General features: G+C 41.7%; 5 protein-coding genes across 18 annotated transcripts; 3 read left to right on the plus strand and 2 right to left on the minus strand.

Moving 5' to 3' along the window:
* Positions 1 to 2,916: 2,916 nt before the first annotated feature.
* On the plus strand, positions 2,917 to 18,168 carry ANAPC5 (anaphase promoting complex subunit 5). The gene is made up of 17 exons (XM_075110609.1): positions 2,917 to 3,172; positions 3,279 to 3,358; positions 4,169 to 4,278; positions 4,619 to 4,814; positions 6,024 to 6,090; positions 7,854 to 7,955; positions 9,134 to 9,324; positions 10,266 to 10,347; positions 11,072 to 11,161; positions 12,122 to 12,303; positions 12,787 to 12,922; positions 13,158 to 13,232; positions 14,014 to 14,135; positions 15,299 to 15,406; positions 15,930 to 16,077; positions 16,684 to 16,846; positions 17,248 to 18,168. Exons 1-17 carry the CDS (start codon positions 2,969 to 2,971, stop codon positions 17,460 to 17,462), a joined length of 2,271 nt encoding a protein of 756 aa, XP_074966710.1. The 5' UTR covers positions 2,917 to 2,968; the 3' UTR covers positions 17,463 to 18,168.
* A 1,038-nt stretch (positions 18,169 to 19,206) lies between these two features.
* Positions 19,207 to 35,538, plus strand: CAMKK2 (calcium/calmodulin dependent protein kinase kinase 2). Of its 11 annotated transcripts, none has more exons than XR_012663249.1 (18): positions 19,207 to 19,307; positions 24,356 to 24,483; positions 24,916 to 25,399; positions 26,161 to 26,208; positions 26,615 to 26,668; positions 26,832 to 26,883; positions 26,975 to 27,108; positions 27,736 to 27,772; positions 28,560 to 28,581; positions 28,868 to 28,956; positions 29,209 to 29,408; positions 29,499 to 29,552; positions 30,018 to 30,091; positions 30,626 to 30,713; positions 31,609 to 31,737; positions 33,450 to 33,508; positions 33,710 to 33,810; positions 34,206 to 35,538. XR_012663249.1 is itself a non-coding variant. In XM_075110611.1 (17 exons), the coding sequence occupies exons 3-17, from the start codon at positions 24,965 to 24,967 to the stop codon at positions 34,279 to 34,281; spliced, it is 1,593 nt and encodes a 530-aa protein (XP_074966712.1). In that variant the 5' UTR covers positions 19,759 to 19,897; positions 24,356 to 24,483; positions 24,916 to 24,964; the 3' UTR covers positions 34,282 to 35,538. The 11 variants fall into 11 exon arrangements, 6 of the variants coding, with proteins under 6 accessions (XP_074966716.1, XP_074966717.1, XP_074966712.1 ...); XR_012663250.1 differs by having other exon boundaries at positions 34,209 to 35,538; XR_012663251.1 differs by lacking the exons at positions 19,207 to 19,307; positions 33,450 to 33,508 and adding an exon at positions 19,759 to 19,897 and having other exon boundaries at positions 31,590 to 31,737.
* Positions 35,539 to 38,364: 2,826 nt separating this feature from the next.
* On the minus strand, positions 38,365 to 45,417 carry LOC142064971 (P2X purinoceptor 4-like). 2 transcript variants are annotated; one of them, XM_075110617.1, is made up of 12 exons: positions 45,085 to 45,321; positions 44,207 to 44,354; positions 43,161 to 43,232; positions 42,990 to 43,062; positions 42,440 to 42,536; positions 42,174 to 42,254; positions 41,926 to 42,067; positions 41,457 to 41,593; positions 40,082 to 40,175; positions 39,932 to 39,997; positions 39,746 to 39,841; positions 38,365 to 39,060 (listed from the first exon to the last, which is right to left on the minus strand). In XM_075110617.1, exons 1-12 carry the CDS (start codon positions 45,213 to 45,215, stop codon positions 39,043 to 39,045), a joined length of 1,155 nt encoding a protein of 384 aa, XP_074966718.1. In that variant the 5' UTR covers positions 45,216 to 45,321; the 3' UTR covers positions 38,365 to 39,042. The 2 variants fall into 2 exon arrangements, with proteins under 2 accessions (XP_074966718.1, XP_074966720.1); XM_075110619.1 differs by lacking the exon at positions 38,365 to 39,060 and having other exon boundaries at positions 39,641 to 39,841; positions 45,085 to 45,417.
* A 1,274-nt stretch (positions 45,418 to 46,691) lies between these two features.
* Positions 46,692 to 64,216, minus strand: LOC142065029 (P2X purinoceptor 7-like). Its single transcript, XM_075110747.1, is given in 9 exon segments — positions 46,692 to 46,770; positions 47,795 to 48,081; positions 49,210 to 49,279; positions 49,824 to 50,042; positions 53,414 to 53,517; positions 54,217 to 54,348; positions 54,928 to 54,996; positions 58,100 to 58,197; positions 64,075 to 64,216. Coding segments are annotated over 9 exon segments (1,200 nt in total).
* Positions 64,217 to 67,214: 2,998 nt separating this feature from the next.
* IFT81 (intraflagellar transport 81) lies at positions 67,215 to 110,702 on the plus strand. 3 transcript variants are annotated; one of them, XM_075109877.1, is made up of 19 exons: positions 67,215 to 67,335; positions 67,662 to 67,826; positions 68,735 to 68,838; positions 69,483 to 69,663; positions 72,590 to 72,679; positions 73,746 to 73,811; positions 74,130 to 74,240; positions 75,487 to 75,571; positions 83,684 to 83,847; positions 86,488 to 86,583; positions 88,544 to 88,690; positions 97,075 to 97,224; positions 99,160 to 99,288; positions 100,423 to 100,512; positions 101,539 to 101,625; positions 103,167 to 103,238; positions 103,324 to 103,409; positions 108,177 to 108,222; positions 109,172 to 110,702. In XM_075109877.1, exons 2-19 carry the CDS (start codon positions 67,683 to 67,685, stop codon positions 109,352 to 109,354), a joined length of 2,031 nt encoding a protein of 676 aa, XP_074965978.1. In that variant the 5' UTR covers positions 67,215 to 67,335; positions 67,662 to 67,682; the 3' UTR covers positions 109,355 to 110,702. The 3 variants fall into 3 exon arrangements, with proteins under 3 accessions (XP_074965978.1, XP_074965979.1, XP_074965980.1); XM_075109878.1 differs by lacking the exon at positions 67,215 to 67,335 and adding an exon at positions 67,350 to 67,567; XM_075109879.1 differs by lacking the exons at positions 67,215 to 67,335; positions 67,662 to 67,826; positions 68,735 to 68,838; ... (2 more) ...; positions 73,746 to 73,811; positions 74,130 to 74,240 and adding an exon at positions 77,181 to 77,238 and having other exon boundaries at positions 75,503 to 75,571.
* Positions 110,703 to 141,025: the final 30,323 nt, after the last annotated feature.

A 141,025-nucleotide genomic window follows, 5' to 3' on the forward strand; every position in this document is an offset into this window, starting at 1 on the left:
GAATCATATGATTCCTGAGTCTTATGGTCCTGGGACCTTGGAAGGGACCCGCAAGGATTGTCAAGTCCAACTCCTGTCCCTGCACAGGTCAACCCCAAATTCACACCATGTCTCTGAGGGCCTTGTCCAAGTGTTTCTTGAATATCACCAGATTTGGCACAGTGATGCCTCCCTGGGGAGCCTGTTCCAGGGCTCCACCACCCTCTGGGGGAAGAATCTTTTCCTAATATCCAATCTAACCCTCCCCTGGCACATCTCCCTGCCATTCCCTCGGGTCCTGTCATGGGTCACCAGAGAGAACAGACCAGTGCCTGCCCCTCCACCTCCCCTTGTGAGGAAGCTGCAGACCGCAATGTAGTCAGGCATTGGAACAGACTGCCCAGAGAGCTGGTGAAGTCACCATCTCTGGAGGTGTTAAAAAAATGTGTAGACATGGCACTTCAGGACATGGTTTAGGAGACCTGGGGGGTGTTGGGTTGGCAGTTGGACTTGATGATCTTAGAGGTCTTTTCCAGCCTTAATGATTCTATGAGGTCTGCCCTCAGTCTCCTCCAGGCTGAACAAACCAAGTTACTTTAGCTGCTCCTCATATGGTTTCCCCTCTAAACCCTTTACCGACTTTGTGGCCCTCCTCTGGACACTCTCTAGTAGCTTTGTATACTTAATGTACTGTGGTGCCCAAACTACACACAGTACTCGAGGTGAGGCCGCACCAGCGCAGAGCAAACCCAGACAATCCCCTCCCTTGACTGGCTGCAATGCAGTGCTTGATGTACCCCAGGGCACAGTTGGCCCTCCTGGGTGCCAGGGCACGCTGTTGGCTCATGTTCAACTTGCCATCGACCAGAACCCCCAGGTCTCTCTCTGCAGAGCTGCTCTCCAGCCTCTCATTCCCCAGTCTGTATGTACATCCAGGGTTGCCGTGCCCCATGTGCAAAATCCAGCACTTGCCTTTGTTAAACTTCGAACAGTTGGTGATTGCCCAGCTCTCCAGTCTGTCCAGATCTCTCTGCAGGGCCTCTCTGCTCTCAAGCGTGTCAATAGCTCCTCCCAATTTTGGGTCATCAGCAAACATAATTAGTATTCCTTCCAGTCCTGCATCCAAATCATTTATGAAGACATTAAAGAGTACTGGCCCGAAGATGGATTCCTGCAGAATCCCGCTAGAGACTGGCCGCCAGCCCAATGTAACCCCATTTACTATGACCCTTTGAGCCCAACCCATCAGCCCATTGCTCACCCACTGCACTACATGTTTATCCAGCTGTGTGCTGGGCATATTGTCCAGGAGGATACTGTGAGAGACAGTATCAAAAGCTTTACTGAAATCCAAAAAGATCACATCAACTGGCTTTCCTTGGTCAACTAGATGAGTGACCTTGTCATGGAAAGAAATTAAGTTTGTCAGGCAGGACTTTGCCCTCGTGAATCTGTGCTGGCTGGGACCAATGATTGAGTTGTCTTTCAGGTGTTTTTCAAAAACTCCCTGAATAATCTTCTCCATAATTTTGCCAGGCATAGAAGTGAGACTGACAGGCCTGTAGTTACCAGGGTCATCCCTGTTGCCCTTCTTGAAAACTGGGACAACATTTGCCAGCTTCCAGTCAACTGGGACTTCTCCGGATTCCCAAGAGCATTGAAAAATCATTGAGAGAGGTCTCACTGTGACATCAGCCAGCTCTTTAAGTACCCTCAGATGAATTTAATCAGGCCTCATCGACTTAGAGGGATCCAGCTGGATTTTCAGGAAATGTCAGTAAATTGACCTTTATAACAAAATAGCTTTAGTTATTTCCTGGGTTTTATATTCGGATATACTTCAATGAGTATTAGTTCACTGAGGTCTAGGAAGCTATCATTAATTATGCCAGCAACAACTAACTACAACATTAAGTTTCTTAAATGTAAATGTATTCTAGAAAATTACTCCACGCTTAATTTGCCTCCTCTCCCTCTCATCACCCACCCCAGGCATGAATCAGGAACAACTCAACTGAAATCCCCAGGGATGTGCAGATGTGTAATAATACTGAGTTTTGTTTTGCTCTCACTTACAAAAATGAGAACTATTAGAATAATTGGAGTACTTTCTTTGGGAACAAGATGCCTTAATAAAGTACTTTAACAAATTATTGAGAAAATAAAAACTTATGCGTGGAAATATCCTTATTGCACAATTAATTCACAAGAAATCCAATCCAACAGGAGTGAGTTCACTCCATGGTGTTCTCTGGCTGCACCACGGAAACACTCACATCAGTGCATGGATCAGTCTCCTCACATGGCCCAGCGAATCCCCTCATGGCCTCTTCCATTACTGGCTGTGGAGAAACACCGTGTCCTCGCCAAGCCGCTGTGCCTCAGGCTGCCCAGCATGGCTCTCCTCACCTGGACACACGGGGCCGACCCTGCTTGCAGCAACACTGGCAGCGGTCATGCCTTCCTCAGAGGGCTGCAGCATGTCCACGAAGGGCCGCAAGGATCCCCAGGACCTTGCGGGGTCATGATTCAGGTGTTGGCCCCTCTGTGCTGCCAACCCTGGCCCTTGCAGGCCCCACGGACTGTGGTGCCAGCAGTGTGGAGGCCCATGTCGATGGAGATGTGACCCGCTGCTGCGCTGTGGGTGATAACGGGCCGTGGCCAACCCACAGGGAGGCTGGCCATAGCTCACCACAGCCCACAGGCCTAGCTGAGCGGCTGCGGCGGCAGCTCGGAAGAGGCCCGGGGCGATGCAGCGCGCCCGACGGCCCAGCGCGGCTTCCCCGAGGCGGCGCCCCGCAGATCCTTGTCTCCCCGGAACGTCTCCCCTGCGCTTGTGCCGCCAGCCGGCCCCGCCGTGGCGGCGCACAACTCCCTCTCTGATTGGTTGCGGTGCGACCCGCGTGACGGCGACGGCGGCGACGATTGGCCGGCGGGCGAGGCTGGTTTCCCGGGCGACGGTCCGGCGGGCGGCCGGCCGGGTGCCGCCATGGCGAGCGTGCACGAGAGCCTCTACTTCAACCCGATGATGACGAACGGCGTGGTGCATGCCAACGTCTTCGGCATCAAGGACTGGGTCACCCCATACAAGATGGCGTTGCTGGTGCTCCTGAGCGAGCTGGGCCGCGCGGGCGCGCAGCTCGGCCTGCTGGAGCGGCGGCGGCTCAACCGGCTGCTGCTGCCGCTGCTGCAGGTCACGGACGGGCCCGGGTCTAGGCCTAGCCCTGAGGGGGAGGGAGGGCGACCCCGAGGGTCTGCTTCCCTTGTGGCCTGTTGCGACATGTCGTTCTCCTCCTCAGGGCCCTGACATGCCGCTGTCGCGACTGCGCAAGGCCATCGAGGAGTCCTGCCCGCACCTGGCCAGCTCCGTGCACATCAGGTGGGCGCCGAGGCCGCCCCTCCCCGCCGCAGGAAACCCTTAAGCCGGCTCTGTGCAATCGGGGAGGGGGAGGCGGGCTGCTGTAGATCGGCTCGTAGTGGAGGGGGGCGCGGAGTCGTTGTGAGTCGTGTCTCCCTGCGGCTGGAGGCTGAGGAGCTGCTTCCTTGTTTGATTAATGCCATCCCTCCTGTCGTTTCTGCGTTTTGTGTTGGAAAGGTGAAAAAGCTGCCGCTACAATCAATAATTCTGTTAAAGATGATAAAGCTGTTACATGCTTGCTCTGTATTGTCTATATCTACTCTGATATCTATCAAGAAGGGCTCTGAAATGTGTAAATGTATAGTTTAAAAAGTTATACATTTGGAGCAAAAATATACTTTTACAGTTTTCTTAGTTTTCATAAATAAGTTCTGACAGGCAAGCAAACCAAACATTGAAGCCATCTGTTTTAAAGTTTCTATGATACAGAAGATCAGTTTTGACATTACCTAACCCACCAAACAGCTGTCTATTTTGGGTTCCTAATTGTTTTGTTAGAAAAATAACCATCTTTTCCAATTATTCTCCTTATTAAAAGAACTGTTTAAAAAGGAGAAAAAACCCACCTCAAACCTGATTATTATTTGGCTTATTGTTATTATTTGATATGTTTTGATTCGTCTTATGAGTATAAAAACTTTCTGGGTGTAATGAATTAGCTACCACCTGGTTCTCTTTCTGTTTTCTTATCTATGCCTGAAATAGGAGAATATTTTATTTGATGCATAATATAAATACCCTAAAAAAATGTCATTTTGTTCCCCTGTTTAGGTTAAAACTCATGGCAGAAGGAGAATTGAAAGATATGGAACAGTTTTTTGATGACCTTTCAGATTCATTTACAGGGACAGAGCCAGAAGTTCATAAAACAAGTGTAGTAGGTAACTAATTGTTATCCATACGCTATATTTGATGAGGTATCTATCACTGAGGTAATTCACTCAGGATACAGCTTTGTTTTTCTTTTTGGGGAGGTTTAAAGATTGCATAATATGATTTTTCTCTTGCTCAGATGTTTCATATTAACCAAGAATTTTGCCTATTCTGCAGTTCTTACTGATCTTAAAAAGATGAAAATTTGGGTTTTATCAGTTGGTAGACTGAGACACTTAAGCAGAATTAAATAATTCAATTTAATCTTCCGGTTATTATGATTTCTAGTCTTCTCTCCGAAGCAGCAACCTTACAGACAGTTGTCATAACAGATGTTTTTCTTTGCAGGTCTGTTTCTCCGCCATATGATCTTGGCATACAATAAGCTTTCTTTTAGCCAGGTCTATAAACTTTACACTGCACTTCAGCAGTACTTTCAAAATGATGAGAAAAAAAATGGAATTGATGAAAATGATATGGAACTGACAAATACAGAGGAACTGGAGGGGAAAATGGAGAAAGAAGAACTTGATGTGCCTTTAAGGTGATATAGTAATATTAAAGTCTTTCGCACTTAAGAGAATTAGTCTTATTTCAGATTACCTTTATACACGTCAGAGTAAACTTAAGCTTTGTCCAGCTCAAGATGCTACTCCTGTTAAACATTCCAAACTCCATGAATGCTCGTCTAGACCCTATGCATGTCCTATCACTAACAACTTCAGCTGCGATACTCAGATGTAGTGTACTGCAGCCTTGTGGTTTTTTGAAGACTCGTATACCCTGGCAGAGCTGGGTGGCCTCTCCGTTTCCTTGGTGCCACCATGTGGTAACACTTGTAAATGGCAGCAGTTCTGCTCAGTGTCTCATAGAAGATGGCGGTACCCTGTTCTCAGGCTCACTGAGGGAGTCACAAGCTGAAGGCCAGGTGCTGCTCGCAGTTCCCTTCTGTACAGCCCACAGCTGAATGGCTTCTCGGGTTGTGCTTGTGTGTGGTGTGGTAAAGCTGTTGGAGAGGTCATTTCTGCTTCCAGCAAGGAAGGATTGCTTGCTAGGGAAAATTAAAGTTAATGGTTTTAGTTTCTCTTTTTGCCCTTCCCCAAATGCAAGAACTCGCATCTAGTTGCATCAAAAATGAGAAGCAAATATTGAGACTTTTCACCCACTAAACAGGTGCTCCACTGTAAAGATAATCCTAAAAGCATTTTGAGTATTCATATATTTAAAATGCACTTTCTAAACTGTCTTTATATAGAACTACATGCTCTGCTACAGTTAACAGCTTTTGGAGACTGGCTGTATGCTGTAGCTGCTGTCCTTCTATGGAATAAAATTCTGTCTGCTCTTGCAGAACGGCACTTTCCTGGAGTGTTGCATGTGGCCGAAGTGCCTGTTCGTTTCACTGTGACTATCTTCAGAATAAGGGAAAAACAGAGCAAAGCTATTTGAATGTGTCAACTCCAAATCTTCTCTCTGCTGTTTTTCTTTTTTTCATATGTGTTTAGGGTGACATTCATACTGTCTACAGTTTCTGCAGGTTGAAGATAACAGCTAAAGTGAAATAATTTGAATTGCTAACTTTGATGTAGATTTTATTCTTTATTAAGTTTTCTCCTTTTAGTTTCCTTTCATGCTGTTGAGCTCTAGTATCTCGTAAAACTTTATAAAGCAAAAGTGTGGAGTGTCTGATAAAATGTATTTTCTTGTATTCTGCTTCATTGCCCTTGTTTCTAACCAGAGTGCTTCTTATCAGGGAAGAAGAGATATCTTGCAGTGGACCTCTTTCCCAGAAACAAGCAGAGTATTTTCTTTCTCAGCAGGTATGTTAATTCTGAATAAAGTTGAGTAAACAATCCATAACATGAATTTCATGTTCAATTTTATCCACAGCGTCAGACATGATGCTTTCTTAGATGTATTAAAGATCTGTTGACATCTTGCATGTATGTGCTCGGTATGAGCACTTGGGGCTCATAGTGTTTTATCTAGGCATGTACACCATGTGATGGTACTTGATTCTGAGAAGGTCACTTCCATTCTGACTAGTTGCCTCAGATTTTATGTCTGTTAAATGTGCAGTTTTGTTGATTATTCCAGCTGGTAAATACAAAATGCAGCAGAAATACCCATGGGCACAAATGTCAGTAAATGCACTGCATACTTATAATAGCTTGCTGAAAAAATAAAATACGTACAGTACGTGATGTTTCATATAAATTTTAGGAGGTCAAAGTAACTTCTCAGTCCCATTAGGATCTTTCCTGTTAGGGGTTGTTGAATCTAGTAGCCTGATTGCAGCAAGGCTGCCACAACTCTGTGACCCCCAGTGCAACCAGTGGTGAGGCTGAGCATACTGTCTGTTATCCTGTTCCTCTCTCTGGCTGATGAGGATGGAGGTCCATGAAATATATACGCATGTATGCTCTCACGTGTGCTCATGCTCTCTCTTCCCCCCCTCCTTTCTTCCATCAGTAACTGGTGGAATCAGTTTATCAAGTAACTGGCCCCCAGAATTCTTGTCTCCAGTTGCCTCCAGCAGAAATATATGACACACATACAAATGCATATCTCTGTTGACCCAAAGGCCCCACAGTCTCTCCTTCAGTTGGCTTGGGACCTCCTGCTTGGCCTGGACTTCCTGCAGTTGTCTTGTTCGGAGCAACATATCTGGCTCAGTCTTACAGCTGTTTCAATACTTGACTCTCAAGCTGCTTCTGCTTTCTGCCTAGTCCAGCTTGATGTTCACCAGTGGTCGCCCACTGACACGCATACTCTCGCTTGCTCCAGTTGCTGTCACCGCATGCACGTGGGCCCCACTCCAGCTGCTGGCACCACAGGCACACAGACCCCTGTGGTCTAGCTCCAGCTGCTGGCACTTTAGCCTCCCTACATGTGTGCAGAATAGGAAACCCCATATCCAGGAACAGAGTTAGAAATAGGGTTTAGTGAGAAGACAGGACAGACTCCACTGATTTGGCGCAAGGTATGGATCTTAACTGCAGTGACGTTCTGTTATAGTGTGTTTTTTAGCAGGTGTGATTTGTGTAGGGTATCTTACTGGTGTGTATAATTTTTTTTTCTTCCCAAGTAGAGTATTACGGATGTTTAGGAGGGTTCTGATATTTGAAGTCTTTTAGTATTCAGTAATGCTTATTCTAGTAACTAGATTATTTTAACTTTTTATTAATTTATCTACTTGCTGAAGAAAACTATGGATTTACTTTTATTTAGTTTCCTGATTATTTTTTTTTGTGAGAATATACATGTAATTCCAGTGAGCAATCTGTTGTATTAGTTCTTCAAAGAGAAACTTAAAACAGAATTCTTTAAGTACCTTTAAACAGTCCTTTGAATAAGTTTTTGTTTTATTTGGTCTCTCTGATCTCTGGACAATGAATGCTATAGTAAAGTATAGAATAAAACTGCCACTCATGTTTCAGCATCATAGTAGACAGAGCCGTTACAGAAATCTTTAATGTTCTCTCCAAGCAGATAACAAACTGACAAGCATATATCAAAATATATTTGTAACCCTCCAGTTTGAGTTACTTATCTTGCTTTTACTTTTCAATTTTTATTCTAGGCTTCCTTATTGAAGAATGATGAAACAAAGGCTCTTACTCCATCATCTTTACAAAAAGAATTGAACAACTTGTTAAAATTTAATCCAGACTTTGCTGAAGCAGTAAGTACCTTTTTCTTCATCCAAAATGGTTGTAAAGGGATTTCTTATCTCTAGGATGGGATTACTTGGGAGTAATTTATTCTATACTGAAATATAAGCAGATGATAAAAATGTGAGCAAGTTGCATATAAATGTTTAGTAATTCAGACTGAAACTCATGAAGGTGCAGAAACCTTAATTAAGTGAAGTACTTAACCACATGCCTAGCTTTATGCACAGGTATAATTCTCTTAATTTTGGTGGGACTATGAGACTGCATTCTTGTTGAACTAAACCTAAAACTTATTTCTTTTCACATACATTTTCCTAAGAAATCTCAGGCCTCATACTCCCATATTTAAAAATTAGTATTGAGTGCAATATGTCTTGATTTTGTTTATTGATATTTGCTTTATTTCTGGTGCTTAATAGCATTTTGTTCTGAAAGCAATGGACAACTCACATTCAGAGCTGGTTCCAGACCTGTGCTCTGAGCATTTGCCCTTGTTCCTCAACAGCTTTTCTTGGGCAAGTTCCATGAGTTCCCACTTAACTCTTTCCTGCCTTACATTCCATCTCTTCCTCCCAGTAGCCCTGGGCTGAGGCAGACAGGATTTTCCTTATTCCCATTTGGAGACATATCCTTGAAAGGGCTGCCCTAGCAGGGGCTGGACTTGACAGCTCCAGAAGTCCTCTTTAGTGTTCTGTTTGTCTGACTTAGAGTTGTCTTGCCCAGGTCTCAATGCCAGGAAGAAAATACATAGTTTTAGCATCTGCTTCCTACCTAGATGGCATTTGGAAGCATGCTCATGCTTCTGAGTGTCTTCCTGAGTGCAGACACAGAGGGAGTCATACCTCCATTCCCACTCTCGCTTAGCACATAAATACCGGGATTCTACCTATGTAGAGGTCTCAGACTGGGTGGGATAATTTTGACAGCCAGATCTTGGCCTATGGGATGCCATTTGGAAGATCCTGTTAGGGAAAAGAACTGATTTTATCCAAGATTTACAGAAGTTCTGCACAGGTAGTATCAATATTGCTGCAACTTCTGATGAGGCACTTTCCTGGCCATGCAGGAATTCACGGTTGCACCGGTCAGGCAACCATTCTCAGTAAGAAGATGCATAGTAATTTTAAACAAAAACTTTGTTTTAGTAATTCTGTATAGTTAAAGATGAATTTACTTCATTTTTTAGCATTATTTAAGCTACTTAAATAGTCTCAGAGTGCAAGATGTCTTCAGTTCAACGCACAGCCTCCTTCATTATTTTGACCGTTTAATTCTCACTGGAGCAGAAAGCAAAAGCAATGGGGATGAAGGTTATGGCCGGAGTCTGAGATACGCGGCTCTCAATCTAGCTGCACTGCACTGTCGGTTCGGCCATTAGTAAGTTAATATATTGTACTGCACAACTGAAATTCATCTTGTTGCATCTCGTAAGTGCTGATAGATAGACCTTTTGTTCATTGTGAAAATCTGTTCAGGATAAGAGGGGCTTTCTGTAATTTGATAACAGCTGTAGTTGGGTTGCGCTGGAATTTTTTTTGAATCTTTATTTGGGTTTTTTTTTTGTTTTTATTTTGACATTTATTTGGTTTCCATAATAACTGAGCCATCTACAGCAGGGTAAGAGTTGACATTTGTCTGTGTCCTGTTGCGACTGTTTCCTAGGTATTTAAGGTCTCAACTGGTACATTTCCATGACCTCAGAAAGGTCAGTGGACATGAATGCCTATTTTCAGCTATATTCTTAAGAAAGTGCGGTTGGTTTTCTGTTAACATTCAAATCAACATAGAGCTGATGATCTGGAAAAGGAATAAATAAAAAAAGTCATCTGAGTTTTTTTTAAATTTTAAAATGCCCTAGGGGTGGGTGTTATTTTATTGATAAAGCTGGCTTACCCATCTCCATGTATGGTTTGCATTTATTGACTGCTGCCTGGATGCATCATGTAAAAGGACTGGAGGTGGGAAGGACATCTGCAAAATTGAGGGCAGCAACTCTTTCTACACAGACAGATACTTCATGTTGCCCCTGTTCAAACAATAACTTGGCACATGGGAATGTGCAGGGTTTGAAAGCCCACTTAGGGGTTACAGTTGCATTTTTGTAGTGGCTTGCAGATGCTGTCTTGCTTATCCTCAAGACTGGAATATATTGCTGAAGTGCTAGGAGGAAAATATGGGCTTTCTCACCAGTCTATTAAATCAGAGTTATCTTCTGAGTGTGATATGCATAATTTAGATCAATATTCCTCTGTATTGTAATGTGGTATTTTAAGCACTGTGGGAATACTAATATTTTCTCCCTTTTTGTTTGCTGATAGCCAACAGGCTGAACTTGCACTTCAGGAAGCCATCCGAATTGCACAGGAGTCTAATGACCATGTTTGCTTGCAGCACTGCCTGGTAAGATAGCTGTGCTGAAATGGAGGTTAAGTCAGTCACCTTTGTCTGTGTTATCTGAGCTACTCTTACAGTAGTACCTCATCAAATGCATCAGTTATTTAAATATGACTGTCCAACAGTGAGATGACCGTTGCTTCTGGGAGGTGGGTCACCCAGAGCAACAAACTAGGGAGATCATGGGATGATTTTGTTGCAACTCAGGATTACCTAAACAGGAGCTGTGATCCCAGAGTACTAAGATCTCAGTACTAATCTTGAAGTTTAGTCCTGTATGTTTTTAAGAGACAAAGTATTTAATAAACTTCCTCCTTACTGTCTGTTGGATTCTCAAAGAGTAATCAGCCTTCTTTTGAGCAAACAAAAAGAGGGAGGGATAGGCTTAGAATTCTCCGTATTTTGTTCTGTAATTAACATTACTGTTATAATCAGTTGGCATCAATGGTATCAAACTCCTAAGATGCTGCTTTCCACAGTTAACTGGGTAATGGGGTTTCTGTGCGTTACTCTGAACCTCCAGTGTTGAGTGCTGTCAAGCCAGTGTCCCAGCCTAGCTGCACTTCTGATACGTTTTGCTGTGCAGCATTTAATAGAAGTTTCCTTAGTATCATATTAATTCTGAAGAGCGGGTGAGTTTTTGTGTGTTCTGTACAAAAAGTAAGAAAAGTTAAAAGTGCTGCAGCCGTTAGCTATTTGCAATGAGATTTTAAACTTTTTTTCTTGCTAGAGCTGGTTGTACATCTTGGAGCAGAAGATATTTGATAGCTGTGTTCTGCTGGAGCACTCTGTAAACAAATCTTTACATTTTGGTTTGCCGGTAAGACCATTTCTTTTATCATTAACTTTATTCTAGGATGAACACATGTGGTGAGGGGAGTGTGCATGATAGGGTTTTTGGTTTTGTGGCTGGTCGGTTCAAAATATGTAGCTGAATTCAAACAAATCTATTTTAATGCTCCAAAATCTAGCTGTTTCTATTATTTTTACTCTTCATATTTGCAAACCAGAGTTCGGATGCTTTAATGCCAGTGCATTACTGCAAGGCTCACTGTTTTTCCTTCTAACCTGTTTATTTTTTGTGCAGAAAAACTTTCTGCTTTCTGTGGCTACTAGCCTGGCCCCAAGCACCATTTCGGCCTTAGGCCTATAACACAATCTGCCGGTGCTCAAGGGAGGTTCTTATGCCTCCGCCTTCCCTGAAACTCAGTGCTGATGCCTCTGGCAGGGCTTTGAAACCAGGTTTGCTTGTGCAGCTCTGTCCCAGCTGTGAAATCTTGCAAGGCAGCTCTCCCCTTAGATAGTTTTGTGCCCTGAATCTGTTGGCTGTTAAAGTTTAGATCTGTCTCCCCCAAGATCTGCAATCTCTTTATTAAGAGAATTGTTCCTTTTAAGGAGCTAAACTGCTGACCTTGGGAGGTGAGAGCAGACATGATGGCTTGGTGGGGAAGGGGCGGGAAGGCTCTGTATTTTTACAGCTGTTTCACCATTGGAGAAGTCCATGTACAAGTCCTGTCATCCTCTTTAAGGGTTCTGTGTGGGGGAGTGGAAATTACCTTTCACATCTAACAAAATGGCATTCACATATGTGGGTGTGCATAAGTGGGTATTTAAAGAAATGCCTGGAGCAGCGTTCCTTTGTCTGTGCTGAATGCCGCCTCTTTTTCTTTGGGATTTTTTTCTTAGTTTAGAACTCTTGCTCAGGTGTAATTTGCAAGTGCAGAGTACTCTATTGTCTTTCAATGCTGTTGTTTGTTTTTTTTTTTTTTCTTTTTCCCAGTACCTTGCTTCCCTGGGAATACAGTCCTTGGTTCAGCAAAGAGCTTTTGCAGGAAAGGCTGCCAACAAACTAATGGATGCCTTAAAAGATTCTGATCTGTTGCACTGGAAACACAGTTTGTCAGAGCTTATTGATATTAGTATAGCACAGAAGACTGCCATTTGGAGATTATATGGCCGCAGGTATTTTATTTCTTTTGAACTCTTGTGTTAGCTCACTGTACTTGTTAGCACATAATGCATTTTTGAGTTATTTATATAGGTGTAACAAGTGACTGTGTCTCTCCAGTGCACAAAAATAAAGCAATCAGACTGTGATTCAGTACAGGCTGAGTGCAGTTACTTCCATTCTCTTGTGTTCCTTTAAAACTCATACTGGAGAAGAGATTGAGTTTCCATTTAGTAGTGGAAACGGATCACAAGTTGTTCCTGTGCCCCCATTTTCAGCATCTCAGTGCTTAGGCTGTGTGCAGCTTTCAGTATGTAGTACTTGATGTGACTGCATAGTCCAGAGTTCCTGGATAGCGGTTGTTTTACAAGTTTTCATTCCCCCCAGGCCCTGGCTTAGCAGAAAATGTAGACTGTTAGACTGTTGTCATAACAAGACCATAGGCTAAAAACGGTTGTTTGCTGCTTGAAAGCTAAAAGATATTTTTCTTGCACAAGCACCATGGCACTTCAACAAGCCCAAACATTGCTGAGCATGAACAGTCTGGAGGCTGTGAACGTGGGCGTTCAGCAGAATAACACAGAGTCCTTTGCTGTAGTATTGTGTCACCTGGCTGAGCTACATGCAGAGCAGGTGAGTTTTATGGCTAGTTGCGCAAAATCTCATTTGGGTGAGAGAACGTGGGTGTTATTGATGCAGAGTGCGAGACTTGACTCGTGGTTTGTGCTGCCTTTAGTGTCTGCATTGGGGGTGAAGAAAACAGAGGGTTTTTGCTTGGCAAGTTCTTTCCACAAAGGCTGTGTTTAAATCAAGGGGAGTGGTGCTTGCCTCAGTGTCTGTTAATCAGAGTGCTATTTCTGTGTTACAGGGATACTTTGCAGCTGCTTCTGAAATACTGAAACACCTAAAGGAAAGATTCCCTCCCAATAGTCAGCATGCACAGGTAGAATATTTATAATTTAGCCTGTAAATTATGTAACTGTTATACAATAGGTTCTGAATTCCACTGCATCCAAATTCTTTCCTCTGTATGCCTTGTGCTATAAGTTTCTATAAGTTTGCTAATTTTGCTTGGCTCATGACCTCATGGGAAGCTGTGCGGCATAAACTTTTCTACAAAAGCATGAAAAAGATGCCTTGTTGTTTTAAGGCTGGTGAGATATTTATCTCACCAGAGCCCCTTATGGAAAAGCTGTGTAAATAGAAAGGTCACTGACAGAGGAATATACATCTGCTTCATGAGTACATGTAGGTATTAAATGCTCTGCACTGATTTGGAGCTTCAAAGTTCTGTTTAATTAGTGCTCCGGATTTTGATACTTTACAGTCCAGAAATAACAGAGAGAATAGGCCGGGTTTTGTGTGACCCTGGGAAACACACTAACACCTGAGTCTGTAAAAGAGTATTTACATTGAAGTGTTCGATATAGTTTGGTCTTTCTCTTTTTGCTACAGAACAAGTCTCCTGTTTTAAAGCATTAGTAATGATTTAAATACAGCCTTTTTACTTAAAATGCAGTCAAATAGGTGAGCTTTGGTACTGAAACATTAAACCAGACCTGAGTATTTCTGTTGAGGACAGTGATTTAGTAAATCCAGTAATTGGATGGTGGAGTTAGTTGTGTCTAGACATAAGTATCCACAGGGGAAGTAAATTCTAATTTGGGATTAGAAAATGAGCAGGCACAGCTTCTAAAACTTGTTCCTGGATGTTCTTTGTTTAGCTTTGGATGCTGTTTGATCAGAAAATACAGTTTGAGAGAGCCATGAATGATGGCAGATATCATATAGCAGATTCTCTTGTAGCAGGAATTACAGCACTTAATAGCATTGAAGGCGTGTACAGGTAAGAAATCATGAATCTGCATACACTTGCAGGTGTGTCCCATGAAGATAATGAAAAATTTAGCAAAATGATTGCTGGCGGTCACATGGGCTTACATGTTCTTCCCTTTCCAGAACTAATTACGGCCATGTTGTCTAACCTGTAGTGCTTACTGCAGGACATGCTCTAATGGAATAATAATTTCTAGTTGTTACTCTGGACATTTTAAGAACTGGAATAGCACTGCTGAAGTTGGTGTTAATCTAGAGCTGTAGATCTGTTCTGAGAACACAAAATACTTCTTTGAAATCCGCCATGGTGTAACTGTACTCACACCTAAAGACAAGGCAAAATTTTATGTCAAATAGCTGGGGATCTCAGGCCTAGTCTGAGCTTGAGTGTCTTCATCTGTATCCTGGTTTCTACATCTACAAAATGGAACAATATGATTTTTCTCTCACTTTAATGGGTTCTTGTTTCTAAATGAGAATGAGATGTTAGAAGTAGGTAGGGTTACAACTTGTTATTTGGTGAGTATGAAAAACAGCTTACTGTTAAAAGCAGTTTCTTGTTGATTTTCTATGAGGCAAAACACCTGAAAACATAGCTAATGCCAGTAAGCCAGAAGATCAGTATTCAAGCTGTGGGACCTGATGCTTGTCCTTCTGGAATTGGACTGTTTGTGATTTCCCTGGTCTTTAAATATTCTACTCGGTGTCTGGGTTCAGGGCGTTTGTACACACCCCTACTACTGTGTATTTGTTTCTTATTTCCCTGTTCTCACTCTTCCCCTGTTGTTCCGTATCCTTGTTAGCTCAAGCCAATTTTAGCTACTTTGCCTCATACCTGTTTTTCTTAAAAAAAATTACTTGTGTGTTCTAGCCTGCGTGCCCTCCCACTTCTGCTGCCTGTTTGGCCTTTGCTTTTGGCAGTCCCTGTTTTCTATCTAAAGCTGTCTTATGAGTTTGATCCTTTCTGCCTGTGAGTTGTCCAGTTGGAATCGGAGGTATCTGGTTTTCCCCCTGCCAGTGTGCATAGCGTGCATGCACTCTGTCAGATTGCTTTTCTGCACTTACAGGAAACAGAGGTCACAAAACAGAGACATATTTCACTGTGTTCTGAATAGCAGAGCGTATCTAAAGTACAAAACTATGATCAGTGATGTTTTCTCTCTACCACGGCAGAAAAGCCATTGTATTGAAAGCCCAAAATCAAATGTCAGAGGCACACAAACTTTTGCAGAAATTGTTGATCCACTGCCAGAAAATCAAGAACACCGAGATGGTGATTAGGTAAGAAATGTTTCCTTTTCAGAGTGTTAAAGCCACTTTGCAGTGATTACAATCAGCCATTTCAATTTGTCTGTGTTCAGACTGCACTAGTCTTCAGATTACCTACTGTGATTTGGAGATTCCAAAATAATTTCATTTATTAATCATGGTACGGAGGAATCCTCAAAATATTGTGGAACTGAAACCTACTCATCTTTAATAGGTAAACTAAAAGGCAGTGAACTTATTTTAATGTTCCATGAAGACTTACGGAAGAAGGAAACACTGCATCCAAATAAATAGGAAATAGACATGTATGTGTGTAATTGTACCTTTGTGCTAACCTTCAGAGTAGTTATGGTGTTGTTTAATCTTTTGTACCTCAATGGCATCTGCTCTTAAGGGTGTAGTTGAAGTTTATTGTACAGGCAGTAATGTAATTCGTAATAAAACCAATGCCATTATGGGTGGAATAATTATTTGGGAAGCAAGTGGATGTTTTAATCAAAAGAGAATGTTTGTAATTCTTTCCCGTTTTGGTTAGCGTACTGCTGTCAATAGCAGAGCTCTACTGGAGATCTTCATGTCATACCATAGCGTTGCCTGTCCTGCTGCAGGCTCTTGCCCTCTCTCGAGAATATAGCCTACAGTACTTGGCTTCTGAAACTCTGCTGAACTTGGCTTTCTCCCAGGTATGTCCAATTTGTGTTTTCACAGGGCTGTAGGGCAACACACATTCTGGGGATCTGGATACTGTTTCTACTCCTGTGAGATTTAAGAACACAACTGTGTTGGAATTAAATTATTGATTCTGAAGTGTGTGCTAAATGTAAAATCTTTTGAGGAAGTTAATAAAAATTGAGTTTCATGTGTATCACTAAGATGTGTAGTTTTTGCATGTAATTAAGCAGGCAAGCATAAATTGGCCCTGCCTTCGTTTCTTCAGTTGTTATTTTTTCTACTAGTATTTTGGCTTTCTAGTAGCACAGTTTGGTGTGCGTTCGAATTAAAAATAATGCTTGTAATGTAATGTTCAGTTATATTGTTTGCTCTGAGCTGGCAGAGACATGGCTGTCAGCACTGTCTGCAGTGGAGAAGCCATGCCTAATCACTTCAGATACTAGCTCATTTCCACTAATAAGTTTTGATTTAAAAGAAGATTATGTGGAAGAAATTTACATCCTTGTCTGTAATGCGTTGCATTATTAGAAACAGATGTGGCTTATGTTGGTCTTCTCCGAAGAGGCTGCTCTTAACAGCGGATTTCAGTATTAGTCCAGCAAGTATTTCTCTTTCAGCTGATCCTTGGCATTCCTGAACAAGCCCTGAATATTCTGCACATGGCCATAGAACCTGTCTTGGCCCACGGAGCTGTCCTGGACAAAGGCTGTGCCATGTTCTTGGTGGCCAAATGTCAGGTGGCTTCTGCAGCTTCCTACACGCCAGAAAAGAAGATTGAAGGTAGTGTGATGAGTAATTCTCACTGAAACTGCGCTCAGAAGCTGAGAAGTGCAGACTGGTGTGTATATGTTAGAGTTGTGCTGCACGATCACTGTTGAAAAAAGTTTAAATGGTACAGTAGAGTGTGTTACCTAGTTGTTGGATAGCAAAATTAATTTGGAATTAGTTATTCAACAGGTGTAGTGTTTATAATGGAATCTTGTTTATCTGCATACTTTCACACCCGTATTTTGCAGTAAAGGCTGAATAACAGAAACTAGCTGAAAGACCATGTTGCTAAGACACAAATTGTTTTGAAAAGCCGAGGAATTTATAATTGGGCTCCTTAGAGTTGAGCTGTATTGCTTCGAGTTGTTGTTGTGATACCATCTTAAATATGACTGCCCCCCTTTTTTCCACAGCATTGGAATCTGCTATCTTGAATCTAAATGAAGCCAAGACTTACTTCGCCAAAGTGGACTGCAAGGAGCAGCTCAGGGACGTTCTCTACTTCCAAGCCCGGCTGTTCCACACCCTCGGCAAGACCCAGGAAAGGAACAAATGTGCCATGTTGTTCCGTCAGTTGCACCAGGAACTGCCGGCACATGGAGTCCCCTTAATCAATGCCTTCAAGTGATGCATTTAAAGATGAGGTTGGTTTGTTTTCCTGGTTTTTTTACAAATGTCTTTTTATTATGTTCAGTCATCCGTATTTCAGAATAACTGTCAATAAATCATGGCCTTCTACTGAACAAACTTGTGTTTTGTTTGTAATGACTTAAGGGAAAACAGAGGTTTCCACCCATTTCACTTCTATTCTGTACTTGAAATTAAGAATAAGAATTGAATGGGAGGAAAAAAGAAGGCTCTCTTGACTGCATTATAAATATGCTGGGGGGAGTAGCACAGTCACAGTGAAATAATATCTGTTCTTAGCAGTGGTGTTTTCAGAATCAGTGCTGGCTTTATGAAAACTGGGGTACAAAAATAGTGGAAAATGCAAGCGAAGCTCCTTTGTGCTTATTTTAAGTGGTATAGAAAGGGGAGTCTCCTTTAAAATGTGTCCTTGTGTTTAACCTGTCTACAGTTGCTGTTTACACTGTAGAAACAGATGGTGCTGGCAGAAGGGAAAAAGCCAGGATTCAATCGGAGAGGTCTAATGGTGCAAAGTCCAGGCACTGTTGTTAAATGTGTCTTTGCACAAAGAGCGACTGAGAAAGGTAAAGGGTGCTAAACACAAGCCCCAGCTCAGCTGAAACGTGTTCATTGTATGTGTCCTCCCATAGGTGCTGCGTGTGAGTTACCTGCTCTAGTTTTCGGGTCAATAAATGAAGATCGCAGCTAACTCAATATGTGACATGCTGCTGTTGAATTTTAGCAATTAAGAGTCTCATTTTGGAAGAAAATTTCATTTCAGATGTAGTGTGAGGTTTCAGGGCAGATGGGGTTGCACTTTTGTGAGTGTAAACCTTTTGTGGGTGAACCTTGACCATGGGGTGTCAGTCCTTTCACCTTGTGACTATGTAAAAGCTAACGTCATTAGTCTAAAGACTTGGAGACAATCCTGCTGGGAAGTGCTAGATTGATCTGTGGCATTGTTAGCAATGAGAAAGCAAGACCAGACCTAAACCTGACTCTGCTGGAGCCCTGGCAGGTAAGGCAGGAAGAGAGAAGCTCTAAGATGTGGTTGAAACGAGGGTAGTCTGGTGCTAGTTTATAATCTCATTAATCATCTGCCTACAGCCACACTGCAACACTCATCAGTGCCTAACTTTAAAACACCAGCTGTATTTCTAACAGTGAAAAGTAACCCAGGTTCCCACGTGGGCTTCACGGGAGCACTGGCTTTGGTGGCTCACCCCTCAGCTGCGTTATCAAACCTCCCTTAACCAGCACCGAGGAGTTCAATCGCAAACTGTTTGGAGCGCCTACTATTTTACAGTAAGCGCATAAACCTGATTCTAGAGTGGCTTTCAAGATCCTGGTCAAATTAGCAGCATTTACCCATAAAGCTCACATGGAAGCAGGACTCTATGACAGGGAGTTCTACAGTGTCGAAGCAGTGCCTGCAACTGGGACTCAAAGCACAACGAGGAAGGGTTGTGCCAGCCGTGGTGTTTGCATCTGCTCAAGGTTGAAGCTGTTGCTTCATGAAGAGTCGATCAGAAAACAGCAGGTGAGCTCAGGGGAAGGACGGTGCTCGATAAGAAAACCAACTAATTAGCATGGACAAAGCAAGAGCGAAGTTTACAAAGGGCTGGTGCCAGCTGGGTCGTTAAAGGCCATGCCCGTGCAGCAGCATTGGGTCTGTCCAGCACCGAAGAGCTGCAACCTGAGCGGGAGCTGTGCTCAGCGGTGGTGGCTGTGGCCTGGCGGTGGCTGCTGTGACATTTCCAAACAACTGGTTTCTAAACCCCTCTTTAGGTGATGATTTCAGCAGCGTTGGGCTTAGCTTAGTGACGGTCCAGCGGGGCTGATGCAGGTAACCCAATTTAGACCCAGTCGACCTCACTCTGGCAATTCTGTGTTGGTGCAAGGGTGGAGGGGAGGAAGCCCCGGCCGAGCGGCGGGACGACGCTGCGGTCCGTGGCCCTGCGGGACGGGGGGTACTCGGGGCGGGGCTCGGCTGCGCCCGGGGCCGCGTCCCGGAGCGGGACCGGCCGGGGCAACCGCGGCTGCATCCCGCGGCTGCGCTGCCAGGTGAGGCGGGGCCGCGCGGCCGGAGGGGGAAATAAAATATTTTTTTAAAAAATAAATAAAACCCAAAACAAACAAAAAAACTCACCCCAAAGAACGGCTTACGGGGGTGGGCGGGCAGGATGCGGCTGCCCGGGGGGAAACCTCCCCTTCCCCGGGGCGGAGCGGGGCCTCCCTCCCTCCTTCCATCCCTCCCTCTCTTCTTCCCTCCCTCCCTCTCTCCTTCCCTCGCTGCCGCCGCCGGAGCGGAACCGAAAGCGAAGGCGGCGCCGGGCGGCGGCGCTCCGGCCCCGCGGGGGGCTGCGGGGGCTGCGGGGCCGGTCCGTGCTGCCGGCGGAGCGGCGCGGAGCGGGGCGGCGCGTCACGTCCCGCCAGGTCGGTGGGTGCGGGAGCGGGCGGGGGAGGCCGGGCGGGCCCGGCCCGGGGATGCGCCCGCGGCGGCGGAGACAAAGCCGCGCCCGGAGGGACCCGGGCGGGCGTGGGCGGCCGGGGCCGGCCCGGGGATGGGGATGCCCTCCGAGCAGACAGACAACGGCATCGCCTTCAAACGGGGCTTTCCCGCGGGCTTCGCGGCCGGCCTGTGCACGGCGTCGCAGGTATTTTGGCGACGGGGGATCGGGGCTGCCATTTCCCCATCCCGTTTCGGGGAGCCGCGCCGTGGCCGCCCGGGCCCGGCCGGCATCCCGCTCCCGCTCGCCTTCGGCCACCCACCCGCCCCGACGTGTGCCGGCGGTACCCGACGGGCTGGCGGCATCCCGGGCTGTGACAGGGTGGTGGCCGTCCCCGCGACACCAGGCGTCCCGTGGATCCCGTGGGGCTTCTGCCCGCGTAGGCGAGGGCTCGGAACAGGGGGAGTGGTGCGAGTTAGGCCGTGGGGTTAGGAAAAGGAGGGGATTTTTAAGGTCAAGGGGCAAGTGAGAGGCCAGGAGAAGATGGAGGGGACAGAGCTGGTGGAGCAACTGTGTGCGGGGGACAGGTCTCATTAGGAGAAGCCAGAGTGGGTTGCTGCGAGTGACCGAGCGTGGTAAGGAGGTGGGATGCAGCCCTGCGGCCACATGCATGGCACAGAGCATCAGGAACATGAAGATAACGGTAAAGACCAAAAGCAGTGGTGGGTTGACCACAGGAAGCTGTTGCAATAGAGCTGGGACTGACCGCATGGTTGTGCGATGCTACAGGAGCTGAAAACACCCCTGGGTCAGAACCAGGTTGTCCTCAAGGCCAGGGGGTCTGTGCTGGGGAGGGGATGTGCGGTGGCTGGGTAGCTGGAGCTGCCTTTGTGGCCTCTGACCAGAGAGGCACCCCCTCTCCCAGGGGAAGGAGGCCCATCCCTCTCCTGGCCTCTCTCCCTGAGCACTTTGTTTTGGGAAAAACAGCCAACAAACCTGAGAGCCCATCCCTGAGAGCACTGCAAGGAGTGTCTGATCGACCAGCGCCCAGCGCCATTCCGGGGAAGGCGGCTGTTATCAGATTGGGGCGGTAATTTGGAGGAGGCTTTGCTTTCAGCTCAGCCTTAATATCTTTTAAGTGGTGTTCACAAAGTGCAGAGCCGCTCTCATTTCCTCTCTCGTGGGCATCGCGAGCTGGAGCTGTTGCTTCCAGGAGAGCCAGGCGCCGCTCAGCAGCACTGGACGAGGCACTGGATCATGGTGCCCTGGGCTCATCCCGGCCCATGCTCGACACCGGGTCTGGAGCTTACGCTCCTGTTTTGAGATACTCGTTGTATATTGCTTAAGCAGTATTAGGTGGTATCATGAAGATTTTAAAAAAATCTTGTTGAAGATGTTTTTGGATTCCTGTTGAAATCTGCCACTGCGTTTCATGCTGTTACAATGCTACCAGCCTGGCTTTGTATTTTTTCCCCATTTCTTTCCACCCTCTGTTGGATGGGCCAGGCAGTGCAGGAGGCTCTTCTATTTGCCCCAGGAGCAATGAAAGGCTTCACTGCTCAGGCACAGGGATGTGATGTAGATGGGGGCTGGGTGCCTGTTTCCAGTATCTCATTATTTTGGGTGTCCTCTGACTTCTAGAGAAGCTGCTGAGAGATTTTTTTCCATTAAAAGTCAGGCAGGGATGCATATGGTCTTTGTATACTACAGTGACTAATATATTTCTGGCAAGGCCTACACTCACCCGTAGGAAGGGAAACTGTGATTGATGCCCCCGTTGCTGCAGATGACACTGCTCTTGGCACTACCAATTCCACCGCTGACAGTGATCAGGGAAAGCAAAATAGCCACTGGACTCTGCCCAGCGAGAGCCCATAACTGCCCCGCGCACTGGCCCCGCTTAACTTTTAACTGCAGACCTTCAGCGGTAGCAGGGGGAGGATCCTCTGCGAGTAAAATCAGCCTTGTTTTAGGTGGTTTGTGTTCAATTTTGTTATGAACAGCTTTATTTGCAGTGTGTGAGCTGATCCCCACGGAAGTTGGATGGAGGTGTTGCTGACAGAGACGCCACCAAGTCTTACTCCCTCAGGAGGGTCCGACCCCTGATGCCGCATCTCACTGATGACAGGAAGGGCACATGGGGGGAAGGCGAGCATGTGGTAGGCGGCGGTAGCTGAGGGGACTGTCCCATCATCCATCCTGTGTCTGGGTAGAGAAACAGCTCCAGGGAGGGAGGGACATGTCCATGCGTCCATACGCTCTGGTTTAAATCTGTGCAGCCAGTGCTGGCTGCAAGGTGTCATCCTCTGCACCCCCCAAAATCGGTTGGCATGTTCCCATCTGGAGGTGGCCACGTCCCAGCAGGGACCACACACTTACAGCAGAGCTGGGGTGGCAGGAGGGGGCTGTAAAAATCACTTTACCCTCGCAGGGGCTGATTTTGTTCCCATTCGTTTCCACTAAGCCACGTGGACGCTGAGTGAGAGGGAGAGCCACTGCCAGGGTTTCACAGACCTCTTTTCATTTTAATATCCCTGTTCTTGCTGAATTAGATGTGAGACTGATTGCTTCGATAATCCTGCCGCAGCCGCTATGGGTTATATATGGATTGCAGCCAAAAGCCATGCTGATAAATCGTTCCTATACACCAGGCTGTTATATTTCCTGAGGATTTTGTGGGCATGTGCTGCTTGCCTTTACATAAGGATCTGCTGGAGTTCATGCCAGAACGTGCCGCTTTTCCCCAGGCAAGGACCTGGGTGCATTGGTGAAGCCAAAGCCCCTAGGCTGTGTTTCCCCTCTTTGGGTTTATTCCCCCCATTCCAGCTATTTTAGTTTTCCCTCTAGCTGGGAATACGGCTGTTCTCTTCCTCCTCAGCTTCCCTGTGTGCTGAAGGAGAACTGGCTGCATTATCGTTAGCAGTTGTTCCATGTCCTGTGAGGCTGTGTTCAACAGTGGGATCCCGCTTTTGGGTTTCTTTCGGAGAAGGTATCATCTCAAAGGGCAATTTCTACAAAACCCCATGCTCAGCCCTTTTGCATGTGCGGAAAGGGGGAAAAAAAAAGCTCGCTGATTTTCCACCCTAGCTGATGTTATGATGGTGTTTGGATGACTTTTAGCCTGTTTACAGAGCCCAGGGAAGCCTGCTTGAATTAATCAGCCTTGATGTATTTATCCTGGTCAAGCCAATTAACTCCCACCAGCCAGGGCATGCTCTGCTCTCAAGTGTGGCAGAGACTTTGTGACTCAATTTTGCTCTAGCCCAGCAAAGTTTAGCATGAACCCTTGGAAACTCAGATGCAGCCGATGCTCTGGGGGCAGAATGGGATGCCCGGCCGTGCCATGCCATGACCAGAGACCAGTCCTGCGGCTGGTGGCGCTCCTGGAGTGGCTTCATCCTGGGGCCACCCCAATAAGCTGCATTTTTTGGTGTGGGCATGGCGCATGGTGAGGGTAAAGGGCACAGCATTCGGGATCGGCTCCAGCTTCGGAAGGTAGCTATTTATATGTGCCCGCTGGCGGGGTGCCAAAAGCAAGCCAGGCAAATGGCAACCGGCCTCAAGATGCATCCCTGTGTGTTCAGGGTAAATGGTGGGGGGGGGGTCCTGCCTGTTTATTTTAATCCATTTTGGGAGTGCATTAAAACATGCTGCTATGCCACCAGCAGCACCGGGGGGGTAGTTTTGCAGCCACAATGCCCAAGACATGGAGCCCTGGCTTGGCTTGGCTGGTGGCTCCTGGCTCTCTTGCCCAGCAAAGCCCCGTCTAGGATTGGATTCAGCCCCGCAAAACGCGGCGTTTCTGAAATAGTTCGCCCTTGTTGCCGTTCATCAGCTTATTTTAGCCTTCGCATCCCCTGTGTTTCTCTGCAGCTCGAAGAAGCAAGCGACGCCAGGTCGGCTTTAGCTCTGGGCCGATCCTGCTTGGGCAAAAAAAGCTCCAGTTTATAGATTGGTGTTGAAAACAGCAATTAGGCCATTGTGAAGCCTCGAGGAAGGGGGAGATGATTTGATTTCTGTACTTGACCCGTAATTTCTGCTGGGCTGATTCAGAGTGGTTGTGCTGCGGGTGCATCACGGAAACTTCAATGGAGATGAGTGGAGCTAATTTTAACCATCCGCCTCGCTGAGGTGTGGGAACCAGGCAGAAAAACGCCTCAAACCTTGTTCCTGCTTCTGGGCTGTTTGTTTCAGGATATTTTTTTTCACTTGCTTCTGCAGCAACTCGTTAACCTAGAAATTAAAAACAGCACTGGCATCGCAGCAGGGAAGAGTGATGGTTTACAACTAAACAACCATCGAACTGCCCCAGCTGCTGCAGGGTGCCTGGCATGTGTAAATTAAACCATTTTCTCCCCTTTTAAAGTGATTATTTAATATTATATGTGTATATATAGATTTAATTCTCTGTTGCTAACAGAATTGTTTTCTCATTTATCCCAAGGTTCAGGAACCTGATTTTTGCACAGAAGGCAGTAGGGAGCCCAGGGCAAGGAAGAGAAATCGCTGGCAATGACAGGCTGTGGGAAGAGGCAGTGAGCTGGGGGGGGCTGATCCTGCACCCTGCGCTTGGTAAGCAGGTCCCTGTGCCCATGAACTGCTTTGTCTGGGAGGTGTTTGGCAGAGATTTGCCTGCTCCAGCCTCAGGACCAAGTAGTAAAGTAAGGAACAGAGCGGTATTTATGCCAGCATAGTGCAGGGCCTGATCCTGCCCCTGTAAAAGTACCCTTTTTGGGGTATTTGTGTAGCAGAGGAGGCGAGGTTGTAATTCCCTGGAGGTATTTAAATAAAGGGGGTGGAAGGAGCAGCCTGGGAGCTGAGGCTGGCCCCTGCCAGGGGTCTGCCATGTGGCAGGGCAGGTGCATGGTCCTGGTTCCATCCTGCACCCCTGCCCTTGGCTTTACCATCCTCTATGGAATGAATAAATTAAGCTGTAGAGTAACAACCAGTGGGAGGAAATCCTGCGTTCTGGGGGAGCCCAGCTGAGCTGTCCTGTGTTTGCAGGTGTGCCTGCCTGTCGCAGCGTGGCCGGGATGAGGCCGTCGGTCGCACCATGCCATCATGCGTCCCCAGCACCTCGCCTGCCCCATGGCCCCTCTGCTGTGACGGAGGCTGTGGCTGCCGAGTGCCTGGGGCGCCGTGGGACCCCCTGGCGCTGAGCCCCCGCTGCCGCGGCATGGCCTCGCTCATCGTGGTGACCGAATACGACGCAACGGGGAGTGCGAGCGAGGAGGAGATGAACACGCCCAGCAGTGAGGGTTTTGGGGACGGCCGGGAGCCGAGGGCGAAGCTGCACCTCTCTGGCCGAAAGCTCTCCCTGCAGGAGCGGTCGCAGCCTGCCCGCTCGCCCGGGAATGGCGACGGCGCTAACGAACGCTTCATCTACCCATCCCTCCCTTACTCTCCGGTGACATCTCCGCACTCCTCCCCACGGCTGCCGCGGCGGCCAACAGTGGAGTCAAACCGCGTGTCCATCACAGGACTACAGGTGAGGGGGGACAAACACTGCTCCTGCAGCTCTCCTGCCCCTGTCCTCCAGGTTTCCTGCCACCGTGGCATTGCTCCTCACTTGGTTTCTTGGGATACAGCCCTGTGGTGTGTCCACAGCTGCAGGGCAGGAGGTGGTGGAACGTCCTGGTCCATCCTGGGCTGTGGGGACAGCCCCTGGGGAGGTGGGACCCAGCAGCTTGATGCATTTTGTGCCTTTTGCAAACGCTGCCAGCTCTCACAGCTGCATTTTGGGTGAACTGGTGGTGTGCTGCAGTTTTCTTTTTCTCTCCCTTAAAAATAAAAATAAAGAGAGAGCTGCTGAGATCTCAAGAGAAAGTGGCCCTGCCTGCCCCCAGCCCGCCAGTGCTGACAGAAAACAGGCAGCAAGCGGCTACTGCACTCATAAGAAATAAAAATACTTGGCTCCAGGTTGCCGGTTTTAAACCCCCCAGGGCTCTCCCGGCTGCTGATCCCCACCGCCACCCGCCTGTCATACGCTCTTGTTCCACGTGAGCAGACAATATTGCCTGCCTGGCCGTTAACATTTGCAATTAGCCATCTATAAACACGCCAACGCGTGGCTGGGCAGCCGGCGTTTATGGCTCATGAATCAAAGCTGCCCAGCCCTGAGAGGGTGCCCGGGCAGAGCAGAACAGGGCATGAGTTTGCAGAGAAAGTTTTGCTGGAGATTTAAAAGGAGGAGGGCAAACGTGAGCGGTTTCGTGGCTCATGTCAGAACCCCCCCTCTCTTCCCTGCAGGACTGTGTGCAGCTCAACCAGTACAAGCTGAAGGATGAAATTGGGAAGGTGAATACTGACCAGGTTTGGGGTGGGATGGGGGGATTTGGGGTGGGAGAGCACTGGGCTTGCTTTTGCTGTCAATCTGGTGAGATGGCAATTTCAGCTGCTCACCACGGCAACTCAGCCCGCTCCTTGCTGTGATGCGGGTCTTTTCTGGGTGGTGTCAATTGAATTGTATATATTTTAAAAAATCATTATTAATTTTCCCCATTCCCCCTCCCTCCCAGAAAATGGGACATTTGAAGCTTTTATTTGCTGGCAGTGTGATGCCAGCCTGTGTCCCACTACCCTTGGCATTGCCTGCCAGCTCCGTGGGGCTGGGTTTGTGGAGGAGCCTGGAACCTGGTTTGGTGCTGTAGGTTTTTTGTTTTGACTATCCCTAACTGATCCCCATGGCTGTGCCCCTCTCTAGGGCTCCTACGGGGTGGTGAAGCTGGCCTACAACGAGGACGATAACACCTACTATGTGAGTAGCGCACATCCCCAGAGCCTGCAGCAGGGCAGGTGGCACAGGGGACAGGGATAGATCCCCTCCGCTGACTCCCTGCCTGGCTCCATGCCGGCCCCATCCCACTGGCCCCGTTTTATCCTTAATTTGTCCCAGATCCCACATTTTTCCCCTCTTGTAGGCAATGAAGGTTCTCTCCAAAAAGAAGCTGATGAGACAGGCAGGCTTCCCCCGTAAGTGCACAAAAGCTTTAGGGTGGGAAGTGATCTGGGGACCCCGGGGGCTCATTCCCAACCGGACACTCTATCTTTGCTTTTCCCACAGGTCGTCCGCCACCCCGTGGGGCCAAAACTGCCTCTGAGGGCTGCGTGCAGCCCAAAGGGCCCATCGAACAGGTCTACCAGGAGATCGCCATCCTGAAGAAGCTGGACCACCCCAATGTGGTGAAGCTGGTGGAGGTGAGCAGCAGCCAGCCCCTTCCCAAAACCCACCCTGGGTGTGGAGGAGCCTGGATGCTGCAGGGATGGGCTACACATTGACTTGGGCAGAGGGAGCGACCACAGAGGGGCTGGGATGGCCGTGGGAGGTCCTGCCTATGGGACATTCATGTTTTCACTGGTTTAATAGGTTTTTTTATTCCTACCTCCCAAAAGAGGATTTTTTTCTCCCTTGCCCAGAAAGAGAAATGCAGAAAAATATTGCTTCCTTGGAGGAAACAGGTGCTCAGATGGGTTTTGGCGAGGAACTGATGTTTCTGCAGGTTCTGCAGTGCAGCCGCCCTGCCCTCTGCCCACTGACTGTATGAAATGGTCCAAAAACCTCAAGAACTAAGGATGTGCAGGCTCATTTAGGATTATTTGGCTCATGAGTCAGATGATGCTTCCTGTGTGTTTTAAATATTTACTTCCTTGAAGTACAGCTATATCTCTCTCCTTTTTTTCCCACCCCTTGTGGGTAGAAGCTTGGAGATTAGCAGACCATGTTAATGGTGCAGACGGCAGAATTGAGATGGCCGCTAAATAAAAAAATCAGTGTTTAATCTGCAAGGTTTTTTGGTGCTGTTTAATTTCCACTTCTTTTGGCAGGTCCTGGATGACCCCAGTGAGGACCACCTGTACATGGGTAACTGCCCACTGCCCTGCGGCACTCGTGGGGTGTTGGGGGGATTGGGGTTTGCTGGGGCAAAGGGTTTTCCCACTGCATTTTGGGGCAGCTGTGTGCATGGTTGGGTCTCTTCTCCAGAGTGGGTATGGCCTGGATGTGCTGGAGGAACAAACCCCCTCTAATGGTCAGAGCAACCGGGATCCAGTCTGGGTTCAGAAAGAAGACTTTATAGCACTTTACAGCTTTAATTTGACATCAGGGCCTGCTTTGCCATGAGAGGTACCAGCATTTATGTTCTCAGCTCTGAAGCTGGGCTGCTAGAAAGTAGCTTTGTTTCTTCAGCTTTGAGAACGAGGCATATGTTAATTATCCATGGTACCAACGAGCTCCTTCCCAACCTGTCTTGCAGACTGCAGTGGTTTACTTGATGTAAATACACACAGTTTTGGAGGAGGCATTACTTTTCAATCATTTATGTTCAGCCTATACTAGCGGAGGAGCATGCGATGCCTTCATGGCCAAGCGCAGAGGTTTGCAGGCAAACTGAGGGTTTTAGTGTGCTGTATGGAGGGCATTTCATGATGCTGAAGCTGCAGCACTGAGAAGGTAGTTGGCAGCATTCCCTTAACTGAAAATGGAAACAACCAAAATGCCATGTGCCTTGCATAAGATGGCATCCCCTTCTTTAAAAAAAAAAGATTATTTTTAGAATTTTTATCATTAAAATTGCTTTTGTGCTGAGACTGTGCTCACAGGAGCTCTGACCTGTAAGTGATCCATAATCACCTTCTCTTTTGTGTTTCAGTGTTTGAACTGGTGAAGCAAGGGTGAGTATTGAATTCCAGATTTAAACCTACTGAAGCATGAACATGAGGCAGGTTGGCAGGTGGCAGAGCTCAGCCACCTGAAGCGGGTGTGGAACGCAGAGGCAGTTGGGAGGTTCATGGTGGGTGCCCTACAGGTTTGGGTAGCATCTCCTGAACCCAGTTACAGTGGTGTACTATGTGCCTGTGTTTGGGGCTGCGTGCTGTCACTGGCCAGTGGCAAAGCCTCCAGGACCTGTTTCAGTGCATCTGAATGGGGAATGAGCTCCATTCTCTGTTGCCTTTGCAGCCCCGTGATGGAAATCCCAACTCTGAAACCTCTCAGTGAGGATCAGGCTCGGTTCTACTTCCAGGATCTGATCAAGGGCATTGAATACTGTGAGTGTCTGTGCAAAAAGAATTGGATTTCTTATTTTTGGTTGTTTTTTTTTTTCCCCTAAACACCTGGGGCTGGGCTTTCTGCTGGTGTATAGTGCCATTTCTGGTGGCTCATGCTACTGCACAAGGGTTTTTGAAGCTGGGGCTGGTCGTGGTGTTAGCAGAAAGGCTTGCAGCCATGCGGGGGCTTCATGGCCCCTTTGCTGCAGACTGGTGCTGCTGCTGAATCACTTGTTTTCCCTTCGGCTGCAGTGCACTATCAAAAGATAATCCACCGGGATATTAAACCTTCCAACCTCCTTGTGGGGGAAGACGGGCACGTCAAGATAGCCGACTTTGGAGTGAGCAATGAGTTCAAGGGAGCTGATGCCCTCTTAACCAACACAGTGGGGACCCCCGCCTTCATGGCTCCAGAAACACTCTCAGAAACCAGGAAAATCTTCTCTGGAAAGGTATTTAATAGCAATTTGAGGGTTTTTGGACTAATCTTCCTTGCACACACTGTCCATTGTAGACCTGACTATGCTTTCTTTGCTCTGCAGGCTTTGGATGTCTGGGCCATGGGGATCACACTGTACTGCTTCGTGTTTGGGCAGGTAATGATGTTGATTTTTTCAGCGCTGTTGGTGGTCTGGGGGGGTTTGGCACGTGCCTCCCATGTGCCAGGTACCTGGTGGGATTTGCACCCCTGTTCAAGCAGTTGAGTATTGCCGAGGAGCGGTAGGGATGTGTGGGTGGAAATGGGAAACCTCTGCCTGTCTGTGAGATGGGTGCAGACAAAAGGGCTCTGTTTTTCTTTTTCCCCAGAGATAAAATTCTGTGCCTGGCCAGATTTTTTAGGAAAGGAGTGTGGTGGTAATTTGGTTGGTTTTAGTCAAATGTTACTTTCATTGTGTTTAAAAGAAGACATTGATATAATAGGAAATCTTCTGCTATTTCCCTATAACTGGCTCCTTGCTCTCCTTCAAACCCTACAATATTCTGATGCTCGACTGGCTGCGCCACTGCCACTTCTCAACAGAGTTTGTTGCTTTTCTCATTGCTCTTTTTCTTCACAATAGTGCCCTTTTATGGATGAAAGGATCCTGAGTTTACACAATAAAATCAAGACCCAAACATTGGAGTTCCCAGACCAGTAAGTACTCAGAAAAATAAAATCCTCAGCCCTTATTTTAAAGCTCATTTGAGCCATTTCTCAGGTGCTGCCTGGGTGGGACTGGCCCTGCTCTGCTGCGGTTTTGCAAAACTCAGGCTCTGAGCCCTTCTGTTGGCCCTCAGCCCTGGAAAACTTCCTTTGCAGTAAATGTGAAGGCAATATCTCTTGGTTTGCAGTTGCCAAAGAAAGAGCGACTGAAGTTGCAGCGGCATTTGAGAGAACAGCTTAACCGCTGCAGTTGCTGCCTGTTGGGTTTTAGCCTGGGTGGCATTAGTGTCAGGCTCTCCCAGCCCCGTACATGTGGGATCACACTTTGGGTTGCCCAAAAAGGGGTTATTTTGCTTCCCTGTGGGGTATGGGGAGGTGCACGAGCACCTGGAGTTGCATCCCTGCCAGGCCTGGGGTCCAGCCCCAATCTACGCAGGAAGGCCCATGGTGGCTGGCACTGGGCTGAAGAAGGGAGGCAGCATCCATCCCTTTCCCCATCTCATCTCTCCCCTCTCCTTTCCCCAGGCCAGAAGTTACAGATTTCTTGAAGGATTTGATTGCACGGATGCTGGACAAAAATCCCGAGTCTAGGATTTCAGTCCCAGAAATCAAGGTACTGACCCACCCCCCTGGGGTTGACTGTGGCTTCACTTCTGTTGGGTTCTCCTTGCTTGGCTTTTTTGGGAGTCAGTTTGATCGTGCCAGGCTAGGTTCTCCCCCTGTGCCCAGGGCCCCTGGGCAGGTAAGTCCCAGCTCCTTCCCCTACTCCGGGACCTGCTCAGTTCTGGGACCTTTGGTGCCTACAGAAGTCACAGGCAAAAGGAAATCCCCTGAGTACAGTATTTCCTCTGCTACCAGGAAAGTACTGTGCAACAGCCTTTCGCAGGAGATTTCTGGTCCTCCACCCCTGCGGGAGCCTGGAAGGGGTGAGAAGCTGTGAAAATGGAGACTAAGGTAGGGGAAAAGGATTGCGGGGGAATTGCTGAACCGTTTTGTGCTCCTCCTGCAGCCACTCAAGATGCCAGGTGTGTGGGCAAGGAGAAAAAGGGGTTTCTGCCTTCTGTCGTGGATTAATTCAGGTCCAAGGCTAGGGCTTGGTGGGTCTCCCCATCACTACTGCTCATATGTATGGTCTGGAATAAATCACTCCTGCCTCTTGGTGCTGTCTCATCTGTAAGATAAGAGTGAAAATAGGTCTTCTTCCCTAAAACCCACTGAGATGCCCAGTGCTGCAGGTCACCAAGGTTAAGCTCAGTTGCATAGATGGAGCCCGTGATGGCTCCGGATGAGCCACACGAGGGCATTTTCTGCTCCAGGCTGAGCTGTTCCCAGCGGCGCCGGGGTGAGCTGGCTTGCCAGTGAGATGGCACGTCTCTCCCCTGTTCCCTGGTATTTCAGGAGCATGTAGGGGCCGTAGCTTGGGTGAGGAGATGCGTTTGCCAGGCGTGTGTTGTTTGAGTTATGAAAAAGAGGAAATCATTCCTGACAGGCTGTGTTATTAATTGAAGTTGCACCCTTGGGTCACCAAGAATGGAGTGGAGCTGCTGCCCACAGAGGATGAGAACTGCACCCTTGTCGAGGTGACGGAGGAGGAGGTGGAGAATTCGGTCAAGCACATCCCCAGCCTGGCCACTGTGGTGAGTGCAAGGGAGGTGATGGTCTGTGGATGCACACTGGGGTCCATGCTGCCTCCCGGTGTGGTCCCAAGCAGCTGGAGGTTGCTGCTGAAGGGCAAAAGCATTGGGCAGGATTAGAGTAAAGACCTTCCCTCTCTCAGAAACAAGTGCTGCAAGATGGGGTTTCAGCATCTTGCTGGAGGTGGCTGTACCCCACAGTGCAGGGGAATATTTCAAAGTGGTCCCAAAGCGACCCATCAGCAGGTTGCCAGTCTCCATGCTTGAGCTGGCTGCCTAAATAGTGCTGTATTTGCTCAAGGCAGAAGACCATCTGGTCCAGGACTTGCCTGTGGCCAGGAGTGGGTGTTTTGACCTGGCACGAGGAGCTCCTGCCCTGCTCTGCCTGTCCGGCCGTAGGGCCTGCGGGAGCCTCTCAGGATGGAGATTTTATCTGGGCCATGGCATGCGCCAAGCCCCGCCTGGAGCTATTCTTGGTGAATTCATCTCATCTCTTTTCAAGCTCATATTTTTATTCTCCGCAACCCACTGTGGCAGTGAGAACCACAGTGTAACCCTGCCCTGTGTGGAAAGTTAAATCCTTTGGGTTTTGAACTTCATTATTTCTTTGGGTGCCAGCTAGCCCTTATGTTAGGAGAAACAGGGACCAACCATTCGCAGTTCCCTGGTGCAGCGTTATCTGCCTGTAGACACCCAGGCTGTGAGTTTTTTAAAGTACAGGTCTCCCTTTGAAGCCCTTTTTCCATCTTGTGGCTGTGCCCACATCTGGCTCCATTTCTGGAGCTCTGTCGCACTTCGGTACCCTGCAGAAGTCTCTTCAACCGCAGATACGTTGGTATGCAAATGTACCTTGCACTGCTCAAGCTGAAAAAGCAGATGTTGCTCTTAAAAGATCACCATTGATGAAGGACTTTTCCTCCTTTCTCCTGTTTGGAGGTGACTTTCTGAGATGCAGTGGAGGATGGCTCAATGCTCCTGGCCCCGTTGAAAATCCAGGTGTGTTTAGCACAGTTCAGGGCAAATGAGCCTTTTCTGCGGCTCTTGCCTCTTAAATAACGCACTGCCTCCAGGCAGATCTTGTATTTTCCCATTTGGATTTGTTCTTCAAAACTACCCTCCGGTGCCTGATCCTTGTGCATCCAGCTGCAGGCATTAATGCTCGAGTACAAGATTCACGTGGCTGCGACTCTCTCATAAAATGCCTTCCCCCGTGGGACACAGCTGGCATGCGTGTTTCAGATGTGTAAGGGCTCTCGGTGGCCCGTGGTGAGCAGATAAATGAAGCAGAGAGGGACAAGAAGCAATATCAAATGAAGCCAGGGGTTCCCGGAGCAGGATGCACATGCCAAGGCAGGGTGCATTGCTGCTCACGTTGTCTGCTCCCACCAGCAAAATAAGTTGGGGGATGCCTGGGAAGAACCCCAGCACTTGCTCTGCTCCTAGCAGTCTCCGACTGTAGCTGACACTGGGTAACTTTGTGTTTTGCAGCCAATGCTAGACAAACAGTCAATATTTCAGCCTGGTTTTGGTAAATATTAAGGCAAAATTGTGCCGGTTCCTTCCTTCCCCTCTGCCTTTCCAGTGAATTCTGCCAGGTAATCACGGGGAGCTGGGAATTTACAGGTACTGGGTGCAGTAATCTGCATCTTACTGCAGGACAGCCTACTTCTGGGAATAGAAAGTCTTCCCAGTCTTGGCTTTGCTCTCCTTTCCACGTTCTCACACCTAGCGTGGCTCTCATCTGCATGTTCAGTTGTTGCACCATGGGTTTCAGGTGAGGATACAGTCCCTGTATTAAGCAGCTGGAGACTTGTAAACATGCTTCCTTCTGGGTTTTTTATTTGTTTGTTTTTAAAAGAGAAATTTGACTTGTTTTCACTAGTATTCTTCATTACTTGGGCAGGAGGGGTGGATGTTCCTGTCGCTTTTGAATGAAAGGAAAGCGTCCCTGACAAACTCCAATCTGGTCTTGCAGATCTTGGTTAAAACGATGATCCGGAAGCGATCCTTTGGGAACCCTTTTGAGGGAAGCAGGAGGGAGGAGCGGTCGTTGTCTGCCCCCGGGAACCTGCTGCCGTAAGTGTCATTACCTTGCCTCAGCCTGAAGAGACGTTTGCAGCTTGTCGTAATGCTCTGGAAATTGCTGCAAAGAACAGGAGAAGGATTTGAGGAGTTGGGCTTTGAATCTTTCATATGGGGCCATGACTGGGACGTTCACACATCCTCTGTCTGACCCATAACTGCTCTGTGGGATGATTTTTGTGACATGGCATATCCTGCCCCTCCGATGGGCTGAAATGCATCTTTTTATGGCACTTCCAGCCTGTTACAGGGGAGCTGGGGGGAGACGACACATGGTCAGGGTTCTGGTCCCAAAGGTCCCGTGGCAGGGAACGGGCAGATGCTGGTGTCTCATTGTTTGCTTTGCCTTTTTCTGAGTTGTTCAGCAACTGTTTTATTTCCTTTTAAAGCAGGAAACAAGGCAGTGAAGATAACCTGAAATGCAATGACTTGCCTGACGTTGGAGAGGAGGAACTTCTTTCGTGAACAACGACTTTATGGTTCTGTTGAGCAACTTGGTCTGGGGCACGTTATTAAAGTCTGCGGCTGAGGATGAGCGACATTAACAGAGCCTACACCAAACACAGCATGACACGGCGCTATTTCAGTATAATGCTGGATGTAGAGCTTACATAGCAGCATGTTATAAGACATCCGACTACTTGTCATAAACATTGACATCCCTGATCGCTTGGACTGCTGACTTCTTGTGGGAAAGGTGCTGGCTGATAGCAGAGAGGTGAGCTATTCTGTTGAGCAGCAACAGTGCTTGGCAAAAAAAAAGAAAAGAGAAAAAAAAGCAGTCAAACAAAAATGCATTTGGAACTGCTTTTACCTGGTTTTAATGCCAAACAATTTCTGGGGACTGACGCCAGCATCCCAGGTGTGTTGTATGCCCATCGCGTAGTCGGTGGGCACACGCAGAAGGGTGAAGCTTTTGCCAAGTGGCATATACAACAGTAAAACTACACAAGCGCACTTTGAGAGTTCACAACCTACCAGAAATGTTGTTGCATCTATTTCTTGTCGTTCTGGTTTGTTTTTAATTGACACCTTTTTAACCGCATGGGAACAAAGCAAAAACCCACCTTTTCAGCTTTTTAAAGAATGCCTACCTTTGTGAGCCAAGTTGTATTAAACAGCATCTTTGGGACATTCAGAAAGCGAAGTTAATTACCTCCTAAGGTAATTAATGCCTTTCCTAATGTCTTGGTGTGACTAGGACTTGGTAAGTTGAGTATTCAGTGTATGAAAGGAAAAGGTATTTAAGGGCTTAAGTTCAGTCTGAACTATTTTTGCTGCAGACACACGAGTGAAAGGTGGTGTTTAGCTGAATGTTTTGAACAGCAGAGGAAGCACTAACAATAGTTTGTTTCTAAATCTTTTACTTGATCTAGGTAGATATATTATTAAATATAAAATTCAGGGTAAAATCCTTCACTTCCATGTACATTACATGGTTTACTACAATTAAAAATAATACAACTTATGCTATTTTTTAAGTATAGACTTAGGGCTTGCTTAGAATTTAAGATCTTAATTAAATATTTAGATTAGCTAGTACTTTTCAAAGAAACTTTTGTTTTCCAAACTCTTAATCTGGATTTTTGGGGCCAATGCTATGTATTTTTTGCAAGTTCGTTACCAGTAATTTGTGAATGCCTGTGGATCAGAGGCTTGTTAGTAAATTAAGTGTATACCTAATTCATGGATTGTTTCTTACGAAGAGCACTTTCGCCTTCAGTCAGATTACTCTGATCATTTTGTGGTGCTTGTAAAAAAAAAAAAAAAAATCTATCATGTGGTGGGAGAGATTCTGACGCCCAGACTCACTTTCCCAAGTTCTCTGTGCTTGGACAAAGCTGGAGAGTGGCAGCGTGTGGGTGAGCTGGAAAAGAGTCAGGGTTTTTTGGGGAAAGGGATCACGGTAAGTACAGTTGTTTTGTGGATGGAGCGTGGGACTGGGGAGTAAAAGGGCTGACTTCTCTGTCTGATGTGGTTGTGTGACCTTGAATGAGGCATTTAAAATGATGGCGTACCTGAAAGAGGGGAGGATTCGAATGTCCCAAGCATGCAAGGGACAGCTGAGGTGTAATTCTTTGTCCTGAGGAAGAAGGCACTAGGAGAGACCTGAGTATTTCAGTTAATGGTAAGGTCTCTGTCTGCTAACCATGGCCAGGTGTGCCCTGCCTTTAGGAAGCAACTGTCCCCTTGTCTTCCTTGATTTTGGGCACTGCAAGCAGTAGAGCGCTGAGGTCCTTGGCCCTACTGACAGTCAGACCTGGCCTGGTAATTCCTGCTTAGGACGGGTCTTTGTTAAAGCTGGCGTAGTGTTCGCAAGTGTGCAGGTGCCTACACAAACTGTCCCTTATATCTTTCGATCATTTGAAGCAACCCTCCCCCTAAATCGCAATTTATTACTACAACATTGTGCTGCTGGCCTCTCTCCAAAGCCAGCGATGGTGGTTCATGGTTTAGGAGTGGTACTATGGAGTTTGGAGCCATAAGACACGCACTGTTTTCCTCCCATTTTAGTCCAAGGCTATGCCAAAGCCCTGCAGCTTCAGCTATAGGAAAACCAAACAGGTAACTTGGGTGCCAGCACTACTACAGCTGCCTGCTCCCCCTTTCCTAAACAGGACTTTTCATTGCGGAACTGCCTGCAAGTGGGCAGCTCGGTTCTCTGACCTTGTAAATGGACTTATTCTGCCAAAAACAAAAAAAAAGAGGGGATCTGATTATTTATAGCTGGTGTGTAGTCACGTTTGTGGTATGTTTTGTTAAAGGTGAGTTGTAGAGATGCTCTGTGCTGCGTATCTCCGGTGTGTGATTTGTCAGGTGCCGAGCGAGGCAGTTTACATTTACCGAACGGGCTTGCCAGGTGCAACACAGCTTCTGAACAGAATAAGCTGCGCCAGTTCCTCGATGCCCAGCCACATAGTTGCTGGGCCTCAGATATTACCATAGATGTGTCTTACAGCTAGCATGGGCTTGGTTCGTAAGCATCCTAAAGCTCAGAGCTTCCCTAAGGTGCTCTCCAAAGTGCTTTGGAGAGCCAGCTCCAGCAGGGCTGCAGCAAAATGCACATTTCTCAAAAAAACTCAATGTAGATTTTTCTTGTTGATTAGTTCTGTTGAAAGCATAAAGAGTGGCTGTGTGAGGAAGATCTAGCTAAATGCATGACCTGATAGAGAAGCTGTACTATATATAAAAATCTGCTCAGTTCCCTAGTGGCTGTTCCTTAGTGGTAAAGCTAGCTTTTTTTGTATAGTGAAGTAAACATTTTGCTTGTGCCTTGGAACTGGGCTATAGCTTGATTTCCCCAACTCCCTTCCTTTCAAGCAAGCCCAGTGCTGACTGTAGGCTTAATGCTGGGTACTAAGCCTTTTTGGCTCTGAAAGCACACAGGAAAGTGCTAAGGGAAAACAGGCCTCTTGTCTTGAGTAGTTTTTCTTGGTGGTCCCCTCTTACCTATCAGGCAATTGATCTGTTTCTGTTCTAAGGTCCTGAACTCTTGGTGATTTTTATACTGTTTGTTTAATGACGCGGAGGCTTGTGTTTCATTCCTACCCCTTTATTATGCATTTAACTTTATCAGGTGTATCAAGTTTAAATACTGTGTATTTACCACTTTTAAATTCTATTACCTAAGAAAGAGAAAAAAAACAACCCAAAACAACCAAGTAAGTGTTTTTTTCCACACAGCTGTTCAAGCTTCTCTGTACAAGTTGAAATAAATGACATGCAACCAAACCCAGAGTTAGTCAATGAAGTGGAACCATTATCCTGTTTGACTGGTGTTTATCAAACTGTGAGAGTCTAAAAGCACCTTCCTGTGTCAGCAAAAAGTCTGGTGCTCTACCGTTACTGGGGATCTTGGGCTAGGATGAGACCACAGTGGCTCTAGCCACTGCATCATCCAAACCGAGCCAGTCACATGCACAGACTAGAGCACTGACTCTTGGAAAGGCACCATTGAGTTGTGACACTCAGGAGGCACATAAAGAATAAAACAAAACAACAGTGCTGTAGCAAACCCACTGCGCTGCTGGAAGAAGGCAGCACAGCCCCAGCCAGGATGCTGGAGCTTTGGAGACAAGGTTCAGAGAAAAGGAAGAGCTGTACCTTGTGTGCCAGTGTGAGCACTAGAGATGCTCAAGGCTATGTGAAGATAAAAGCCAACAAATTTACTTAAATCAAATTGTGTAAAACCATTAACTGCAGCAGCCCAGATAAGCATGCCAGGGAATAACAGATCTGTTCTTCCAACCAATTGGTACTAGTGTTTGGCTAAGGCCATGCTAGGCTAACCCACCCTGGCCTCTTACAAATCTTTTCCCTTGGACAGGGTTTTAATGCAACAGCCACAGACCAAGGTGGAGCAGAAGCTGTAGCTGCAGCAGCACTCTTGCTGAGACTCAAGAAGCATGGCAGACAGCAGACTGGCTTTGGTAGCTCTCCAGTAACAGTTGCTATCTGTGTAAAACGAAGACAGTTCACTGACCCTAACCTGCACAGGGCCCAGGGAAAAATAAACCAGCAAAGCCACCTTTCAGACTCCAAGAGGGCTGAGAGAAAATAGTATTTTATTTAAAAGAAAGTAGATTTTAAAGCAGTACCATAAAAATTAGACAAAACAGAAAAAAAGTCTGTAACCAGTAAGCCATTTACCATAGCACAATGGAACCAGGCACTGCTTTGTCTCTGTCTGTGGCCACTGGAGCTTGGAGACACAATTAAATAGTAGGCACAGGCTCAGCTGAGCATCACAGTCCTTCAGGGCAAAGAAAAGTGATTTGCCAACAGCAAGGAGCTACTCTTCCAAGGTTAGGCAACACCTGACAAGGGCCATATTCACTGCAAAGAAGAGTCTGTGCCTGTTACCCAGTGCTCGCTGCTATCGGTGAGGTCAGGGAAAGGACTGTCAAAATGCCAATGTCAGAGCAGTCCCTGTCCCAGGCTTACCCGGTGCAGAGGCCTGGCGTAAAAGCACAATTCTCCCTCTGTGCTTAGTGCAATTAACTTGGAAAACCAGCAGACAAGGAACAGACCCAGTTCTTTTCTCAGGTTGGCTCCAGCCAGCAAAAGTAGTGAAAAGCAGTAAAGGAAGTCCCTTTCCAAGGTTTATTCCCCCTTCCTTCCAGCGAAGGGGGGGGTAGGTCTCATGGCAAGGTCAGAGTAACGTTTACAGCAGCAGTTCACAGCAGCAGTTGGAGCCGTAGCAGCAGGAGGTCAGGAGTTTGTTCCTTATGTCTCACTGATGCCCTGCAAGAATTAGAGATTACAGCACTCTGCCAGCCAGAAAACTCTTCTTTCTCCCCCTTCCTCTCACATAAAACCCCCCACTACTCAGACTTTACAGTTCCATGCCACAGGGTCTTTTAATCCAGAAATATGCCCTCTGCAGCAATACTTCCAACCAAGCGCAGGGCTGCAGGGGTAAGCTCTATCTTCAGAACCAGTCAAGTAACCTCACTACCCCACTAAATCCTTCTACTGGCCAAACAGATCATTTGGAACCTGAAAGGAGACGTAGCTGTGGCTGTCAGCATACTGGTCTCAGAAAATACCAACCCACTGAATGGGTTTGCTCACCCCCAAAAGCCAAGAAAGGATTTGATGGGGACATAGCTGTTGTCTGCAGCTCTCAGAACGCAACTGCCAAGGACTGCAACCCAAAAGAGGTGCAGCAGGAGCATGACAAGTTCTCAAACATACATTTCCCTCTCCAAGAGTGGTTGCCCAGGAAACATGACAATATTTGTTTCTAGTGCTCCTCCCCACAACAGCTTTGAGGTCAAAAATTAACTTCTCTGAGGAAGACAAAGTTTCCTCAGAGCTGTGGTTCAGACCCTTGTTTGATGTGGACTTTCTAAATCCTGTTTCAGAATCTCTCCAGAATCAGAGGAGGAAGCAACTTTGGCTTCACTCTGCTTTCACTGATGCTTACCAGTTCATAATCTTCCACATATTTGTATTTCTTCTCCCGATAGTAGTATTTCTTCTTCATGCAATACAGAACAACAATGTCACACAGCACTGTTGCCTAGCAGAGATTGAAAGAGTTGAAGACAATTATCCTCAGAACCGAGGCACCAATCCAGAATTGAGTCCAAGGGCAGGCAGTGTTACTTACCAAGCCAAACAGTGCTAAGCCAGAGCCAATGTTAATCATCGTAGGAATTACATCGAATTTTCCTGCCTAGAAGACAGTTACAAAAGTGAATATGTTTCAACATCTGTGAAAGCCCTCGCTGCAAGACCTCCAGGAATTAAGTCACGCTACCTTTCCAAACACTATGATATCAAAGCGGATGCCATAAGCTTTGACGAGCGTCCGTGATTCAGTGCCGTTACTATCCTTGTAGTATTTCGCAAACCTGGGGAAAAAGATAGATCAGAGCTTAGCTAGAAGTTTTGAGGTTGCTTATGTGGATCATGCAATATCCAGGTCCATCCCCCTTCCCAAGAGGATGGGCTGAACATTGATACTTCCAGAGACAAGCCCCAGTGATGGAGGGAGATTTTATGCAGGCAAGCACATATAGGAGAAAATCCCTGAACAGGCGAATTTAAGACAGCAGTTAGCACAAGCCAAACCAGGAAACTTGCAAAGCATAGGAAGGGGAGAAAGTTAGCTTTGGTAGGGGGGCAGAAGGACAGACAGGAAGAAATTCAGCCACACGTGAGGATCAGCCCCCTCAGAGGCAAGCAGGAGGCTGCAGGAGTGCAGATAGCCACGAGAGGGCAGGGCCGGGAGCAGGCAGCGTGGGAGGCACAGCTCTGGCACACAAACACTGTTCATTGTCCCGCACAATGTGACTCGCAGGCAAATGATAGGGAAAAGGGCTGAGAATAAGTAAGTGAGATCAGACTTACTCTGCCACATGGTTGACTAAGCCAGGAGGAAGCAGAGAAGAGGGTGGAAGAAAAGAGGAAGGATTGGTAAGGGGCTGCGCTACGGTCTGGAATTCGCAAGAGCACTTCAGAACCCACACCAGCCAGGCTGTGATATGCTCCAGCCAGTCTCACCCGACACCCCAGTACCTGCAGGCCTGGCACCTCCCAAACACACGCTTGTCCTGTCTGCATGACAGCAGCTTCCCAGTGAATTCATGCAAGTTCCACCAAACGAGAGCCCTGAGCTCTGTTTCCTCACAAGTGGGACTGCTGCAATGATCTTGGCAAAGTGGCCAATCCATATTATTGTGGCTCTTAGTCTGGATTCAACCCGCTACTTGGCTCTGCACTGGGATTTTTACTGGAGGCGCTGGAACTATCTGTACTGGCCAGCTTGTACCATATCCCCACATCCCAGCCCCCTCAAACACTGCCTCTCACACCCTGAAACAGTCAGTTCTCACACTGGGCCAGCCTCCTATGGCATGGTAAACAGTCACCCAAATGCTGATGCAAATGAGACTCGCACACTGACACAATCGGTGGAGCTTCACTGACCTTCCCTCTCTGCTGTGGTTTGCACACAGCGAGGATCTGACCTGCTCTATGTTACAGCATCAGAGAAACTCTCCAAGTTTTACAGCAGCTTTGAAAGTCCAGGGACTACCCGCAACTGCCAGAGAAGTGCAGGCTGCCTGTAACACTGTGCCAGTGGCAAACTGAGCTGCAGGAACACCAAGTGCCCTCCGTAGCCACATTACCTGAAGTTGTAGCCAGGGGAGACGGTGTGGGCAGGGTCCTTGTTGTCGAGGCGCCGGAAGGAGTACTTTGGCACACAGTGGGAAGCAGCTCTGTCAAGGTTGCAGTCCCAGTTGATCTGCAGTGCCATGACTCCACCCTGCCAAGTGGAGGAGAGGAGAAGGTGAGCAGTCCAAGTACCCAGCCAGTCTAGCATTAGGCTCTCTGCTGACCAGGACCCTGATTTACTGGCCCTTTTCCCGTCAAATGTTCTTTCTCCCTGCTACAGAAAGGCCTTGCACATAACCCCACGCAAACAAGCCAGGACCAAATATCTGTTAAGTAGAATTGACTCCAGTCCCTGTGGCCAGAGCAGCTCTCCACTCCGCAGCTACTCTGTGTCCTGTGGCTCATGCCATGAAGCAGAGGGGACAACCACCTACTGCTCCTCTCCTACACAGCTGAGGCCTAAGAGAAGGGTCTGCCAAATACCTCCACAGCCATCTCCTGGAAGTTCTGCCCTGCAGCTTCAACAATTTTCCCTAAACGAAAGATAGGGCAGAAGGGATCTGTCTGGGAGTCATAGATGCAGTTCTTGAGGTAGGTGGAGTTGATGCTGGGGAGGATGTTTCGCCTACAAGGGAACAGAGAGAGAAAATTTTTTGCATCTTCTTTCACTCCTCCAGCTCCCCTTTACTGTCCAGGAGGACAGACAGCGCAATGCCCCACACACTATTTACTTGCTGAAGTTGAACTTGGGATACCAAATGTTGTTCTTCACCAGAATGGTGAAGTTCTCAGCTTCTTGCAGGAATGCTGGCCTACAAAACAATAGGTAAAGTAAATTAAGTTTCACTTATATTTTCACAAGCACGACTCTGCAGGGTGCTTTGGTGATCACCTCTTCAGCTTTTCCCAAGAGTACCTCATAGGGAGAGCCATCAGCTGCATATTACTAGCCTCCTCTCAGGAGGGCCACTGCAAAGTAGGAAGACAGAGCACTCACTTGGGTATATGATAGTCATCCTCCACAGGGCACCATGCAAAGACTTCACAGGTCTTAATGCTGCTGTTGTACGGTACACACTCCCCAGTCTGGATGCCTGGAAAGACATGTGAATGGAGGTACTACCAAGCAAAAATACAGGTGAAAGCAATCTGCTCAGAGGTGAAGTGCCAGTATGAAGACCCCCATAGTCTTCCATTGCAATTTGTACTGCAATTTCAGAGAAAGAGGCATCAGGTCCTTTTTCTGAGTCAAATCCTCATCTACATGAAATAGTGCTTCATGGTCCCAAGGTCTTGAGAAAACCCTCACGCTGCTTGCTAACTCACCAAAGCATACATCTATCCAGCATCCACCCAACTCGGTCTAAGCCCATCTGCTCTTCCCCAGAAGAAAAATCTCAGCTTCTGTTTCAGTTCCCTTAGGTGTGAGAGAATGAGAACAAGGAGACTGAAGTGAAATGAAATGCTGCTTGCTTTACAGGAGGGAAGGCACAGCACAGAGGTATCACCACACAGACTGAAAGGAGCCCTTGCAGCAGGCTTCTTACCATTGCTGTGGGTGCTGACATATCCTGGAACACAGCTGTCCTTCACCTTGCACTCTGTCTTATCATCTGGGAGCTGGAGAGGAACAATAGTTACACTAAACTCAATGAGCTCGCTCTCTCCCCCACACTCCCACCCACACAGGGAAGGATTAAAGCAGATCCTGTACCTACCTCTGGGCAGCAGCCTTGGCGCTGGTTCAGTGTGAGTATCACATTGGTCATGACAAACACAGTGTTCTCCTCCTGAACATGCAAAACAAGAAGGAAATTTAAGGGTGACAGTCTGCAAAGATCATCTAAGGCACTGCCTCAAATGCCTTTGTTGGCAGAGCACAGGTGGCCCTGCAGAGGGGACTTGCTTTGGACAGTGCTGGTGTAGCACTGAAGGATGCGATTCCGACATGTATCACCTGATGCTGATACCTTAAGGCAGAAGGAGGACTGTGGGATTAGCAAACCTTTCTGTCCTCCCACTTAGCCCAAATTTCCTCATTCACATTATGAAAACAGAGATAACACAGCTCCTCAGGGCAGTTGCAAAGCAGGAGCAGAAATAAAGCTCCAGCTGCAGGTCTGAGCACAACTATTAGAAATTTGACCAGTCCTGGTTTGTTTCTCCAGGGAGCAGCACTTTCATTATTTTCAGATCTGTATGATTTGGGACCTGTTGTTTGCTTCTGCTCCACCTATATGTAAATATAATCACTCAGCCAAAACCTGGCTAAATCTGTCACTTTCTCCTGCACCACATCTCATGCGGACAGTGTGACCCACAACAAGCAGCTTGGCTGTGCCTGCTGACCCCAAAGGCCACCACATATTGCTCACACAGCACAGATTCCCACAGACACTGTCAATCAGTAACTACAGCAATATCTCCTGTTCAGTTCCGGATCAAGTGACTTGCAGGTTTCCACCAACAAGTTAGCTTCGACTTGTTTGCTTTAGAGAGCAGTAAGAAAGAGGACACACAGTTATCGCTGCAACTTTTTCCTTTCTCCTTGCTATACAAGCACACACAGAGACACACTTGAAACAAGTTTCCCCAGGGCTGGTGGTGCAGGTGCTCAGCATAATCTGCAACAAAGCAAAGCTACCTCACTCCCTCATATCAAGGCCATGTTGGAGCCAAAGCTGCTCCAGACCACAGTGGACTTTGGCAGAGCAGCAGCTGTTTGTTAGAAAACCCTCCCTCTGCACGTGAAAGTGATTGATACCTGAGGAGGGACGACATAGTCAGCTACATCCCAGATCCTGGCTCCCAAGGTGGATGTGTTTGTCAGCGTTACGCCTTTCACCTTTGTGGTTACAGAACTGACCACAGAGTCTGTTTCCTGGTAGCCCTTCTCCCACAGAAAGACCCAGCTGCAAGAGAAGGGTTGCAAGAAAGAAAAAACAAAAAAGCCCAGGTAAACGCCATAAACCAGTACAGGCAATGGGAATTTCTCCGTTTTTCATGTGTCACCTGAAAGGGCAGGTCCAGGTAGTTTTATAGTGTTTCCCTACAAAAGGGGCACAGGACTAGCAATCGCCCTTCTGATTTCCCCTTCCCCTTCCCCACCCCCACCCCACCCCACCCCGAGTGGTTTGGCAGGGTGTAATTATTGGTTTTATGCACACCCGGGCCGGATGAATGACGATCACCCTCCGGGACGGCCCCCGCTCCTGAGGGGCCCTGTCCTGTCAGCAGCTGCCTCTAAGCAGCCCTACAGTCCCAGTTAAGCCCGCCCAGTTAAGCTGTCCCCCCGCCCGCTGTCACCCACTACGGCTGCCGCAGGGGGGCTCCGGCCTCCCCTCAGCCCCGCGACGGACGCTTCCCGCCACCCCGGCCCCGCCCGCGCCTCCCTGACAGAAAAGGGGGGTCCCGGCAGCCGCCTCCCCGCCTCGCCCTGAGGGAGACGGCCGTCTCCCGCCCCTCTGCCCCACGGCCCCGGGGGCTCCCAGCGAGGAGCTGCCTCTCCTCACGCCAGCCGCCCCAAGAGCTGCCCCCACCCCCGCCTACAGCCGCGGCGGGGCTGCCGGCTTCCCCCAGCGCAGCCCGGCGGGGAGGGGACGCGAGGCCGGTGCCGGCGGCGGGGCCGACCCGCCCGCTCACCCGATCACGTAGGCGAGGATGGCGAGTTGCACCCCGCGGTTGACAAGCCCCACTTTGCGGCTCCGGATCAACACGATGCGGGGGGTGTCGTACTCGAAAAGAAAGCTGCGGAAAGCCCCGCACGACACCATGGCGGCGACCCGGAACGGCGGGTGGGAGCCCCCCCACACGCCGGGCAACGGCTGCTGCAGCCCCGCAGAGTCACAGCGCCCCGAGCAGCCCGGAGATCGCTCCCGCAGCCCCGGGGCTTCTACCGGCTGGGGCTCCTGATTGCCGCCCCCTCCCCGCCAGCTGCCGGCCCTGCCCGCGGCCGAGGGGGAGGCGGCGGCGGCTCCGGGCAGCCGCCGCCTCACCCCTGGCTGTTTTAGGCAGGGGAAAGGGGTTCACACCCGCCCCGACCCCTCTGGGGATGCCTGGCATAAGCCAGGGCTCAGCAGCCAGGGCAAGGATCTGCCCTGAGGCCTCCCCCTGCGGTAGCTCTGCTGTGCATGCGTACGGGGTTGGGCAATGCAGGTGGTGGGTCATCCTGAGGAGGATGCTCTCATCCTAGGTGCTAACTCTGGGAGAGTTTTTCCCATGCCACTCATTGTTAGCAAGTTTACAGGGAGTCTTTAACCTCCGTACTGGCCAGACGTGAGTCAGCCGTTACCTGTAAACCTGCTGCTCTCAGCCTTACGCAGAGCGTGGGCTACTAAGTCTCACAAAGAGGTTGACAGATGCTCCCTCAGGCAAGGGCCATCCTAACACCAAGACATGACTTGCAGCCAGCTCAGGGCAGGGACAGAGCACCTGCCCGCAAAAGACAGCAGAAGCATATCTAAGACTGTCACCTTCCCATCCACAATTAGCAAATCCTTTATTTATCCTCCTGCAGAATTAATCTTTTCTATAAAAACAGAGATCTGCACCACCTTCCTGATGCTGAGCTGCCCAATACAGTGCTTATTTTAGGAACATCTCCATAACCCTCATAATAGCAGGTAAATAATTAGAAAGAGATGAAGCAAACTAACAAACTGGCAGTGGGAATTTCAGACAGTATGAAACTATTAAAGAGACTTTGAGTCAGCTATAGATTAGCAAAATGCTCTATTTTATTACAAAACCAGTCAAAACTGAAAGGACCAAAAAAGGTGGGGAGAGGATAAGGAAGAATATATATACAAATGTGAAGGGAGATTAAAATCACAGTCTTAAGTGACTATTCAGTGTAATTCTTTCCAAAAGGAGAGTCGGTTCATGTGCCAGAATGGGAATGTATTAATGCAACTCTAATATTTTCCCACTCTAGATATGTAAGATGCTGCAATATGAATGTTAATACAATTAATGCATATTACAACTGAAGATATAAATACAGCTGGCATAATCTGCAAGCAATATATCTTAGAATATATGTGGGAAATGGAAATGGCAAACTGCTCGGTTAGCTCAGAAAGAACAAAGCTTAGTTGAAAGGAATGTAGAATATACATTCTACAATACTTCTCACCTTGTTTCTACAAAAATAGAACATGTCCAAGTATAACAAAAAGGACGAACTGAAAAGGTGCTGGAGCACAGATTAATCTACCCTGAATTTGCTGCTCCTTGACTATACTCTGGCCTTATGCATCATAGTACAAAGCAACTCGCACTGTGCCAAGTTCAGTAGGAGGAGGTGTAGGAGACAAGGCCTGTTTGAAGCTAAAAGCAAACAAGAGGCCAAAGTCCAACATTACAATTTCAATGAGTATGAATGAAATGACCAAAAATATTACCCAAAGATAGTAAAAGTACTTTTCATTGTGATTCCTGAGTTCAAGCTAAAAGAAGTCATACAAAGAGAACAGCTGGGCTTTTCAGAAAATGCGTTGTCTCTATCACTGAAATAATCTAAAATGAGCCTGTTTAATCTGGATGGACCATGAGGCTTTCAATGGTGAGTTACAAAACTACACACTCCGTGGCCTCTTTCTAGAGCCTCTTGGTCCAGGGCTGCAGAAAGGTGGTGATGCTGGGAGAGAAAAATGCTCAGGAGCACATTTTCAAGTGATATCTCTTTTGGCCTTCCTTCCTTCAAGGGTCATGCTTTGAGATGAGCCTTGGCTCCATCTTATTTTCAGGGTGCTGGTCATCTCCTGACTCAGCTGGGATTCTGGTATGCACCAGTGGAAAGGCAGGCGGCCTGGAACCTCCCACTAAAATGTAGCCCTAAGAATTCACCCCAGAGCCTACATTTCCAAAAGTCACACAGGGTGACTCACAGAGTGATGGCAGAACTAAGCATTTTAGCTCAAGGTATTTGTTCCTCTGTGCTAGGCAGTAGGCAGCTGTGCCTCTCCAAAGACATTATATAAGAATTCAGCTGTACTGAAGATTTTGGAAAGCCACATGCTTTTGTCTCTTTTTTTTTTTAAGGTCTTTGAAAGAAAACAAAAGTTAAATGTCCAAAGTGAGTCACAATGCGAGCTCAAGTTGTGCTACATCCTCAATCCATCTTAAAACCAGTATAGTTGTCGACTGGTCTGGGAGAAGTATCTCTAATTTTCTACCTTCAGCAGCTTGGGATGACAGCTCTGCTGTCATCCAGATCAGAAGAGCCAAAGCACCAGTGAACATATTGCTTGTAAGCAAGGTGATGCAGTTAGTTGTTGATATTGCCATCTGTCAAGTCCAGAAAAGGGTCTTGGCAGAGAAGGGCTTTCTTCAGGGTGTGACTGGGCAGCACCAGCTGCTGAATCCAATGGGAGGATGTGATGCACTGCCCTTTTTTCCTTCGGCAGCAGAGCTGCTCATGGTACTTCTGTGTTGTCTGGCATTTGCAACAGCAGCACTCCTTTTGGCAGCCTGGGGAAGAGGCCCCTTGTCTGAGAGGTTGCCCAGCTCATATTCTTCATTATCATGGTTCTCATTGGACTCAGTGGTGTGCGTTGGCTCAGATTCTTCTTTATCATCATTCTCGTTGGATGCACTGGTGCAGCAACTGACAGCATCACATAATTTCACAGGGTGGCTCTGCAACAACAATTCCAACATAACTTAGAGAAGAAAAGACATTTGCTGCTTCATCCAACTGTAGAGAGAATTTACAAGAGTGATCCTCACCATTGGGCTCTTCATTTGACACAGCACAATAGGGATAATGATGATAGATCAGCAGATCTGGAGGAGGATTGTCTTTCTGTGTTGCCAACGCCCACCTTAGCAAAATCGAATCGACACCTCGCAAGTTGTTTCAACACCAACGTACTCCTGCTGGCACATACCCACCACAGGAAAGCAGCAATTTTTAGCTGACTCTAGAAATACATCCTCTGGTCACAGGACCTGTTAACCTGAAGCGGACAATAGGAATCTAGTTTTAGCCTTTCAGAATTAATCTGAAATATGGGGGATGGGGGAAACCCAAATCAGTTTGGAATGACATTCCTCAAAGGTTGTCTGTCTGTACCTCAGCAATGCTGCCTTGAACATGCTGCAAGCTTTTTTTCAGAGGCTTCTTTATCAAGAGAATGTGGCTCATCAACATAGGACACACACATCACCTGTGCAGCAGAAGACCATTGGCAGTTGGGGTAGTTACTTGGAGAACTGGGGACAAACACAGCATAGATCTGACCTCAGGGCTTGGGTTCTGCAGTCTGTACTCCCATACCAATGTCCTGCAACTGCATGGTGCAGGGGCCTATATTTCCAGTATCCAGGATAGCAGCAACATTGGGAGCTGCAGGGACAGACAGATCAGGAAGAGGACTGTAGGAGTGCGGTTGTGTAGGGCCTTTAAGTACTCTCCTCTTCAGTCTTCATTAAAAATACACTTATAAAATGCTGGGGGATTAGTAGAGGCAGCCTAGAGAAATACCATAATATCTGGAAAAAGAGGAAGAGGCAACTGAAGTTGTCAGGGAAGAGGCTTTGAGCAATGCTGTCTTCATGGACAACCCTTTCGTGATATCTTTCTGCTGTTTTGAAGGATCACCATTCCCTGCAGGTTTTCCTGACAGAGCTGGTGTGACTCCACCATGCCAAGGTTGTGTGTGGAGCCCACTGCACTCATGCAGTACATCCTGTGCACAGCTCCCTGCAAGCTTCCTGGATCAGCTGCAGTTTTGTATCCGTAGAACAGCAGTTTATATTCTTTACCTCTCTTGGATTCAGCACAGTCTCCAACTTTTTCATGTTGTAAGTTTTGTAGAATGGTGACTTGCCGCAGCTGGAGCAATTACCTGCACAAATAGTAATTTCAATGGCACTTGCAACCCACACATGAAAAAATAGCAAGTAGTGATTCCACTTCCATAATGAGAATGTATGTCCAGAACTGGTTTTATTAACACAAAAAATAAGCCTCTCACCAAACCAAAACAAGAGATCATGTACCCAATGCTTTTAATGAGTTCAATGCTGTTCAATTTTCTACCCTTAAGGAAAGCAGAAAAGAATAACCAGGATGCAAGATCTGTTACCATTCATTCAACTGAATGGCTTTTCTCTTTTTGTCTCTTCACAATATATCTTTGTCTCTTTACAATTCAATCAATCCCAAAATTTCATAGGGCATCTCAGGCACTTCGCAGGGGAGAATAGACTGGAGAGAGAAACAGTGGTGACATATGGGGTTCATGACAATAACATCACGTCATGATGATACCTGTTATTGTCTCAGACTTAAACAACAATCCTGCCTCTCTCCCAGCCCTGCTATTTCATCCTCAGCTTTGCTCTCCTATGCTGCTCCATTCAGTTTAGATACATACTCATCTGACATGACTTCTGTCCCAGAATGATGGACAGGAGGGAGAAGAGGGGTATATGGCAGAAGTAGGGCTAAGGAAACAGCAAGCTTTCTTCTCCCTCCACAAGGAAAAAGAATTGCATTTACTGTGCCAAAGATGAGGACATCAAACTGTATTCCATAGAGTTTGAAAAGGGTTCTCTGCTCCTTCCTATGTGGTAGCTTGTAGTACCTTTCATATCTGCAAAAGAGTAAATTAAAATCTGTGCAGCTCCCCTGGGGATATAATGCCATGAGGCTACAGAACACAAAAAGAAGCATAGTTTCTTTTCCCTTCTTCTTCCAGCCCTTTCAGACCTCTGAAATGAAGGTGCTGAGGCCAGCTCAATTAACAATATTTTGCCTCACATCTGACCTGGCAGGCTAAACTAAATTAATACGTATATAGAGATTTAGACAAATTAAAAATCCAACTAATGTCCAATAAGTGTTTGCTGTCTCAATTCAAATTGGAACCTGAAGCTGCAGAAAGAAGTTCAATCACAGGTAAAGCAGAAAGAAAACCCCAGCAAGGATACGTGAGGAGCTGGCAATGACAAGAGTGCCCATGCTCTGAGGTCTTTAATATCATGTTATCCAAGACCAACTCTGAACTCCTGAGCACACTTCAGCATGCTGGATATCAGCCATTTTCCATTCTTCGATCAGTAGAGAGTGGCAAGAATCGTGTGAGCCTTTACTAACTTCCAGTTTCTTATTCTATCAAGAACATGACCCTCCTGATGCACAGCTCACATCGGCTTATGGATCAATAAGCAGTCATAGAGCATGGAACAATGAGATCTTTTTAAATCCGGCAATGAAAAGCTGGCAATACAGACAAAATTAGTACATTAAGCTGAAAGACATACCAAAACGCACAATGGTACTAATATCCAACCTCTGATAACAACATCCATATGTCTTCTGCCTCAGACACGCTGTCAGGACTTAAAGTGCTGTATTGTTCTTGACTGGTTTACTTGAGTGATCTCTAAGTCCTGTTCTCCTTCATCTAGATAAATAATTTGAATGGGAATTTGCTTATTTGAAGGGACAAGTCAGTTCCAGGGGCGGCAAATACTCACAGATCACTATGTCATTGCTAATAAAATTTTATTTTATAGTTGGTTGCCTGTTCAAGTACTGAAAGGGTAAACTGTTTAAGAAGATATGTTTGGTGTAAATGCCATCAGCTCAGTCCTCTGCTTTCTAGCATCTCCAGGTACTCATTCAGATGACAGAGACATCTAAAGAAAAATACATTTTCCTCCTTTCCTTTCTCTTTGGGTTCAGTCCCTGCTGCTCTGCTTTGCCATCTTGATGCTTAAAGACCAGCCCAGAAACTTTCACTTGATTCCGCTCTCTCCTGTGCATCCTACTGCAAGCTAAGTTTGGCAGACTGAATTTCAGAGTGCTTTTAATCAGAGTTCCCTAGATCATGCGATCATTTGCTTCCCATTCACCACGATCTGATTTGTATTCAGTGAGTCACTCAGAAAAACACATTGTAATGTGTTCTGCTTTCTCCTTGCTTGCACAGACAGGAAATGCCCTTTTTCCTGTGCTGAACGCTTCCACAGTCTGTGGCCCAGACATGTTTTATTGGCCAGCTCTTAACTTCTGAAGCCTGCAGGTCAGTTAGGTTTTATTTGAAACTTTTCCTAACTCTTTCCAGGATCAGAGGTTTTCTCTAGCCCTCAGGGTGGAGGTTATTTCACATCTGCTCTTGATGACATAGAAGCTTTCTCCTCTGTAACAGCTTTGTGCTCAGAGCTGACCAGTTAAGAGCTCTCTTGATCACTGGCCAAAGCTTCGCTCCCTTGCACCTCAAGCAGTTTTCTTTTGGAAGGCTAAAGCCTGTTTCCATTTAAGTCTACCACAGAATTCCCTTTGGAACCGAGATTAAATCAGTAGGGCTCCATGCACACAGAGGTTATAAGCTGCCCAAAGTAGCTTTCCTGACTTCTAGGACAGCTAGACTGTAGGGGAAGCAGCATTCTATATGTACCCTGTTTCTTATGCTCTTTTCCAAAATTTTCTCCTGCTATTGATCTTTGTTAGCTTTAGGACACTGGGCTGGATGGACCTCTGATATGACAGTATTTTACAATCTTATGACATGTCACTAATATAAAAACAAATTTTCTTGAAATATATTAATTATAGAATAATTTCTAGCTCTGCCCCCCTTACTCACTTGGGTAGTTCTACTGAAATCACCAACCTCGTTTATACAAGTTGGCATACACTAGCTCAGCAGCGTGGCAGGGTTTGTGCATGTCCTTTGCCAAAACATACATGCTTGTTTTAAATAGTAGTACGCTCAATCTATTCACTGCTCTTCAACTTTCACGGTCTTTGCTTTTTAAATTGCTGCACTGAACTACTCTGCTCCTCTTTTTCAATTTTGGAGGCATTAGAGAATGACATTTCTTTGCCAATATACCCCTTGATTAACATATACAGAGTCAGGCCACCAAGATGTGGTCTGGCATCATGCACACTCTCCCAGCAGCCTATGTTCTCAGACAAGGCTCACTTTCAGCAGAGATTTCAGCTGAACTGCATCATAATAGCCTTGCTACAGACTGGTATTTTGATGCTTAAAAGATAACAAATTTTGGGCAGACCCATTCTTGGCATTTTGAGCCCAGCTGTTAATTTGACACTAAACATCCTCAGAACTGCTGTACTGTCTTCTTCCAAAAGCCTTTTCAGAAACTGCTTTGCCTACAAAACTGTAGTCAACAGAAGGGTGGCTGGCCTCAGCCTCACAGCAGTGTCTTGCTTTTCCTTGTGATCTCCCCCACCTCCTGTCTGCGGTTGCTAGGTCAGAGGGAACATCTATTTGTTCTTTCTTTGCACAGCTCCAGCACAATGCAGCTCCTACACAGTTATAGCACTCATGTTAGCATCACAAATGTATGAAAACCCATAATGTAATAATAATCATGCTGTGAGTCAAAAAAAGAGTGTTGTTACACAAGAGTTTTGACCTAGATCTGAGGGACAACTTTAGTTTTAAACATGCTGGTAAGCATTTGATTAATGCTTTGTGTAACTCTTTAGAACTGGAGTCACATCAAGATTTTTTGTCAAAACTTCTCATAAATCTGCTATATGCACACAGAACCAGAAGCTGTAATTTGCTTTTGGATAAATCTTAATTCAGTGAACTGTAGGGTTACCCAGATGGAAGAAAAACACTTTGTTATTTTATTTGTGTTAATTGCCTTGGGAAACTCACAAGTTTAGGTAGTTTCAAGTCTCAGTTGCCATATGGTGGAATCTGCCCAAACTATTCTGTGTTAGCTCCCAGAATACTTGCTGGAAATTTTTAGGCCTTTCAACACAGAAATAAAATCTCCTGCAATACAAGCATGCTCATTTGGGAGATGACCATGGTGACATATACAGACAACTGCAGTAACCACAGGTTAAAGACATGACCACAAGAGTGAAGAAGGAGAATCAAACATCTTGTCATTCCAAGTCATCATTCCCCACACCTCATCACATCTTTGCTTCAACTCAGAACACACGCTACTTGCTTCATATAATATTTTTTACCTGAAGTGGAATCGAGGCTTTAATTTTTTGTCATCGAGGCAGCAGAAACCATGCTTTGGACTGCAGTCATAAAGCCAGCTGTCCATGTTACAGTTGCAGTTAATCTCAATGGCAATGATTCGTCACTAGAAACTGAAACAGTAAGCTTAGGGACTAGCGCTGTGATCGCTGCCGGTGCTAAGCTGCTGTTAAAGTCAGCAGAGACTTGAGGGATGCCATTGGCACGGGCACATCTCCATAGACACACTAACTCATAAGCAACATTTGCCAGTCAAGCAGTCTTCTGTGGCAGTGACTTAGGTACATGAGCTAGAAGCTACCATTCATTCAGGCCTTTCCTATATTCTAAAAGAATAGAGTGAAAACGTAATGGCAAAAGTAAGTGCTTTTTGACTATGATTATAAGCTGCCATTTGTGCCAGTCTGACTTTTGGATGATTCCCCCAGCTATATGATTTAGGATCTGCTTGAGTAGAAGCAAAAGATGACCACAAGTGACAGCCTTGTATAGGACCTATTTAAATGCACTGGGCTTTGTAAAAGGGCTTCTTAGCTGCCAGCTGGGGTTAGACCGTGGCAACATTCTACAATACTAACAAAGTTATATCAACTCTGTCAACATGGGTCCCATCCTGTGAGATGTTAAGCACATTTAATTCTTGAAAGTTGGGGTTACTTTGCTTCTCACACAATCAGTTTCTAAACCTAGAACAATTCCATTATATGGTAGACAGCAAAACATGCAGGAAAAGAATCAAGAAAATGTTTTAACACTGAGCATGAAAAAAGGTGATATCACAGACCTTTGCTGCCACTTCAGAAAAATTGTCTTTTGCTTCCTGAAGGAAATCTCCCAGATGGAAAATTGGACAGGGCGGGCAAGTTATCTTGTTGTATGTGCAGGAAGTATTTAAATTTGGTGGAATATTTAGTCTGTGAAGAACACACACAACCGTTTAAATTTAAAAACAAGCTGGAGCAGCTACAGATACAGGTAAGGGACTTCACACTTACTAGAACCTGTGTTAAATGTGCTCCATTTGTAAGTATACGAGCTTCTGGTTTTGTAGCTACTAGATCTATATATCCCTAACTGGGATCTGGGAAACAAGATGGATTCTTTACTCTTTGGATATTATCCCCAGCAAAATTGTACATGTGTAGACTAAACACTTGCATCTTATAATTTGAAGCACACATCTGTTTTGCTATATTTTAGTGATTTCACCCTAACATAAACCAGTATATCTGAATGAACAATTCTGTTGTTCAGTGCATGAGAGAAATAGAGCTGTGCTGGGAGGCTCTGTTCCCAAGCACTCCTTATTTCTCTTGGTTCATGAAGGATTAATAGTGCTAAAGAATTATAGAAACTTGATATTTGTCACTCAGGCAGATACGGCCCTGAATGCATAGCCTTTTTGAGTAAAGAAGGTGCCAATTCATACAACATTTTTTTTCAGAGCACAACTACTTACTCTTCGGAAAGCATTGAGGAATGTTTGCTCTTCCATGGTGTAATTAAATTTTGGGAAATATATGTTGTTCTTTATTAGCACAGTGAAGTCTTCAGAACAGCAGGCCTAAAAAAGAAACGTTGTATTAACGAACTTCTTTTACTTAAATACATCAGTTAATGTTATGCTACTTTACTATTACCTGGAAAGCTGTCAGTAGGAGGAATATGTTGCTAAGAATAACAGATTGAAATGCAGGGAGTTAGGTGGCTTGGGGGATCAAGAAAGATATAGGTGGTTTTCTTAGTTTTAGGTATCATTTTTCTCTCTCTATTGCACTTGTTTGCGTGGGCCAAGCCTAACTGGGGTCTCTACATGCAGCTGAAATATGATCTCAGGAGACCTCTCATATAAATCTTGCTATAGAATAGTAGTAAGAAATTACACCGTTTGACAGCTGATGATTTCTGCACAATGAATTGGTGGTTTCATTGCTGGTCCCCACAGACAGGTGGACGTTTACACCAGAGCTGCACAGCTAGAAAGAGTATAAAAATAAGCCATGTGCTTGATCCTAGAGGATGTCTCTGGAAGTCAGGTGTCAATCACATCACCAAAGGTTGTGTTGTCCTGCCTTCCTAGCAGATACCAGTTTGAGGACCTCCCCTGCAGTGGCTTGTGTCACAGTGGTTTGTATCACTAAATATGTAGGTGGAATGCAAACACAATGGAAAGCAGGTTGCCAGTCTGACCCATTCTCAGAAGAGTGGTTTCTCTGAAGCTAATGCTTCAGAGGAAGGAATTTTCCCACAAGTTGCCATCTGGGTAACCTTGGCCTAGATTGTGTGAGACAGCCTCTGTTACACTCCAGAACTTGCCAGGGATATAGGAAAGTAAGGATACAATATTTAGCCTTGTTTGTCTAGCATAGGGACTATGCTGAACTGGAATATTGGCATTATTCCTTTTTAAGAATGAGCCAGGAATATTTTCACTTCCATCAAGATAGCCATTCCAAGGGGGAAACCCAGTATTCAAAGCAGTCATCCACATAAAGGACAGTGCTTCTAAGCAGGGAATATTTTTCCTATCTTTTTTCTTGAACAATGCCTCTGCATCAGAGATCTGTGATGACAAGAAGCACGTTAGCTGGATGACATGCAGCTTCCATGAGAGACCTCTCATGAGTGTCTTCTAAACCAAGGTAATGAATGAGACTTGACTGTAAACCAAATTAACATTGTGGATGCTACCTGGACATGAAAGTCACTAATGAGTTTCAGCGTATAATAGTCAAGATGTTAATAATGTATGTAATTTTTTCAAGAACTAAAAATGGATGAACCTATAATGTAAAACTGTCCATGATTCATCCACTGGGAAGCATGTGGAATCCGATCCAAAGCTCTTCTGAAAAAAGGTGTTGTAAACACCTGTCCTTTAGCCAGCTAATCTGAGAACTCTGCACTGCCTCAGGCAGAAATGAACAATCAAAAATAAAAGAATCTTCTTGTCAGCATGCAATGGCTTTGTTCAGCTCCTGCCATAACTAACAGGGAGGAAGAGGAGGCCTCCTGCATGGTTCATAAAACTTACCTTTCAAAGGATTGTGGACAGTAAAGACAATCATGGGTGTAACCAAAGCCCCACATTGGTACCTCAGTACCTCAACCAGATGGCAAAGCTTCCTGGGCTCTGACGTTGGTCTGACATATCGTTCTGGTAGAATATAAACACTCCGCTTTGCTTTTTAGCGATTCCTCATTTTTCCTTTGCCAATGGAACTTGTGAAGGAACTTTATACATCAGAAGTTTGGATCAAACCTCTCATCCATTATTTTTGGTCCCTGGTAGTGACCAACTACTGGCACTTTAGAGGAAGGTTAGGAAACAAGACAGAATGTGTCAACTGTGCGATGTAATTAAAAGCAAAATTCCCTCTGTAACATACGCAGCAGTGAGCCTACGCAGTGTGACATTTAAAAATGACTGGCAGTCACTGAAACTTTATAAAAACCCCATGGATTTCATTAACTCAGGAAGCTCATGCATATCTTTCCCGGATGCTGTATGAACAATTACAGCCTTCCTGTTGTTGGACAAAGCCTTTTTCAGATCACAACTCTGTCCACAGGAGAAGGGAATGGAAATTCCTCTGAAGAGCTGAAAAAAACTCAGCAGAAGGAGCTGTAGGAGGCATTGTGGGCTCTGGCGCAGACCTGGCAGTGGAAAAACTGCTCAGACTCTGCAGAAAAACCTGAATTAGGGAAAAGATGGGATATATATACACATAATCGCGCTTGCATCTTTTAGAAGCAATGAACTAATGAAAGTGATAATTGACCTAGTTTCTTACACATATATTTCAAAACTGGTTGAGAGGAGCTAAAATTGATTAACATTTGCTCTCTTAGAGCATAATTTCCACCATTTCAGTTGAAATCAAATCTTCTTTAAAATTCTTTAATGCTTTGGCTGATACAGAATTAGAACATTTGCATTTTGGAACACTGTACAGTCATGGGGTTTCCAAAAAAGATGTCTACAAGGCCCCTCCATCCTACTCTCTAGGTCACAGCAGCATTGTTCTGTGGAGTCTTCCTCCTAGAGTTTCCTTCAGCTCACTGTTAGAGACTGCCAGCACTGAGGTTTTCGTCACCTACCTAGAGAGGATGGAGCGGCTGTTCTTCAGTCTGATTCCCACACACTAGCCTGCAGCACAACATACGGACAACCAATCTACCCCTACTGTTCCGGGAGGTGGAAGCAACCTCACTGTGATAAAAGAACCCACAAAGAACTTCTACACCGTAGAGCCCTAAGCCTTGCAGAAGAAAACCCGGAGTTAGGAAACTTTTTATTTCTGTCACTGATTAAGCCTATCTTACGTTGATGCATTTTCCTTGACATTTGAATTAATGAGCCAGATGCCTCTAGTGAATTCAAGATGAGCCTGTGACATCTAAAACTGTTTCTATAGCAGCTGCATGATGATACAAACTGGAGGCTATGACTTCACTGCAGAACTATACAGCAGGGGATGTTGTTAGAAGTAAATTATTTAGACATTATGATGAGTGCTAAAAGTAAGGCTATGAAAGAAATAGCTGTTTTACATACATGAGATCTATATGTGCCTAGGCAAATGGATTGTCCTAAAATTTCATTACTTTTGTCAAAGTAAATCCTTCTTTTGACATTAAAAAATGCAGATATCTCTTTCACTTACTTAGGGGGGGTCTTCCATGGATCCCACAGGGCACCATGCCCTGACCTCACAGGTTTTAACAGTTGCATTATAATTCACACATCTTCCTGTTTGAATTCCTGTAGAGAAACAAGCTCTTACTCAGCAAAGACAAAAAGGTTTTGCCAATTAGAGACAGTTTCAACATGCCAGTGATCCCTCCTCAAATGTAAGATAGGGAGCCTAACATTTCAGGTTGCTGCAGCTTTCTATAGGAGGAAGCTGTAGGAAGAACTACCCAAACCATGGCTCTGCCACACCTCATCAATCCTTATTTAGCCGTTTGCTTGGGTCAACAGTGTTTGTCATTGTTTGGACTGAGGGTGAAGTAATTTCCTTCACAGTTTTATATGAAGCTACATATCTGAGTCTTGGGATAAATCAAGAAACCAACTGTTTCAGTCAGAAGCTTAATTCAATAACAGGAGCAAATTAAACAAGGATATAAAGGTGGGCAAAAAAACCTTAATGTTTTTTGAACTCCTGGAACGTCATCATTTTCTGTGAGCATTTAGTCTTTACTGAGGAAAGTGATAATCCAACCAGCAGACCAAATTCAGGGAATCTCAACATTACAAAGAGCTCATGTAGCTTATGAAAACAGTATGATGCCTTCTGGAAAACTGGTCCTAAACAAAGGACCCAAGTCCCCTGACTTATTTCTGAGAACTACCTAACTATCATAGGGGTGTAACAGACCCTTCCAGCAGATCCTGTGGTCACTCCACTTGCTAAGCAGCCATGGACTTCAATGGGAGTGACTGTGAGATTGGCCCTCATTCACACCAGCCTGTATTCTTCTTCACATCTGCCCTTCCTCTGCTCCCTCTCACTGTTTCTCCTTTTAGTAAGGGGACACACAAGCTGGTAAGAACTCAATTTTGTGGTTTTGAAAATATGTTCTCAGATATCTCTTAGGATTCTGTACTGTTCTACTGCAATTCTCCAAGCTGGATCTTGCACAAGCTGCACTGGTCAATAATGCAATAGAAGATAGTACCCACAAAAAAGATTTCAATCTGAAAATGCCATTTACAAAGCATGTCTGTGGATATCTGCACTCCCTTTTTCACAGGACTTGTCTGAAAAGCAGATAGCTTTGGTGAAGGGATACTGGAAAAAAATTACATAAAAGAGCAATATAAATACCTCCCCCTCCATACCTACGTAGAAAGTCTTACTAAGCTTCAATGTAAAAATATCAAATAATAAGAGAAAATAACAATGCAGAGCAGGTATAATCCATACTAATTATTTGGCTTATAAGAGATAAAGGCTCAGCTACCTGCAAAACCAGAAAAAAAGCCCTTTCCTTGCTTACAATAACATTTTCCTTTATTATTTATGTCTTTTCCCATTTTTCACACTCTCTATACTGTTAAGCACAATAAATCTAATACCCGACTATTTAATTCTTTGTTTACTAACATCCCCGTACACTTTTGCTAGTGAAAGTCAACTTTTATTTGGGAACTACTCTGCAAGGTCCCACTTCTAGGCCAGCCAAATGAAGAGGAGAGCTGCATCTGATGACGAGGTTTGAATACAGAAAGGAAGGAAGGGTACATGTAGAAATGAGCAACAGTAATAGTAAGGGCACCATATTAGCAGAGAAGCTGATAGCAATTCTGTAACTCCATAACTCCTTCAGGTTTTCTTCAAGAGCAGCAGCAATGCCAGAGAAGCTGGACAGCAATCACCGGTCAGAATGTCATCACCTCCTGAAAGTGATGCAGATAGGTTTGCCTGCAAGGTCATTGGTGCAAGGCAAAGTCACAACTGCCAGGTGATTCCCCGAGAAAGAAAAGGGGCAATTAAACTAGATCTTGCATGTTATCTGCTGAGATACAGACTTAAAGAGCAACAGTATTTGCTTGTACTGGACTGCTCCAAGGACATTCCACTCTCCTACATCAACATGCATTCAATACATCCAAGTATAAACCACAAAACATATTTACCTCAGGGCACCTCTGCTCAAGCTGATTCTCTGTCTTAACGATTTTGGTCATCATGAAAAAAGAGTTTACTGCCTATATGGGGAAAGAATATGAATCTGATTGAAATTTCACATACTTGATTCAGACCTCAGTCATTCCAGAACATCACCTGGAAGCACAAGGTTGTTCCTGCTCTACCTCCCCCAGGAGACATTCAGATTCTACCTGACTCAAACAGGAAAAGCCAGGGACATTATCAGGGCAGGAACAAGCAGCCGGAGGCAAGAAGGCGCTGATTTTTTTTTAAACTGGCATTACACCTGAGAAAGATACACTAGCATCAATTGGTAATAACAGTACTGTCTTTAATACAGCTATACTGGAGTGAACCTGTTCCTAGGTTTACTGTTACCAAAATACTAAACTGATTATATAAAAATTGTGTAACGAATAGCACCGCAGAAATCTCATGAAAGAGGATAAATTTTTTTCCTTTTATTAAGGGAGGAAGGGAAGATTTGGCTTTAAACATTGCTGTCTCCAATGTAAAGTAATCACATTGAATAGTAGGATAGAGACATTTCAGGAAAGCAACCAGGTGTATCAATGGAAGTTGAATACTGGACTGACATTAAATTAAGACTTACCTGCACCGGTAGAGCGGATTCTGCTGTATCCCAGGTACTAACGTTTGTGTAAGCCACCCCTTCACACTAGTACAAACTGAGCTGTTAACTTCATCCATCTCTTGACAGAGTCTGCAAGCGATGACTGTACATCTGGCCAGATAAACCAGAAAGGACAAACTAGCCCAAAAGAATAAAATGGGTCAGCCTCTCTGTATCATTCTTTGACAAAATGCACTGCAAGATAAAAGTTAGAGGGACGTTTTCAAGTAATTGAGAGCCGCCTTCTGTGAGACACATGCATCGGCTGGACCGACGTCTGCCTTGGTTTCACTTTTGCAACTTTTGGCTTTGTCAAAAATGAATTGGTATACTGAAGAAGCAAATTTCTATCCTAAATGATATAGACAACATGAGGTGACATCCTGGCCCTTCAAATGCCATTTGTGAAACACCAATTAACTGCAACAGGGCTTGATGTAATCCAAAAACTTTCACCCATCCTGCGTGGCTGTGTACCTAGATTTTGACTTTTTCGGTCACAAATGGTAGTGTCCTCTCTGCTAATTTTTCTTAGGAGCTTAAAATACTTAGTCCTTAACTTTCCAGGGTGACTATTTTTGTGCCTCATGCAGATTGCTTCAAAAACCTTGGCCTAATGTTTTCACTTTCTCATGAATTGAATGTGTTAATAGAAGGAGGAAGGATGCCTCTGTATTTAAGCTGACAGGAAAGCCATGTAGCTTACCTAACTTATAAAAGCACCATCAACTTTGAAAAACTATTGTATGTTCAGAAGATACTTTCCACACTACATAAAAGTGATATGAAAGTTTTGCTTTGAAAAACAAGCTACAAGAGCTAGCATCATTTCAGTTTAACAACAGACTGTGCTGGCAGGGGGGATAAAATAGTATCTGAAGAACAGAAATACAAAGCAACTGATCAATGTTCCTTTATTTATGTCGTTTATTATAACAGCATTCCAGCCTTCTCCTTCTGGAGAACAGTGCTTTGGGATAACCATGTTGTTGGAAACTGGCAGTGAGAACCGAGCTCTGAGCAGCAGTAGGTGGGCACAGTACCTTAGTAAGGCAACTTGAATTTCCTGCAGACTTGATTCTTTGTGAGATTGGGATCAGTGTGCTCAATGTCCTGGCATGCTGCCCTCCCATGAGAATGAAACCAACTTCATGAACTTCGGCAGACTTTGTTCAGCAAACACTTATCACTGAGACCAGCCCTAGTTTGGCAGCAAAGAGGAAAATCTGCCCTTTAGAGGCAATCAATTATTGCATATTCCTAAAACATCTTATTGTTCTTGAAATTGGCTGCAAGGAGTGACTCGCCATTTCATCCAACCCTGAATGAGACTCTACAGAGCAGACTCTAATCTCAGAAACACTGGTGTAAATCTGAGATTATTTGGTGGAGTTATTTTGGATTTTTCAGACAAGAAACAAAAGTGCAAGTGTTTTTTAGAGGAAGCTTAGTTAACTCTGTCCAAGCAACCCCACCTTGTTAGATAACATCCTATGCCCCACTCCCTCCACAAAGTTCTCACAACCACATCCATCTTCCAGGAATGGTCTAACACGAGATCAATAATATTCCTTGCTGCCACAAAATTCAAAGCGCTGAAAGCCAAGTTGTAACCAGACAACCTCCAACACAAGAAACATTTGCTCATGTACAACACAGTATCCCGTCACCATGCACTTATGAAGTAGACAGAACAACAGTTATATAAAGGAAACATTCCACATGTAACACTCTGAATGTGTAGGTATTTCGGAGAGTCATACTGAGTCAGGCACTCCAGCTGGCCACGTACACCCATCACTTACACTTCCTGTGAGGAACTGACTTTTGAAAACTGCAGCTGCCCGGTGCTGCCTTCTTCCACCCCTGCATCCTTCCCAGGCCACCCCACTTACAGGCACACCCAGAAAACTGCATGAGAATGGTACCACAGGCCTTTTAAAGAACAGCAGTTGATAGAATCAAGAACTGCCTGAAAGAGCCACATCCTTTGGTTTGTTCACGGGAAAAGCACTGAACTTCACCCTGCAGCTCCAGAGCCAATGGTTTAGCACTGTTCTTGTCACCTTTTCTTGAGGGCACCATCTCTCCTCAGTACTACCAGACTTTGCTGGTCTGAAGTACTGCTGCGACAACTGTAGAGAAGAGGCTAAATGGATGGAAACCAGAATCACGCTGACCTCCTTCTGGGCCTGATTCTCTGCTACCCAACCCTTCACACCAACACAAAGAAGGTGTAATGCACTTCTGGACCTGGCAGATGCATGCAACACCCACTTTGCAGGGGTGCCAATGGCCATGCAAGGAGCAGGGCAATGGTAAAGCAAGATTTTGGGTCATCAATGGCCACAGAGATCTCCAGCTTCTGATCTCACATTGCATGGAGCACCATCCTATTTGGTCTTAGATTGGTTTTGTATTCAGTCATAGGATTAAAAGGGAGTGACAAAGTCACTACTCCTCTCACCAGAGTCAATACATGGCACATACTTTGGCTGCAGCCTCTCCTACCCCACAGAACCATGCACAGGCCAGAGCTGCACCCCAGTGTGCTGCAAGCCAACTATTTGCATCTGGTCCAGGCGGGTGAAGGAGCAGGTGTGAGGCCACCATCTGACACTGTAAACACAGGAGGTGGAGCTGTAAAGATGCAGAGCTGTCAAGGTGGGACCTGTGAATCTCAGTCTGAAAGATAAGAAGTTTACTCAATCCATTAGACCCAGATTAAAAGGACCAGAGTCCTCTCTCTTGCAACAGAAGACCCACGTAGAGGCACAAAACATACAAACCCTACAAACACAGATCTAATGTCTTTTTTCCAATCCTTTAGTATTTTAAATCACCCAGGGTGCTATCTATGGCTGTAGTCATGACCAAAACATTCAGAACCAGACAGGCTGTTTGGCTGTCAGTATTGTCTCAAATGCTTTAGCACACAGGAACAGGTTATATTTTGCACAAACAGGCTTAATTTTTTGAGACATCAGTGATCACTCCTTGGGCTTTTGCTGACCACAGTCCATACTGCTATGGTTGGTATTAGTGACACTTCAGCAAAGCAAAATCCTGCTACATAATAACAACTGAAAAAGCTGCAAGTGGGAACAGAAACAGACCTGGGACACATTTAGGCGCTAGAATAGCCACAAAGAAATTTATTTTTAATGACAGTCAGACCTATGCATACATACACATAACACAACATTTATAATAAGAGACAAATAGGAGGGCTCTGACTGCATAAGTGAAGCAGAAGTAAGTGTTGTCTTCTTGTCTTAAATGCTCTTGCTTTCACAGTAATGTCTTCCATCTGTTTGGGATCTGACCTCAGCAGCTCAGCCGGACATACTCATCTTCTTGCCCATGATGTTCCCATATAAGGTGATCTCTCTTCGCCCATGGAGCACGATTTTGATTTGCTGAGGTTTCGTTCCACTCTGATTTGCTGGCCTCTGTGGTTGAGCTCTCTCACAGTTCTGCACGGCAGTCATCTACGCAGCAGTAGCTATAAAGGGAGGAGAAAGTCAGGAGGGAGTAATGAAGCTGTGCCTGCAGATCTAAACAGCTCTGGATAGTTGATTTGCAGGCTCCATTCTCTTTCTTCCACACATTGCATCTGCATGATGCCTTTTCAATAAGCAGCTTCCATAAGCCTTTCCCAAGCAATATAAAACGTAAGCCCTATCCAGAGAAATGGATGGGACTATAGGGCTGAACTGTTACAATAACTCTCATGTCATTAAGAAACTTTGCTTGAAACCCTGTATCACTCTCCATGCAAACTAACTTGGGAACTTGGCAAATGCCCCCAGAACTACACAACAAATATATATGAACACTGACCTTCGATTCTGTAAGACCTGATCCAGGTACCACTTCACCCAACAAAGACAACTTAAGACAAGTTAAGCGTCAAATATCTCCAGCTGCTTCCTGTAATATTTACCCAAGGCTATCATCTCTTTTATGTCTGTGAAGATTCTGTTGTGATACACAGATCAAGACACTGAGCTAAACCTTAACATCTTTTAAGCCCTAAGTTTGAAAATTCAGACACTGCTGCAGACTGTAGATATCAAGCAGCAGGCGGGCAGCCAGGGGTAGCAGCAGGGCTACTTTGGGCTGCACGTACAAATAGCACAAAACTGTTGGAGGAAAGCATCATGAAAGCATACAACTTTAAGGATGACACAGGATCCACCATGCTTTCCCCAAGTTGGGAAGTCCCATAGAACTGGGCTCCAATGCACGACTTTGCTCCTGCCTTCAATCAATTGAGCTTTCAAACAGGCCAGCAAGCCAGAGCCCAGCCAGCACAGTTCTAATGACGTCCGGTCATGGAGGTGGTCTTCCCCAAGTCAGAACAATCAGACTTGATGGCTTTCTACCATGACAGAGTGAAGCAATCTCACCATCTTTTTTTCTTCTTGCCATTTTCTGAAGTTTTCAGACATCCTTCCTCTTCTTTATCTGTTGCCTCCTTAATGTTACAGAGACACGAAAGGAGGGGAACAGTCCTTTGCTTCCTGGAAGGTGTAGGGAAACAGTCTGATATTTAGAAGACTCTCAAAGCAGCACCCTCCCACTGTACCCAGCACAGATCCTTCTCCATCCTCAACACTGTGGGCAAAATTGCTTTCTCTCCTCTGCACCGAGGTCTAAAGAAAGGATGTGTATCAGCATTTACAGAAACAGTGTTACTCTAGCATTAAGCAGTGGACCCACAACCACCACTTCCTATTACTTATATGGTCTACAGGGAGCACGCCTGTCCCCCAGTGCCTCCACAGGAAAGACTGTTTTCATTTGCTCTGTGTATTCTATATGCTCAAAATACTCATCAGAAGAAAAGTGTAATCGACACCAGGAAAGCATGTCAAGGGAAAGCAGATCTCTTCTGGGAACTTCTAGGTAAATATGATTCCTAAAGGTCAGTATACAGACTGAAAGCACAAAGGAAACATGATCGGGTTTTAAAGTTCAAATCCAGTAGTCAGGAGACTTGGATTATGTTCCTGGCTCTGCCACAGCTTTCATACACAATCACAAGCAACCCATCCATTCCCTCTGTAACTTAGTTTAGCCAGTTAAAAGCTAGGACATGGATGCAGTGTCACTTTTCAGGCTTCCAGTGAAGACCAGTAAATTAATATTTTATGAGGCGTTTTCTGTTCCTCAGAAAAAAAGAGAGGAGCTAATCTAAGATAGACGCAGTGCTTAGAATTGCAAAGTATTACATTTCTGATTGCTGTTTACTGAGTCAAATTCTGCAGTGCTTTACAACCTGTGCATTTGAATTGGCACCAATTTAATATGACTCACTGCATATTTTAATCCATCATCTGTGGACTCACGTGGGATTCTAAGACTATCCAAGAAGCTAACTGCAATAGCAGAGGCTCCAAAATCCACCTATTTAAGGTCTGAACATGGGTTTTTAGGATCTGCAACAAAAAACTTGCAGACCAAGAGATACCTGTTTCATGAACAAGTATCCCTTTAACATACAGTCTATTTTTGATTGTTTGGCATTTTTTAAGCTCCTGTCCTTGTTTCAGATTTAGCATAGCTAGTGCTACATATTTATTGATACTTTGAAGCACACTAACAACCGATGTTCAACCCTGAGATCATAAATTTGCCATTTACTCCTCATGAAGCCTGGGCACAGGGCTGGCATTCCTGTTTCACAAGCATCCTCTGCGCATTTTTCCATTTCAAAGAAATTAAGTAACCATTCACCTGATACATAAATCAGCCACACTTGACATCTCTATGCTGCCAAAGACTGCCAGATATCTTAATTGGGCAACTGCATCAATCTGTTTGTACATCTCCTACACATGCGACAACAGCCTCCCTCTTAAGAAACTGCAAAGCTAAGTATATACTTTAAAGGGTGAATCTCAAACCTATTTCTGCTGTTCCTTGCATCGGGAGCACTTGTGCTGTGAAGAAGCCCCACCAGCGCCATGGCCTATGGAGTGAACGCCCCAGCATCACCCACAGCGTCCACAACCATGCTTCCCACACGGCAAAGCAGTGTCGGTCCTACCCTGCTGCTAAATCCACCCGATGCCGAGCGGTGGTGCTGGGCCTACCCCTGCTGCCTCGCACCGCGGCGCGGCCACGGCCTGCTGCCGAGGCACCGCCACCTCCGCTCAGGAGCTGGGGATCAAAACCCCAACTCCTGCCCAGTTCGGGGCACAACGGGAACGGGGGGACACCGAGTTTCCCAGAGCCCTGCCGGAGAAAGCGGCGCACCGAGGAAGGGATGCCCGGGGCAGGCCGCCAAGCCGCCGGGACGCCTCCCCGGTGCAGCCTGCTCCACGTTGCCGGCTGGGAGGGCGGCGGAACGAGTGAGGTGCGGGCAGGGACCCGCCCTCCGCCGGGAGGGCCCGGCCCAGCTCGTCCCGGCCCCGTCTCCACAGGCCGCGCACCCCGCCCCGCTCAGCGCCGCCGCTGCTCTGCGCATGCGCGAAAGTCCGCCGCCGTCGTTCTTCCCCGCCCGTTCCAACCGGTTTCCAGCCGCTCCGGCGTTTTGGCGGAAGCGCGAGGCAGCGTCGGAAGTGACGTTGTCGCCGCCGCTGGCCTAGCAACCGTTACCAGGGTAACCGGGAGGCGCGCGCGGGAGGGCTGGGGCGGGAGGAGGACGAGGCCGTTCTGCCGCCTCAGGGTGCCGCCGTTGGCGGCCGGACCGGCTGCCTTCCCCCGCAGCCTGTGTGAGAGGCCTCTCAGGCCCTCCTAGGCCCTCCTGGGCTTCCTTCCCAGGCTGCGGGGTGCCCCCGGGGCTGAGTCCGGTGCCAGCTCACCGCCGCTGGGCTACCGTGGGCCTCGCTGAGGTAGTGCCTTCACCCCCGCCCTCCCAGCACCAGCCCCTGTCCCGCTCCCTCTCCCTGCCGAGGCCTCCTCACATCTCTTCTGTCTTTTCTGCAGAGGTTCTTCCAGGACACGATTATGAGTGATCAAATCCAGTTCATTGTTGAGAAGCTCAATCAGGAGCCCTTCAAGAAGAACTACAATTTAATCACGTTTGACTCCTTAGAGTCAATGCAGCTGTTGCAGCTGCTCAATGATGTTCTGGGGGAGATTGACCCAAAGGTAAGGAAGGCAACCAGAGGTGCTCAGACCTGCGTAATTGCAAACATCTTAAATGTGCTTCACACAGAAATTTGCCTTTATTTAGGTCTGGCTTTGTATAATCTTGTGGCATGTTTGGTTTACCAAAATAGCTTGTGTGAATCTTCCTGGAAATCAATGTGCCTGGCAAGAATCCTTTATGTCTTATGTGTTTCTGGCAAACCAGCAAATGTTTCTTGGGCCAGGGATACTGGATCCCTGTCCCCCAGAGATGGATGACTGTATATTTTTCCTTGGGATACAGATCTTAACTTGATTCATACCAACAATCACTGTGTTCTTAACTCAGAAGTCAGGCTGTCTCTTGCACACACACACAGGGCAGGAACTGATCAAGAACTGAACCTCATGAGTTAGCTGTTGCAATAGATATTGAATTCTTCTCCTTTGTGGCTACCAAAAGAGTGGGTAAGATCAGAAGGGATCCTCTACATCTGGGGTGCAGATACGTGTACCTTGGTGTGCTTGCATACCTGACTTCCTTGGTGGAAGTAATGCGTTTGTCTGCATAGGTGAGGTCCTATGAGCAGAGAAAATCTATACCTAGAGTAAATTTACCTGAATACACACGTTGGAGAAAAATTCATTAGAAGAGAATTGAAGTTTGGTTGTAAAAAGGATGTTCTGTATGGAGCATCTCACTTCATTGACATATTGTGTGATAAGTGGGTAAAGTCAATTCTTCATAGAATGGTCTGGGTTGGAAGGGACCTTAGAGGTTATCTAGTCCAACCCCCTGCAGTGAGATGTTCCACTAGATCAGGTTGCTCAAAGCCCCGTCCAACCTGGCCACTTCTTTTAGTGTTGCTAACTAATTAATGTGACTTGTACAAATAGTGGATTCTTGATTTATATTTTTTACTCTGTAGCACGCTGTTGACATTAGAGAGGAGCTGCCAGAACAAACAGCTAAAAGAATGTTGAGTCTTCTTGGTATCCTTAAATACAAACCTCCAGGAAGTATATCAGACTTGTAAGTATCTTTTTGTCTACAAATCACCATAAAACATGTTTTACAGCTTATATAGTAACGACCTTTAATTCAGTAGTTGTGTGTGTTTTTGACCTCGACTGTCCCAGTGGGTGTGTGTAACGCCTTGAAGACAGCTCCTGCCTTGTCCCTGTAGGGTATGGTGTAGGGGATGCCAGCAGAAGGCTCGTGCAGGTGTAGGCTGCCCCTCGGGCCCCGTTGCTGCAGCTGCTATTGCGGAGTCAGCCAGGAGAGGGTGCCGCACGACTGGCAGGGTCAGTGCCTTCGCCAGCCCTTTCAGCTGGCTGCCCGAGGCTGGATTGCACCCTCCTGCGCCAGGTTATAACCTAGAAAACACACACTCTTCCCACATTGCCTTTATTCCCGAAGTATATCGCAGAAAAGGAAGAGTCGTTGTTGCCGGCTTTAGCCCTCTGATGTGTTATGGGGTTTTTATCTGTCTCAAGGTAACCGAATCCAGATCATAAATAGCAAACTGTCATCATGAGTGATTTCTCTTTCAACAGCATTAAGAAAATCATTAGGCAAGTGGAGAGGGAATGTCAAAATATTGCAAATTGTTTGTTCCAAGCCAGTGTTCTTTAGTGTGAGATTTATTGGTTTTTTTTTTAATTATTTTTGTATAGGAGTGCATTTCGCCAAGGGTTAGTTACTGGAAGCAAACCTGTAATTCACCCTGTCTTACATTGGCTTCTTCAGAGGACCAATGAACTCAAGAAAAGAGCTTACCTGGCACGTTTCTTAGTAAAACTGGAAGTGCCAGTGGAGTTCCTGCAGGATGATACTGTGGCTGACATCAACAAACAGGTACCATTTTTCATGAATGCCAACATTTAATGTTAATTAATTAAAGTACCAATAGGAGGCAGGAGAAATGAATCAGGAAGTTACTGTTGAGATATGTGTTCAAGTGAGTTATGTTAAGAGCATGTTGGAATCAAGGGTGAGCAAAGATTTGTAATAAGAAATATATGTCTTGACCACCTTTCTTCCAATAACCCTGACATTGTATATTAATAGGTAGCATTGAATTAAAAGGTTTTAAGCCCATTAAGTACTGGATACTAAATAATGTTCAGAGCCATGTTGGCCAAGATTTTTCTTTCTTAATTTTTAAACACTTTTTTTTTTTTTCCTATGAACTACGACATGGATCTTTTTAACTTTATAAATTACCACTTCAGACTAGTCCAGAAAATGTTATGACCAAAAGCCAATGTCTCCTAATTGTCAATTGATCGTATAATATTTAGTGCCTAATATTTGCATTAGCCTTATCCGACTTCTGCTTCAACCATTTATTTTTTTGTGAATAAGTACAAAATTTCTTTTTTCTGGGCTGACATTCCTACTCATTATGTTCCCACTTCTTTTGTGAGCATTAAATGTTGATTTTCAGATAGTCAAGAGTGGGTGGGTTTGAAATGTAAAGCTTAAAGTGAACCAAAGTTATGTTTTTAGATCTGTATTATCTGAGGTACATATTTATCTAATTTTTATCCAGTTTTCTGTGCCTTTTGTTATGTATAGTGACTTGCAAAATCACAGTGGTTTTGAATGTTTGTAACAGGTAACTCTATTAACTGTGCACCAGCAAAGCTGTATAGTCTGACTGAAGCTTGACTAAGCCTTTTATTTTTTTGTTACCACTAACGATACTGGATTTATAACTTGAAATAACTAAGCAGAAGTAGCAAAGAGAGAAAGGATTGCAGATTGTGTGTTTTTTTCAGTATGCCACAATCTTAATATGTATAAATATCAAACTCCATTATTTCCATTACGTAAGATGTGTTCCTTTTTGGGATTACAGTAACATAACCGTCTTATTAAACTAATGCCCTGCTGAACAATTAAAAACAGAAGCTGGGGTAATAGAGTGCCTTAATATAATTCAACATTACCATGCAAATATTTAGGTACTAATGAATTAAAGAATTTATCCTGAAGTATTTAGATAAACAGGCTTGCAATAGTGTATTTTAAGAGAAACATTTCCAGCATGAGAGTCTGGAAATCTTAGAACATGGTCAAGTTTTATGGGTGTATAGAATCGAGCTCAAATGTACTTTTGTAAATTATTTAAACAAGACAGGTGCTTGCCACCTTCTCAACTGTGTTGTGATTTGTACCTCAGATTGACTCAGGATATAATTTTAAAAGTAAGCAACTTCAGGCATAAATCTAGTTGTCCAGTCTTCAGTGAGTTGCCCTCAGGTGCCAGGAATCTTTCTTTCCACTGTAGGAACAGGGGTGTTCTTTGGTCATTTGTGTGTGTCACTTATTTTGAGTGCACATGGGGTAGGTGCCGCTTTTATTTGGTGCAAGTGAGAAGCCTTCCCTTCATTATGATCTGGCAAACTGTGCTATGCCCTTGTTTGAATCTTACATTAGTCTTGAAATTTTATGTTCCCATAAGGAAAAGACTTAGTAAACTCCCTTTTTGAAAGAGGGAGAGAATCCACAAAAGGGAAAGCTGTTGGACACCAGCAATTGTGAATACAGTTGCTCAGAAGCTACCTGCTATTTCGTTATTTATTAAAGTACCTCTATAATGTGTAAGTACTATAATGCAGGCCAGTTGCATTTTTACTCCTACTTTTTTTGTAACTCTTCATTGTCCAGCGTGTGCGTGCCTTATCATACCTTTATTTGCCATTTAATCAAGTTCTTTCTCTATTATTTTATCTTCTTCTCAGTAGCCATTTTATTGCTATTTGTTTGAATTCATTCCAGCTTCTCAGTGTCTGCCTGATATTGAAACAACCAGAAATGAACAGAGCATTCTAGGTGCTGGTTCCCCAGGGTTTTGTAGAATGGAATTGCTGCTTCACTGATCAGGGATATGATGCCTTTGTTTGAATTGGCCTTTGCCATTGCCATTTTGTGTTCAACTTTCATATCAATTGCTCTTTCCAGGAAGTAAAAGATTACTTGATATTATCTTTTTAGACTTTTCCATCTTATTGAATGGCTGTTTCTGTGGAGATTATCTTTCCTTATATCTCAGCTTGCATTTCTCCAAGTTGAATCTAAATTTATTTCCTATCCATATTTCTAAACTCTTTCTGTCCCCTGTTATTTCTCTGCCCACACAGACTTTCACACTGCCTCTCAGTTTAAGATTACTGGTGGGCAATGTACTAGTGTAGAAGTAGCACACTGTCTACTTCGTTCTAACCACCGAACTACATATATCAATCTCTATATTATACTGAGGGCATGATTATGCAATGCGTCAAAACTATTTTTCACATAAGTCAGGTATGCTCTTGGACTGCTTCACTGGATTGAAGCTCAGTGCTCTATAAATTCAAGCCCCATTGCTTCGATCAAGCATGTTTTTAGATCAAGCTCTTCCTTTTTGGGATGATAAATTTACATATGTGATATATACAGATTTATAGTAAGAGAGAATAATTTGTTTGTATAGCATTGTCCCCTTCAGATAACATCTTATCTTCCTGTTTTGAAAATACACTATGTGTTACAAGGGAAGAGATGAAAATACTGAAGAAATTGTGAAACTTCTGAATGTACCTTCAAATGGAAGACAATTCACTGCGATTTTTTAAAATTTTTGCTTTATAAATTGATAGGTTTTTGTGATGAAAAAGTCTCTAATTCTTATCACCATATTTCTATATTTACTCTCTTAGTAGTAAAGCAACATGTTGATCTGAAAATCCTTAGACACAGTGCTTATTATGTGTGTTTTTATTTCATTTTATAGTATGAAGAACTGATGGAAGCATTTAAAAACCTACATAAGGAGTGCGAGCAACTCAAAACATCTGGTTTATCTACTGCAGAAATAAGAAGGGTAAAAAAATCTGACAAAATTGCACAACTTTTGTTTAGATTTTTTTTTAATGTCAGTTCTATTTTTGTTGTTTTTTTGGACTCATTGCAGTGTTTAAGTTGTAGAGGTCAGAGCTGGTAGGCACTACAGCTGCCTTTTTGAAACTGTTCTCTGTTGGTAAACAGATTCGAAAGTTCTCGCTCGTGCTTAGAACTGAGCTTTCTGAAGCAGACTGGGAAACAAGGCTGCCAAGATTCTGTTCAGCATGATTTTCAAGTATTAGGATGCCCATTCCTGTGAATGCGAACTGATACAAAGCCTTTCCCTTTACAGATATAGGGCAATAATTTCAGAGGGTGATGAATGAATTAAGAGCTTAAGTCAACAAAAATGATGATCCCGTGTGGCTAAGGTGTTAAGTAAAGTTATTTGCCCTGTTGCAGCAAAATGTTTAAGCACGGGTACCACTTTCCAGTAAGACATATGGCCAAGGTAAGCAAATGTTGAGATGAGGCCTAAGTTTGAGAATTTATTTCCCTTTCGCGCGTAACAATCAACCCCTGAAATCCTACTGTTATAGGATTAAAGAATAATAATAATCAGATACGTATTTTAGCACTAGGAAGCGTTTCTTTTAACATAATTTTAATACAAAAAGCAGCAGCAAACGTCACTTGTGTGCAACTTCATGCAAAAATGTCTGCCCAGAAATGGGTAATGATGGTAACATTAAGCACATATGTTTGACTGCATCAGATGTTGAATTCGTGCTGATTTTTGCTTGGTTGTTTCTGTTGGTTTGTTTTTATTTTAGAGAATCCCACCTGCTTTTATTGTAAATGTTCACGCAAATACTCAAGGATGGAGATGAAGGAATGTTAACATAAAGAGAGTGGGAACTGGAGGGGAAGTGAGAGAGAAGAGAGAGATTGGAATCCTGGATGCTCTGATCATAGATCAGTAAAATTATAACTGCTTCAGTGTATTGAGAGAAGAATTCTGATTTTCATATTAATTTGAACAGAATTTAGGCCAATCCATATTATTTTGTAAATAAATGAACACCTTTGTTTTTACTGCCTTTTAGGACATCAGTGCAATGGAAGAGGAGAAAGATCAACTCGTCAAAAGAGTAGAGCGTCTTAAGAAGAGGGTAATAAGAGAAGTAACACTGTTACATTTCAGTGTCATAATCCTTGGCTTGCAACTCTGATTTTGGAATGCAAACAAGGATTAAGTTAAATATACTGTATGTCTAGGAAGGAATCAGATAACTAGCTGACCCACAGGGAATCTCCCTAGGCGTTAGTCCAGAGCTTTTAAGAATCTTGAGTCCAGTACTTTGCTGTCATTTCTGAGTAGTAACATGTATGGAAAGGAAGTGCTAAGTAGGCTTGTGAGACATATGATCTCTTTAATGTATTTCTCAACTATCTGACAGTAACATGCACTATTTATCCACTTGCTGTAGGTGGAGACAGTACAAAATCATCAACGAATGCTTGAAATAGCAAGACAGCTTCGCTTAGAAAAAGAGAGAGAAGAATCTTTGGCTCAACAGAAACAAGAACAAAAAAATCAGGTACTGACATAAAAGCATACCTATTAAATAGTTGTTGTCCTTTGGGAATCATGCATTTTAAGAAGTACATCAGGAACAACAGTACAGAGTTTCTCCCAACATCAGAAAATTAAATCCCATTTAAAATAGAAATACTTATGTACATTTTAAGGGAAGAGGCTTGACACTGCAAGTTTTGAACACCTCATTCCAGGTACTTGGCTGCCTCAGCTGCCACTGACATCATCATTTAGCAGTCCCAGGACATGTTCCATGACTTACTGTTGTAGCACCCAAAGAGAATTCTTTATATTTATGGTAATGAGCAAATGTTTCCTTAGTTTGATTTGTATCTCTGTGCATCTGCACTGAGATTTCAGGGGCTGAGTAACACAGCAAGTGCCTCAGCTTTTCACTGGGTGGGGGAAAATATGTATTAAGGAGGAACCTTGGGATTTTGGTCCCCGAGTTTGACAAAGATGATGTCCTAGGCAGCACAGGAATCAGCTGACATCTGAATGTAAGGGCAGGTTTTATTCCTGAGCTATGTTGTCAAAACAAGGTACTTTATTAAAATCCAGTGCTATATTGTTATATCATCTCACCAATTCTGTAATGTGAACTTCAACACTGTATTAAAAGGGCAAAACCCCCCACCAGATTTCTAGTATTGCAGCCTGTATCTGGATGTGGAATTAATGTAAATCAGTAGGCTTTCAAGCTGTTGGGTCTTTGCTTGAACCTGAATGAGATCACAAGTAAAATGAATGTGATGTCCAGCTAATTACAGTTCTTAGCACTCATCTCTAAATCACAAAAATGCTTATCAACTGGGTGTTGTTTGGCAACAAGCTTTCCCGTGTGCTCTCAAGTTGGACAGTGGATTGCTGTGACAACTCAGCCACCTTGAAGAACTGAGTATAAGGATATAGTTATCTGCTGCAATCCTGATTCTTGCTGTCTTTTTTGTTGTTGTTCTAATGTGCAAGCCACTCATATTTTTGGTTGAAAATTGTGTAATGAATTTCTGCCACAGATTAAATATCACTTGGGAGTATAAGGATACTTTCCTTAATTAACACCAGAGAATATAAAATAAACCCAGGCCGATTGTTTTGGCACATTCCCTTGTGAAACAGAGAATCACCAGATGCTTATAGCTACCGTTTTTTATATTTGGGATTCTTTTTGATACTTTTTTGGTGTAGTTGTTTGAATATGCATTTCAAAGGAATGAGCTTATGCGTGTCCAATTCTCTCTCAAAAGCTGTTCCATGCAGAGCAGAGACTGCAAAGAGCACAGCTCCAGCTGAAAGAGATGCATCATGCTGTAGTGGATTCAAAACCTGAAAGTAAGTAGTAATCTGTAAAGGCTGGGGGTTTATGTGTCTCTGTTAGAAATGAAATCAATACTGGATGGCTGTCAGTAATATGGTAGTGCCAAAAAGCATATAGGAACTTAAAATAATCTAAAGAAAGAAATAGCTTGTGTTCTAAAGGCACATGGTGGAGGTCCTAAACCTGAATGTGCCTTGCCACAAGAAGCCAGGGAGACAATCACAAGGGAAGATGGTATCAGTCATATTTTTGAGGTCCACTTTTTAAAAAATCTTAAAACAGTTAAATACTGAATACTAGCCACGATACTCTGCAAGAAGAAAACAGTTGGAACTACAAAGGGTTGGAAAAAGCAGAAAGCTCTTAGAAAGAGAAACTTCTGATTTAGTAAGGTTTTGTCTTTTGCGTTTGTAATTGGGCATTGGTGAAGTACTGCTTCTTAAAAATTTTCTCAATGAATGTATAAATACATTGGATACCATGTTTTCTTCAGTGTAGACTTGTTTTTCTAGTTACCTTCTATAAAATACCTGTTTGAAAAGTTTTAAGGCCTTTTTCTTATTGTAGTGCAATTTTGTGTTGTGGTTTTGCATGGTACCAAAAATAATCAAGTTTTTTTAATAAATCATGGATTTTTTATATATATATGCACACACACTTATATATAAGTATATATAGTATACACGATTGAGTTGTGTGTTGCTGTATTACATTAATAATAGCAAGATTGCTGCTCCTCGTTTTCAGTGGTATTGCAGTCTGCAAATAACCTCAGCAAAATAAATTATACTATTTGTGGAGTATGTTAGTAGTCTATGATCATTTGGAAAAATAGCAGGTGGGAAGGAATTGTAGTTACTAGGTAAATGCATAACTCACTGTCTCCAAAGGCTACAATCTGATAACCTCTAGGATTCTGATAATTTAATCACTTTGAAGGAAATATAACAAGGATTAACCTGGCAGTTTGACAGCGAAACTGAGAGTCAGTTTAGGGTTTGGTGTTTCATATTTATGTGATCTTTCGCAAATCGCTTAACCCTCTCCAGTTTGTCTCTTGTAACTGGTTATTAATAACACATCACAGGACTGACAGAGGTTTTATGTGCTGCTCGTAGAGGCACTGGGGTTGATTTATAGGGAGAAGCTTTACTGTATGTAAAGTAGTTTGGAGGTGTAAGACTTGGAATGGTCTTTTTCACAGGGCTTTTTCAGCTGCATTCTAAGTTGCTGTTGTAAAAAAAAAGAAAATACCATAGAATGGTATAAATTACTTCCAAAATGGTAGAATCCGACTATTTTTAAATCTAAATTTAGTAAAGTAAGTAATTGTCCTACTCTTTCAATTGCATTTAACGTTCCAGTTGCATCACATAACTGCTTTGGCAGCTGTTTTGAGTTAGAGATTTTTTTTCAGTCACCACCATGTTGTGTTGTTATTACTTCATAATTTTAATTCTTTTACGATGCTCATCAGCCACTGAACCACAAACAGAACTAAAAGAGTATCTGAACTATCTTCTTTACGCAAAGGGACCTGCAGTGGATTTTATAACTGTTCCATTTTTGCAGTAGCTATCAGAGAGTTTATACAGCAAAGCTGTGTCAACATTTCTATTTCAGTTCCTGGGATTTTTTAAGGCCAATGGAAACTTGATGGGTTCAGTTCACAGAAGCAAAGGTAACATAATAAAAAGCCAGTGAATGTAATTTAATTATTGAGATGAAAATAAAGATAAAGTTAACATATTTAATTTCCTTATCTTGAGTCCTGTTTGCAGGGGAAAAGAAAAAGTGTTTAGATGTTCTGAAGAAAAACTGGGAGTCATTACTTAAGAAAATTTGTGCTGAAATTTTGCCCAAAGAAAGACTTCAGAACTTCACTTTGTAATTGCTTCCCCCCGTAGTAGTTACGAAGACACTGCCTGTAGTAGCAATTACGGAAGGCCAACTGTGTTTTTTAAATAATTGAAATTAGGTGACCACAGTGCACTGAATAGGATTCCATTTATTTTGAAAGCTATGTTGGTCTACACTTAGCACAATTTATTTTATTTAAAAAATTCCCTTTGGCTGCAGTTTGGTGCCTCAGCTGCCGACTCGTATCAGTATAGCTCATATGCTGACAATTCAATGGCTGGTTGGTAGGTGTGGATTTTCACTGTAAGTGAGATACTTTCCTTTCAAATAATTGTCTTCCATTTTTAATACTTTGGGTGTTTTTACTTCCAAAGCAAGATAAAATGATAAAAGTTGTTGTTAATGATAGAAGCTTTTTTTGTTTGTCTCAAGGATGCATGCTGCTTTGATTACTTCATCTTACAAATAATTTTGGATTAAGTACTTTTAAAGAGTTCCTTTATTTTTCTTTAGAAATGCAACTAGCATGTATTCAGGAGTATCATTAACATGCATCTAGCAGCAGGCTGCTTTAGCTGTGCCAGAAAATTACAGCTTATGGTTAGCAGGTTTTTAACTCTTAAAAATATAATATTTAGAAGAGTTTGTTTTGTGTCTTGAGAAACATTTGATTATTATGAGATGTTTTGTAGACTAAAATTGATGATACTGGTTTCCACAGTACACTCCTTCCCCGATTATTAACTTCAGGTCTACTCAGTAGTTGTTTAACTACAGAGAGGCAGTTGCTGCTGGTAGCACCAAGTAACATGAATTTGCAATTTCTGAGTTTTTGCTGTTGTTGTTCTGGATACGAATAGTATTTATATTAGCACTGGCCACTAGTTTGAATAACCTAGCTCATGCTTTTTCAGCAAGATTGCCATCTTTTTGCTTGAAATATCTCTGCTGGAACAAACACAAATTGTTAATGCCAAGAAGCAAACTGAATTACTGAAATTGTTGATCTCTGTCCATTTTACAGAATGTTATTGTTCACTTTATTGGCAGAAATACAAAGAAGTGGATGATGACTAGCTTGAAAACATTGATTAAAAGAATGTGTTAGGATGATGGTTGTTGATAAACAGTGAAATGTGTACTATATATACTTCATTAAGTTAATATGTGGTAATAGATTTAGAGCACTGAGAACATCAAAGGTACTGGTCAAAGAGGAATTGCTTTGTCTATTTTATGTCATTCTGAACACTTGATGAAAAATAGAAATTTAGGACGCTATTATTTAAATATTCCATTTGAATGGAAACATTAACATTCTTCTTTTCCACAGAACTCTCTTCCCCTAAAATTCTGAGTTTAAATGTTCTCCACCTACATCATAGACCACATTACAATTAAAGTTATAGATGTATTTGGTAAAGGAGAATGGCTTAGATGGAACTTCATTTCCATCTTTAAATGACTTTATTATAAAGTCACCACCAATAGATGCAAGGTCTGGGTAAAGCACTTTTAAGCTAACTTGATATCTTTGAGAGTACAAGTCTGGTTGGTAGAATTAACAGTACTGCTATGGTTGACTTTTTTAAGACTATTGACCCTTAACTTGCACCCTATTTTGAAGAGCAAACAAGGCAGCAAAAGCTCAGCATGACCTACCTTAAAAGGATCAAAAGGAGTTTAGTGAAAGTTTTAGAGAGGAAATTAATGAGGGAATCATCACTGAGTGGATATATTTCTGATCAGGGTATACAGAAATCAATGTCTGGTTCTTTTTTATTAAGTATTTACATCAGATACCTGAAAGAAAATAGCAAATGATCACTGGTAAAATTGTCAGGTGAAATAGAAATTGGGGAAATGACTGAATAATGAGGAGAGCAGACTGTTGATTCAATGTGACCTTAATCACTTAAGAAGCTGAGCTCATGCCAACAGTATGTCTTTTAAGGAACAGCCAAATGCCATGTATTCCTCTAGGAATAATGTAAATGCAATGTAGTTATAGCATGTGGGATTCTTTCCTAAGAAGTGACTCCGAAAAGGACTTGTGGGTGTAAAAATGGAGCTCCCAGCATCAAAGATTTGATGCTATCCATGCATTTATTTGTGGAAGAAAATGGAATAGGAGAGTTGTATTATCTCTCTGTTTAGCTCTTTGTCCATCACTGCAACACTGTGCCCATTGACCAGAATGCAAGAAGAATGTTCAAAGGTCAGAGAGATTTCAAAGAGCATCAAATAATTATAAATATGGAAAGCATAGGCATAACTTACAATGGCAGATTCAGGAAGCTTTTTAGTTTTTCAAGGAGATATCAAAAGGATGAGTTGATCATGATCTGTCAGTGCTTGCATGTCCCAGGGCTCTGTTTAATACAGTGAAATTGGAAGTGTTATCACTGGAATCTGTGGATAGAAGTATTTCAGTACTGTCTTATTGAGGATGATTGCAGAAAGGGAAGTGAAGGCTTTGATGTGAATGCCATGTGGAAGTCTGTTCGAGACCTGCCTTTGTTGTGGCCTTCCTATGTGATATTAAATGAAGTGTTGGCAGATCAGTCTATAAAATGAGTGTTCCTCTTTTTTTTTTTTTTTTTTGTCTTTTTTTTGGTCTATTGTATTTTTTTAAAAAATCAGTTATTGTTGCAAATGGTTTTGGTATAGGATGCACAACTGGTAGTCTGTAGAGGGAAAAGAAGTAGGAACCTGGGCACAAGGTGAATCAAGTTTTAGATCCACCAGCAGAATTCTGGAAGGAAACTTGCCTCTCTCCTACATGACTGAACAAGCGCTAAGAAACTCTTCCTTCCATCCCTTTCTTTGTAATAATACTACTACTACTAATAATAAAACTTTTGAATGGAAAACTTGAGGAGTTGCTGTTAATAGCCTTCCACATGTAAATATGTGGTTGGCAGAACCTTGCTAAAATAACCTTTGGACACAGAGCCAGACTTTCTGTGCAGCTTACGTATGTAGATTTTGTAACCATAAGTCAATGTTAAAGCATTAAAAGCAGAATTTATATGTGTAATGGAAAGATTTAAAGTATGCTTGCTTTTCTCTAGCCTGGGAATTTGAAAAAATAATGTTTTTCACTGGAAAAAAATTAAAACGAGCTGCTCTACGTTTTGTTTTTTAAGGTTCTGTTAACAGCAAAAATAGTTCTTAGGTAGTTACTCCTCCATATGTTGAACTATATAGGAGGAAGAGTATATCCAAAATATTTAGGAAAGAAACTGCGTTAGTCATGAGGGGTGTTGACATCATCATGTCTTTCCCCATTGAGAAGTCAAGTTTTAACTCGCTTCATTGCTTGTTGCACCATCAAGAATAAGCATGATGCAGAACCAGTCAGTGTTTAAAAGAAGTTGGTAATATCTCTCAGGCTACCTGAGAAATAAATCTAGATAGGGATCAAGGTTATGCCCTGTGAAGTCAGTAGGTCCCCACTCTTATGAAAGCAATTGTTTAGGCGTGGTTATTTCCTGAATTTTGTGTCATATCTACAATAAATTATTTAGGCATGTACATTTTACAATAAAACTGGAGTAGTACAAGAAATATAGGCTATATATGAAAATTTTTTTGCTACTGAGGGGAAAACAACAAATCAGTTTGATGAAACAAAAATATTAATATTTAATATCAGAATAATTTAATTGGTATCATTTTGATTTCCACACCAAAGACCTTGGTTATAAATATCAAATTGGGAGTTGTGTTCCTAGTCAGTTCTGAGGTGATAATTCAGCTCATGGTCTACGTGGGAAGCTTTGCTGCATTTGCAGAGGTGGTAAATTTCTAGTGAGACATTAAAATGTGGTCCCTCCTGCCCAGCTCTGTTGTGGGCTGAGGAAGACTGGAAATGAGTTATTCTGGAAAAAAGAAGTGGGAAATCTCTCTTAGTAAGTTCAAGCATGTTTCTGAGGGTATAGCTGTAGTGCCAGGTACGTAATGGCTATTACACATAGAGTAACTCCTCTTACCATTCTGAAGCCAGTATTGGTACTGTTTGTTTTGCACAAGATAAATGACCTTTCCACGAAAGCAAAAAGATCGTGTGGAGGCGTTGCTTTTCATAAACACAGAAATAAACAAACTAAACTGCTGGAAATGAGGCATTCCCACTCACAGAATCACAGAACCCCAGGTTGGAAGGGACCTCAGGGATCATCTAGTCCAACCTTTCTAGGAAGAGCAGAGTCTAAACAAGATGGCCCAGCACCCTGTCCAGGCGACTCTTGAAGGTGTCCGACGTGGCCAAGTCAACCACTTCCCCAGGGAGATTAATCCAGTGGTGACTGTCCTCACTGTGAAAAATTTTCCTCTTGTGTCCAGTCGGAATGTCCCCAAGAGCAACTTGTGTTTGTGTTAACTTGACTTTGTTAGCGACACTGCTTTCCCTAGGGACTGTTTTCTTTCTTCTAGTTCTTGAGGCTTTCTCAAGAACTAATGGCTTATTTCCTCTCTGGCAGCTAAACCAAGTAGCTTTCCTTTCAGTCTGAGCTGAGAGCAGAGCGTGAGGAGGATCTGTCATATGGTGTTTCTAGAGGTAATTGAATAATGGGGGGCCCTTTTCCTAGGCCTGTATTTCACTTTGTTCTGACCTTCTCCTTTTGTCAGTCAGTGATACGGTCAGCAGTCTTTTTAGCCTGAGAACCAAAACCTCTGCTTTCGCCTACATCCTTTCCCATCTCTGTTCCAGCGACATCGGCTGTACTATGGTATCTCTGTACTCAAGATTTTCTCTGCTTGTGCAGTATAAGAAAGAGACAGAGACTGTGAATTTCTTGTTTTTTCTTGGCATTTCATGGCAATTCCGTATTATCCCAAATATGGAGAGACAACCCCCCTAAAAAAAAAAACCAAGCAAAACTCTAGCAAGTAGTTTTAAAGAGTACCTAGAATACTTACCTTTTAGTCATCTAGATCATGAAAAATATTCTGAAATACCTATTCCCACTCTCATCTGATATACAACTTCCAAATCTTACTGTAATCCTTGGCTCAGGTGATCGGAGGAGTAATTGCACTAAACTGCCTGTTGTCAGCGGAAGACTGTGTAATGTAATTTGAATAGATGCTTTATTTTATTCTGGTGCATTTTTCTAGCTGTGTATTGTTCTTATCTGTATGTACCTTTGTCTATTTATAAGTTATCTGTTAAGGAGGCTAAATTACTCTTCCTAGCAAGAGCCAAGTCATCATAAGCATGGTAACATGCAGCATGCATCAGACTTGTGTAGAGCAAAGCTTATAAATGGGGTTGCTTTTCTCAACAGACATTTTGACATTACTCAGGAATTCCTTCTTGCTTTTTCTATTTTATTATTATTTTCAGCATTCTCAGTCTATATACTGTCCTGAGACTAAATGCTTGTTCTTACAAGAAAAAATACTCTGCTATTTACAGAGAGGCATTTTATATGTATTCCAGCAATGTAAAAGACCCTTAAAGTAGGCATACATGAAATTCTGCTCATTTTAAGGCTTTTTTTTTTAGATGCCAGATTAAAGTTTTATGTTAAGGGAGAATTTCTGAGGATATAACAAATCTATGCATGTACTAGGCCAAATGATGATCTTTGTACAGATAAAGGATTCACGCAGAGATAATTTCTCTCTGTTGATGAAGTAATTCACACAAAACAAATGACTTAAGCAATCTGTGAGTAGGACCAACTTCAGGATGCTCCACTGCTCCAGCCAGGGATGTTCCAAGGGATACAAGTTTCGAACAATCTCTGAGCAAGTCAGCATAGCTGTGATATACTTTGCCGCCCCTCATCTTGCATGCGTGTAAGCAATCAAAGTCTAGCTCTTAACTTTTAAAATTTCAGAAGAATGTAATTCACAACACAAAAAAAGTAACATAGAATCCAATCTCTTGATGTGTGTAAGACACGCACAGGGTTTATGGCTTTCTATATCAATGCTGCATGTTGAATTTTGCATCTGATTCAGCTAGAACTTCATGTTAGAAGGGTTTTACTTGTTTATTGATTAAAAGAATCTGTCAAAGAATTAATAGTTATATGTTAGAGAGACAGATGGATAATAATACCTGTTATGTTGTTTAACATCCAGACGAAAAATCTAAATCAAGTAACTACCTGTTTCTTTGAGTGTTGAAAAGAAGACTCAAATGTTTTGCTGCTGTTACTGTAATCTGCTGCTAAATACTTTAATGTGTTGTTACAATCAATTATTCGCTACATTACTTTTATAGACACATACTGATTTAATTTGTTCTTAAGGCTTAATGAAGAAACTAGAAGAGGAGATAAATTTCAGTTCGTACCTGGTTAGTGAAAAAATACCTAGAGAGCTTGAAAGTAAGAAGAATTCAGCATATTTCTTGCAAAAGGTGGTTGCAGAGCCAGCTATGAGTCAATCTGATCTCAATGTACTTGAAAGCAAGGTAAGTTGACCAAGGTCACACTTAATTTGTGTTTCACAGCAGTCTAAGGTTTTTGTGCCCTGTAGGTTTCTTATCGCTATTTTATATCCCTGAGAAAATGTTTCAGTCCCAGAAGAACATCCTTTCAGTTGTAAAAGAAAAGATCTGTTAATCACTAAATGCAAACTCTCAGATAGTTTTTTTTCTTAAAAGAAAATGCAAAACAAACAAAAACAACCAAACAAACCCCAAACCAAACCCCATCCTTAAATGCTATTTAGAAAATTGTGTTAGGAAGTTGCAGTGGTATGAGCAGAGACGTTAATTTAGCACTAAAGATTTGATTTTTCTTCTCTTCAGTTTTTACTTGTTCTAAACTGTCAGGGACATCAAGGTGGTTTGTACCAACATATAGAGAGTGTTTACAGAGTGGTGAACAACATTCTCTACATCTTCAGCAATGTTATGTCTTAATCAATGTACAATGGCTGAGAACTCCTTAGTGTTTGGAATAGGTCTGTATAATTTGTTTTGGCTGGTAAGACCAAAGGAAATTTGAGGATCAAATAAGGATTTACCTTTCCAGATTTTTTCAGAAGTTAAAAGCCAATGGTGTTAGGATGAGCAAAAATGCCTATTTGTAGTATATATCCAAAATGTGCAGAGGGATTTGTTGGCACAGAAGTACATTTATATATTTCACTCAGTTAAGTTTTCATATTTGCATAATCCTAAATGAAAGAGTAAATATGTAATATTATCTTCTAGAAGAATTTAGAGGAATGCTAATTATTAATATTTCTGTTGATGATGATGAAAACTTACAACATTAGCTAGGGTAGGAAGACTAGTCCTACATACTAGTAGGTACAACTCTTCAGTCTAAATGTCTTCTCCTCTTATCAGTTGGTTTTTAATGTTCCCAGGATCTCCAGCTCAGGCTTTGCTGTGAAATATAGATAATGAGGAAGCACAGTATTTGTAATAGATCAGAGAGTGATTTACTGATGGGCGTGAGGGCTGCCATCCACCATTCTTCTTGTGTCTTGAAGCAGAGGGAGGTTCGGCAACTACATCAACATCATAGTAGCCTGTGCTTTCACACATAGACCATGCCAAAGTAATGTAATAAAGAAATACCTACAGGTTCTTTAAATCAGACAAGAATCAGCAGTCAAGTGTCATCAAGAATACATTCTATTTTAAGGTTAAGACTAGTTTTTGTAAAAGTAAATCAGTGACAGCCCAATGCCATTTTGGATCCCGATCGTTATACTTTTAAGGATGACAGCATTATTGAATGTAGATTAGGTTTGAAATATTAAACTAGTTCTGTGATTCAACCTCTGCTTTCCTAATTTATTTCTTCTAATCAAAGCAATATTTGTGGCTGCAGTTATTTCTTTCAGGCATAATTGAAGCCCTGTTTTGCACCTTTCTTTTCTAAGAGTATTGCTGGGGTTTTGGCAATATTTTTAAAAGCTTGAAGTTTTTTTTCTTCATGAGGTAACCTTCTAATTTGTTACATTTTAGGAGTGTGTTCTTAATAGATAATAAAAACATGTCATATACTTGGCTGTTATCACAGTATGGTCTTAGACAGTTTGGGTTTTTTTTAAGTCAGCCTTCTATTATCTCAGTGTCTTAAAAAGGAGCTGAATTGCAGTAAGTGTGCTACTATCATGCATTTTATAATATATAAAACAGGAATTTATTCACAGAAGGGATTTCTTATGCTGTCTTCAGATTCAAGCCTGTTCTATTTTTGTATAGGAATAGATTTTACAGGAGACTTTTTTTTCAGGTGTTGGAGTATTTTTAATCCTATGGAGCACTTTATTTGAAATACTTAACTTTCAAAGTACATGGATATTGCTCATAGAAATGTTCGAGTAATGCCCAGTACTGTGCCTGTGTTAAGTTTTGACTTCATTGGATTTCGGCACATAGTTATACTGCTTGCTTATCAGCGCTCATCTAGTTAGCAAAGAATTAAAGGAAGGTTGCTAGGGCTGTGGTTTCCATGGCTGATGAGAGTCCCAGTGTAGCATTAAGCCAGGACTGGAAAAGCTGCAGTCAGCACACCGGTGTAGCTGTTTGAGTTTCCAGATGCAGTAGGCGGTAAAGCTTCAGCTAGAATGAAGATCAACAATTTGTGACTATGGACAAAAAAGTGTGTTTTGTGGCAGTAGAAAGAAGGTACCTTAGAGCTGGAATATGACGGTCGGTGACTCTTCAAAGTATTGATGAAATTTCGTATCACTTAGTCTTTATTTTCTCCCCTTTAAACTTCTGACAAATGGTTGAGTGAAAAGGAATTTTAGTTGATAAAATTACGTTTTTCATGTAGTATGTGACAACATCAGTGTCTTTTGTGTCGGTACCAATTCATATGCATTTTCTCTCCACGTACACCAGTTTACTTCCTTTTCAGGGCCAATGTCATGTTTCTGCCTTATCATAAAGGCACAGAACTGGAAATCTAAAACCATAGCCTCTTCCTGGCCAATATTTAATGACTCACTGAGTTTTTTGGGTTTGTTTCTCTGTTTTAAAAATGGAATTAGCTGGACTGTAGATCTCATTTGCAAAGCATTTAATTTTGTGGAGAACACAAAGAAATAAAGCTAAATTTCTTTGGTTTTCTACTCTGTCTTGCAGATAAATGAAGTAAATGCAGAAATGAATCAGCTAATTGAGAAAAGAATGATGAAGTATGAGCCAATCGATAGTAAATTTTCCATGTATCGCCAACAGGTAAGAAGGAGCAAAACATTTTTTTAAAGCAGTAGAGCAATTTCAGTCACTGATTATTTTACATACTGATCTTTTTTCTTTAATTTATTTAGCATAAATCAGTAGAAATACATAATAATGAAGGACAAAACAAAATAAACAGCTGTCGAACATATGTATGTTTAGGGCTGAGTCAAACAATTCCTTTCAGTCACATTAGTGAGTTTGTATTGACTGCTGTCCTTAAGCTGTTAGGTGTTGCCCTTCGGCTGTATCACAGTAATTCTGGAAGGATCATTTTGGAGGAGCTATTTTGGTAAAGCTCCAGCTGTGGACAGATTCTTAAAAGGCAGCATGTGGGCTGACTGCTGCAGTCAGACCTGCATCACAGAATCACAGAATGGATGCAGGGCTTACTTTCAGTTATATCCGTTGCTGCTTTTCCCGTTACATCTATTAAGAAGGTGTTCTTTGATTTTTTTCATCCCTCGGCTATAAAATAGTCTTTCTATAAAATAGGCTGTCTGGTCTAGCCTTAGTAAATTTGCAAGTTATAAAAAGGATTTATGAACCCTGAGATTTTCAGAGCTTATGCAGAAATGTAAGTGATTTCTTTTCCAGGCAACCTGTACTGCTGCTAATTTTATTGAAGATTTTCATGATGATGCTTATGGTGACAGTTTAAAAAAATTAAAAGGCTTAAGTAAAATATATCAGTGGGAAGAAAAAAATGTTGATAAAATGTATGCTGCAGTTCAAGCCCATATGCAATATGAAGCACACCATTTTATTCTGTAAGAGATGCTCTTTTTCCTGAAAGAAGAGCCTGCTACATAATGTGCTGGTACCAAAGACCAACTGGCTTGTGATACAGTTATGTTCAGTGGAGGAGCCACTCCAGGAATTCAGGTTGCTGCTGTGCATTGAAAGCATGTGGTGGTCTTTGCTTTGTTCTGCCAGGGACTGGCTTCTGTTTCACAACATAATCATATATATTGTACCACAATTTGTCACTGCAGATATCTTATGAAGCAAAGAGCTGAGATACTACCCCAGCAGAATTCTGTTAGATGTATTTTTAGAAATAAAGCTGGTCCTTTTAACCTAGTCAGCGTGTATTTTGCTTCGTTTTTTCTGAAGTTCTCCCTTTCATATGAAGAAACTAGCCATGCATCTAAATTAATGTGTTGTGTTATTTTCAAATAGTATACTTTGGCAAGATTAAAATGCCTTTTTTTCCCCCTGAACTAATGTATACTTACGTTCCCAAATCTGTTAGCTCTGGTCAAGTGTTAGGTACTCTTAAATATTCTGCCTTATATAAAATATTATTTTTTAAATGCTTTATCTTCTAGACTGAAAGAAAAAAAGAGAATAATCTGTAATCTACACTATTTCTGTTCTGTAATGCTTTATTCATCATCTTCTAGCTATTTGCCAAGACTTAGTGGCTCAGTTCTGCTGTTAGTATAACATATTTCTGTAGGTTGGAGTAGGATGGAGTTATAAAAAATCTGTATTATGACATTTGTGAAATCTTGGATAACTTTCCAGTTAAGCCGTGCTGGGGTATATTACATATGCACAAAGGGACTAAGTAGAAGAAATGGAACAGCTAAAATGCCTACCTTTTTCTTCAATGAAAATGAAAATAGAGGTGAAGAAATGTAAATGTAAAATATATCAACATGAAGCAGAGAGAAAAGGGTACGCTTGAAATCTTGGCCATTCTGAAGAAAGTTGGGAGTCTGCAGTCAGCTTCAATGAAGTTGTGGTTTAGCCTGCTGTCTATAATGTGTAATCAATGCTTTCTTCTTTGCAAAGAGGCATATTCACATTTCCTAATGAAAATCAGTTTCTGGCAGTTAAAATGTGGTTTCCATGGTGCAATGCCTGAAACTTAATGGATTACATTTTACTTATGATTGAACAAGGCAATTTTTACTTTACTTGTCTATATGTATTTTTAATGATCGTGCAGGCATCTATAATTTCGCGGAAAAAGGAAGCCAAGGCAGAAGAACTTCAGGCTGCTAAGGAAGAGATGGCCAGCACTGAAAGGCAGATGCTGCAGAAGACCAGTCAGGCCCATGAGTTAGAAGGCTCTGATGTTCTGAAAGGGGATGAGGTATGCAATATAACAGTGGATGTAAGGAAGAGGAAATTTGTAAGAGATGGATCCATTTTTGTTAACTCACAATTTCCTTTTAACTTTACATTGCAATAACTGCTTCTGCAGTATCTTATCAATTTTTTTGCATGTTATCAAACTACATGGCCTCAGCATCGCAACAGATGGGCTTCTGGTTTTTTTAATGCACATTTTTTTTGTCATCAAATCCAAAAATTAACGTATTTGAAGACTTTTTTTTTAATGCGCAGTGCTGTCTGGTTCTTTCAAATGTTTTTCAGTATTTGTATTGCAGCAGTGCTTGAGCTTGATTTGTATCCATTTTCAAATTATTAATTTCAATTATTCACATTGTACCTGATAGATTGAAAGGCATGTGAGGTCTTAATGTTGGGCTGTCTTAACGTTCCAGACTCTGAGTCAAAATTTAATGTCAATATCATCACAATGGTATGATGGTAAATAGCTAAGTATAAAAGTCAGTGAGACTAATGAAGGGATTAGGAGTTCAGGTGATAAGTCATGTAGATTAATTTTATTATTTGATGTATAACAAAAATCTGCATTACTATCCGTTCTGTATATGTGATCATAAAACATAATACCAGCAATTATTGGAAATGCAGTTAGTCCTGTTCTATTTATTACCCACAAAAGTTTTTACTTTAAAAAAATTTTCCCAGACTGTCCTGAAGTTTATCTGCAATATAGACTTTGACTAGCACAATCAGCGTAGCTCAGGCAAAGTTATATTAGAAGCTCTACTTATCAAAGCAGCTTTTTCTTCTTCAAAAGTTTGCGAAGAATAAGGCTGCTGCAGCTGGGTAGTGGGTAGTCAGCAAAATGAATTTACTTTTCTTAAGGCAGTAATTTTTCTCAGCTTGGAAGAAGCCTGCTAAGTGTACTTCCAGGCAGATTCACTAAAGCAAAGCATATTTTAGCTGCATCGTTCTCTGACTTAATACATCTTTTCATTCCCTCATGTATTGTCTTCATTTGCACTGCCACCATTTATCACGAGTAATGCTCTTTGCTTTCTTTTTCTATGTGTGTTTCTGTGCTTTTTTACTTACTACTCAATACGGGGAACTCCCATTGTAGAAGGAAATCCCTTCCTGATCCCATAGGACAGGCCTGCTCCACAAAAATCAGTTTTGTTTTAGGAGTGAATCAAGTATGGAAACGTGTATGTGTACACTCTTGCGTAAAGGCTGCCTGTGTAATATGGAATCCGTGCATATTTCACTTGTGCCTTGTTGCATTCCCCCCCTTCTGTAAATGAAGATGAAAACTACAGGTGGAAGCAAATGCACAGAGACTTTGAAGAATTAAGATGTTGATCTCTCTTACCATGACATACTGTGCACTTTCTATAGGTGTTCCATATGTAGCAATAAGACCACTGCATTAGATTTCTCTCCACTACAAGGTTTTCAACCCCAGTGGGCATGTTGCTAAAGTCTTCGACAACTTCTTAAGTAAAAATAAAAACAGAAAGCAGACAATCTGTGTTTCATGACATGTGATGGGAAAGAAGTGTTTAATTAATCAAGAAAAATGCGTTTCCAAGACAGCAACATATGTTTTACATTATTTGTAAATGCACTGTAAGGTAGGAAATAATCCATGTTGTGCCTATTCCTGAGCAGGACAACATACTCTGATCCATAGAAATTCAAGGGGAGCAGCGTAGGAGGGAAACACGGTTACAGAACCTCGTAAGAGGCTTAATAATGAAAAATACAAGTTAATTGTCTTACACAAGGAAGAGGCTCAAGACAGAAAAAAGACAAGACCTGTTTTGAACATAACCTGCATTCTTTTTGTTAAAATGTTCTGCTTTGACTTTTTAAATCTTTTCAAGTCTTAATTTTGAGGAATGAAGAACAAATGACTGAGTACTTTGGGCAAAATCATCAGCTTAAAGTAGGAAATGTTTGTCTTTTCATAAGAAGCATTTCCTGTTTTGTAAAATACTTTCTGCACATTGGCCCAAGGAAGCCCGTATTAGGCAGTCAGCATCCTGTTCTTGTTTATTTCTTCATTAGGTACATTGTAGCGGTGCTATGGGCACCAGCATAAAGCGATGAAAAGAGTTTTTGCTATGGCTGAAAACTAGGAAAGGGTTTGAATTCTTGATGATTTTGAACAGCTTCGTTTTCAAAGGTTGCAGTTTCTTCATCAGGAAAATGGAGATAGTGATATTCAATTCCTTTGTCAAGATTTGCTGCCAAAAATGCTGCATAGGACCTTGGTACTACAGTCTTTGTGTCTCCTTAAAGTACATTGCAAACACGTATTATAGAAACAGCCCTGCTTCAGAGTCTAGGTTGTGAGAAGACAGGACTGATAGATGAGACGAATCAGTTGGCAGGGAAGAGGTGATGAAGCAAAAGTGAAGTGAACAGGTTATCTCTCACCAGTAAAAGCCTTGGTTCATCACTCACCGGGCAACCTTTTGCTATAGGTTTTTTTCTAATATGTTATGCTTTTAAACCTGTGTTTTCTGATTCAGTGCTCCATTACTCCAGCTTTGGCCCAATACTGAAGGAAATCTAGATTAATGTAGTAGTGATGAGTCACTGTTGTAATACATATGTTCAAATGGGGACAGAAAGATGTTGTACATTCAACGTCTGCTTTGCACTCTTTGACGACCAAGAGCTTCCTTCTGCTTTCATGTGCAGTCACACATGCTTTACGTTTAGCTCCTCCATTTTCAAACACGAAGAAAGAGGGGGTTTTAACAAATAGTTTTGCTGTCTTAAGTTTAAAACAGGCTTTTAATCCTGCCACGTTTAACCTATGTAAATGCTACAGTTAAAAAATTCTTTTTTTCTAGGCCAGGCATTTCTCACCTTCTCTTTGTATTGCTTTGTCTTATATCATGGCACTCAGAAGACTCGGCAATCGAAGAATCAGTGCCTTCCTTGCTTGTGCTCCCATAGCAGTATTTGGATCTCCATTTGAGTTCTTCCTAGCACTTCATTCAGCAAAAGGTCAATCCTGGCTTATGTTTTCAGGTGCTAGCGTTTTGCTTTCTTCTGTAATCATAAAAAGGAATTTACAGCATTCCAGTTGGTTGGAGAGGTTGAACAGCTAGATAGAACTTAGAAGAAACAGCAGGGAATAGCCAATTCATCTACATCAAACACAAAAAAGTAGGAATAAATTGTCTGCTTCGGGGATTATGAAATCTTTTTAAGTACTTCAAACGAAGTACAATGAGCATGGGGCACAGTTGGCAGGCTCCTAGCTGCAGCTGTCAGATCCTGAAAATTAGGGAATCAAATGTTGACACTTAGAAGGCTAGATGGTTCAATTACAAGTGATCCTAGGTAAAGCTGTGATATTTTTAGCTCTTTACGCAATGCATTGTACTTTTCAGAGTTCAGCATAGGGCCCCAAGAACCTAGACTTTCCCAAGGTATCAGAATAGAGCCATACCATAGCTGTGCTTTGCTACAGTGGTTGAAACAAATATGTTTTTGAGAATGTGGCATAGAAAGTCCTCAGTTTGTTAATGGATATGCGAGGTTTGCTTATTCATTTACATAAGGATTTTAATTTTTTTCCTACAAATGCTCATCCATGCCTACCTGTCCCCTGGTTTCAATTTGCAAACAGAGAAAACAGTCATCCAGGATGACTTGTCACTTTTCCTCTAGGGCTGTTGAGCCCATCTGAATCCACCAGAAGCAGTTATCTAGGTCCGAACTAGATGGAGGGATTTTTGAGGGTAGCTATAAAGGAGCTCACAACTTGAACATTAAATGATTTAAGCCAGGACCCGGAATATATTACCTTACTGGTTTGCTGTCTTTCTCTTAACTTTTCACTAAGGTTCCAGTTGCAGTTATATTCCCGTCTGTCAAAGGCTCCTTACACACGAAAATAGGAGAGTAGCTGGTAGTTGAGTTGTGAGAACAAAAGCGGCAAATCTGTAGGATTCATACAGGAGCCAGAAGCTTTTTGCTGTAAGAAGTTAACCATCATTTAAGCCAAATGTATGCAGTGATTCAGACAGCTGAACTGAACTGAATGCTCTCTCAGCACCCACTGACATGAATAAATCATCAGTTTTATTGATCTGTGCATTTTCAATGATAACTGAAAATGGTTTTTCATTAAAAATATTCTGATTGATCCAAATTATTAGTAATGGGTACTTTAATACTTCTTTCCTGACCAGAAACAAGCACTCCTAGAAGAGATATCCTACTTAATGCTAATGAAGAGTTTTCCTGAGTGATTTGTCTAATGAGCAGGCTGTAGGAAACTTTCATTTTAATAGATTGAGGTAATACTGCTCATATCTTTTAGAATTTCATCCTTCTATGTATGAGTAATTAACTATATCCAGTAGTGGCTGTGCTAGATTAAATTTAGAGCCCCTTAGGAAAAAGTACTGAAAATCTGTCATGATCAGGAACTTTTCTAAACTGAATTTTAATACTTTGGACAGTCTGTATCCCATTAATTGGTCTAGTTAGAAAATTAAAACATCTGTTCCTCCATTCTTAATAAAATGTAGTCAGCTAAGATTTTCTACAATTATTGTGCTTGTGCAAATAATTTTATTAACAAAACTGTTTATTTGAAACCTTATTTAGATTATGTATTTGAGAAAGAAATCTTATTTTTTACAATTAATACTTTGTTTGCTATAGTACTTTAATATGAAGAATATTCTGATTACTATAACACAATCAAATTGATACAGTAATCCAGAAAATACTATTTTTGAAGATTTGACTCAAAAGTGAGAGATTAGTCTGGGATTTGTTTCTTTCTGAAGGCAAACTTACCCATTTTCTCCTTTGATGATAATATTGGAATAAGAACCCTATGAAAACTTCATATGGGCAAATGTTAGTTTCAAGGAAACACTATGATGGGCTTACAGTGAAAGCATAAGGCGAAGTGTTAGAGGAGCTGGGCTTTGATCCCAGTTCAGCAATGCGCTGAAGCACGTGGTCAACATGCTTATGTTCCTTCCTGGCGGGGGGTAACCTGCCAGGCTCTGTATGGTCCTGGAGAAGCCATTTTAATAGCCATAATTCCATTTTGCCATATTTAGAATTGTCGTAATACTTAATTACTTCACAAAAGTGTGGTAAGACTTAATCTGTTGATGGTAATCACTTTCAGATCGTAGTCAGTGGAGAAGCATAAAGTACTAGCATTGCTGGATTCTTTCAACAAAAATGGAACATAATGCCTGAGATCTGCCCAGGGATGCTGGATGCCTGCACGCTGCAGGACATTATATGAGAGATCAAAGTCCTGTTTTCATTCGCTCTGTTTCATAATCTAGATTCCACGCTTGTTATGTTATAGTCGCCCATAAAAATAGCCAAGTGAAAGAGCATAATCTTTCTTTGCTTTCATTTCGATAGTTCTTATATCTCAGGGGGCTCTGACTCGGCTAGCAAACATGGGTCTCCAGGCTTGTTTACTTTAACTGCTAACTCAGTGCCAGCATTTGCTTCTTGCCCAGCCATTTAATCTTTGAAGCTTAAATAACTATTTGTGTTAAGTTGCTTGAGAAAGAAAAGCTTACTAGCGGACATAGCCTTGAATGGCACATCACTGCAGGCACTGACAGATCCATGGGAATTCTGTAGGTTGAGCCTGCTGAGTTTCGACGCAGGAAGCAGTTGACCTGGTCTATGGGAAAATGCTGCTGCTCAAAAATGGATTCCTTTTGGTTAGTTAACTTTAAAGTGATATGGCTAGATGATATTATTCTTTTGTGAACTATTCAAATTACTTAAAAAGACCTTTTACTGCAGTAAAATACAGTGTTTTATAGCATTTTAAGGGCTTTATTTTTCATCCGCATATAGATGGGAGAATGAGATGCATAAAGCTTCAGAAGTAATGCTTACACAAATGAAAGCCCTGCTATTTTACAAGAAGCTTATTTTTAATTTTTGGAAACCTACAGAATGATTCTCAGCTTTTAGGCTGAAGAAACCTAATTTTGCCATAAGATCCCTACAAGCTGCTGATTTAAGCGGAGTCAAATCTAATAACCCCAGCTCTAAATTTGGCCCTGGATCTAAAGAATCCCTCAGCTAGTGAGATTTTGAGGGGCTAATCTCTGCTGCATTTGCAGTAGTTGAAGTTGTTTGAAAATTTGGCCAAATTGCTGATTGATTTTCTACAGATATTATCATTTTGCTACCATTTTTTACCTTGCTTTACCTTGTTTGAGGCAATAAAAGCTATGTGAAAGGTTAAATTTGCTTTTAGAAAGCCAGAGATTGTGATGAAAGATCCATCTCCTAAAACGAACAGGTTTCACTTGTCAAAGTGAGCAACTTGTTCGTTATGGGTGAAATTTTTATTATATAGTCCTAACTTAATAATAGAACATTGGTGGAATCAGTTCTTTAATCAACAAGATCCTTTGACTTCCATTGTAAAATACATTATGCTTTGAATATTGAATATGCAAATACTCTACCTCCCACTTGAGCTATTTTCAAGACCATAAAAGTAGCTGTAGAAGTGAAGAGAATAATAGTTTGCTTTTCATCCTGGGATAAACTGACAGAAAATCGTTCAGATTTGATAGCTGTATGTGGTCACATATTAAGTTTAATCCTTTACATCATTCTTTACTGTATTCCACTGGCCAAATGAAATCTCTCTCAAACTACTCCATCAAGACAGATGACTGTACTTCCCTTAAATTTTCCTCAGTTAGTTGGAGAGATTGTAATTATATTTTTATAATCTTTTGAAAGTCACAGAAAACTTGGTATTGTCTAAACAATAAAAAAAAGGTCTTTTGTATTAACTAAGAGGATATACTTGAATTTGCTTTGAAAAATAATTAATTCTGTTAAGACTATATAAAGTGTGCCAATAATATAATGAAGACAGTAGGACTGTAACAGAACTGCCTCCGCTGTGCAGTGCTGTGGCTTAGGTGACCTTGTCTATCCTTGTCCTAGGTAGCACGCACAATGTAAGATGGTATTCCAAAGCCACACATAGTCCGATCTGCATAGAGCACATTGAGTAATTTGTGGGTTTGTTCTTTCACCAAAAACGTTTATAGCTTTTGGCTTTAAAAATAGTTCTGGAGCATAGCAAGAGAGAAGCAGCTTTGGCCTAGATATTGCACAGGATGGCAGATGAACAGGGTTGATTTCATTTTGGGCATTTTGCCCAGGACACTTTTTATAGAACGTACAGTTACTCTGGGGGTTCTTAGGCTGTGGTCACACTGGGGTTTTGGATTTATTCTTTAGAAGAGAAAGGCATAATTTTGCAAAAAGAAAAATGAATGTAGATTTCCAAATCTTAAGGTATTTTATGTTTGAGTTTTAAACTTGTATCAGTGTAGTGGGACTCATGTTTTCTCCTTGGGGCTGCCTGTTTCATGCTCGCTCTGCCCATGCTGAACCCCTCCTCGTCAAGGAACATTCTGAAGCCTGTTCTTACATCATTTACTCCAAGAAATTTTATTTGCTTTCCACCTCTGCATCTGAATGTAGTTTTTAGCTGTGACTGGCATTTGCTTCAAGCTCTCATGTAAAATATAAGAGCTAAGACTGTTTGACCAGTGGAAAACATTAAGGCAAAGTATGACATGTTTGTTTCAACACCTGATATTTCCTATGTGTTACAAATTGGGCACACACAGATTCAGGTGTAAGTTGGCTAAGGCTGTTGGTCTGTAAGTATATGTATTATTTTGCTTAATCTTAAATAAAAATATAAATTCTCCATTACTTTAGATTTTGAGTGACATATCGCATTTCTCTGCTTCTATGCAAGAACTCTGTTTTTATGTTCTTGTTTTTAAAAACTTAGCCAGTGATATCATTTAGGTCTGCAAGAGTCAAGGAAAGAGAACAACAAATTTTAGCTATTGAGAACTAGCACATAAAAAAAAAAGGTCTTTTCCCATGCCCTCTTCTCTTCCAACTTTTCTGTACTTTCTTATCATATTTCTTGGTCTGCAGAGCTCTTCCGGGCTACACGCTGCTGGTCTGGTGCTCTGTTACAAGTGTAAATTATTATTGCATTAACTTTTTTATTATCCATGATTCTCACAACATTTTCCAAAGAGTAATTACTTTTCCAACTGTCAAATGGCAGAACCGAGTGATCTCACTATTATTACAAATGAGTGAGCTGGAACAGAAGGCAATAGAGCTGGTTTTCTTGATTTCACTCAGTGAACAAATGCACAGCCGAAAATAAATAGACCCTGGGAATCCTGAATTCCAGTCCTCTGTTCTAAACGCTTAATCTTCAATATGCTGTCCAAATAGGATAATTACATTTTATATAGCAACAGTCTGCAATAAGGCCCTTTTTTGCTTTGAGTCAAATGATATTTCTGTTCTCTCTCATTCCAGTTCAAACACTATGTTAATAAGCTCCGGAGCAAAAACACATTTTATAAAAAGAAGCGACTGGAAATAGCAGAAATTACAGCTGAGTACGGTATCCTCCAGAGGACAGAAGAACTTCTAAAACAGCGCCACGAGGCTATTCAGCAGCAGTTGGTAATACAAGCATTTACTGCTACACAGTCCATCACCCTTGCTTCCCTGGCAACAGCTGTATAACGAGATGGATGTTGTTTTGTTAATGTATATCATCCTCAGCAAAGCTGCTGTACTCTGTTCAGCAACTGTTTCCTACAGGCAGTCATGACTGTTCTGCAGTTTCTTTTTAGGCTGAGGGGCTTGACCCTGCTTTTTAAAGTCAATGGTAAATCTTCACTAATTCCAGTTGAGCAAGGCTGAAGTCTTAAATTAGTTTTCAGTATCCACATACATAGTAAGGGCTTTGAAAATTATCAGCAGCAAGTAGGCTTCAAGTTACTGCTGCAAATATATAGAAATAGTATTTAAAAAAAGAGCGAGCAGGAAGGAAACATTCTAACCCCAGAATAATTAGAAGAAAATGCCTTTCACAGTAAGTGAAATATTTAAAACTGGGGGAATGCTTTTTCTAAGCCAGAACAGCAGGAGAAGGATTTCTGCTATACTTAACTATAAGTGTTCAAGGAATATACACGCATCCCAAATGCAAAGACATTCCCTTTTTAGTTCACAAAAATCTACTGCTGTAGTATTTTCTTCTAATACCAGTATTTTTGTTATCAGAATACTTTGGGTTTACTTATGCAGTTTTGTTATATGTGCATTTTTTGCATTTTTAAACATAAAAGTATTAGCCTCGTTAAAAGAAAATTGAAAGTGTGAGAATACATGGGATAGACTTTGGAAAGATACTCATGTAGTTGCAGTGGATGATGTCCTACTCTTTCGATAAGGTGTTCATTGTTTAATTATAAACAAAATCAGAACTGCTACCTGGGTAGAAAGAAGCACCTAAGCAGTAGGATCAGAGCTTTTTCTCCTGATTGCTATTCAGCTAGAAGGAAGGTGTGTAGATGCGTGTTTTCCGCCAATAAAGTGTTTATCTACAGCATGATAACTAATATATGCTAGTTGTCCCACAGGAAAAGCACAGCAGGGAGAAAGCACTAGAAGTTTGTCTGTGAAGTGGCTACACATATAGTCATATGACATACAGACGTATGGTCAGCAGGATATTCCCATTCAGATCTGACCTTTTCTAAACTACCATGTAGTAAAACTACAGAGCTTTGGTTTCATAAAGTTCTTACCACCAGATGACTAGTGCACGATTTTCCCCCATAGAATCAAACATACCTTTTCTAGCCCGGGGCATAACGCCCTGTCAGACACCACACTGCTGTTGAAGGCTGCAAAATGCTCCCGCCAGGGTAGCAGTAGCTATTAACAGAGACAAATTTTTTCTTAAACATATGGTTGTAAAAGGTTTTTGAGGATAAAGGACTTGGAGTTCATAGATACCGTGGTGCTTTTAAGAATGAAGCTTTTGCTTTTTAACAAATTGTGGCTGCGTTAATCAACACTTAGCTTTCAGATTACGGAAAATACCCTCCATACATACTTAATGAGCAAGCATTGCTACAGACTGTTACATCAACATATAATTAAATGTAAAGTTTATGAAATGTAATGCTAGGATTTGGTAAATGGTGTTAGTATTACTACAATGAATACAGCACTTACTTAGTTTTGCTTGACAGTTGTTTAAAAAATGATTAGCTACATCTTCAGATTAAGCATCTGGATTTTACATACTGAACTTCTTTAGAGCTTGACCTAAAGCCCACTTGACTTTGTGGAAACTTTCCAGTAATTTCATTGGGCGCTGGTTGACCAAATAGTGTGTTTACAGAAAGTTGTTATTATCCTACTATACAGGCGCTAGACAAAAAGTTAGTTGTCGCAGCAGCTAGATTAATAATCACTTTTAAAATAAATTGATTGCAGTACTTAGCTTTTCCATGTTCTTACAATATTTTGGCACAGTGAAGGAATTTGCTATGCTTCTTGATTAATGGTCTTACATTCAGCATTTATTTTTTGTGTCTACAGCAAGCTATTGAAGACAAGAAAGGTATTTCTGGATATAGTTACACCCAGGAGGAGCTGGAAAGAGTATCTGCAGTAAAGAGTGAAATGGATGAAATGAAAGGCCGGACGCTAGATAACATGTCTGAAATGGTGATTTTTGTCTTAAGCTATTGTATTTCCTCAGTTGGAATATCTGGTTCCTCAGCATAGAAACCCAAGTTTAATACTTTTGGGTTTTTAATTTTCTTTTAATCTATGTTTATATAGAGAAATACATTTTCAAACAGTGTACAAGGGTAATGTTGAAAAAGTTTACTAAAATGTACATTTTTCACATTTTCACTAAAATGTGAAGAAGAAATTTAGAATTATGAAAAAAAAGAAAATCCTACTTTCTTCCCCTCAGAAACATTAGGGATATCAAGTTTTGTCCTTGGATTTTGAGCTCTTTGTGATTTCAGAAGTGGTTTCCTATTAGCACATTATTTGAAAAAGACAAATGGTTTGAATCTTTAATAGAATATTTTTCCAAAATGTTTGTAAATTACTGGCATTAAGCATTTGTTAAAAAAAATACTTACTATGCCTAAAGAACTAAATATCTTGTCTTGTTCTCTATAGCCTAATTTTCAATTGCTCTTAGATCTGCCATGTTTTAATTTAACTTCCCACATTGCCATAGAAGCAAGACAGAATTTGAGTTTCTAACTTGAAAATATTTTAAAAGAGCAAAATGTGAAATAGCTTTCTTTGAAGTCATTAGGGGACTTTTAAAATAAAGCAGTATAACTAAAACAGAATGGGTCTCAAATAGAAAGCTGGATCGAATTTGAATTTTCAGTATAAACATTTTAAAGCAACTATGTTTTAGCATTTTCAAACTCTATTTAACCTCTGCAGGCAGGTTGGTTTGTTTGTTCATTTTTGTAAGGATGTCTTCCTTTCTCTCAGTCCACCTCTGTGCAGCTCCTTCATTTCCCCCCACTCCTTAAGCGTTTTGGTTACTGCACATAGGCTGTCTTCTGGGCTTCTCCCTGCTGTTCTCAGCTGAAACAATGGGAGCAGAATTTGTCTCATTTGTGGTAATGACCCCACTGCAAGATGGGTTCTTTCCCTTTGTTAATTAGGCCTGAACTTGTGTTATGCTACATACAGTCCAGTCTTCATCGCACATTTTTTTCTCTCCATATTTTGGTTTTATTGTCTTTGTTTTCACATTCCTAATTATATAAATGTACTATTAGTATCATATTGTTAATGTATATTATTTTGTCTCTCCATCAGGTAAAAAAACTGAATGCTATGGTGGCAGAGAAGAAGGCAAGCCTAGCTCCTGTTATCAAAGAACTGAGACAGTTGCGTCAAAATTGCCAAGTTAGTAGAAAAACTTATCTCGTTCTGTGTAAATAAAGCCAGAATCGCAAATAAGTGTAAGTTACAGATCTCTGTAGTGCTGTACAAGGACATAATCAACTCTGAAGGAAAGCTGGAAATAGCAGAATGGGTCAACAGTGATTTGCAACAGGCAACATGGTACAGACTGGAACTCATACAAGCTGACAGCGCAGGCACAAAATCAGGCTTAAAGTTTTGTCCTTTACAGCAATTTAAAAAAAAAATACTACACCAGGGGAAAATGTAAAAAATCATGGTTCAAAACCATAGAAAAGTTAGTTTTCAAATTGGTTTCAAAGCTTTTTCTGCATCTCAGCACTAATGACCTCAGCTAACACTCTCCTTTTTAAACGGATTGCAAATAATGTGTCATCCAAACAGCGGAATACATTGATCTAAGTCCTATACTAGGCTGTAGGAATGATAGATTTATCCATTTGTTTTCAGAATTTTATAGAGAGCTGAAAAAAAAAGTTGTTCAGGTCCACAGCTGCTATAAGTTGGCTCATTGCCGTAGAAGTAAATAGGCTGTTCGTTTATCTATCAACCGAATCTCCAGACAACTTGCTTTTAGTGGTTCTATTGAAGGTGTCAGCAAGTGAAATCCAGCTAAGGCATTTGTTGTGCACAACTAGAAAGCTGGCTTTTCATAGGTAGCAAGTATATTAATCCTTTCTTAATCTCTATTTTTATAATTGTTTTTCCTTTCTTCTTGCAAACGTTGCCCTATTAACCTACTGCATTAAAGCTATGGATGTGGCTGTACAGAGGAAGTTTGCACACTATGTTGTGGTGTATACAGCTGATCCTCCAGTATGCGAGTGGAGGCTAGTGGCTTCCCCTTGTGTAATAAAACCCATGTGCCTGCTCGGTTTATGTAAGTGTCTGTGAGTGTGCCAGTAGCTGAGTTTGATGTGTGAGACCGACAAGAGCAGTCTGCCTGAATGTCACATGTCAGTCAAGTGAAGATTTCATTTATGTACCCTTTTGCCCTTTTCACATAAGGAATTAACTCAAGAATGTGATGAAAAAAAAATCCAATACGACAGTTGTGCAGCGGGGTTAGAAAGCAGTCGCTCCACACTGGAACAGGTAAGATGGTGGCTTGTTCATGCATGTTAATAAATGCTATGCTACAATATTTTCCCTGCCTTCCCTCTGGATACGGAAAGTACAAATCCACTTCAGGTGGAAATGAGTCCATGGTGATCCACAGCTATGCAAATCATGCCTGAAGCTGCTGTGGACTAGCCACAGCTGCACACACCTCCTGTTCTGGATAGCGACAAATGAGCTCAGTGGTACATCAGGCCATCCACTGATGTCCAGCTTTGATTAGCAAGGATACTATAAAAGAAGATGCATCTGCCAGAAATCCTGCTGACTAGATAGTATCTGAGAAAATAAGGATTAATTTATCAAGATGACTCTTTATATGGATTTAGCAGATTCATTAAATTAGCCGCCAATCCAATGGGACAACTAATGTACTGAAATTGATGGCAAACACACTTCATTAAATGTGACTTGTCTTGAATTCTTGCATACAACAGCTTTTTAAAAATACAACCATACAGGTATATCTGAGAGCTTGTGCCTATGTAGTTTATGCATTGCTTGAACGATAGCACTTTTAGGAGGCATCGCAATCCTTTATGGTGGGGACAGACACACCAATATTAATATGCTTATATGAATCTGCTTTATCTCACTAGATCACCTCCTCTGAATTTTGTCTGGACTTGATTTTTCAAGGGCTTGCCCACATAAGCAATATACTTCAAAATAAAAAAGTCATACATTCAAAGCATCTGTGGATATATAGATAATTCTTTTCCTGCACTAAAAATACCTTTGTATGACTTAATCCAAGCAAAATAAAAGAATCCACAGATGAACCTACTCTGAAGCAGACATTCCATAAGAACTATTTTACAATAGCAATCAAGGCTTTTTTTCCTTGGCAGACAAATCTTAAGTCATTTTCTAGCACACAATGACAATCGCATCCACTGGTTAAGCTGGGCATGACTGTCAGCAAACTCTTGCAGTGAACAGTAGAACAGTTTTCCAGCTGATGGTCTGAAAATCCTATGGTGACAGAGCTTTGGAGTTGACAACTGCTGTGTGACCTGGGGCACATGAATTCCATCTGGATTAATAGGGTTTTTTGGTATGGACCATTTAGAGGTGGGACTAACCCACTATCTCCATACTCAACATAATTATTGATTGCTAATTAACATACTATTAACACGTCTGTAGCTTCTAACATACATTTTGCAGATGTGTTCCAGGAAATGCTTATTCACAATTGTACTTAGCACTTAAGATGTGCTTAGGACCAAGAGCCTTGGCAGCACTTGTGAAGTCTGTTAGTGGTCGGTCATATTAATAAACACCTATTAACAATCATTTAGCATCTGTAAGTGTGACTGAAACTGCAAATCAAAAAAAAATCAATTGTGTTTATCATTAAAAGAGACAGAAGTCTTTTATAAACATTTAAGAGTTATCGATTCAGTATTATGTCTGTTTCTGTTATGGACTTTCATGGTTTATGTGGCAACACAGGGCATCTCCTGTGGACTTCCAGTTACGATGTCCTTTGAAATATTGTTCTTGTGCTACAGGAAGTGAAAGGACTTCTTGAGGAGTGTGTTCAGGAAGAAAGCAACTACCGTTATATTAACTGCATGAAGAGGGTAAGATCACAGGAGGGATGAAATTGTTCATTGTGAAATGAAATAGGAATTATTTTTTTTTTTTTAATTATGGATTTCTTTATAGAATCTAGAAATACAGCTGCAGCGTGCTAAAGAAGAAATGAAGGCATACGTCTCCCCAGACCCACAGGAGAGACGAAAGGCAATTCGGTAAGTATATTGATGTGTTTCCTTTGTGTTAACTTGAGGTTGAAGTTAGGAATTTTCTCACTGGCATTTGAACTGGAGGAGTTCACCTGACAAATTTAGAAACGCTATAATAATCTAAAAATAAGCATCTTGAATTCCAGTATATACTGCTGTAAACCTATGAGTTCTCTCAGACATACCAAAAGATTTTCCCTTCCTGCTGGAGATTATAGGCCCCAGATAGCGGTTTTAACTTGCAGCCCCTGTTGGCACAAGCTCAGAGAAGCTGTGCTTCAACTAGGTCCTGCAGGAAGTGTGGCTCTACCAGACATAATGCCTCTGCCAAGTTTCCCTGAGACTCCAGTGTGCAGGATTAGGTCTACCACCTCTCAGAGAGCAACCATGTGCTGCCCTCAGATCCTGGCCATTTCTTGCAAATCTGCTCTTCTCTGAGGTATAATAGCTGTCACCATCACTGGTACAGGAATGGAGCACTGCATGTACTCATCCTAAATGGATTTTGTGTGGCTCCTATTTGCAGTTCTTACTGGAGGAAGAATGAATATGGTTCTGCACCATCACATGAACCTTCATCTTTATGCTCAATTTGATTTACTCCGATATAAAAACAGTTGCTAAATCCTGTGAGTTTTTTCAGGACCCTTTGCATTTGCCTGGTAGGGAGACAAGCAGAAGAGGTTATGAATTGAGCTGATGATTTTTTTTTTGTGTAGTTTTCTGTTTTAAATGATGCAGTCCTGCCAAAGATTGACATGATTTCTGAGAATGAGGTATTTTGGATTAATTATCTGTGCTAAGAAGTCTAAACATTACTGTGTTATATAGATTTTTTTGCACTTTATTGCATACTAAATATTTTTGTAAAAGTATCCAGTTTAAAATCTTGTATATGTTCAATCTTTTAATACAATATAAAAGGTGAAACAAAATTCAGGCAATAAAGTCAACACACTGGTTTAGCCCCATCAAAATTAAACATCAGGAAAATCCAAACCAAAACATTAGAAGTGTCAAAATTTTATTCTGTTTTGAATTCTTCATAATTACTTTTTCAAACTTCCAGAATTTTGCATGAAATAGAAATTTCATTTTCCAGCCAGTTTTATCTTTGACCTCCAAAAGACTTCTTAGATCCTAGCTGTCAACAAAATAAACAAGCTTAAAATGTTGTCACTAGTTTTACAAAGTGGTCTTTGGCTTTCACACCATAGTATTTCTCAGTCATGAAAATATTTATCAAAACAGTAGTTATAAAGTTCGTGTTTGCCGGCCGTAATGAGGGATCTTTTTGTTTAATTTTTTCATGAATGGAAGGAGTGAAAAATGCTCTGATGTTTTGAAAGTAGGAATGGCTCTCCTCAAAGGTATAGCTGTTACTGTACCAAGCAATCTCCACAGAGTATAGAATTTTTAGCTCAGAGCAGAGGGGGCATCGGCTCTGCCTTGTACGTCTCCATCTCATAGTCTGCATCAATCAGCATTCCTACAGTTTGCTTTATTGCTTAGGCTTTAAAAAGCCACAGCAATGTAGTTCCTGGATGTGAGGCCTTTTCTTAGATTTCTGCATTTGTATTTCAGAGACAGGACAGATTGTTGCTTGAGATCTGTGTAATCTGTCATGTCAGAGCTGTGGTTCATGTACAGTCTTCCGTACAGTCTGCCAAAATGTTTCACAGAGTTGTCTCATTTACAAAACAATTTGAAAACATGGCTGAGTGGCAAAGTGAAGCTAGAACTGCTTAATTAGATAATAAATAATTGTTCTACATTCTGTTTGAAAGCTTCAGACCACCCAATGCACTGACATCACAACAGGAAAAGAGAAACAGTAGTTGTCTGTCACTTCTCAAAGGAGATGGAAGAATAAATTAATTTCCCAAGATATCTGTCGTCTTAGGACTTCTTACCTCTCAGAATAACTTCTGGACCTTTCTGTTGTAGTGGTGGCAACGAGGGAAGCACTGTTAGTTGGTAGCAAATGTAATCAAATGTCATTCAGTATCACCAGAGGCAATTCCTTCACTCGTGGAGTGAAAAAAGGCAATAGCTGCCCACTAAGATTTTATGGGCTCTGGAATGGGGCCCTTGACAGGGATAGCGACATGACAAACTGAGTGCGAATTACTCCCTGCACGGATTCCCTCAGGAGACACTGAGAGATGAGGTGGTCTTCTGCTGTCAGATCCTTCATGAACTAGAAGTCCTGATGCACGTTGCACTGGTATCAGTGGAGCCGCATCTCCTGCGGCTCTAGGACATGAGGCAGAGGTCACTAAGAAATGAAGGGCTAGATTAATATGCATCACAGAGACCTTCTGCAAGGATCTGAGGCATGAAAATGTTTAAACGCTGTAGCAAACAATGTAGGAAAATAAGAGTAAGAAAAGAAAACTACTAACATTAGGGTGGAGAAGAAAAGGACGAGGAGATAGAATGTGAGTGGAGGCTAAGAAGCCTCTTTTTCCATCTCACAAAATAATGGAAGGCTGTAGGAAGTAAAAGATTTGTCTAATGAAAAATTATGAAACGTCAAAATTAAGCAGAAGGATGAAAAAAGAAGTGGTTGTGAGAAAAAAACGTAGTGATGATATGAATATTCATTAGTATGAAAGGCAAGATGGCTCAGCCAAGCAGCTGAGAGGAAATGCAGGTCAAACATCAGGCGCTGTCCTTTTATGGCCTTGCAGGGAAGGGGAGGGTCTGAGTTTATTCACAGATGCTAAGCAAAAAATGCTCCAGCTGAAATACTTGTGAAATGAACGTCCACAGTGCGAGTATTCACACAGACAAGCCATCAAAGCCAAATGCTGGAATTAAGTGTGAGTCCAACTATGTAATTCCAGGTATGGTGAGGAGAATGTGAACGGAGCATTACCACTCTCTCTGCTGTCCCCATTTCACTTGCTAACTGTGGGCACAGAAGCTAGGGAAATTATCCCTCTCGCACAACTATACGCGTTTTTGACCCTCTGTAAGAGGTCGCAGACCTGTCACATTTAAATGAATTACAACCAAGTACAATACAGAGATCTTTGCAAAATATAAAATGAGATTATAAAATTTTTTTCTAGACATCCTTTCAGAATGTGAATGTATTTTTCAGCAGGCACTGGAATGTAAACGGAGTAAAAATGAACTATAAATAGAACAGCACTTTCCTAACAACGTATTGAACAAAAAATGTCTTAATTCTGACCCCCTTTATTGAATATAAACTCTCCGTTCTGTGGAGTCACTTCTTAGGAATGTGAAAAGTTAGTTTTCTTCTCTAAATATAGAAAGTTGTGGGTTTTTTAAATGAAGTTATTAAGTTGCATTCTTTCCAGTCATCATTATAAATAGTAAAGAAAAACTTACTAGGAAAGACATCTAATCTTCTAATGATTACTTTGAAGACTCTACTTAAAAATAAAAAAATACGTTCTTGAGGCCAAATGTGTGTGAACATATGCTGTGTGCCAGTGGAAATATGAAGATTCAGTGTGGCTTTCCATGTCTTTGATTTGGTGAGGATTGCTAGGGATCAGCTGTGCAGCACAGCACTTGGGGCAGCCTCAAGACAGCTCTCATTTGTTCTGGCTAGAATTGTCCAAGAGTGAGAGATCATAAAATGATCCGGCTTCATTCCTTGCACATCCATTCTGCGGGCGTATGGCAGGCAGGACCAGGTGGCCAGGGGCCCCAAGTGCTGTGTTGAAAGCCTGGAGTACTTAGTAGAAATGGAAGGAATATAAGAAACGCAACGCCTTGCTTTTACTCGGCTGCTCACACACTCTAGCAAACCTTCATGCTCTGGTATCAGGAAGGCTCGTATTTCTTTCTGGAAATTAGGATTTCTCTATGCAATATTCTTCAACCCTGAGCAATCTGGAAAAGTTCTTTAGATGAGCTGTGTTGTTTTGTATTCCACTAGCAAACTCTCAACCTCTGAGTGTACCTGTTACACTCAAAATATAATAATGGAATTTTTTTTCCCAAGCGAATCAGTGAAAAATTTTTTTATTGTCACATTTCAAAAAAATTCAAAATAAGTACATAATAACGTGTCTGAATCCTGCTGTTATGCTGTGCATATTTTATTGTCAGGTTTCATGTATCAAGTTTGCATATGTCAGAAAGTGATCCAGCCACTTGTTACAGACAAAGGTGTGCAGCCAAGATTTTTAATAATGAATGTCAACAGTTATGCTTCTAAGCCTATATTTAGGCACCTAAATGTGACGGCTGTTTTCTGAAAGTGAGGAACGCACAGCGATTCCATTGCTGTCATTGGATTTGTCAAACCTGGGGTGAAATACTATTCCCCTTCATTCCTGTATTTTCCCACTCATTCTAACTCTACATTTACAGCAGTTAAGGGCTGTGGATTTGTAAGCTCTTCACGCTTGTACAAATGAGGCCACTGGCTAACTTCAGGATATCACCAGGCTAAATGCATTATTATAAAGGGATTGAGTGTGTCTTATCTTAAACAATCTTGCTGTTGTCTTGAAGCTGGAAGGAGCAGTAATCATGCCTGCTTCAAAAATGTAAGAGAACTTATCCAATACCACCTTTCCCAACTGCACCACTGAGAGAATCAGAGATCTGATCCTTGATGTCAAGGGATATGTTGTCCAATGACAAAAAGGTTTCTTCATGCTTCCTCCTCTCTCTCATTTATGAACCTCACAATACTTTCATAATTTCCCATGCTTGCATCATTATTCTGTCCTATTACATAGACCCAAATAAAATAATAATAAAATTATTTTATATTTCCTCTAGAGAACAGTATACACGAATGATCCTTGAACAAGAAAACTTTGGGAAGGTAAGAATGAGGTTTTTACTTTGTAAAAACATTGTTCGGTTCATATTTTTGTGGGGCTTATTACCAAAAGCTGTGGCCAGTCTTTTATAAAAAGCATATTGCAGCCTACAAAGAAAATTCCATTACTGCTGGCATTGGTAACTAATACCCTGAAAAGAGATCCTGCTCGCTCTTCAGGGCTTGATTTCCTGCAGAGTATAGCATGAGCCACTTGTAAAAGATAGTCAAACAGCTTAACGTGACAGCACATTCCCTGAAAACCATTTGGATAAGAAACTGAAACTTGGGCATAACAAACCGTGCCAGCTCAAATTTTCTGTTGTATATAAAGCAACCTGTTGAAGACAATAAATTTTGAGCCTGTCAGCTTTATCACTGTTATTAAAGGCCAGGGGATCATCAGCACAGCAGTGTTAAACAAAAGCAGTTGTCCGTTTGTAATCTTGTACAACGCTCAGAGCAGCATGGACGAGGTTAGGCTTACCAATTCATACTTAACGTCTTTCTTCTATTCGTTTCCTTTTTATGAGTGAGTCTGTCAGCGATTTCTACAGATTTGGGCTGCTACTATTAATAATCAGTAGCAGGTTTCATTGTAAAACATTAATTTCATGTTTACAATATCACGATATGAGTCCATTGCAGCTTGCAACTTAATGCTGCAAGAGCTGTGTATGGAAATTAACTAAGAATTTGAGCATAACTTCTCAAATAGATAAGGCTGTTATTTAGACAGTTTTAAAAGATTGAAATCATTGTCAGTCCGTACAAAACCGATAACAGAGTCCCGGGTGTTAATGCATTTATCACTTGCAAGGACTGTTATCAACTTGAACAAAATAATATTTCAGTAGCATATAAAAATCTTTGTCATTCCGAGCTGCCTATGTAAGCAATTTTTGTGGCATAAAACTGTTCTAAAAGTCAAACATTTTTGTATTTTTAACAGAAATTACGGGAGAAGCAGAAAGCTGTACGGGAAAGTCACGGCCCAAATATGAAGCAAATTAAAATGTGGCAGGATTTTGAGCAGTTAATGGAATGTAAGAGAGAATGTTTTCTGAAACAACAAAATCAAACAGCCATTGGTCAAGTCATTCAGGAAGGAGGTAAAGATAGGCTTGTATTGTGAATTCTTCCTTCTTGATACCAACATAAAGTAGGAAGACAGCGCGTTGGCTTCCTAAAGGTAACCTCTTACTAAATATTGCTGCTTTCATCATTTCTACATAAATTTGTTGTACGTCATTTGGTTTTGCTGGATAAACAAAGAGAGCAACTAACCACTCTACGAAGCTTTTCCTCCATTGCTTAAGTGACAACATAACATGGTTAGGAAGATTTGTTATGAGAGCTGCACTAGGGTGAGCCTCATCGTAAATCTTTGCTTTATGAGGCTGGGAATGGCATGCATCTGCAGAGAGATCAAAGGAAAAGAAATCCTTCTCCAGGGTCACAGAAAACTTATGTAATTGCTCAGCTCCCTATTCTGTATCAGTAAGGTTACATTTTTGCAAGGCCTGAGACTTGATTTCGTATAATTGTGGCCCTCCTGGCTTGGCCGTCTCCTTCCCTATTGTCTTTATTCACCTAGTGTGACTGGCAAGAATGGAGCCATTTTCACTCTGAGCTGCACAGGCCTTGCCCACACACCCCTAGTCATACTTTCCTTGCACGGTTGAATTAAACTGATTGTGCTTCCAGGAGACAGTTCATTGCTACAGCGTCAGGAGAACAATTACTTGGATTCTGAGCTTTTTCCATTATCTTTTGTTGTTGTTTTTAACAAATGTATTTTTTCCTTCTTCTATTTTTTCTGAGTTGCCCACGTGAAGGTGTAAACGGTGGTCAACTAAAGGCTTTCTCCGCTGAGGACATTTTGTGCCGTTATGTCTGTGCAGTGTGGTTCCAAAGTGATTACGCTACCCAAAGAGGGTCATCCCAGGGGTGGAGGGTTATTGATGGATGTAAATATGGCACAGTGGCTCTTGCATATGTTGAAATATGCAAAACAGGTAGATAGGCAAGGCTGCCTTATACTCTGGCTTTGACCTGTGAGCTGCAGGCAACTGTCAGGCATCTTAAAATTGCATTGTGAGACCCACGGCTGACCCAGGAGAAGAGGAATGTAGGTGAGGCTTGAAACTGTCCCTCACGCCTCATCATTTCAGATGAGCGCTCTTAGCCGCAATCAAAGATCAGAAGCAGAGAGATAAGTCTGTGGGACCAGAACCCCTGCTATTCTTCTGTAGTCTCTTGGCTTATAGAATATCTAGATAGGGGTGGGTTTTTTTAGTTCTTCCTGCCTGAAGTAAAACATCTTTTCAGGACATAAAAAATAATTTTTCTTTCTTTGGTACCTAACTATGAGATCTTCTGTCTTCTGTATCAAGACAGGGTATGGTAATTATTTAGTTTCTAGTTTGCCTTTGCATTAAATATATTTGCTAAGAGAACTACAATAAAGTCTGACAACTACATTTTGACTGTATGGTATTCTTTTTTTTACATATCTTAGGTGAAAGAAGGTAAATTGTTAGTGACAAGTAGCTTGCTGGGCCTCAGGCAAAAGTGGTTTGAATGGGTAGTTTAATGAAATTTAATTCAGATGCCCTCCAGAGGGTTCAAAGCTGCAGTGTATGTGTAAGAAGTGGGTCTCAGATCCATAGATCCCCAGGACATCCTCATGTAAGCCCTCCCACACCGCTGAATAGCTGAAGATAGTCTTTCCCAACAGCTGCACACTAATCTTTCCCAGGACAAGGAGAAACATTTCCCCTGCGCACATTTCCAGTGAGTGTGGAAGGATGGCTGTTGTGTAGGACATGGGCACAGGTAGTGTTGGCTGGGGTGGGGAGAACGTGCAGCATTGCCACCACCCGCTGCTTCCATGAGTTGATCACTCTGTGTGGTGGGAGAACGGGCTTTAGTAAGGCCCTGAAGGGAGACCATATCAAATGGGAAGGGAGAAGCTCAGGAAGAGGGCACATGCAGACTATATCGTGTGGGCACAGCTGTCTCCAGAGACGCCTATACGTTTTCTCCCTGCTGGCCCTCTACCATTATTACCATACTTTACCTGCATTGCACTGCAGGGTCTGTTGGTCTGAAGAGAGTTATGGTAGTCATATACCTGGACTCCTAAAGGAGGGTTTTGCTGAATGCTTGCCAGCAATAGTAGAATAACACAGACAACTAGATGTAAGACACGCTGAAAACATAGGATAATCACCAAAAATGGGCATTTAGGTTACTTGGGAATCAGCCTATAGTTCAGAGTCACCAGACGGGGCAGGGAGAAAGGGGATTTCGTGTACTTCAGGTCAAAACTTTTAACAGAACCCTAAAAACCCTATTTGACTAGGCCATTAATGCAAAGAGGTATTACACGGATTAGCCTGCTGCCCAGGGAAAAGCAATGCTTTTGAAATTCATAGCAATGATGTAGAGTAAGATTGAATATAACCATTTTCTGTTGCTCTGTTCAGAGTTGCCCTAAAAATAGTTCATCTTTCTTCCTTGTAAAAACAGTTTATTGCTAGTTACTCAAAGATGACGTGATTGTTGTTCTGATCTGATTAGTGTTCTGTCATTTGTACTGCACCAAGAAAGGGCACACAGATTATACACTACAGCAGCAGCAAAATGACTTTCTGAGATGAAGCAGAAAATCATAATAGCTGTTATGAAAAGAAAATTGGAAAAACTCAAATGCTATTTTTAGCTTTTTATATGAGTGGACATTTAATAAATGCAACTTTAATGGATTCTGTCCACTGGCTTTTCATGATTTGATGGAAGCGTTGAAAAATCTTTGAATTTCAGTTTTATCTTTACTTCCTAACTTGCAACAAAAAGCTTCTAATTTTTTTACTTTGTTATTATTAATACTCTAGCTGGTTAACTAATAAGATTAAACATTACCATATGGAAAAAATACCTGCCTTTCCCTTGTGATGGTCCAAATAAATAAAAAATGTGCATAGCTAAATTTGGGGCTCCAGCACTTACCAGATTTCTTCCAGTTGGAATGCTGATCTGAGCAGTCACTCATGAGCAGCAGCTTGCTTGGTTTCAAAAGGTTTCTCCTTATCTTTACCCAGACCTGGATGAGGAAGTATTCCAGCTATAAAACTACTGCAGTATTCTGCAATTTTGCATTATTTAGTCATGTTGACTTCAGCTGTCCTTAGAGCTACTGGCAAGTTCCACATGGACCTAAGAGATAAATAGTTACAGGCATCAGAAATGGGCATGAGAAAACAGTACCTGCCATTTTACCTTCTAGATATCTGATTGTTTTGTTTGTATTAGTGGTACCATTGTACTTCCGTTTGAACTATGATAGATAAAAGAAATGTTCTTAGACTTCCTTAAGTAACCCAAATCTAGGAATACTAATTTGCGTATCTTTACTCACATGGATATTGCTACTAAGGAAGTCATATGCATATAGTTGCCCACAGTCATAAAAGTTAGGCCCTGCTATTGTATTTATTATGTTTAAATATACTGATTTCCAGGGATTTCTTGATAAGACTTTCCCACAGCATGATGCTGCTCACCGTTATAAAATACAATACAACAGAAGTATTTCGCAACAGTTCAGTGTGTAGAGAATGTCCTCACAATGAGGATGTTCAATTAACAAATACGGATAGTGTAGTCCCCCATCAGCAATAGAAAATCTGTTTGACAAGTGACTTGCTTGTTCAAGAACTGGAAACGAAGTACAGAGCTGCTTCTCCTTAGGTCAGTATTTCATGTCTGGCCCGGATGAACAGTGGCTGAAAGCTCACTGCTCGCTACCTGTGGCTGCCCTCAGCAAGTGGCCTATGCAGAGCGCTTTGGCAGTATCAGTCCAATTCCTAAATCACCACTCTGGCAGTGTCTGGCAAGCCTGGAGCCAGCTTCCACGCAAAGGCAGACAGATGTATGACTGAAAGACCACGGAGACTGAAGTGCTGTCACTGAAAGGTGTCCCCTTGGGAGAAAGGTCATGACACATTGACACAGCAGAGTGTGGGAAGCTCTTACTCCGTCATCTTGTCTGCGGATGAGGGGAGCGCCCATGCTTGCAGATCTGGTTTCTCTCGTTGGCCCTGTATTTGTCCAGACTTAAGTGAAAAAAATAAAGAACTCAGTCTGAATGTGTGCCCCATGTTATCATTTGCAGCAGTAGGTTTCCTGCTGAAGGAACGCTGTTAACCCTTCAGCTGCCTTTCTCTACCACAATCTGTAATGGAAACAGAATTGAAATTTTCATGGACGTGCCAGCGTTCCAGTGAGGAAGTGTTACACGAACCAACAATTTTATCACAAGGTACCACCTGTCTGGGCAACACGCAATCGGGTAGCTGTTTTTTAACAATCAGATTTTGACCTATTTCCAGCTTGTTTAAAGAGTTCTTTAAATTCTCAGCATGAATTTAAAATAGGTTCTCCAAATCCTCGGTGTCTCTGTGCAGTTAGTTCCACAGTAGCAGTCTCCAGACTGCCGAGGCAATCCGTTTTATTCCAAGGTCACTGGGTGAAAAGGGTATTTCTCACAATTGCATTACACTGATTTCATTCTAGTTTACAGACAGAAAAACGCTGTAAGCCACAGCACCGTGGTGATGTCAAACTCGATGAGGAGCTCCGCTTTTGGGGGGGGGGGGGAGAGGAAACATATTCCAAAAAATCAGCAGGAGCTGTGAGACGAATCATGCAGCCCTTACTTTTGCAAAACCCTCACTGACTTCAGTGGGAGTTTTGCCAAAATAAGGTCTGCTGGATTTAGCTCTGTATTCTTCCTCCTGACAGAACAAGCAGGAATTAAAGGGCCAGCATCTGTTTTATAAAACACAGAGAATAAAAAAGAACTGTAATTATTTAAAATAACGACTTTCATCCAACACAGATCAATGTTCCATTAGACAAAGTCCAGTTTCTAAAAAAATTTAATGCTTGTGAAAGTTTTTCTCAGCACAAACAATCAAAATACACAAGTCCTTAGCAATATGGTTTGATTTTTATTTGACATCTATGAGAGGCTGTCTTGCACAAATCTAGTGCTGGAGTATTTATAGTTTTTAACATTAAAATACAACTTTATACATTGCCTTGTATTTAAAGGCATTATTTATACTTATTATAAAAAAGTATATTTTTACTCTTTTTGCATCTCCATTCCTCATAGTTTTGAAAGAAAAGTATGTTTTTTCAAATTAGGACATACACAACCAGCATTTGCTGAATGCCAAGAATTAGAGTTCTTTTCCTACAAATGGATCTACCCAGGCCAATGTCTGTTATACTGCTTCAGTTCAGGCTATAATTATAGAATAACATGTCATTTTTAAGCATCTGAATTTTATTGCAACTGCTTATGTTTTAAAACCACTCATTTACACAGTAAGCATTTAATTAGGTCTACTCTCGAAATAGGATAAAGCCAAATCCTGCACATTTTGCTAATACCAGAAAAAAATGCAGTTGATAGGAGTATGGAAAACGGGATCTTACCAATTTTCAAGGATAAATTCCTTTCTCTCTCCCTACTTCTTTTCTCTGGAATGGAATAGAAAATATGCCTGGCACTCAGGGAGCAACAACAACAAAACCATAAAGGCATACATCATGTACAAATAATAACCATGTAAGGGAAATAATGAAGGAATGAAGGAATTAATCTCACAGTTTTTCATTATGAATTTTACAACTAGTTCATACTGAAAAAAAACCCCACAAAATTCTCAAGATTTTCTGTAATTAAAATTTATAGGGTTTTAATTCTTTTTTATTTACTGTATTACTGTTTTTTAAATAGCAGTTGAAACTCTAAGGTTATAAAATATTAATAATTCAGCAGTTTACTTGACTTACACTATGGTAGCATTTTCTGATGAGTAAACTAGTTTTTAGGCATTTCTTTGCAGTTATCACAGAAATCTCAGAGCCCTTAGTGAAGAATGATCAAAAGCAAAAAGGACTGATTAATTTGGGATTCTAAAAATTGAAAATTCAAAAGGTAAAAATCAGATGCAAATTATGCCTTTTACTCATCAACTGCTATTTAAGTGATGCATTGCTCCAAGACTGCATTCTGTGGACTGCAGCATTAAAAAACTTTGTATTTTTTAAAGTATTTATAAAACATTGTATCCATCTCCCTTAGTCTGTGCTTTAAAGCTTGTCATGTTTTTATAGCATATTAAAAAGAAAACAGAGCTATATCAGAACATAGAGAGTCACCCACAGACAACCTGTTCTAATATTTTACGTTCATGTTGCATCTTTTGTCCTAAAGGATTTCTCTACTTCATTTTCATTTTACGTAGGCTGATAAGACTGCTCAGGTATCTGCATGAGTGAGCCAGGAAACGGTGAGAGATCTAGTTAATGTTCAGAGGACAGTAATGAAGATTGGGCATCTATTTCACAGGCAATGACAACATCATCTTGAAATTCAGTCTCCTTAGGAAAATATCTCCCACAGCTAATAACTAGAAGGCAATCTGAATTCCTCTAACAAAGAGGTGGAGCATGGCATACTTCATAGTGGGTTGTTACTGTTGTGCTCACTGTTCCTTTTGTATTTTTTCATTTACTACACTGTACTTCAACCATTTGTATGTGAAAGGCATCACTTTAAAATCTGTATACACTGAAGGTTCTTTTCTGCCTGTTGACTTAACTGAATAAAGTGAAGGTTAATTGTAAAATATGATGAGAGGAAAGAGAGAACTCATATACTGGAAAAAGCACTATAAATATTTTCCTGGGATCATTAACACAACCTTGTAACACTTCACCCTGGGTAGCAGAAAGAATTATACAATCCTTTCATGAAATGTCTAAAAAGTGTTTACAATTCCATCGCAAATTAATGTGGCTTTTTCTTTTAAGTGTAAAGAAAAAAATCCCATAATTCTTAATTCTGTTACCAAAGTTATTTTCAGCCTTTGCAGGGATTCACTTGCTAGTGACTTGGCAGTGTCAAACAGATGTTCGACTTTTATTCTGACACTTCTTGAAGAATTTGATTGAAACTATATATGTCTAGATAACACCCAACAAAGTGCCCCTCTTGCGTTTGTTTCAAGATATTTTTGGAAACAACAGAGGCGACCTTGGATGGAGCTGCTTTTCCAATTTAGGACTTCATTTGGTCTAAGAGAGTAAAATTATACTCTTTAATCCTTTCATGTAGCCACAAACAAGACAGTTTTGTTTTATGCTATTGCAGAATTGTATTGCTGTACCTTCTTAGCAGTGTTGTTCTGTTTAGGGTAAGAATTATTTTTGGTAATCAACAGTTACTTTCAAATGTACATATAAATAGTCCTCCAATGTATCACATATCCCATAAAAATATTGTGTAATCTAAATGAACGGTGGTCCTTTATGTAATACCTTTGCTTCTTTAGAACTGGTGTTCATAAATAAGCGTTAGCCTTTGTCTTTGCTTATAGACACGAAGAATCTGGTTTCAAGCCAGAGCTCACACACACTTGATGTAAAGTCTAAATGAGGAGAGTGGTAATGCTGGCGAATGCTCTATGATGGGACTGCCACCTGTCCAGATCACAGGAGAAATATTGTTTGTCAAGCTTCAAGTTTAAAAGCCAAGGTTATGAGCCAGGTTCTCTGTGCATCTAGAGTGGGGTGATTGTTCTCTCCTGACTTCGGTTTGCCAGCTGTGCGATTGTAACATTTTATTGCATCTAATCACTTAAGATGTTTTAAATAGTTTGCACTTAATTTTCTATATAATCCATATATTTTAATTCATTTGTATTACTCTCTGTTACAGGCGTACTGCATTCCATAACAAAATGGAATTAATTGTTGCAATGATAATGCAGTTTCACTGCTGTGAATAAAACCAGAATTGACAGAGTACAATACTCTCGTCATTTATCCTGTACAATATTTACTCTTCAATAATAACGTTGTCTGGTGTTGCCTAATGATCAAATACGAAGTATAATATGGAAACTAAATCTAGACATGCCAGTGGAATCTATTTGACCTAAGTGGTATATGCAGATGCAGATGTAAATATACTACTCAGGAGTATATTGTTTATATTCATTTGATCACACTTAGTGACAATGCATATTTTTATAGCTCGATTATATACTTACTATGACTGATGGCTCAAGTTCTCACTCTAGAATATCCAGTTCCCTGATTTTATGGCATTGTCATGTAAGGTATTTGTGGACAGCTTAAAAGAAGCAACCCTGATCCTGTGAACCTGTATGTATGTGAGCATGACTACATTAGCATATGCACGCATCAGGTTAAAATAAACTATTCGGTATAGCAACTTTCATCACAGAATCTCAAAGTAATTTACAAACAACTCTTAGTAAAGTCTGTTGACTGTATAGCCAGATACGCTATTTATATTATTTCCTAGATGAGTGAACCACAGCGTGGAACGAAACAGAAGCAAAACTAGGAATCTAGTCCTTGTCTCTGGGCTGCGGTGTCAGGGCATGCCCAGGATTCCCAGCCTGATCTCCCTGAGCAACCTCCTGAGTCCTGGCCTGAGCACCGTTGTTCAGGCCACCGAACCCTCATCCTAGCCCGAGGTTTGGTCTGTTTGAACATAAAGGAATGATACAGCAAACATCACAAAATTTCCCAGTGCAGTAGCCAGTGCCCTAGGTTTGAGTATCCTCATCTGACCCCTGCCACTCCCTAAAAAGTAGTTCAGAATTAAAATGTCTGTACATTTCCAATGTGATAATTCATTGAAATGTGTAACGGGATGGTCATAACAGGTACAGATAAATATGATACAAATGTAAAGCCATCTCCTGAAGGAGTTTTTAATTAAATTGTAACAAGGAATTTCAAACATAAAAAGCATCAGAACTACCTTCATTGAGCTGTTGGAGTCAACAAAACTAAATGTGAGATTTTCTCTTACCCTGAGATCTTTTTATAATCCCAGAGAGATAAATATCAGGAGAAGCAGTCTGAAATAGAAACATTGTGTGTGTGCATGTGCATGCATGCATGCAAACAACGATTAGATCTCTCAGCTATAAACCGGTATACAGCACTCTGGGGCAACTTTTTATTTGTCTGCCTCTTCTGTGTATATTTTCAGGTTTTTACAAGTGTCTACTTCATGCTCTAGCTGAAACACAGAAATTATATAACCTAGTGCAGAAATAGCAGGAAATTCTATTTTTTCTTGAACGTACAGAGGAAATTAAGAGATTTGGAATATTATTCAATGTTGTTTTCAAAAAGATTCATGAATGTGAAAGCACTATAAGAGAAAGATTGGCTGGCTTAGAACATGGTAAGGGATGAGAGAATTTGTGCTTCTGGTTTATTGCCCCAGGCAGCTGTGGCGAAAGCTGTTGCTTCTGCTTCTCTGTTTTACTCCTCAGTGTGCTGGCATGGAATTGGTTGGAACTAGACCTCAAATGGAAAGGCAGTGGATTTATCACTGGAGCCCTAAATTTTGCTTTTATAGGTGAGAACAAATCCAGGGTAACCTCAGTTAATGAATAATCCAGTCAATGGTGATAGCTCCCGTTTAGTCTGATAAATTTGGCCTTAAATGAAAATGGAACTTTTGTTGATCCAAGCATATACCACAGGGGAGTAAAACCATTTTCCCCATGAAAAATTTAAGTCTCAACAGAATAAAAAAATCAAATGTTCATATTATTTTTTGACAACAGCTAAAAAATCATGCTTAAAAAAACCCACAACTTTTTAACGCAGTTAAAATTTTCAAAAGCAAACTTATACTTTTGGAAAAAAGACAAAAAAAAGGTTCTTCAGTCAATACAAAAAAATAAAACCAGCTCAAATATCTTTGATTGAAATGTTCTCCTTACTTGCAAGATGTACAGCCTGTTACTCTGTAGTCCCATAAGAATCAGATGAACTCTTCACAGCATGCTCAGCAGCGCTGACAGTGTTATGTTCTCCATGGAAAGTCACGGATACTGGAATTTCATCATAAGGGGATTTTTTTTTTTGACATGGTAGCTGCATCAGAGCCAATTCTACCTGCAGATGCTTAGCGCTGGTGCAATTTATCTTTGTTTGAAACAATCCATATGGGTACATCCAGTTTTTATAAAAGGGCATTCAACAAATAGAGTGGTTTGCAATGTTATTGCTTCACTGATGCATAAATATTGGATACCTAAACACAACATTAGCTAATTAAGTTGGGGGTAATTATTGGCCAGAGATAAAGCACACAGTAAAGTAAGCATGGATTAAGCCTGCCCTCTTACTGCACACACTGTGGTTGCTCCCTGAATACAGTGAGGATGTAGGTTTCCAGGAGATTAAATCCAGTGATAATTTGCACCTGGAATCTAAAAAAAGGCCAAAAAACAATAGATGGAGCTTCTTAAATTGCAGGGTGCTGCATAGACTGTATGGAACTTAAGCCAGAGCTGCTTTAAAAACAAAATCACTCTAGTAAAATAGTAGTAAGAACTATGCTTTTAAGTGAAATCATTACTTGGTATATACTAATACATCCTGTACAATTTAGCTTTACAAGGCACAGACAGTAAACCGAAATTCACAAAACGCTGTTTCAGACAAGAAACTGCACCTACATGCATTCCACACACGCATGTAGCCCTGCCATTAGACCAGAGCCAGCAGTAATCCCAGCCAGTCTGCTCAAAGCAGAGCCATCAGAAAACATGTCTCACATAACAGAATTTATTTTCCCATAGGACTGCTGTTTGATAGCCATTACTGCACTAATGGTAAAAAAAACGAGTCCCCACACCCGTGTTCCTCCAGTTGTAACCACATTGTGCTTCATCAGCAAACTGCTCGTAGAACTGATGGTGTGTTAAGAGTTTTGGAGAACTGACCCATCTGAAGCCCCTTTTTCAAGGCTTGTTTGCAGCCAGACATTGTGGACACACAAGTCCACAAATGCAGTAGCTATAAGACACTGTATGCAGGCTCACGCTGTTTGCATAACTTTTTAAAAATAAATTATTATTTTAAGTGCTGTCAGCAAGCTAGAAGGGTCTACACTAAGACGAGTGGGCTAGTTAAAGAACATGAAGGAAGCTAGGTCACAGGCAGAGCTCACTCACTTCCACTTACAGTGCCCATGGAGCAAAACATCTGTGAAGAAAACCCAGATTGCCTGGATAGAAAGGCTATGAAAGACAGCAGCTTTGCATTCAAAAGAATCCTGTCTCAGATGACTTTAAAAATTCTATGTTAGTATGTTCATTGATGGGTTACACTAGCATACAGTGATACATATTACTGAATAGTTAGGAAAAAACCTGCGGTAGCCTGAGAGAAGAGGTAGGACTGCCCTGCTCCGTGGTACCATAGTCTAAACCAACTTGCCATTATTGTGAAAATGTTTTTCCAGTTGTGCTGGCACAACTCTTTGTGGGGCTGCACAGTCAGGCTTATCATAGTGTGTCGGTGAAAGATGATTATTAACTCAGTTACTCAGTTTATAGCCACAAATAATTGTAAAAGCACAACGAAAGGGCTAGAGAGCAGCAGGCAACGGGCTGGGGGTGGGTGGGCAGGGACACGAGAACAAGGGTCTGGAGCTTCCTAAACTGCCTTTGCCATCAAAGAAAATGTTTTGCAGAACTGCACCTATGTCTGCAGTTCCTGTTGTCCTTGATGTGCTTCAGTGATCAGCACAGGACAGTCTGAAGACAAATCAGAAAAATAGCAACTGTTTTATTAAAAAGCTCATAAGCAAAGGTGAAATCTCCCCTTCATCAAAACCTAATCCCCTAATGGGATGTTGAGTGATCACGGAGTTAAATAACAAAAAACAAGACAGAAACATTTTATCATTTAAGAAATGCTTACCAGGCCATCAGTGCTGGAAGGCAGGAAATTAATACTCCTAACTTCTGATTTGCTTTGTCAGAGGTGTCATGCTCCTCTCCTTTGTGTGATCCTGAAAAAATAAAACACAAAGATGCAGAATGGTTACCTGGGCTTTTGATTTTCCATGGAATGCTTTTCCCTCCATAAACTCATTGTCCTCCCCTCACAGAACGTATGCATCTGTTAAAATAGAACATAAAGTTCTGGAAGTCTGTCTGCCTACATGATGGTATAAATCAGCCTAAGTCACTTTCCTGATGTAACGTCTGGGACGGATCCCTTCCGATTTCCTGAACAGGATTTTGGAACAACAAAAGAGAAAACAGACTGCCCTAATTAGTGTACCCCATCGTTTACACTGAGCCTTGCTCATTGTAAGGCAGGGCTACGTGAGTTTTATTGAGTGCTACATTAATGCCCAGACACATTATACATGTTCTGTAAGGCCAATAATTAATATGAGGTAAACCACAACAATAGGGAGATTATAAAAATGCTTATGCAAGAAACTGTGGAAACCTTCAAAATACTGGAATCCAGCTATGGGTTATTATGTAATTCAAGTAGACAATATTTTTCAATCTCTTCAGCAATTAAGATTTAAAATATGTAATAAACCCTACATCATCACATGTCCTGTTTATGGTCAGCTTAAGGTATGAACGCATGAATGATTATGCACTATGACATCCTGATTTTGATATATGCCTTTCCAAAATTAAGAGAGAGAGAGAGAGATGTTGCAAAGGAAATATTCGTAACATTCATATTTTTCTGAGTAAATGCTTTCATCTTGAGCTTTAATAAAATTATCCATAACTACAACAAATGTAATAATAATATACATAACTGCCAGCAATTCATGCAATATCATTAATTTATACATTAAAATGTCTTATAAAATAAAAATGTCTGGTTATGGGAAATGTTAGACTCTCCTTAGGATTAATAGGATGGCAATTATTAGGGGACTGATTGACTCATGCTATAACCTCTATGAACTGAATGAACTAACCTCTTTTAAGTCAATCAAGTGATGCCTAGCTAGGAGAAGAGTCCGACCCAAATAATCCATAATTAGATCATCAGCTGCTAACACTATTGATCTCCTGAGATTTGGGGAGGCCTGAGCTGCCCTCATTCTCCAGCTGCAACTCAGAGAACAGACTTCATTCTTGAAAGAAATTAGAAATTTTTAAAAGGCATGTGGAATACTAAAAAAAAGGTGTTGGATATCCATCTTCCTGGAAGTACCTTAATTTATTGATGTTAATACATAATCAGAAATTAGATTATGACCTCGTCAAGCAGAACAGCTATTATACTATTGAGTATATAATTGGGGGCCTGCCTGCTGCCTTTTATTATACCTTGCAGGGAAATTCAGGTGCTGTTCAAATAGATTTAAGTTCTTAATATCAGGTTCAATCTGCCAAAATGACTACACAAGAGTTCAGCTGCAAAGACATTCTTTACATAAATCCATCTTTAGAAAGCCAAAAAACTGGATCAATACTGAAGTTATAAAAGAATGAATTTCCGTATTATTCACATGTATTGGGTATTTAATGTCTATTGCCTTTTAAGAACATGATATTCTTGGAATAATTCAAACTGTTTCTAGTGCTACTTTTCCAGTGGTCAGTACATAAATGTAGTGCGTTACATATGGCTTTGAAATTTCATAATGATATCTCTTAAAGTAAAAATAAATGCTTCTATTTTAGTAGCTTATGATGTAATTAAATTAAAAATGTTTCTTTTATTTAGAATATCTTATTCACAGCAAAGCTACAGACTATTAAATCTGTTTGAAAAATAATACCTTATTGGTATCAGATACAAATAAAACACATACCTTTCCAAAAACACCTATATTAATTCCTTTCAAGCACTAACATACTGAGGCACATGGGATCCTTCGGAAAGATCAGAAGGCCTGCACGTTAACTGCAGAGGGTTTTTTCCTCATTTCTATGGCATATGTTGTATCAGAAATCACAGTTAAAAGAAATTTCATGCTCAAAATTGAAATATTTTCTCACATTTAACTCAGCCAAAATTCTTGTGATGGCAGAATTAAATTTGGGTTTGTTCTCAAATGGTAAGGAAGCTACAATATGGAACAATTACTGTTTTTTTTACTCCTGTCTACAAATACTTACTTTCTCTGAACATTTATATCATCTTAAAGAGTCATCGGTAGCTGTCAAGTAAGTCCATTGTCTCTGCCCAGAATTTCTTATGAATTTTTTAGAGGAACTTGTATATGTACTGATCTAGAAGAAATAATGAATCTTTCTTTTGTAAAATGGAATGAGTATAGCAGGTGGGAAGTGATATTCACTTACAAACACTTACATGTAAGTAGCATCTTAACCTCAGCTGAGCCTCTCTCTTCCCCACGACAGATAGAGAGGTGGACTGCTACCTTAGTGCCAGATCACACACCACAGCCAAAAATTAAATGCCAGACTGGTCAGACTTGGACTGGGGAGAGAACATTTTTGGTGATTTCAGTGTCTTTGTCTTCTGCCAATATTTTTATTTCTCATGGTAAAAATACCCCTAAAGGAAAAGATTTCACTGCATGTAACTCTTTTTTCTGTTGAGTCATTTGATTTGTTTATGTATCCTATGTAGAGGTGTAGTTTTACAAAATGCCTTCTGCATGCAGGAAGAACTCCCCTCTGAACAGATTCTCTACCTGAGCATCAGGGAAAGAAATAAATCTGTAGCTAATGACATTTCCAGGGCAAGGAAAACAACTGTTCGGAGGAGAATTATCTGATTTGGTTCGTGTTTATTTTTACTCCTATCTAGCAATCTGCTCTCCAACAGAAGATGCTTATTTGCAGAAGAGAAGGCTGTCTCTTTTTTGGACTGATGCCCTATCTGGAGCAAAGGTGGCACTAAGAACAAGAGGTATGTCTTAAGCATGTATTAGCTAAAGTAATAGGCGCCTAGTGTTGTAAAGGAAATTGTATGTGTCATGTATGTTAACTAGTTATGGATAAAGTCTTCATTTCTTCCCATCATGCTTCTTATCCACTAACTAACATAGGTTAAATCTGCCTTGCACTCAGGAGTACATATTCCAAACGAAGATATTCCACATGTGGAATTTTAGAATTAATTATTCCCAAATAACTTGCGTAGAGAAGCTCTAGGGTACAGCTCTATTCATTTTACACATGCTTACTGCCAAGTTAGACAGCTTTACAATTTCACAAGCAATTTTTTCCTTTCAGGAACCGTTTGGAGAAACTTTTCCAATCCTACTATCCTGTAATGAAGGTCTGAATTACTCCAGGTTGCAAACTGAAGAAAAACAGATTGTAGCAGACTGGTGAATAGGTTAAGAAGCAGAAAAGACCTGTTACTTTTTGCTGCAACTGAATCACTCAGAAAAATGCAAAAAGGAAAAATCAACTTCCATTTGGTTAAGACTTATTTTTAGGTTATTTCTACTGTAGCGATTTTGTCTTGCAAACTCTTTCATGGAAGACATTAAATAATGTGGAGTACTGGTGTGCCAGCTATGGTATCCAGTAGTTACTGAATATAAACCCGAGCACTTGCATTCTCCAAGTCTTTGCCTCAGTAATATCTTTAAACATAATAGTCTCTGCCTGTTGGCTTGTTTTCTCATGGGGAGGGTGACAGAACATTTTGTGTTCTCTTATCTTCAATAGCAATGAAACAGGAGGAGCTCCACAATGCGAAACCAAATCTACTGCTATTAATACAACATCCCAGCCACAGAGAAGAGATTTGTTTATTTACCAAAGCTAGAGATGCCTCTCTCTGACCTTTCCAGAGCTTGTGTGCTTTAGCTGGGAATAGATTCCTCAGAACTGGGTGCTCTTTTTAAAAATATACAGCAAAAAACATACGCACAAACACACCCCAAAACAGAGACCAGGCTATATCCCAAATTGCATGAAACGACACACAGCTTTGAATAGTTAGAATAAGTCTAACTAGGGCACAGTCCATATTCAGCTTTGATTACTTTGCTAGTGCACAGAGATCAGTCAGCTTTCCAAAGCCCACTCGCCTTTCTTACTGCCAGTCAGCGACACATTTAGCTGACTATAACCATACATGGGCCCACTTTCTGTCTGAGACCTAACATCTGTCTGCAGCCTGAGAAACCTATTGGGATAGGTTTTTTTTCTTCCTTGTATGATTAAAAATTGCTTCAGACTGTAAAGTATTGGTTTTAAAAAAAACCAAACACACAGAGAGATTGTCTTCTTCTGGAATTCATCCTGCTTTACCTGTGCTTTAAACCAGTGAAAATCATCATATACACAAATCAAAATGTAACTATATTTTTCACAGTTTGTTGTGTTTAGTAACCTGACCGTACAACTTAAAATAATTTCTGCAAGAGTTAAAAGTTGCATTAGCGTTAAGGGTTCGACCTAGTTGAACCTTATAGACTCACAATCCATTTTGTTAAGCTGGTACATCTCTAGCGTAGAAAGAACCTCAGTGTGCCTCAAGGCTAGCTTTGGTGATCCTTGTCAGACAATTTTAAATTTAAGTTCCCTAACTGTCTGCTTGCCAAAAGCAGCTGCCCGGCAACACAGTTGGCAAAAATGAGTGTGAGCTGGTTCCTCAGCCATCTAGTTCTCCAGCTCAGCATGTTAATTCAAACCACCACTGATTTTGGTACCTGTCTTGTGACTATTTGATATTTTAGTCTAAGCAGATTATTAATGAATTACAGAAGCAGAGCTGGGAGTAGGATCTGGAAACCAGGGAAGGAACTGGCCCTACATGTCCTGATTCCAAAGCAATAATCACTAAACAATATATAAAAGGAAAACAATAGTTATGCCACCTCCTCCTTCAACAGTTACAACAGAAGGCAGCACACAGTCCTAGGAAGACCCAGTCTTATCTGACAGCTGTCAGATAGGCTCTGAGCATACTTACTTAACTGAACCCTCCAAAGACTGAGGCTATAGCTGGCATTTTGAAATCTCAGTCTGGGTTTAAGGCACTGCATTCGGTTCCCTGTTCCTGCTGTCCCTGTCCCTGCGCAGCTGTGCCACCCCTCAATCATGTTGGCACCAGTGCTCATGCAGCAGAATTGCAAGCCACTTCACAGAGCTGTTCACCGGAAAAGTAATGCAAGGAAAAGAGTTCAGACAGCCTCGTCAACATTCAGTTCACAGTGTGACTCACCGGTCTGTCAGCTGTGCTGGTAAAATTGCTTGTAGGGATGAATTCTGAATCTACCTGGTTAGGGTCAATTTTTTCTTCCCTGGCTAACTTTCCAGTGCCTGTACCCATACAATGAGGGAGGATACAGGAATAGAAACCAGCAGCAAGGTGTAATGTGGGAGCATTACTTTTTCTTTTGGCAGAAGTAGCAGATTTGGGGCAGCTTAAGTAGTTTGTTGGACTATGCATTATGTCGAAGTCTTGTTTTAATTATCATATTACGTATTGTCTTCTAGGCTTTACATACAGGGTCCTGTGCTTTGACAATGCTAATCACCTGTAGAATCAGAAATAACAACCGAGAGTCCAAAATAACTGTCTTTGCTCTATAACCATCAGACAATATTATCTCAAATATTATTCTCAACCATACAGCAGCTTGGAAGGCCAAAAAACTGTCTTTCATTACTCTAGAAACTACTTCACACTTTTGAAGGAACTGGTTTAGCAGTGATGCATCCCCTCATGCTCTGACCAACTTCACACTTCATTCTTTTGTCCCAATCTAAGTAACAGGCTTTGGGGACCTTGTCTGTATTCCTTCCTACTCAAGTCTCTTCCCATCTGCCTGATCCCCTCGCTGACTTTATAACACTTCTTTTCTGTCACCAGGACTACCGCTGCCTCCCAGTCAAACTTCCCACACTGGTCTCTAGAACCGCACTGCCTGCTTTTGCATGTTCAGTTTCAGTATCTGCAAGTGCATGAATAAGGGCTTGTTTGTATGCACAAAATTTACTATGACCATTTTTACAATTTGAGTTCAGGCAGAGAACTCTGTACACATAGCAAATCTCTGTCTCCATGGAAATCTGCCAAAAAGCATCTGATCCCAGTAATTAGGGGAAGGTTTTATGAGGAACCTGTGGGAAGAGGTCCCTCATGGCACCTGATTTGCAGCTGGGGTTTCTCCCTGGCAGTTGAGACTGGTGATGTGAGAGGTTAGTTGAGAGTGGGAGCAGATTCCTGTGGGGCTTCACCAGCCAAATTCCTATCTAGCAAAAGGTTGCTACAGCAACTCTGAGCCTCCCGAGATACAGAAATTATTGTAATGGCTGCTGAAATGCCTCCCCAATGCTCTGAGACAGGATAAGGAAAATCCTTCCATTTGATACAGAAGGGTTACCCACTGCCACACTTTTTACATCAGCCCTGTACAAGCACCTGGTTTCCTGAACTTGCTCAGGAACTGATGGCTACCTTTCCCTCCAAAGCAAGATGTAGTTCCTCATTTGCATGTAATGCAAACTTAAAAGTAATAAACCTAAACAGCACACAACAAGGACTACAGTTCCAACACTTTTTTCCCATGGAGACAGTAAGAGAAAAAACAAATCATATGACAAAAGTTAATATACTACTGAGTGGGCTGAACAGAATATAGAAACCTGTGCAAAGCCAAAATATGTATTTTCCAGACTAGAGCTTGTGGTTTTCAAAAACCACATAGATACAGAGAAACATAAACAAAGCAAACCAGGACAAAAACCCTCATAGCTTCTCAATGACTGCCCAGTAGTTTTTTGGCTGCCTCCAGCCTGCGTATGTTTTCCTCTGGCATTTGGCCCGCTCACGGGTCGCTCAGTCCACTGGACTACGTAATAAATACCAGACAGATATGATGCTTTAGACAGAACGGGAACACTTGTGACCTAAACAGGTCCTGAATCTAGAATGGGGTGGACTGAGGATAATTGAGGCACAGAAACACCAAGTATCAGTGTATGCCATAAGTGGAAAAACTTTCTCAAAATTGTTCCCATTTCCCCACTTTTCACTTTTCAGTGACCCAGTTTGCTGTAGAAGCCAAAGATGAAAACAGTAGAACTGATTATCTGAAGTAGTACCTGTGCTTAGCTGAAATAACTAGATGACTTTTAAAATTATTTCTTTAAAAAAAGAAGTCACAACTTTTACGCAGCTGCTCAGTTTAATCCTGAGCATTGCATTTTGGCCACAACAAAAAGGACCAAACTCCTCTGGGTATAAATACAATAAAATCAATGCAATTACCTCCTGGCTGAATTTGGCCCAACATGCCTAGAACATCCTTTGGGATTGTTCAATTCAAAATATTGCACTAATCCAATCTCCTGCATTTGCCAAATGCTGTAATGTTTGGTGTCAGAATGCAGAATTTTAGATTTTTTGACACAAGCTTGGTCTCTTGTTAATAGAGTATTTCATTGGTTTCTTACCTTTTGCCAGGTCTGTGAGCTTTTGGATTAACTCTGAAAAGCTTGAGAACAAACTATGCTTTCAGTATGTCAAAATACCTTGCTCAAGTCAGAGAAATTTTTTTTTCACTTCCCTCAGTTTAGTATCTCCTGTGAAGATGATTCTCAGAGATCAAGAAAAGCATATAATGTTTAAAACAAAACATTTGTTAACTAAGGATTTCCTGGATTTTTCTGCCTTCTTATTTATACTATGTCCTGGACCTTGTGAAATCACTGTTTAACTTCCAGTATTATTTATGGAAGCCAGCCTGTTGCTGTTTCCAGATCTTACAGAGAACTTTCAGTTTACAGTTTCAGTACCAGGTAAAATTCCTGGCTTAAACTAATCAACTAAAAAGTAATATACAGCAAGTACTCAACCCTCTCACACTCTGTCTGAAACTTCACAGGCAGGATCTTTTTCTACCTCTAAGCTATCTCATTAGGGTCAGTTTCCTGAGCCCTGAAAGTTCTTTTGTGGCGATATAGAATTTGGGACTGCACAGCCTTTTCAGTGCAGCAGAGGTGAGTACTAGTTTTGGAGCATTTCTGTTGTCCACAGAGAGAGATTTGAAATATTACCCTCTCAGTTATCAATACAAAAGACTAACTGCCTAAGCATGGAAATAGATTTTAGGAAACAAACAAATTTTTGGCTTTGCATGGTGCCACTATTGATCAAAACTCTTCAATCCAGACTAGAAAGAAGTAGACAAGAAATAATGATTTAGCACACTGGATCAAACTTGTGTGCTCTCGGCGTGACTGCTCTAACTTACAACCATGGTGAAGAAATCAGCTTAAAGTGTAACCCTCCTCAGCATATGGGCCCTAAACTTGCATGCTGTAGCATTATGTGCTACCATTCACAGCCGCATAAACTAAGTGCAAAGTAGTTTTAAAATGTTAGCAAATCAGAAATCAACATTTTACATTCATTTTGCATATGTAGAAATGACCACACATATGGTACAAGGCAGTACAGAATCAGGCGGATAAAGTTTACATGACAGCTGTCTAAGCAAGGTTGTTAATGGTTGCACAACACAGAGTATTAATGAATAGAAAAGGATGAGAGAGAGCAATAACAAGTAACTTATTTGAAACTGCTCAGGTGCTCCCTTACCTTACAGTCCTCTTGTCTGACACCCTTAGCTTTATGTCACGTGGCAGAAGACACATGGCATCATTGCTGACTTCAGCATCACACCAACATCAGTTATAGCTGCTCAGGAGTCTCCTAGGATGACAGATAAAGGTTACAGTCTGACAATGACCCATCTGGATGTTAGTAGGATGGAATATAATAATTTTCAAATGCTTTTTTGAAAACCTGGGGAAGTACATCCCAAAAGCCTTTATTTAAAAGAGAAAGTACTTAGACTGCAAAATCAAGCACACACTGAAATCAGAAAATTTCAGGGTTAGAAAAAGAAGCTAGGAATCATGTAATTAAAAATTGCTTTAGGGTATATACATGGAAAGGCAACCTTTACTCTGGCATTTTCTAACTTCAGTGTGCTTGCAAATTACTCATATTTTGGCAACGATTTTGTATATTTAAAATGTATATATTATATATAGAAACTGAATTAGTCTCTGATATATTTTTTGTCTCATAGTTTCCTGTCTCCATGCTAGAATCTACAGCATTAATGTATTCAGATGCCAATTGCTGGATTTATTTGCTTCTTGATAATCCAAAGGCTGAGCCTGGATGTGCTCAGCCTCTCCAAATTTTAGTCTTATCTAGCATTTTTCCTAAGCCACCCAGATAAATTATCTCAATGTCCTGAGGTAAAGCTATTCTCTTGTCCAGGGGCCCTGGATTGCTCTTTTTTGTTTGTTTGTTTCATCTGCCACACAATCATGAGCTCAAGCATTAAGACTGATAAACAGAAAAATTTTATCTATTTCACTGATTTAATTTTTCAAAATTGTATAAGGCTGTACTAAGAATTTCTAAATAAAGGAAATAGCTTTAAAAACAAAAATTAAAAATTAAATTAAATTAAAATTAAAAATTTATTTCATTGTGCAACAAGGCACATGAAGAAAGACCAACACAGTGAATCTGAAAATAATCGTCACGTAGAATTAGAAAAGTGGAAGAAAGACTGGAGGAGGCCCACTAATTCATCTTCTTGCAAATCATATAAAAATTTGACATATTCATTTGCTCTTGAACAGATTATTTCATTCTCCTGAAGACAGCAAAAAGAAGTTTCTTATAATATTTTTCCCATACATTTTTTAAAAATCCTTTGAGTTAATAAATTATAAAAGAAAACAGAATATATTTAACATTTATTGCAATCAAATTTTGAATTACACTCATGGGTCATTTCCATTCATGTCATTTTTCTGTAATATAAATGTTCTGCAAAAGCAGTGAAACTGCTTTTTGTTGCTCTGTTACTGTTCATTATCTCAAAGCCCTTTAAGTGGAAGTAAGTTCCTCTGTGTATTGCGCAAGCACTTTAGTCCCATGTAATTCAGTGAAAACTGAGGCACACAGAGTCAGGCATTGAGGCTTCTGTCAAATTCGAGAGCAGAGCACAAGAGCCTTTCAGTATTCCATCTGCACACCCATTCCTTACCCTTCTTCCTTCTTTCCTGTGTATGTACACTTCCAGGGGGAAAAAAAAAGGCAGGCAATGCACTAAGCATTCTCTGACATGTTTAGAGAACTAATATGTCCACAGAAAACATATATTCAAGATGCCAAGAACACCAAACGTGTTAGGATCAGGAAATCCTGACTGCCTCCATTGAGAGGTTAATGAAAGATAATTGTGTACATTTGCTGTTTATTACTCAAATATCACTTCCTTATGACAATATGCATTACTTAATCTGCAAAGGTCAGTGAATTACTCTTAGTTCTTTCCAAATGCCTGTGCAATGAACTTTGCCAGTTTTAATACAGATTTCTCAGCAAAGAACTGGTGGTACAGGTTTGAGGCTTAGAATGCCTCTCAACCTGAAAACACCTTTCATCACAATATATTTCTAACACTAGCCATATAGGTTTATAACTGTCACACCTAAGCAGAGACTACCCTGCAGTGTTCATGCACAATTTGCACACAACCTAGCACAAGCTAAGCACATAAGGAGGAGTTCAATTATTGATTTTTTTTGAGTCTCCTTGCAATAGAAATGATTAGCCAATGTATAAAACCTGAAACACAAATGCAAAGAGACTTAGGAAAATTGATATATACTATCATCTGAAGCATGGTTAACAGCAGTTTGGATGAGGAACTTACTCTGCATTGTCAATTGCATCACTTAAAAAAAGAAGACCAAAGGTGGAAATATTGCAGGTCAACAGCTTGTCAAAACCGCATAAATGCCCAGAGAATGATATGAATGTGCACAGTCCTAATCCTGTGAGCTAAACTACACAGCTGCTGACTCCCCTTTTCACCCATGTGGCGCTCTCCTGAAACCAGCATGTGTGTATGGATACTCAAGGCAGCCTACAGGTTTGGGGGCTTTATTCTGAACCAGCACGGATAGCTTGAATAGCATTAGAAATCTCCATGCAGAACCAGGACAGCAGGGTTTAACTTAGCAGGTAGTGGAATGCACAAGCACAGCACAGAGACAAGACTGGGGAATTAGGGTGCTGGCAAGCAGCAGCTGAAAGCTGATTGAATACAACAGATTGGGCTTTCATACCGGACAGATAGGCAGCAGCTATTTAAATGGAGTATTAGCAGTTTTGCTCATAATTATTTCCAAACCTTCCAGCTAATGCAAACTCGGTATGACATGCATTTTGGCCTCAATTAATTTTTTGCTGTTTCTGTATGAATTCGGTTAAAAGAAAGCTGAATAGTTTATTGAGAATTTCTGCCTATTTAAAATCATTCTTGTAAGTGCTTGGCTTCTTTCTTCGAAGAGCTGTCATGTGAGTAAGTGAATATATACCTCTCTAAAAACGTTTACTTTCTCCATTTCAAGTGGAATTTCTTTCTGAAATGACACCGCCCTGCAAGCCAACAAACGGTCATCATTCTGGCCCGGTGGCAGGTGGAAGGCCATGAAACTCCAGAGCTAAAAGTAGGAACTTTATGCCTTCAGAAAAGGGAGATTCCTATCTTGCCAGTTAGGTATCATTTACTCTGTGGTCTGGGAGGATCTGAGATTGTGGTTTTTCTATGTCTAATACAGCTTTTTCTAAAATTTTCTGAAAGTATGTAAGTTTTATCTCAGATGCTTATATAGTCATGTGAAAGCCACAACAGCTGGTTTACACCTCAAAGAATAAACAATTACTACTAAAAATGTCAAACCTCTCCCAAACATCTCTGAAATAAGAGAACGACCTTCCAAAGTATGTTTCAGCAGACTCTTTTAATGCAGCTACTTCCAAAAGTGAGCACTTGAGCTTTGTTTTCATATCTGTATTTTCTACACATCCTCCTTGATACTCTCTTTGTATAAAGTACCTGATCAATACTAATCCAATACGGATCCAGGGTAGGCACACAATAGCACTTGTGACAAATGGGACAGAATGTACTATATGACATTTATTCAGCTTGTGAGAGGACAGACACATGAAGATCATAGCAGCATAAAGTTAAAAAAGGTTCCTGTAGACAACACATGATCTAGCATAAAGGCTGCTGACTGGCACAAAGCCAGCCCATCAAAAAATCTGATACATATTTTTACTGTCACAGAGAATTTATAGTCTGAGTTTTTTATATTCCCTTCATTTAAAAAAAACCCACACCAAAAAAAAAAAAACCCACCACCCAGCACAAACAACCCTTCAATGTCTGCTTTTTATTTCATCATACTCAGGAAAGGAAGAATGTCCTCTCACAAACTGAAGTGAGAATGAATTTAACTGAGCCTCTTTCCTAATCAGAATAATTGAATTGATTCTTCTTTGAGCCAAAATAGCAAAAAAGTAAACTACTGGCACTGCTTCAGTTGACCATGCTCTTCAGGCCTCTTTTTTGGATGATTCAGAAGGAATTAAAACATACAGAAATGACAATGTTTCACACGTAGAACAACAACAGTTGTTGTACAAACTGTACAAACATACAATCTCCGATGTGTCAGCCAGCATCAACCAAAAGGATTAACTGAAAAGTCACAGTTTCGGGTGGTGACCACAGCTTTTCAAACAAAAATTGTAAATGTGTAGGAGATAAGGGGTTTAATAAAAAAGTTGGAAATAGCACTCAGCATCAGTTGAGATGAGCTGAATACATCGCAAGGCATATGGAAAGGTAGGGGTCTTTCTCATCAGCCAAGATGCCTGGACAGAAAGAAGAAACACTGAAGAAATAAAAGAAGTGAATGGCTCCAGCACAACATATTCAGCACAAAATGACTATGAAATGCCCAATTTTAATATTTTGAGGCCTTACCAGGTGTCACAATGTAGAACCACCCTAACTTTGTCTCACCATAAAAGGGTATTGAATGTTCCACGTTTTCTTATGGATGATGAGCTTCCACAGGATTTGACAGAATACCTGCCCAATTACCATGGCTCGCTGAGTGTGGAAAAAAGTGGTACTTGCCTTTAAAGGTCAGTTTAAGCAGTGGAGATCTTCCAGCTTTGCAGAGCAGCATGGAGTTCTGCACAACAAACATTAATTAGCAAATCTGTTTATCCCTTCCTACAGTTGTCATAAACAGGTGCTACATGAATACAGGCCAGAAACAATTCATATCTTTACCATTCTTAATGAGATTTTAATTAGTCTTTTTTTTTCTGTGGCATTTGAAATGTGAAAACTCTTGTATGTGCAAAGTAATCAAGTTCACATTTCAGAATAGTACATGAACTCAACATACTGCCCCAAGGCTCAGGCCTGAAGGAATTTCAACTGCACAGAGACGGAACATGCAAAGACAGAAATACGAGGAACACGGTGACATTGCTAACTGTGAAAATAAGTGGGAATTATTGGATTGATAAAAATAGCATGGGGAGGTAGAAATGCATGTAAAATGATATGATTTGGAACGACAGAGCCTTGCACTCCTCTTGAACAGGTATAAAGAGCTACACAAGCATTGTTCTAGTTCAGTGCTGTCATAAACTCCCCAGATGAAGGCAGCACCAACCAGTACAGGTGAGCTGACATTGGGTAGCAACAATGCTTGCTGTATTCTTTCAGTGACTGCTGCAAAATTTCTGGCTGCCACACCTAAATTATTCCTGGAGTACCTGGTGCTCCTCTCTACCTCCTCTATGGCTGATTGAAGCTACAACCTGGCCCTAATTTTGTAGCTAGTCTCAACAAGTACAGGAAACAGTCCAAAGCATTCCTGGCACAGTGGAGCAGACATGAGCAAGAATTGTCTTTTAGCAGTTGCTATCCAAAAGAGACAGAATATATTTATGTTATGAATTCTGGATAAAAGTTATGAACTCCAGATAGACAGTTTGTACTGTACCTTCCATTTCAGCTGCAGACATGAAACAGATTCTTGAGTTTGCAGTTAGAGCAAGGTAGGACAATGTCCACTAATGCTTTTGCTTTCTGTTTGCAGACACTGGAAAAGAAAATCTGTTTTCTCCACAGTGGAGCCAGTTTAATCCAAGCTTCATCTCACTACTCCATTGAAGGCAACATTACACAAATGTATACAAAAATTAGATTATTTCATTCTTCATTTTATTTAATCATCCTTTCATACCTCCTATTCATCTGTTTGTCTGCATAGCCATATATCATCGTCAAACGTTGTTGCTAAATGCCGTTATTTTTATTGTACAAATAGGGCACAGAGAGACAAAATGCTTATCCACATGGGCCAGTGTTAGAGTTAGAACTGTGGGGATTTTAATTCTAATCCACTCTTCATTAACAGAAAATTCAGAATCTTCATCTACTATGCACTTGGATTTAAAACATTATTTAGCCCAGTTCAAAGATACTGTGTTGTCTCCAGCTGGCTTTTTCTTAGAGCTATACAGCTGTACAAAAGTGTTCTGAAATGTCCCAACGGAATTTCAAATGAATATCAGAAATAGGCAAGGATATACATGATACATGCAGAATATGTATCTAGGGAAATCACAGAAGATCTAGTTTCCACTAGTTGGTTATACATAAATTATTTAGGCAATCTTAGCAAGCCTGTTGATTAGCTGGAGGCAAAGATATCTATTTTAGGTGTACTTACGGTCAGGATTAACTCATGAAACTTGGATGGCGTTGCCCATGAAACAGCTAGAATAATTTCAGCAACCTCATTCAAAAATTAGGTAGTCTCCTTTTTTATCACTTTTTAATTTTTTTTTTTTAGCTTTCCTTAACAAAGAGGACAAGATTTTTGAAAATCATGTGACAAATGTCTTACAAAACTATACTAGAAACTATTTAGGGTGACTAAGAAGAAACAGGACTGGGAGCCAGGAGACTATTTCTATTTCTAGTTCTGCCATAGAAGGTGTGACTATGACTTTGAACCTCAGTTCCCATTTTTGTGAAACAGGGATGATAATACTGTTCTCTCAGGGATATTGTATAATATAATTTTCATTAAGGTTTATGAAATGCTTGAGATCCTTGATTAGAAGAAGTTGCAAGTGCAAATTATTAATCAAGTAGTAGTAATCACAGTATCAGCGTTACTATCAATAATAATATTAATAATGTTTGCTAATTTTATTAATATTAAAATATAAACTCGATAGCATTGTTCTCATAAAGAGCCCAACCTGCACATAGCAGGAAGATCATTGTAGTGCACTTCTAGGAACAAGAATGCTGCCGGCATAGTTTCAACATGGGAGTGGAAAAGAATTCTTGAAGTTCTCCATATAAGCAATTGTAGGTGGTAAAAATCAGTATCTTTTCAATAATGCTTTGTGACATAGGAGCAGAAGCAGCTTTAAGAGCTTAACAGTGGTTTTAAAATATGACTCAGGAGAGGTTTTCTCTTTCTAACAGAAACGGGGGTGGTGGTGGTGTTGAAATAACACCCAGGAGTCAAAAAATCTTTTCAAAACCCAGAACCTTGAAATAGAACAAGTATTGTAGGTCAGGATGATTTGAGTTCACATGCAACGCCATTGACATATAAGAAATCTATGCATAAACAGCAGAGAAAACCAGATCTCTTATATTTGAAGCCTTGAGGTCTGACAGATTAATAGTAAGAATTTCTGTTCTGTGAGTGACCAAAAACTACCATGGGAAATTTGAGGGAAATTTGAAAATCTGTCATTTTTGTCAAATACCTATATAGATTGTATTATGGTAGAAATGAGGTAAGGAAACAGAAACATGAAAGATCAATATAGCATTTATTCCACTAAAGAAAAATATGTTCAGATTTGGTTAGAGTCACATTAATAGAGAATGAAGGCAGTCTAGCAGTTTCTCTTTTCCTCCTGAACAGTCTGTATTAGGAAGAGGGTATGAAGGTCTTAAGAAAGGTAGGGGAAGGTGACAGACACAGTGTAATTGCACCCATTAATCTTACCACAGAAACGTTGCCTTCTAAAAAACAAACTCCATGTGGACTGCGGGTTACACAGATGTCTGATGGTTCAGACTGGAAGAATTCACCTGCAAAGCAAACAGAGCAACAGAGCATTTGGTCTCAATCTTTCATTTTGTCTTATTTCATGAGAAAGACAAAAATTCAACATAGAAGAATTTTATATTAAATAAAATTTCACATAACCAGTAAAAGAGCTTGTTTGATTATATACAGTAATTTTATCAATGTCTGAAAACTTAAGTGTGTTACTTCACTGTGTTACTAATAACTCCCTATGAGGTTAGAGGAAATCCTCCACAGGAAACCCAGAAAGTAACTTCACCTTGTGTCATATCACAAAATGTCACAAGTTAATAAAAGTGGTAGTCATGTGCCACTAGTCCCAAACAATGGCTGAAAATTAAGTAATCTCCATGACTAAGAAAAGCTTTTCAATCTTACATGATTGCTACTCGCCTACATGGAAGGCTTCAGGATGTCTTCCTGTCAATCTTGAAAAGTCAGAGAGAGTGTGACTTTTCATTGAGTTTTAGTAAATATATGAAACAACAGATACCTGTTGCATGGTGGAACTGTGGATGGTACAGTACTATAACAATGAAAAAAATGAACTATATATTGTTTATACCCCCTTGATTAGAGCCTCTGATAGGGTCAAGAGATGAAAAGGAAAAAAAAAGTTTAAAACCAAGTAATTCAGATGGTTCACTTTAACCAAAGAGTCTTAATGTACAAAGCCTGAGTAAACAGAAGGTGAAGATAAAAAATTGGCTTCACTGAGCTACATTCTGGTTGTCATTGCTGCTCTCGAATATAAACATCAATATGTACAGGCTAATACAAACATATGAAAAGTGTAGCTTTTTCTGTACTTTTCTTGGACGTCCTTTCCTTCATCCATCCTATCATAGACAGGATCGTGCAAAGCACTGTGGATCAGTACTCTCCACTCTGTTTTGCTTTCAGTGTACAAGACTTTGGTTCTGTTCCACAAATATCTAAGAAGCAGGAAAGGAGTTTGAATCTATAGTGCCCCTAGAGATAGATACAATGGTACTATTAATCTACAGTGATTATTGCCCTACCTTGTAGCTGGTAGTTTCTAGGACTTGTCATTAGCCCCCTAAGTACCAGGCTAGCTCACTTGAACATGTCTAATATAGAAGTGTGCACTGAATGGTGAAAAGAGTGCAAGTTAACTCTAAATTCCATGCTAGCATTTCTTTTCTTACATACTCAAGAATCACAAAAAGAAACCACCCAGAATAATTAACTGAAGTTTTAACACTGTAAGAAACAAGGCTGTGTTGTGTGTTTATGTGTCCAACTTGGAATTGGTGCTGTCCTCCTGAATGCCAGAGATGATAGACTGATAGTGTCAAAACTGAAGCAAATTCTTTGCTCAGGAAGTGGTGGCCCACGTCCTACAGCAAAGTAATTCAACTTTCATTGCACTAGTAAGTTCTACAAGTACTAGTATGATCACAGGTATGACACCTCTATTAGCCATCAACTTGCTATACAGATATAAAATGTGGGGCAATTTTATAACATGTTACAAACAACAAACTGCCATTTTAGAAATATTGTGCCCAGCCACACAGCTGCCCACAAGCTTGGTAGTATCCCTAGCCCATTCTACAGAGAGCAAAATTGAGATCCAGAAGCACACAAGGGATATTTACACAGAAAAAAAATGGCAGCTAGCCACGAAATTAATTAGAATTAGACATTAATTAGATGGAAAATTCAGGTCAGGCTAAGAATTAAAATCTCGTGGGCACCGATCAGTGCTTTATTTCTAAAGTTGTTGTGCATTTTTAAGATAGCAGTCAAGCTGATTTCCCTTTAAGAGAAATGACTTGGCCATCAAAGGAGGATAAATTATTTTTTCAGATATGTATGATGGATCTTTGTTCTGATATAGTGTTGGTCTCTCCCATACTTCTAGATCTCTTATTGATGTCAGCATGGTGTAGACAGAAAGATTTTTCCAAACAGGAAAATTGAGATTATTATGGCAAATTCTCTAATGGAGTCTTCGATGACAAACCAGGTGACTATCAGTAAGATGCAGAAATAAAAGAAATCTACTAAGCCAAACTGTGATCTCTTACAGTTACTGTCACTGAGATCAGAATCTGTCTCACTGTCTCTTTTTCACTACCAAGGCAGCAAGCAGCAGCTTTGTGCAGGAACAGTGATCCAGTTCTAGAAATCTCCCAGCAGCAACACTATCCTTTGTATTCACAGTCTCTCAGTCTCAGTGGAAGTCAAATTCTACCTGCTGCTGATACAGGAACACACATTGCCTAGGAATGAAAATTATTCAGAATAAACTTATTAATAATTATCTTAATTATCAAAATTCAAATTCATATTTCATCACTGATTTTTCTACCGGTGTAACTGTTTCATCTCAGTATTTTTTGCATTTTGCTGTTTAAGCTATAAGCTTCTTAAAGGGGAGAGGGGAGAAAAACCCTTGAGATAATACCACGAAATCAAAGAGCAAACTGACTGGAAAAAACAGTTACTATATTTAAAGTGCATTATCCTATTTCAGAACTGCAGTTTTAAAACCCTTCCACTTTGATACAGCACTTTTGCAGTATTTTAATATGTCTTAGTAGATTTCAAGGGGCTGAAATATTTTAATAACTGTAATCTAAGAGGAATAAAATAGTACCGTAGGAGGAAGAAACAATGTCCCCATTTGTCACTCATGAAGACTTGTATTTGAAATCAGCTGGGGTAATAAGAGCAATAAGTTTGGTGGTCTCAACCAAACCCCATTAGGCAATTAGCCAGCCTGCAAAAATCATTACATAATTTGGCACAGTTAAGCAGAATAGCATAACTTAGTCTATGTCCACTGAAAGAGATCCAAGCCTGAAATAAGAAGGCTATTGCAGGTCAGCATGCAGGTGTATTGGCTCAACAAACTGTCATTTTGTGTAGTGCCCATCTATCCTGCGTTTAGCTCCAGTTAGAACTATTGATCTTCTTTGAAAATTGAGCTAGAAAACATATGTCTTTGTGTACAACAAGACACAATTCACATTATGACCAGCAACTCTACTGTGAATCTGCTTTGCAGCAATAGGGGTGACATAATGTTATTGCGATTTGAAGGAAAGCATCCTGCAGTTCTCTCCCAGGCCAAATTCCCATTTACTTCAATTAGTAAGCATTACAGAAACTGTTCTAATGCTGCTGCCTGATGTGTTGGCTGCTTGAATAAAGTGAATAAAGATAGTAGCCCAAATGTATGAACAGTATACTTCCATTATGTGAATGGAATTTCACCAAGGCCAAAGCTGGCCCATTTTGTCATGTTTCTTTCCAAGGTACCACTCTAAGGGGTCCCACTCTAAAACCACATCTTCACCTCAGAGCAGTGAAATAAACTGGTTTCCTCCTTGCTTAAAGATTGAGAATGTAAAGCTAACTGTACCTGCTGGAAGTATTAACCTCCTGGAAGCTTTCATGGGATCGCATTCCTTAAGGCAGAGTTGAGGTGCCATCATTCTGATTCAGGTCAAGATAACCATTATTTAAGAGACAAGACAAATTTCATAGGAACCTTTATGAATCCTTGCATAGCAATAGGAAATAACACTGATTTCAATTCTAAATTTGTATGATATCAAGTGATTCCAAAATTAGCAGGTACTGCTTCTGCTGCAGTATCTATATGGGTATTTGTAGTTCATTCTGCATTATGCTGTCTAGACCAAGCATTGTATCTGCAAATGTTTTTCAAATATGCAGCTAGCTGTCAGAAGATCTTCAATTATTTGGGGGGTATCGTCTGCAAAGAAACCCTCACTGGTCAGGTAGCACTGGTCTGGCACACCTGTGGAAAGACAGGGAAACAATTATGAAGGAAATGCAGAGTTTATTCTGTTCTGGAAGAGAAAGACCTGTAGAATAGTCATTAATTCAGTCATTCTTCTCTCAAAATTTACTGAGCCATAGTAGAA

This window comes from Phalacrocorax aristotelis, chromosome 15 (genome assembly GCF_949628215.1).
Source record: "Phalacrocorax aristotelis chromosome 15, bGulAri2.1, whole genome shotgun sequence".
Classification (NCBI taxonomy): Eukaryota; Metazoa; Chordata; class Aves; order Suliformes; family Phalacrocoracidae; genus Phalacrocorax; species Phalacrocorax aristotelis.

Excerpts from the sequence above, each read along its gene's own strand:
- ANAPC5 (XM_075110609.1), top strand. The coding sequence starts at position 2,969 with ATGGCGAGCGTGCACGAGAGCCTCTACTTCAACCCGATGATGACGAAC. Across the intron at positions 3,359-4,168 it reads GCCAGCTCCGTGCACATCAG|GTTAAAACTCATGGCAGAAG; the intron begins GTGGGCGCCGAG and ends TCCCCTGTTTAG. Across the intron at positions 11,162-12,121 it reads CTTTACATTTTGGTTTGCCG|TACCTTGCTTCCCTGGGAAT; the intron begins GTAAGACCATTT and ends TCTTTTTCCCAG.
- CAMKK2 (XM_075110611.1), top strand. The coding sequence starts at position 24,965 with ATGCCATCATGCGTCCCCAGCACCTCGCCTGCCCCATGGCCCCTCTGC. Across the intron at positions 26,884-26,974 it reads GAGACAGGCAGGCTTCCCCC|GTCGTCCGCCACCCCGTGGG; the intron begins GTAAGTGCACAA and ends CTTTTCCCACAG. Across the intron at positions 30,714-31,608 it reads TTTCAGTCCCAGAAATCAAG|TTGCACCCTTGGGTCACCAA; the intron begins GTACTGACCCAC and ends TATTAATTGAAG.
- LOC142064971 (XM_075110619.1), bottom strand. The coding sequence starts at position 45,215 with ATGGTGTCGTGCGGGGCTTTCCGCAGCTTTCTTTTCGAGTACGACACC. Across the intron at positions 42,068-42,173 it reads CCCAAGTTCAACTTCAGCAA|GCGAAACATCCTCCCCAGCA; the intron begins GTAAATAGTGTG and ends GTTCCCTTGTAG. Across the intron at positions 40,176-41,456 it reads TCCCCTGGCTACAACTTCAG|GTTTGCGAAATACTACAAGG; the intron begins GTAATGTGGCTA and ends CTTTTTCCCCAG.
- IFT81 (XM_075109877.1), top strand. The coding sequence starts at position 67,683 with ATGAGTGATCAAATCCAGTTCATTGTTGAGAAGCTCAATCAGGAGCCC. Across the intron at positions 68,839-69,482 it reads CCAGGAAGTATATCAGACTT|GAGTGCATTTCGCCAAGGGT; the intron begins GTAAGTATCTTT and ends ATTTTTGTATAG. Across the intron at positions 83,848-86,487 it reads TCAATGTACTTGAAAGCAAG|ATAAATGAAGTAAATGCAGA; the intron begins GTAAGTTGACCA and ends TCTGTCTTGCAG.